At 42.2% G+C, this 126,692-nt stretch overlaps 4 protein-coding genes and 1 long non-coding RNA gene across 13 annotated transcripts in view; 2 read left to right on the top strand and 3 right to left on the bottom strand.

Moving 5' to 3' along the window:
- Positions 1-9,120: 9,120 nt before the first annotated feature.
- Positions 9,121-43,877, bottom strand: GTF2H1 (general transcription factor IIH subunit 1). The gene is made up of 15 exons (XM_001504962.7): positions 43,388-43,877; positions 34,837-35,005; positions 31,325-31,517; positions 30,329-30,494; positions 29,003-29,096; positions 27,492-27,641; positions 27,273-27,352; positions 23,578-23,705; positions 23,378-23,465; positions 20,204-20,292; positions 19,693-19,810; positions 14,627-14,717; positions 14,034-14,149; positions 12,578-12,670; positions 9,121-10,099 (listed from the first exon to the last, which is right to left on the bottom strand). The coding sequence occupies exons 2-15, from the start codon at positions 34,988-34,990 to the stop codon at positions 10,013-10,015; spliced, it is 1,647 nt and encodes a 548-aa protein (XP_001505012.3). The 5' UTR covers positions 34,991-35,005; positions 43,388-43,877; the 3' UTR covers positions 9,121-10,012.
- On the top strand, positions 43,624-80,086 carry HPS5 (HPS5 biogenesis of lysosomal organelles complex 2 subunit 2). 9 transcript variants are annotated; one of them, XM_023644166.2, is made up of 24 exons: positions 43,838-43,979; positions 47,100-47,230; positions 48,260-48,423; positions 50,077-50,187; positions 50,539-50,603; positions 51,054-51,246; positions 52,842-52,975; positions 56,790-57,002; positions 57,313-57,384; positions 60,888-60,976; positions 62,367-62,545; positions 63,005-63,163; positions 63,745-63,931; positions 64,612-64,735; positions 65,563-65,712; positions 67,408-67,485; positions 67,779-68,356; positions 71,591-71,711; positions 71,909-72,064; positions 73,105-73,224; positions 74,028-74,141; positions 75,570-75,676; positions 77,833-78,103; positions 78,928-79,812. In XM_023644166.2, the coding sequence occupies exons 3-24, from the start codon at positions 48,316-48,318 to the stop codon at positions 78,986-78,988; spliced, it is 3,390 nt and encodes a 1,129-aa protein (XP_023499934.2). In that variant the 5' UTR covers positions 43,838-43,979; positions 47,100-47,230; positions 48,260-48,315; the 3' UTR covers positions 78,989-79,812.
- A 4,914-nt stretch (positions 80,087-85,000) lies between these two features.
- Positions 85,001-87,363, top strand: LOC138925051 (uncharacterized). Its single transcript, XR_011440710.1, has 2 exons — positions 85,001-85,136; positions 85,666-87,363. It is a non-coding gene; the product is annotated as an uncharacterized lncRNA (long non-coding RNA).
- A 995-nt stretch (positions 87,364-88,358) lies between these two features.
- LOC100056936 (serum amyloid A protein) lies at positions 88,359-92,236 on the bottom strand. Its single transcript, XM_001504960.6, has 4 exons — positions 92,176-92,236; positions 91,488-91,582; positions 89,058-89,196; positions 88,359-88,658 (listed from the first exon to the last, which is right to left on the bottom strand). The coding sequence occupies exons 2-4, from the start codon at positions 91,576-91,578 to the stop codon at positions 88,496-88,498; spliced, it is 393 nt and encodes a 130-aa protein (XP_001505010.2). The 5' UTR covers positions 91,579-91,582; positions 92,176-92,236; the 3' UTR covers positions 88,359-88,495.
- A 33,098-nt stretch (positions 92,237-125,334) lies between these two features.
- Positions 125,335-126,692, bottom strand: part of LOC138914994 (serum amyloid A protein-like) — a 3,318-nt gene continuing 1,960 nt past the window's right edge. The window contains exons 3-4 of the mRNA XM_070273426.1: positions 126,066-126,204; positions 125,335-125,635 (exon numbers count right to left, since the gene is read on the bottom strand). Coding sequence (XP_070129527.1) covers positions 125,473-125,635; positions 126,066-126,204 — 302 coding nt within the window. The 3' untranslated portion in view covers positions 125,335-125,472. The remainder of the gene's footprint in view (positions 125,636-126,065; positions 126,205-126,692) is intronic.

Here is a 126,692-nt window from a genome sequence, read left to right as displayed (position 1 = left end):
TCCTGCAACTCTTCCCAGCCCCCTGTGCACGCTGCTTCCAAGAACAGCGCTGGGGGCAGAGCACGGGAGCGGGCCTGCAATTCAAGTGCACAAATAACGTGCCAGGCAGAGTTCACAGCCTCCCCTGCTCCCCAGGGCATTCCTTTTCCTGTTCAACTTCTTTTCGCAATCTGGAGGGGAGTTGGTCTTTGCTCAACTTGTTTTGGGCTTTTGCAGAATCAAGAATACCTGGTCCAGGAAGACTATAAATAGGACGGTAGTATGGAGAAGGATTGGGTCTGCACGCGGTTAATCTGTGTAATAAAGAGGAAGAGAAATTGTCCCCAGGAAATTTGGCAGGCAGTGGGGGTGGGAACTTTGAACAGCGTTGCCTTAACTTGTGCAGACAAATGAAAGCGATGAGATGGGACAGAGGATTCTCGGTCGGTGCTGCTGTGGACGTCACTGTGGTCTCCGCTCTCACTTTGCCCAAGGGCGAGCCAAGGATTTGAACTGTTCTGAAATGACTTGTGATTGCAGAAGGGTGCTTCTTAGTGCTGGGAGACCAAACCTCGTGGGTCCAGACGCTGGGAGGATTGCAGTAATAATCACCCCCGTGTTTCCCAAATATCGAATATGTACCCAGCACTCCTACCAAGCCCTTGGAATGCATTATCTAATTTAATCCTCACCACTACCCTGTGGAGTAGGGAACATCATTATCCCCGTTTTACAGAAACAGAACTGAACCTCAGGGAGGTAACGGCCCTTGCCCAAAGTCACACAGCCAGAGGTGCTGTAGCCGGGCTTTGAAGACGTGAACTGCAGGTGGCACCTGGGCAGGCTCCCTGCGTGGAGACCAGGAGCAGCTGCCCTGAGGTCCACGGGGAGTTCCTCAGGGGCTCTCAAGGCGATTGCTAGGCCTTGCTGAAGAGGGCTCTCCAAAGGGAGCCGCAGACTCTAACTGATCTGACGAAGCAGAAAATCGATGAGCTTTACACGAGGCATCTCTGCACAGAGGCTGCTCCCTTCCGCATGTGAGCAGCAGGAATGTGCTGGGGGCAAAGTGATCATCTGGGGCAGCTCCGGACAGCCTGTTTCTGGGCTGTTTTGTTAAGTCCTGGGGGCAGGGGGTGGGGCGGGGAACACAAAGCCCAGAGTGACCCCCCCTGAGGAGGCCCTCTCTCTCTCTCTCCAGGCCTTTCAGAATATAGACATCTCCCTCCAGCCCCCACCACTTGCAGAGATGCCCTCCACATCTCCTGTGGGGCCGGGAGGGGCACACAGCAGGGCCTCCGTCGGCGCTGCGCCAAACTTATCGCCCTGCAGGAAGAGGGTCTCGGGGGAACCGCAGATTTGGGAGCCAGCCAGACTGGGGTTCAAACCCTGACTCTGCTCCTACAGCCCGTGTGTTTCTGGGCAAGTCACATGCTAAGCCTTTACGCAGGGGTGAAATAGGAAAAATGATAGTACCCACCCAGCAGGTTTAATGCAAACAAAATGACTTGGTACGGAGGAATTGCTCAATAAACCGTATTCCTGTCTCAGGAAATGAGCTGAGGAGAGAGGCAAGTTTGTGGTCACTGTTCTGACCATTTGTTTCCTCTATTTTGGACTGCAATTGTTCAAGGAATTCTTCCTGGCCCTGCACCCAGGCCCAGCGTGACACCTTCTCAGGTGAGGGCTGTTCCAGAACCTGCGTACAATGCCTGCCTTCTCCAAGTTTTTTTTTTTTTTTTTTTAAAGAGGAATGCTTCATGACAGTACTACAGTCAGTTCCATATACAGGGCTGGGCTGGCCATGGGGGTGCTACCGGTTTCCTAGTTCTTTATGGTGTCTTTGGTCTATGACGTCAAGCATATGGGTGTTTCTAGACACCCTCAGTTGGCCATGCTGCCTGGCCGTTGCCACACGCTGGCTGGTCTGATCCTTGCGTGGATTCAGAAAGGGAGGCCCTGGCCTCCCTCAGCTTGTTTTTCTCACAGGCTGGAAAGAGAGGCAGCTGTGCAATGTCCAGACAGAGCAGAGGGAAGCACAAGTCTCCGGGGGACAAGCCTGCTGTGTTTTTCCCCTACTGTGGCTCTTTGCTTTGGCCTCACACTGCCCTGGGTTTGACTCCTGGCTCTGTCACTCACTATGAGAACTTAGGCAAGTTACTTATCTCGTGGAGCCTCTGTAGAATGGGGATAATACTGTTTTCATAGGTCTCTGTGAGGTTTCAATGCAAAGCTCTGGGCACCCAGTAGGTGCTCAATAAATGTTAGCTCCCTCTTCTTTGTGTCGGGGCAATCTGGAATGTTGAATTGAAGATACTTCCTGCGAAGCTCTCGAGCCCAATCTAAGAAGAGGGACAGCCCCGGGTGCCAAGAGAGACCTTTGATCCCACCTGCTTTCCAACCTGCCCTGCCTTGTCTGGGCTGGAGCTGTTCCAGGGCAGTTCTGAGATGAGTGAGCAGCCAGCTGCCCTCCCCGAGGCTAAGAACTGAACACTCCAGCTAACTGTCAATTGCCAGCCCCTCCCATATGCTCAGCCTGCATCTCAGAGCAGCCAGAGCAAGGTGCAAAGGAAGGGAGGTCCCTGGGAGCAGAAGAGCAGCTCTAAGGGAGAGGCGGTTTCCACCAGGTGTGCTTTACTTTTCTGGGTCACATCCTCTGCAGAGAGCCTCTCGCAGCTGGGAACCAGCTAACTCATACCAGGGCAAGAGCATTTCTACCTTCATTCCACAGAAACAAAGAGTGATTTCCGGGAGGGAGGCCCACACTGGGCAATCCTTAGTTTCCATTCCAGCTTGGGGACCAGGAGGCAGAAGAGCACAGGTCCCAGGGCTATTTTGGAAAGAAATGTGCTTCCTAAGTCTCCTTTCTGGATCATGTAGCACTTGCTAGCTGCAACTCAGCAGGATTAGTGTTTACCGAATTTCAGTCATTGTCACAATGTCTGCCATTCCTGAATAGCACCTATACTATTATTTATTCAAAACTTTTGTTTAAATTGACTCACTCTTTTACTTATTTGCTCACCCTGCTGTGGGCTCTGGGGGGCTGGCCTGAACAAACCACACAGCAATGGTGTTCCACGCCCTCTCCCTTCACTGGAGATTGAGAGAGAGGGAGAGTGAGACGGAGCCCTTGCTGTGGGACCATGGACTGGCTGTGCTCCTTAACTCCTGTCAGGGTCTCTCTTGTCTCCTGGTAACCACTTCTTTCCATCGCCTTGCAAGGCCTAGGCCTGGTAAGTTGGGTACTGCACTTCCTTACGGCTTCTCTGTCCTCTGCTCATTTGTAAATAATCCCTTTATTAATCTCCTCAAATTACCCAATTTGAGGGTGCCCTTTGTTTCCTCCCAGGACTCTGACTGAAGCACTAAGCAATACCTACATAACCAGAATGGTAGTGGGACAAGAACTCTAAATCCTCTACTTCCCTAACAGAATGTCAGCAGATTAAAACAACAATGGTAAGTTAAGAAGGAATGGTACAATAAAAGCTAAAGGAGTTGACAGTCCTAGATTCTGTGAAGAGGGAGTCAGGAGCAGGGAGCAGTGGCTTGGTGGATGTGATGTTTTAGTATATACCTTTTAGTGCTTTGGACTTTTAAAATTAGGAGCATGTATAACTTCACTAAAAAACAAAATTAATTTTTAAAAAGCCAAATGTCAGGAGTTTTGAAGCAGGACAGTGAAGGCCCTTTGACTTCTGCTGAGGATCTAAGCACATAATGGTGCTTAGTGGTACCAAGAGCAGAGATTGCAGCCTGTGTCTCTCTCCCTAGCGGCTTCAGATCCAAGACTCCGTGTTTCGTTGCACCTCAGGAGAATGAAGCAGTCCCTCAGCCTCAGCGCCATCTGTGATTGTCAGTGTGCGGCCTGACAGAAATAAAATAACTCTCCCTCTCTCCATTATTTATAGCAGGTAGAAGAGAAAGTTCTAGGCGGCCTGAGCAGGGTGAGGAGACGGGGGTAGGTGGAGAGAGGTCAATAGTTCCCAGCTGCACAGATCTTGCCTTCCACAGCTGAGTTTGAATCTTAGCTCTCCACTCCCACGTTGGAGTCAGGGCCTTGCAGAAAGTCACTTCACCTCTCGAGCCTCACTTTATTCTTCAGTGAGCTCCAGGAGGGCACGGTCTATTCTCCCCATCATCTAGAATAGCGCCTTTTCATGACTGGGGACTCTCTAAGGTGGGGCTGTTGCATAGCAGGAGCTTGATAAATAATTGTTGAATGAACCCTAAGGATTAAATAAGAATGTATATATAGCACAGCAAGCACTTGGAAAATAGATCTAATCAATATTAGTTTCTTTTTTTTTTTGAGGAAGATTAGCCCTTAGCTAACTGCTGCCAATCCTCCTCTTTTCGCTGAGGAAGATGGGCACTGAGCTAACATCCGTGCCCATCTTCCTCTACTTTATACGTGGGATGCCTACCACAGCATGGCTTGCCAAGCGGTGCCATGTCCGCAGCTGGGATCTGAACCGGTGATCCCCGGGCCGCCAAAGCTGAACCTGTGAACTTAACCAATGCGCCACCGGGCCGGCCGTAGTTTCTCTCTCTTACTCTCTGCCTCAGCTCCCTATCAGTGTTGATATTCTAGGCCAACCTGAGTCAATAAGCTTTGAGCTGAAGCCTGGTAATGGTAAATAATAGTAATAAACAATAGGAAGAACATTTATTGAATGCTTAACTTGTGCCATGAACTATTCTAAGAGCTTACATTTACCAGCTCATTTAACTTTCACAGTACATCTATACGTACTATTATTATGACCATATTTACAGATGAGGAAACTGAGGCATGGAGAGATCAACTAGTCGCACAACTAGTAAGTGGCAGGGCTGGGATTTGAACCCAGGCAGCTCAGCCGTAGAACTTGAGCACTTAATCATGTGAGTTATTTACTAATCTAGTCATGTAACACAGAAAATGGATCACTGTTATGTTTTTAAAGAAATTCCTTCTTGACTAAGCTATAATTGTGATAAGCAACTGCCAAGATGTCAAATCACCATATTTAGGTCTGGGCATATGCTAACTGAGGCCTGTCATGACCTCCTTCTGAAGAGAAGCCCTCTGCACCTACTGAATCAAGTTTCAAGGTTGCTCTCCTGCTAACTCAACATATTTTCAATGGTTTTTCTTTTACCCTGAGTTTGACCCCAACCTCTATTTAGCAAGTAGTTAAAAGATAATAAGGTGTGCTTCCTCTCCCACTCCAAGAAAATGGAAACCTTTTCTCCCTAAATATCAAACATAAGCTATGAAATGAAACAGTAATTGACAGTATCCTATCACTTGCAGCTGTCCTCTGACCTGTATTTTACATCTTACATCCCAGGCGAGAACACAGAAACATTCTCTTCATGTTCCCAAGTGAGTGGAGAGAATTTATTTTATAAATACTGAAACCGAAGTGTGAAAGCAGTCATAAGAAATTTAATTTTTTTTTAAAAAGTTCCTAATTTGGAAAATGAAGGGCACCACAAAAAAGCGAGTATTAATCTCTTAAAGATGAGCCATGAAAATCATATCCGGGCAGTTTTTTGGAGGTAAAAGTACAAAGGAAAGCACTTTTACTGTTCTTTGAGGGAATTTTCTTCCATTTAGATTTCTAAACAATGAAATCAAGATGTGCAGCCTTTCTCTGTGTGGCTCAGTGACCACCTGTGTCGGCATCAAGGACAGCAAAAACAGCATTCATTGCATGCTGGACTCTGCTCCAAGCGCCTTATATACCTCATGTTACCCTCACAATGACCCTATCAGGTAAGCACTACTGTGAGGCTCATTTTATAGATGACTTGTTCAAAGTTAAACAGCTAGTCAGCTATGCAGCTGGGATCTGAACCCAAACAGCCTGGGTCCAAAGGCTGTGCTCTGAAAGCTCTGCTATACCACTCTCCAGTGCTGCTGGGGCTGCCCTCAGTCCTGGAAAAGCCTGAGGGAACACTCTACTTTCTCTACTCCTTCTCTCTGTGGGTCTAAATGTTCTTGGGTGATAAGGATCTGACTGCACATGTAAAATGCCAATGAGTTTTTGTATTCAGGCCAGGCATAGCCTGTTCTCATGGATAACCAGGTGCCAGAATTAGTACCCTAATAAATAGGACCAAAATTCACAAAACTTTGGCTTACAGAAATAAGACCACAAATGGATTCTCCAAGGAGATGAGCCCCATTGTCAAGGTTTATCTTAAAGGGCATGGATGTATACACTGATATCTATTTGTCAGAAAAATCTCAGCTTGTAGGTTAGAAAAAAGTAATTAAGTGCATAGAAAAATGTCCAGAAGACGATGCCCTGAGAGAGGAGAGTGAGATTTGGGGGTAAGGGGACAGAAACATTTTCTATTTTATATACTTCAGGACTATTCAAACCTTAAAAAAATGATACTCCTATACTAATTTTTTAAATGGACATTAATAGTCGGTGACCTTGTTTGTATCATTCCCTTTTCACTGCTGTGTTCACCACTTAGCTACTAGAACCAGAGAGAAATACATTTGAGTAATAAAGGCTTTTGAACCTAGTGAACCTGAATTTGACATTTCTGTGATTGTAACTAGCATATAATTGTCTTGTTTTTTAATCCAATCTGAAAATCTTTTAGAGTGCTCAGCCTTTTTGCATTTAACGTAATGGCTAATAAGTTGGGTTTAAGTCTATCATCTTGCTATTTATTTCTATGACTACAGATAAGTAAAATTTAAAATTTAAGCCAGAATTTATCTTATACTTCAACTTCAGCCTACGCCTGTTGCCAGCCATCCCAGCAAACACAGCACGTTGCCAGGTGGCCAGAAACGGTATTGGTTTTTCATGCAGTATTTTTAGGGGGAGTGGGAGGAGCCGGGTTTCTGGCTCCTCCTCAACAGGCGCAATTCCACATTTGTCATATTAGGCATTGTGAAAGACCATGCAACCAGGGTTTCGCGGCTGCAAAGTCTGTATTCCAAAGTCTTTTCTGTGACTTTAATACACACTCAAGCAAGGATATGGACTACACACTAAGGCTGATCCAGGTTCTAGGCAATGCTCCAGCTCCGGACAACTTAAGAGCTGAAAATTCCCCTGGCTTCAGGAACTGGGAGAACAGCTGAGTCTTGAAGAAGCTAAACTGGGAAAGGGCAGAGGTAATGCACTGAGGAATCCCGAGCAAGACTTGACACTGGAGACAGCAAATCTAAGTTTAAAACGGGCAGTCTTCCATCCCAGGGCCACTGTCGGCTCCAGATGGTATACGCACCGCAGGAAATCACTTTCCAGATTAAACCCTCAGCTTTGATGAGTGGGTTCCGAACCTTTCTAGATACAGACGTTAAAGCATTCTTTTGTTTTCCAGACTGAAGTGGATATCACAAGGTATCCTACTCATTTTGCAGTGGAAGTCCGAAGCAGACTAGCACTAATGATTTTATGCTTCTTTCCAGGAGAAACTCATTCTCCTAAGGCAGGACATGCTTTCACTGTATCATCACGTTTTACAGATCTGGGATAATGGGACCCACTAGGCAAACTAACTCCATAATGTGACTTGCCACAAAAGCAGCACAGGACACAATCAGAGGCAGGAATGACAGACAGGGCAGTCAAAAGGGAAAACCAGGCGGTGGAAGCCCAGGCGGGGGAATAAAAGCTTCCAACTTCAGCAGCATCTTAGAAGTGACTGCACAAGTTTAGCAGTTTAGGGTAAAGCCCAGCTCTGCCACTTACTGGCTGTATGAATTTGGGTAAATTACTTAACATCTAAAGCATCTCTGATCTGCACAACCACCTGTGACACCTAGCCGACTCACTGGCAGCTGTGAGAAGGAAGTGAGACTCAGCAGGGGAGGTGCTCGGCACAGTGCTGGTTCACAGAAGCCCTCAACCACCAGTGGTGCTGGCATTTTCCAGGGGAAGGTGGGGCCACAGGGGCCTAAACGGCTGCCAAAGTTCATTTTCAACCCTAAGGATCAACTATGTCAAATGCAAGCTCGACATGAAGGTGAGAGCTCTCTGGTAAAATCTCCCTTAAGTCCTTCACTCCCTGAGACTTGGTCACATACCTTACTAATGTCTTTACTCAGTGCCCTCTTTTCTATTTGCCCGAAGGCCACTTTAATTTGGACCTACCTTCCGGTGTGGATTGTTGCAAAAGCCTTCTAGGGTTTGGCCTTCCGAACTGCCAGACTTTTTATCTAAAACAAAACCACCAAGCAAAAAACCCTCATAAAAAAAATGGCTCAAAATTTTCTCTGGGGTCCTTAACGCCTAATGGGTAAGGTCTGAATTTCTTACCTTGGCATACAAAGCCAATCACGACCTGAATTAAATGGATTTTCTCAGCGTCTTATTTGTCTCTCCCAATCTTCCCGTCTAACAAACACACTGTTCCCCTAACACACTGGGGTCTTTCAAAGCCTTCACACCTTCATCACACTTCCCCTATTCAACTTCAAGGCTTAGCTAAAATGTTACCTCTTACGTCCACCCAATTCCCCAAAACGGTTTCTCCTTCAGGCTCCATTACATGTATAACTTAACCTTTAACAGACCACTCAACAGAGCATTTCATTTGTTTCCATCTGCCTTTCCCAACAGACACACTTTTCTGTTCCAGACATTGCCCATCCGCTCCACTGCTATTGCTTCCAGTAGCTGCGGTCATACCTTTGAAAAGCACTTGGTAAAACCGTAAGGAATCGGGGCTCACACCATTACTACACTGATCTGAAGCAGAAACGAGGGGACTGAAGCAGAGTGATGTCGCCTCTTTCCTTTTACCATTTAGAATCTGAACAGGTTTTTGACCTGTTGTAGCCATTAAATGAATGATAACCAGCTTGTAATAATGCCTTTAAAAAAGATAAGTAGCCCTCGAACCCACCCAAGTAAATATCACCCAAAAGGAGAAACCACAAGATGTGTAACAGTTAAAAGAGTATCTGTAAAAAGTTTTACTTTTTTCTGTAATTTTTAATACAAGACATCTAAGGTCTTAAACAGTGAGTTGATCCTATTAGGAACAAAATATACCGCAAATTCCAGAAACAAGAACGTATCTTTTTTTTTTTTTTTTTGCATTTAGGCTTTTCAGTCACTATGCAATGATTATCGATTCGCCAAGGACAGGAACAGTCAGATACTGGAGAAAAAGAGATATGAGAAACATCTTTTATTATTTTCTAAAGAGGTGAAAATAAGATTTTTTATATTTCTCACATAAGATTTTTAAACTCTTAAAAATGCAATTTCCTCTTTTCAAAGCACATGCCATCTTAAAAAAAAATCTTAGCAATGTACATTTGCACTCAAAGTAAAACATGCAGTGCCATTGTCTTCCGACAAAATTCTGCATAAAAACCCCACGCGACCTCCTGCAAATATGTTCCCTCTTTATCATTTAGGGACTCCAAACCACAAACATTCAGTGCAATATTTATTGTTTCTTATTTCCGTAGGAAACACAGGATCAACGATGTCTTCTGACTACAACTGCTTCCTGATGGTTGAGCGACAGTCTCCCTCTGCTTTATTTTAAAGTACTCTAACTTGCTGATGTAAGGTACAACTAGAATTCAGTAAAACTTGAGGATCCAAGTGGAGGATGGAGGAGAAATACTTAAGGTGTACCCTGTGCCATAAACTTAGGAAAAAAATTTACACAGAAAAAAAAAACCCAAAAAACCTCAGATTTTATCAATGCACCCTTTTAAAAAGTGTTTTTTTTTTAAATTTCTGAAAGCAGCTTAATGTGAATCAAAAGCAGTTCCTGAGTCACTGCAGTAAACAGTCTTTTTAAAATATATATAGATATTTGCAACTTAGCTCATTTGGTTTCGCCTTAGTTTACCTCCCCAGCTTTTAATCACAGTTCCTTCCTTCTCAGTTCACAAGGTGCAAGTACAACAGCATCAGCTCCAAGAGTCGGCGTGGTGCAGATGTTTCTCGTCACTTCTGTGTGATCATCTGCATGTCTGTCAGGCCAGGTTTCTAGAGTCACTGCAGGTCACAGTTCTCTCAATCTCACAAAACCTGTGAGGCCAGACACTTCACGTTTTCTTCATCAGACGCCGTGACTGCCACGTGTGGAGCTTGTTATAGGCTGTCTGGAGCATCTCTTCTATGTGACTTACCAACTGAAAAACACAGCAAGACACTTAGGCAACAACTAGGCACATGCTGGAGAAATTAATGCTTCTGATCCAGATCTGCCACACACTTCAGAGTGTAGCATCTAAGCTCGTTTGTATTTCCCCAGGGAGACAACAAGCAAGCCCTCTGTGACGGTGTTATCAGATTTTGTAAAGAAAGGCGAGAGAGAGAGAGAGCTGGCCCGTGGCTGAGCGGTTAAGTTTGCATGCTCTGCTTCGGGGGCTCAGGGTTTCGCCGATTCAGATCCTGGGCATGGACACAACACTGCTCATCAGGCCATGCTGAGGCAGCATCCCACATGCCACAACTAGAAGGACCCACAACTAAAAATGTATACTTGGGGGCTTTGGGGAGAAAAAGGAAAAATTAAAAAAAAAAAAAAAGAAAGGTGAGAGAGAGGGTGGGGTACAGTAGAGGCTGGAAATTCACCCGCTCTGTCTGGGTGTAATTCTGCCCTGTCGTTAACCAGCTGTAGGACAACATGAAAGCAACTGTGCTCTAGGCCTCAGTTTCTTCTGTCAAACGAGGGAGTGTGCTAAACCGGTGATTTCCAGATTTAACCATTAGTCTGATGACTAAGGCCAGGATGGTGGCATTCACATTATCTTACAGAACACTTGAAAAATGCATCACTCCCCTGAAGATTCCAATGTAGCAGGTCTGGGAGGAGACCAAGGAATCTTTGATTTTCAAAAGCTCCTGCCACCAATTCTGCAGCACAGCCAATCTTGTGAAGCACTTTTCTCTGTTTTCTAGGGTCTCTTCTAGTTCCAGCATTTTGGGACTTCAATATAACTCAGTAGATTACAGAAAATCTAAATGGTTTCAATGCTTCACACAAGCACTATGTCACACCTTAGGTCACAACTACAAATCTTGAGAAGAAAAGAATTTTGTCCTGGCTTTGCACATAACTAGAAGTCAACAGGACCACACTGAACTAAGCTGACAAAGAAGGTAGAATATCTTTGGCGTATCTGTTTCCTTGGAGGTGGACAGTGTTTATGTGGTTGGAAGTGAAAGTCTTGCAAAATCTACAATTCTGGCAGTATGGGGATGCAGATCAGGAAGTCCTAAATCCTTTTAGCATGTCAATGACTTAGATCCAATCTGAGGTAGAGTTTAAAAAAAAAAAAACCTTCTTATTTACCACATCTGTTATTATTTTGGGTGGCAGGAGTTACGTTATTTAGTTCTGCCTGGAAACTATATAAAAATCAATTATTCTGCTTGATGGACAGAAGTAGTTCCACAGTACCGAACAGAAGAGATGAATACCATATCCTCCTGTAAGGCTGTCCATGGCCTCAGAATCCTTTTAACCACAGTGCTCCAGCAGTTACAATCAAGTGAGAAGGTACATGAGCTGAAAGCTATCTGTCATCCTTGCCCTCCTGTGGGAAGACACTTCAAGCTTCTCTTCTGATTATAAGTAATACTGCTACATTTTCAGAAAACCCACATACAAGGTTTATGGAATAAACACTAGAAGTCTTACTGATGAAGGCTTTTCAGTTTTCAATTGTAAAACTCGCTCCCCCCCCACCTCGCTATTCCTCTATTTTTTTCGGTGAAGAAGATTGTCCCTGAGCTAACATCTATGCCAATCTTCCTTCCAATTTTGTATGTGGGACACTGCCACAGCACGGCTTGATGAGCAGTGTGTAGGTCTGTACCTGGGATCTGAACCTGCAAAGCCCAGGCCGCCAAAGTGGAGTGCATGAACCCAACCACTACACCACCCAGCTGGCCCCTAAAACTCCCCCTTTTGATTGTCCTATTTACTGAAATGCTGACTCCTAAGTCTGTGTATACTATTCTTTCCCAGTCACCTCTGAGAAGACGTGCATAACACACACAAACATGATCTTGTGTGACTGCTCCAGCCTTGTGTTAGAAACTATGCTAAATATCCTGGCACAAAGTGACACTGCTCACTCACTACCTCACCCACTGCCCCGCCTGCTGGAAACAGCCAGGGACGCTGAAGGCAGACCACAATGCAGGAACTGTTCAGTTTAGTGTCACAGAATGCTAATTCTGCCTTTCTTTGCATTGCAGGTTTGTGCTCACTACTCAGGTTTTCAAAATAAATATTTTAAGGAACACACACGTGTTGTAAATCTACAAAGAAAAGCAGGGAGATGATTCTTACAAATGCCTGGTTAGTCACAGCCTTGGGACTGTGTGGGAGGGGAAGGCAATGGGACACCTACGGGTACTGGGAAGGTTCTATTTCTCACTGTGACTGGGGGAACACAGATACTTCTTTTATTATTTTAAAAAGCATATGTATTTTATGCACTCTTCTGAATGTTTGATACATTTTACAATATAAAAACGGTACGCTCAGCAACAGAAAAGAACACACATCTATACTTATTTACATGAAAACAAAGTAAATTTCATCATTTTACTAAATGGAGGAAGAAAATCAGGCCAAAATCAGATTGCTGCCTTACATTTGTGCTTAAATACTGTCTCCGAATTTTTTCTTGGAATGGGCAGAGCTTTGTAACTTGGAATCGTTCCAAATTACTTTTCATTTTCACTACCTAAAAAAGATGAGAGAAATAATGAATTACAGAGAAATCTCAGAGTCTACAGGGACCAAGAGAAAAATACACATAGAGCAAGGTTACTTTTTTCTTTTAGATTAATTGGCTCCACCAGGCAGAGAAGCAATATCTAATATACTTAGGTTTTTTTAAATTAAAAAAACACTATTCTTGAAGTAATACATGATCGCTGTAGAAAAATTAAAAAAATGTATAAGGATAAAAATAAAAATATACCTATTATATCCCACCACTCAGAGATCATTAACACTTTGGTTCATAATTCATATCCTTCTCAATACTTTTTGTGCATGTGTATAAATGCATATATGTAAAAAATAGATAGTATATACTGTGTTAAAATTTCACCTGGTTTAGTGTGAACATCTTTCTTTCCAGTCATTAAACACTCACCAAAGCCAGCATTTAAAATGAACGTATAGTATTTCTATGTATGAGCATACTAAATGCTTCTTTAACCAATCCCCTTCTGGTAGATATTTAGGCTATTTCCACATTTTCTGTCACAGACAGTGGTAGAGGAACGCCTCTGGGGCTAAATAGTTACTTAATTATTTCCTTAGGTTAAATTCCTAAATGCTAATTTCTGGGTCAAAGCATTTAAAAAAGTACCAGCAGTGAAAGAAAGAACTCAACTCTTAGCAACTGGGCCAACATTGATCATTTTATGTTCTTTTGCAAATTATAGATGAAAAATGCTCTTTCACTATAGCTTTAAAGCTAATTTATTTGAATACTAGTGAGTAGGAAAATTTCCTTAGGTTTACTGGTCCACTTGCATTCTTTAGTAAGCTGCCTGTTAAAGGTCTTTTACCTTTTATTTTTAATAGGGCATTTATCTTTCTCTTAAAGATAGTTTATAAGAGCACTCTATCTAGTAAAGCTATTCCTATTAATACTATAAATATTTTTTCATTTTTAAAATGTCCTTTAATTGCTTAAAAGGGTTTCAGTGTTATAGCTAGGGCTGTATTTGCTGTCAATCTCAGTTTGGATTTCATTACCCCTTAAAAAAGCACCACATAAATAATTTTACTGTTGTGACTTGTTTTGGGTCTCTGTTCTTCAATCACTCCCAGTGGCTTAGAGATTGATACAAGTTTTAAGATGTACGATCAAAAGTTATGGAACTGGTCTGGATCTCAAGTTTCTCCATCTATAAAATGAATATCAATAGCTACTCCATCAGGATGTTGTGAGGCTTCAATTAAACGATGCATGCAAAGTAGCTATCCCAGTGTCTGGGACACGGTCAACACTCAATATAATTTTCCAGTTTCAAAATAACACCTCACAGTGTGGTCCACAACAGTTGGCTGTGTTTAGAACTGGTTCTGACCTTTTCTTCTAGGAATGGTGTATTAACGGGAAAGCAGGACCAGAAGTGCCGCAGAAGTTCCCCAACAGCCACATACAGGTGTTTTAATTCAGACTGAATATCATTTGGCACCATCTCTGCAAAAGAAAAGAGAGGTCCATAGGATAAAAGCTACATTTACACATGTAGAGTCTCTGAAAGAATGAGCACTTGGAGAATAAGTGTGAACATGTGCTCTGCGCCAATGCTAAACCAGGATGTGCTATTCTGAGATAAGTTAGTGATTTTGTGGCTGACAGATCAGAGAATTTAAATTTCTGTAGGATTTTGAAGGAACTTTCAGATTTCCCTTTATTCTAAAAGGTACGAGGGAAAAAAGAAAGCTTTTAGTATGCTATAGGGAGACTAGCAGTGTGCCACTGTTTGTAATATTAAGATAATTCTGAAACCTAAGCTCTTGTCTAGATGGGTTTCAAGATCTGGATGCATAAAAACAACAAAAATCTCAGAACTGTTCCAAAGGAAAACCAGTAAAACTTTAGCACCACTCTCAACTTGCTCTTTAAAGCGTGTTTAAGTAGAAGGATAGCAGCAGCAGACGGCCCAGCACATACGGTTTATGGCTTGCTGTGTCCCTCCCTGCATAAGTGCTCCTCCAGGTGACAGTGCTGTGATGGTACTACTGGCAGCGCTACTTGAGAGAACCTGAAAGAAATTAAGACACAGAAAGTGGTTTTCCTCATTTTCACATCTTTCTTAACATTTCAGTTTTATAGCAAAACATCCAGTCAGTCTTTATTCCTGTATAAATACATAATTTATAGAAACCAGAGTGAACTACTTTCCATGTGTGCAGAAATGGAATACCTCCCAGTCTTCCAGGAATACCAGGCAAGTCCACAGGTGCCTCAAAACTCACATGCTTTTGCCTAGTCAAGCCTTTTATTTATTTTTTATTGAGGTCATAATAGTTCATAACACTGTGAAATTTCAGTTGTACATTATTATTGTCAGTCACCATATATATATGAGCCCCTTTACCTCTTATGCCCACCCCTCAACCCCCTTCCCCTCTGGTAACTACTAATCTGTTCTCTTTGTGTGTCTGGTTATCTTCCACATATGAGTGAAATCATACAGTGTTCGTCTTTGTCTGGCTTATCTTGCTTAACATGATACCCTCAAGTTCCATCCGTTGTTGCAAATGGGACGACTTTGTCTTTTTTTAGGGCTGAGTGGTATTCCACTGTGTGTATGGAATCTTCTTTATCCCTTCATCAGTTGATGGGCACTTGGGTTGCTTCCATGTCTTGGTTATTGTGAACAATGCTGCAATGAACACAGGGGTGCATGAGTCTCTTTGAATTGCTGATTTCAAGTTCTTCGGATAAATACCCAGTAGTGGAACAGCTGAGTCATACGGTATTTCTATTTTTAGTTTTTTGAGAAATCTCCATACTGTTTCCCATAATTGCTGCACCAGTTTGCATTCCCACCAGCAGTGTATGAGGGATCCCTTTTCTCCAACATTTGTTACTTTTTGTCTTGGTGAGTATAGCCATTCTAACGGGTGTAGAGTGATATCTCACTGTAGTTTTGATTTGCCTTTCCCTGATGATTAGTGATGCTGAACATCTTTTCATGTGCCTGTTGGCCATCTGTATATCTTCTTTGGAAAAACGGGTTGTTTTTTTGTTGTTGAGTTGTGTGGGTTCTTTATATATTTTGGAGATTGACCCCTTGTCAGATATATGATTTGCAAATATTTTCTCCCAGTTGGTGGGTTGTCTTTTTGTTTTGTTCCTGGGTTCCTTTGCCTTGCAGAAGCTCTTTAGTCTGATGAAGTCTCATTTGTTTATTTTTTCTTTTGTTTCCCTTGCCCAAGTAGACATGGTATTCGAAAAGATCCTTCTAAGATTGATGTCAAAAAGCATACTGCCTATATTTTCTGTTTTATGGTTTCACATCTTAGCTTCAAGTCTTTAATCCATTTTGAGTTAATTTTTGTGTATGGCAAAAGATAATGGTCTACTTTCATTCTTTTGCATGTGGCTGTCTAGTTTTCCCAACACTACTTATTGAAGAGACTCTCCGTTCTCCAGTGTATGTTCTTGGCTCCTTTGTCGAAGATTAGCTGTCCATAGATGTGTGGGTTTATTTCTGGGCTTTCAATTCTGTTCCATTGATCTGTGTGTCTGTTCTGGTACCAGTATCACGCTATTTTGATTACTGTAGCTTTGTAGTATATTTTGAAGTCAGGGCTTGTGATTCCTCAAGCCTTGTTCTTTTTCTAAGGATTGCCTTAGCTATTCGGGGGTCTTTCGTTGCCCCATATAAATTTTAGGATTCTGACTGGGATTGCATTGAATGTCAAGCCCTTTCTTAAGCACCAACTCAACTTAACTTGTGAACTCTTTACCACCAAAGGTAAAATTGAGTTTAAAGAAAGAAAACAAGTAACACAGCATGTTAACATGTATCCTTGCTGGCAGTTTAAAAAAAAAAAAAAGCAGAAATACATCGTTTGTCATTTTTCAGGGAAGTGAATATACTTAGCCAAAAGGGGAAAAAAGACATTCTACACTCTTACCAGTATCAACATTCAGGCACATAATTGACCTGTCTATCCAATGAGCGGCTAACAAGTGCCAGGCACTGTGGCAACAGAGGAACAAATCATTTGTTGAATAGCTCAAGTGCAGTGTTAGCGTGTCTAAGGTTTTTCAACAGAGTTTTTACAAGCAGAAATCCATGTGTGTATGCACTGGATGAAAAAAATCTTTAACTTGGTGTAAGAGTACAGCACATGACAACCATGAGTCAAAGGGACATGGGAGTTCACTTTATTCCTATGTCCTTTTGTCATAAATTTTATAATACATTGTAACCAGAAGCTTCAGTGACTGCTAAGCTTGCTGACTAGCTACTGGCTGCACTCAGGTACACACACCTGAAGACAGATAATCTCTTGGGCCTTCCTACTCAATTCATGTGTCTCAGATAATGAAATCACTTTTTTGGAGTGGGGGTGGGGGGGTGGGGAAACAATCTAAATATTTAAGATTGATCACTGCTTAAAAAAAGTTAAACGAGGGCCAGCCCCAGTGGCCTAGTGGTTAAATTCAGTGCACTCCGCTTCAGGGGCCCGAGTTCAGCTCCTGGGTGCAGATCTACACTGCTCTGTTAGCGGCCATGCTGTGCTAGCAGCCAACACGAAAAATGGAGGAAAGTTAGCACAGACGTTAGCTGAGGGCGAATCTTCCTTACCCCCCAAAAAAAGTTAAATGAGCCTACTTGGGCCCAAAGGCCAGATGTTGGACAATTCTAGGCTGGAAAGAAAGTAGTAGTCAAATAGTCCCAAATTTGGTACGTGCACATATATGTATATACATCTATTTCCTAGCTCTGTCCATTGAAGGTACAATGACACCAGTAGCAAATGACACTCCAACAGCAATGAGTACACGGATCTTGATTTCTAAATCACTCAGCACTAAAAGGAAGATTCCATGGCTGGGCAAGGAAAATTTAAGATGTGCTTGGAACATCGATCTTATGGTGCCAGAAAGTAGGAAGGTGCTCAAAAAACTGATGAGAATGGTGTCAGAAGAACACAGGAGCCAGTGTGACAGGGTGGGAAGGGTCTGACTACAAAGGGGCATGGGTACATTTTTTGGGGTGAGAAAGCTGTTCTTTATCTTGATTGTGTTAGTGGTTACACAGATGTATATGTTTATTAAAACTCGCAGAAGAATGGGCTAAAGAAGGCAAATTTTACTCTATGTAAATTATACCTTAGTTTAAAAAAAGAAAATGATAGTGACAGTTTATAATTCATAGAATAAGAGAAGATCCATGCTAATATAAATAAACAAATACAGGAGAAGGGAAGGGAAGCTCTTCCTTTTAGCAGAATGCCAACTGATAAATGTAGAAGGGATGACAGAATTAGAAAAGCACCCTTTAACCACTACCACGGTAATAACTGTTTTTGGCAAGAATCATCAATGTATTCTAAAAAACTACTGGGTAAAAGTTTGATGGTAAATAGAACACTTACACAGTCTTAAAGCGTCTCCCCACAAGATACTTATTAATTACAAAGCAAAGAATAGGAACTTTTAGGTGGAAAACCAGGCAAATACTACCTTAACCAAGTGATCAAAGTTACCATCACAAGTTAGGACAAATAAACATGTGCCTCCTCTTTCGATGCACTGAGGATAAGACATCACTTACATATCACTTCTGCGGTATTCCTGCCACAAATGCATAACGTGAATCCAATCATGAGGAAACATCAGAGGAACTCAAACTGAGGACATTCTACAAAAAAACTGGCCTGTACTTTTCAAATACCAAGGTCATGAAAGACAAAGAAAGACTGAAAAACGATTCCATTTTAAAGGAGACTAAAGAGACAGGAGAACTAAATGCAACCCACAAACCTGACCTGGATGCTGAGCCAGGAGGAAAAGTTTTCCTTTGCTATAAGGGACATTAGTGGTACAACTGGCAAAACTTTGGAAAGACTTATAGGTTAGACAGTAATACTTTATCAATGTTAACTTGTTTCTAAAAGTGTATTGTGTTATTTATGAGAATGTCCTGTTTTAGGAAGTATGCAGTGAAATGTTTAGCGGTAAAGGAATCTACTCTCAAAATGGGTCAGAAAACATTTTTTTTGCAACTTTCTGTAAATAGTAGATTACTTCAAAATAAAAAAAAAATTAAGTCCTAACATGTGATACACACTACAATACAGGTATGAACTCAGTGCCTCAGTATTTGCGAAAACAGAGAAAAGGAAAAAACAAACTCACTACTGAGCATGGTGAGGACTGCTTTACAGAGGTAATGAAATTTGAGCGGAGTCTTGAATAATTATTATTAGTTCCCAGGGGCAGAAACAGGCTTAGGGCATTCTAAGAAGAGAGAAAGCATGAGCAAAAGCACAGGAAGCAAGAAGATGCTACAATTAAAAACTCTGGGTCGTTTAGTGCCTAAGTTAGGCTGGAGTACAGGACTCCTGATTATGAGTGGAGGGGAATGTTGCAGATATGGCTGGCACTAGGACTGGAGATGTGGGTTAAGGGCCAGATCATAAAGGCATTCAGACAACTACTGTGGCAACGAAGGCAGGGAGTGAAGGTTTTTAAGCCGTAGAGTGATGAGATCAGATTTATGTTTTTAGAAAGCTAACTTGCAGTGGTAGCGTGGAAAACTGATCAGGTTTGCCTAAGCCAAGGGGATAGAGTCAAGAAATCCAGAAGAACTGACAGAATTTGCCAATCAAATGAAGTATGAATAAGGGTGGGAAGAAATGAAGAATGGATAATGACCTCTGTTTTATACATTCTGATTCTGAGATCATGCAGAATATCTAGGGAGCGATGTCCAGAAGATTTTTGGAAACTGGGAGATTTTCCCAATAAAACTGTGTATATAGAAAGAAAAAATTAGCAGTCATAAACTCATTTTATTTTTCATTATCATCTTCAGATGCTTCTTGAATATGCCAAATACTACTTCTCCCTACTTCTTGATTTTTTCAATTTATTCAGCAGGAATATGTCTTTAAACTCAATTAAAATATTAGTTGTACAGTTCAATTTGGTTGTGCTCATAAACTGAGGAAGTATCTGGGAATTCTGGTTTTCAAACAGTACAAGTCACCTACCTGAGTTAATTTGGGTGCATAAGCTTCCATTTCTTGTCTAATACTTTGAAAAGAATTAATAATGTCCTGACTTGTTGCATACTGTAGTGACTGGATTGGAGTTGGACCATGATAATACCTGAAGGTTAGCAAAGAAGAAAGAAATTACTGACCACACAAAATAAAGGTGCTCAACGTTTGTCTTTCAAATATTTTAGCAGTCTCAATACAATATTCTCGCCAAAGCAAAAAACGATAACATAGTTGAAGAAATTTCAAAAAAATAATTTAGTTTCTATATGGGCAATAAGAAGAAAACAGCACAGAGCGCCAAAATTTATTTTCCGGGCTTTGATCATTTAGGATCCTTTCCTGAGATGCACAAAGTAAATTTTTATGGAGAAAAGATACTGTACTTTCATGGTAACAAAATTATTAAAACTTGAGTGCTACTCTTGCAGAATAAATTCTGCAATGACTTGTGTTATATAACTATTCTGCCTCAAGTTAATTTAATATTGACCAAACTTACCTATCTGACTTCTTGAGGTTTAGTGCAATCGTTTTTATGGAATTATTTTTTCCCAAGTCTTCATATTCAATGGACTCTTGTAACTTCGCCTATAATTATTAACACAGCACTTTTTATTGTGACTTTCTCTTATGAAAGTAATGAACATGACTGGAAAAGTAACACTGTACAGAGGGTAAAATATGAAGTCTCCCCACCACGAGCTTCACTTCCTAGAGATGGCTGCTCCTCAAATAGCTGAACCCATTTTCTCACCAACCAATCAACATACTAAATATTATCGAACTTCTCACTTTTGACAATCTGGTAGGTGCAAACATGTATTTTACTATTTCCCCCCAATAATCTAATTTTATTACATGTATTGCAAATACTTTTTCTACCACTTTGGTGTTTTTCAGCCTTAATTACTCCCTTTTTGCTTATTCTCCTGTAGATTAATTTTTTGCTTAAATCTTTGATCTACTTGGAATTAATTTTGTTTCGGTTTGTTTTTTGGTGAGGAAGATTGTCCTTGAGTTAACATCTGTGCCAGTCTTGCTCCATTTTGAATGTGGGACCCTGCCACAGCGTGGCTTGATGAGCAGTGCTAGGTCTGCACCCAGGATCTACACCTGTGAGCCTTGGGCTGCTGAAGTGGAGCGCATGAACTTAACCACTATACCCCCGGGCTGGCCCCTGGAATTTATTTTGGAATACGGAGTGCAGTAGGGAGTCTGAGTGTCCTTTTACTAAATTATTAACTAGTCCTCCTAACACCATTTGTAGAATAATCTGTTTTTTCCCACTGATTCTGAAATTCCATATTTAACATATATATTTAATTCCTCTATGTATTTGGGTTTAGTTTTGGACTCTTTATTTTGGTTTTACTAATCTGTTTTCTCCTGTGCTAGTAACAAACTGCTAAATTTCTATAGCCTTGTAATAAAAACACATTAATTATAAAGACACTTGAAGAAAACCTATGTAAACATTTGTGAAAATAATTTTACAATATTTCATCCTCTACATTACTAAGAAATTTATCTGGTCAACTCTAATCTGTAGCTACCAAGACTAGGATCAAGGCATTTATTAAATATATCTCAAAAAAAGATCAATTTGAAAACTTTTTATTATAAATTGTCCCTATTTTAAGAGTCTGAATAGTCCCCTTGTGGCATAGGAACAAATCTGACTGCAGCATGATATTCAGAGTAACATATTAATGAGTTCCACCTTACCTAGACACGGCTTAAGTTTCCACTGCCTTCCCAACTCTATACCCTCAGCCAACTTCAAGGCATCCTGATGTCTTCACCACCTTGCACATACGTCAAGCTCAGTTCCACCCCAGCCATTGCCTTATCTAAGTCATGTCCCTGCACAGCCTCCCATAATAATCCCAATCCAAAACTTATGCCAAGGCCTAGTTATTAGATCACTGACTTTCACCCTTAACTGAAATCTCCACAAATTTCAGGACTCTATTATTACTTCTGAATCTCTCACTCTATAAAACCCTTTGCAGAACACGTGTAGACAACTACTGACTTGAAAGACTATCTAGATCAGCTTTTACTATTGCACACTGTGAAAATTCACACAAACAGTGATTTTTCACAACTCTCTCACTACCAGGAATCAAGAGTACTTAGTGCAACAGTACAGTCACGTGCCGCCTAACAATGTTTCTGTCAGCTACGGATGGCATCTATGACAGTGGTCCCATAAGATTAGCACCATACAGCCTAGGTGTGCAATAGGCCATACCATCTAGGTTTGTGTAAGTGTACTCGATGATGTTCACACCATGAAATCCCTGACTACGCATTTCTCAGACTATCCCTTTTAAGTGACATGACCACATTGCAAAGAAAACTATCACTTCCTAGATTCCTTTAACATCTCTCTATAACCTACATTTTAGTTCCACTTTTCTTAGTTCAGAAAAGATATATCTTACTGGCTTTGTTAATTTTAAAGGTGTATATGCCTATAGAAACACATTGTTACTGAAATACATGAAATATGGTATAAGACTCACCCATAATCCCTTTAGAGAAAGATAAACATTTAGTATATTCTTTTAAAGGCCTTTTGTTTTTTTACATGTAGAATTATATCATACAGCCTCTTCTGCGAAGTCTTTTTATTTTACTTTTATTCTCTTTGGTTTCTATTGTAAATAACAGAATTACTATATTTTTAAATTTCGTTTTCTAATTATTCTTTTAATTTTCTTACCTACAGACACTAAACTCTCTGAGGACAAGAACTCTGTCTTATTCACGTTGTTTCCAACCACCTAATACAATATTTTAGCCAACTCAAAAATAGTTTCTTAAATTTAACTTTTCATGAACTGAACTATTATTATGGTATATGTAAACTCTCTTTAATCCAATATATCACTAATCCTTCTGAAGTCATTAATGGCTGCATCAGTCTCCACTGTATGATGTACCACAGATATTAGGATGTCTGTTTCTTTATAACACTGTAATGAGTATTTGTATGCAAATATTTGTACGTAACTCTTTAAAAATAAACATCTACAGTGGAATACTGTCCAGATGTGGAATTAAGGCCATAAACCTTTAAAATTTTAATACACACTGCCTGAGTGCCCTCTAACAAAGCTTTATAATTTATTTTTATAATCAGGGAGGGAGGAACTTAAAAAAATCGAGGGACAGAGTAGCCTGGCAAAGTTGCAGGGAAAGAAGGAATATGCAAGTAGAAAACTCTGTTCATACTCCCCCATACCCAAGTGATTTCTTCCATATTTAATGAGAAGACATTTACAGCTCTGACATGCTAGGTTTAATATGAGGGCCAAATCCTATCTTTTTAAATCATATACACAAATCTTTAGCTTTTCTTTCTGTCACACTGCCTTCGTTGAATACTCTTTTCCAGAAAACTATATGTTTTGTGTGTATGTGTACACGTGAAGGAAAAAAAAAACTAATGAAGAGCAATTAACAGGTTTGAGTCCATGGAAAGTTGGCTGGCAAGCCAAAATTGAGGAAGTGCTCTTTAAAACGTTCTACAATTTAAGCCAAATGCTTAATGTCTTGGTCAGAAGAACTGAGTCATTTGAAATAAGGCTCAATATAGAGTACTAGCAATTATATAAGGTATCTGGAGAAACCTGAGCTCTAAATGGTCCCGACTTTTTACCCATACCCTTTTGACTGCTGGCTGAAAGCTGTCTGCATCTCCGGAATTTCCATCGATGCCGCTGGGCTCACCATTTTGTTCATTTTGTGCTTCTCTTAAAACAAATGAAAAAAAAGTAATGTTAAAAACCACAAGCAGAACACCACCACAACTCATCTGGCTCTCTTGGAAAGCACAGTTACCACACCTGTGCGTGTATACTTAACTGTTTCCTGAGACCTGCTGCCAGGACCATGGCACTGTGATGGTTAAACCTCTTGATGATGGCAGCATTACTATTCTCCTTTATGGATTTAGAATTAGAAGTGGATGGCACAGAGGAAATGCCATAGCCCTATGAGAAATAATTTAGTAGATTAAAAATCAAAGTAAGTTTCTGGTTTTCCTATCTGAGAGACATGCTTAGTTGAAAAAATTTTCTGGATGACAGGACTCCATTAATTCTGAGCAGTACTAAATATTTACAGGTAAACATTTTAAAATAAGTGACATTATACACAAAAAATTAGGAAATATCATTAACTTCTTTTAGCATCACAAAAACATCACCTTAAACTGCACTTTTTTAAAGAGCAATTTTGGATCTAGTTAGCAAAATATTAAATGAAGGAATAGAATACACTGGAAAAAAGCAAGGACTCTGGAGTCAGATAGATATGGATTTAAATTCTGGCTTTATCATTTTTCCAATATTAGTCCAGGCAAGTTAGTCAACTTTTCCAAGCTCCATAAAATGGGACAGTGGAGAATTAAATGAGATAATATTTTTAAATATGTACTGACTGCATGCTACATGCTAGGAGCTGTAGATAGAAAGCTAGTAAGACCTTGTGCCAAAGGAGCCAAAATACTAGTTAGTGGGATGCCAGGCTGTAAGCCAGTGCACACAGTTAAGACTTATAGGTGCTATGAGAGAGGAAGTGGTCCATCTCACTGGAGGAGAGGAGAGAGAGATTTGAAAAAGCTTCACAGAGCCTTGTAAGATGAACAGTTGCTTGCAAGGCAGCCATGGAGACATTTCCGGGAGAGGAAACTGCTTAAACAAACGTATACAAGCAACATGATACAGTTGTGTCATCAGTTTGTATGTAGTTCAGTATACCTGGTGGGTCAGGAATTGGTGAGACGTAAGGCTAAAGAGGTAAACAAAGATCACAGAAAGACTCATATGCCTTTTTACTGAGGCCTAATACATGCCATGTGCTGGGAACAGACCAATAAACAAGTCAGCCTTATGGAATTTATACTCTACTGAGAGAAGACTGACAACTGACAAGTAAAATAAGATAAAAAGACCACTTTTGAAAGTGACAAACGCTATAAAGAAAATAAAGAGGGTGATATGATGTAGTGACTGGATTGGGAGAAGCTACTTTAGACAGGGAGGTTGCAGGAGGTCTCTCTGAAGTGACATTATAACAGATGTCTAAAAGATGGGTAGAAGCTAGTTAGGTAGAAGAGCAGGAGGCAACAGCAAGTGCAATGACCCTGAAGTAGAAAAAGATTGGAATGCACCTGAAAGATGGCCATTGTGTCTGGAACACGAATGAGTACAAGTGGCCCAAAGTGAAGTAGAAGCAAGCAGAGGCCAAATCAGGAAGAGTCTTGTAGGAGTTTTGATGTTAAGTTCAGTGAGAAGCCACTGAAGAGTTTTACACAGGGAGTATGATGATCTGATTTATAACTCTGACCGCTAGGGGAGAATATAGGGAGCAAAAACGGAAACAGGAAGATCAATTAGGAGGCTAATGCAAGCAATCAAAGCAAAGATGGTGTCAGCCTAAGAGCAAGAGGTGCAAGTGTCTGAAGACAGAGATGCGGACAGATCAGAGACGGCTTGTAGAGGACTCGCTGATGAACCGAATGTTGGGCAGGAAGGGAGGGGGGCATCAAGGAGCCTTCTAGGTTTTGGTTTGAGCAACTGAGTCTATGGTAATGAATTTTTTTACTGAGAGAATGAAGAGCCAGGGAGAAACAGGCTTATGAGGATGGGAATCGAACACTCCATTTTGGGCATGTTATGTTGAGGTATCTGTGAAATATCTAAGTGAAGATAACAAATAGGCAGATGGATAAATGATTTTGGAGTTCTGGAGTTAGACAGACTTGGGCTATTTGGGATTCATCATTACATAATTAGTACTTAAACCGATGGAATGGAGAGAAGGTACTCAGAAGGAAGCTCAAGACCATATCTCGGGACAGTTACAGCAACTAGAGGTAAGAGTAGAAGAAGAGGCACCAAAGGAAAAATTGAATCAACCAATATTTCTATTAAGGGGGCTGGTTACATATCCATACAAAGGAATACTGTGCAGGCACTAAAAAACTGTAGGTAATAACAGTAATCCCTATTACTCATTGAGCAATTACTATGTAGCAGGCTCTTTTAACTCTTGCAGCAGTTCCATAAGGTCAGCATCTTTTTTTTTTTTGCATCTTTTAAATTGAGTATAATTGACATATAACAATGTGTAAGTTTAAGGTGTACAATGTGTTGATTTGATGCATTTATGTATCACAATATCATTACCATTGTAGCTAATACCTCTATCGTGTCACATAATTACCATGTCCTTTTTGTGGTGAGAACAACTAAGGTCTAATCTTTTAGCAACTTTGAAGTTTTATAACACAGTGTTGGTGACAGCACTGTGCATTGGATCCCCAGAACTTATTTATCTACTAGTTGCAAGTTTGTACCCTTAAACATCATCTCCCAAATTTTCCTACCCCCTTTAAGGTCAGTACTATTAACCTCATTTTATAAGAAAACTAGGCTTAGAAATGTTAAAAAGTGACAGAGTCTAAGACAGGTAGTTTGGTTTTAAAGTCTATTTACTTAACTATGGTATATTTAGCCTGGACTGATATTGATAATAGGTAACGTGAAGAAGAAAGTTACACATGTGCATGTACAATATACCATCAATTTTATTTTTGAAAAAAAGCACTAAAAGTTTTCTCCCATCATATTAAGCTGTATCTCTAAGCTTCACTAACTTTCATTTTCTCAGGATGATTAAAGAGGGCCACATTTGTAATGTGTTGAGATTCACCATTACCAAGAAGACACTTGAATTTCATTAAGTAAATGACTCACCCGGGCATCAGAGATCATTAAATTATAAAAATTATTTATAATTTAGACTGTAGGACAAAATTTAATATTGGTTTCCTCACCTGGAGAGTACATATACTAAAATAAAAGGAAAAACAGAAAAAAGATAGGAAAGCATGAGCATGTGTATGTGGCTAGCAGAGGAGCCAAAAGAAGGGGAAGAAAATGAAAATCTAAGCGTATGAAAAGAGTAGTGAGGAAGGCAGGTTCCTGGCCTAGGAGACAGAGGCAAAGATGGAACTAGCCATGCTCAGAAGGGAGTGCTTCTTTCTCCAGGAAGCCTGGCCTCATGACGCGGAGCTAGGCAGGTCATACCTGATGGTCTGGCTGTTGAAACACGCTGGGGCTAGCGTGGGGTAAAGGTCATGAGGGTGCTCAAGGTTTGGCAAATAAGAGGCAATCAATGAATGTTTGTTATCTTTTCCTTGTCTACTAATACTTATCTACGTTTCTTTAGATGAATGTTAGCTAGAGCATAAAGCTGGACTCACCAACATGTTAAGCCTTCATTACTATATAGAGAACTGATGACGGGAGAGCTAGAAAATTCTTTTAAAAAAGTTTTAGCAACTCATACAGGAATTTTAAGTTCTCCAAGGTGATTTTAATAGCAAACAGTGCTACTGAAAAGCACTTCTGATAAATCACTCCAAATAACAATATTCTGTTCTACACTCTCACAAGTGGAACATTTACACTTAAAGCAATTTTAAAACTATAAAAATGTTGAAGATGAGGAAAAGACTGTTTTCTCTCATAAATCCTTTTACTACTCCTTACCTCATCTAATGGTTTATCTTCCAAAGCTGTCAAATCAAGTAGTGGGTTTTTCACTCCTAATGAAACCATTGTTTTTAACCCTAGAAAAATCAATGAAATAAAAAGAGGATCAAGTCTTACCTTCCTCAGAAATTAAAAAAAAAAAAAAATTCACTAACAGCACTAATGACTAGAGAGCAGAATATTAAATGCTAGTGTGTGTCAGGGATAAACAGTTACCTTTTTCATCTATTTTGGCACATTCTGCAAAGAGGTCCTTTGACCCCGTATTCAGCCGGTCCCTGTGAAAATAATGGGACTGAAAAAAACGTGTCCAGAATTCCTTTTCTGTCATGTTGTGGGGAACATTTTCTGCATATTTCATTTTTACTGTGGAGGAAAAAAACCATAATAATTACATACTAAATTTCCTTTTCTTAAAACCTCTCAAATTAGTTCAAATATAGACTAACAGCAAAAACTAGATTATGAACCTGCTCAAATTTATATTCTGCACATAATTATCAGTTGTAAATATGAATATAACTTGATAGGTTAGGGGACATGCTACCTTTATGAATCTTAACAAATTACAAAAACCTTATTTAGCAACAAGAGAATGAACAGGTTTCGAAGTTTTAGTAAAAATACCAAGAGTCTTGGAGTCAGACCTGAGTTTGCTTGTTTGATGATTTACGTATGTGTGCTTTCACTCCAAAGCACTGTGTTAGGTGCTGGGGAAACAAATACCTCCAACTCACTTGGACTAGCAGTTCCGCACTCCAGAAGCCCAGAGTCCAATGAGCAAAGAGGTTAACAGCATGGTCTCTTGAGCCAGAGAGCCTAAATTTAAAATTCTAGGTCTGCCACATACTTTTGTGTGATCACAGGCAAATTATTTCACCTCTCTGCACCTTGGTATCCTCATATGTAATGTGCAGGGAATAACAGTACCTACTTCACAGGGTATTTGTGATGATTAAATGAATTAATATACAGAAAGGCCTTAGAGTTGTGCCTGGCACACAGTAAATACTACGCAATTATATCAGAAAGATATGAAAATAATTACATTACAATGTGATAACTCTTTGAAGCAGTCACAAGGCCCTACAGAAGGAAAGGGGGGGAGGCTTATATCTGCCCAAGGAAGTCAGGATTTTATAGAGATGGCATGAAGCAATGCTTGAGCTGAGTCCTGTGGGAGAGACATGTTTCCTAAGGAACAAAGGGGCAGAAGTGAGGAAGGGGGAAAAGAGAACACTATATGGTTTAAGAGAGCAGTGTTTAGTCAGAAGTATGACCGAAATAGTGGCTCTCAGCCTTGGCTGCACGTCATAAATCACTAAGCCCAGGGTCAAGACGTTTATACTTTTAGAATGGTTTATACAAGGGAAATGATTTGTGGGTTAGAAAGGTCACTCTGGAGGCAGCACGGAGGATGATCTGAGTTAGTGCTATAGAGAGATTCATTCACGTTGCCTCTGGAGCATGACATCTTACTCAGGCATGCTGAAGGGTAAATAAAGTTTAAGAACCACTGATGGAAAGAATGGGAAAGTCATCGTACCAATGAATTGATGACAGCACATTATATATTGAACACTTAATGTCTACCATATGTCAGGCACTGGGTAAAGTACATATTTTATTGCACTTGATCAGGAATAAAGTTTTCGTTTTTCATTAATATATTAGTGAATTCATCCAAACAAATATTTTAACTATCTGGAAGAATTGATTCTTCTTACCTGCTGGATAGGTCCTAAATATGGACTCAATTATATCAGAAGTTAAATTGTATCTCAGACCATTACATCCATCTGTTTGGGGCCGGACATCAGCCTAAAATAAAGACCACACCCATATATATAGATTTGTTAGAGTATTGGGTGAAGACGTCTAAGCACCCAGCAGACACTGGACAAAGGTGGAAGAACGGACCTTCTGAATGAACTACAGAGCTAAGTCCCTCATCTTTACTTTTGGCATAAAGACAGGCTCAAAGAAGCCTGGCCTGGTTTCACATAATCTTTGTAACCTTTAAAATCTGCTTCCTTGAAAATCCAACACAGTCAAATGGGCATGCTTAAGTGTGGCCAAGGGCAGACAGCTAGTGGAGCTTTTTTTCTGAGGAAGATTAGCCCTGAGCTAACATCTGCTGACACTTCTCCTCTTTTTGCTGAGGAAGACTGGCCCTGAGCTAATATCCATAGCCTTCTTCCTCTACTTTATAGGCGGGACGCCTACGACAGCATGGCCTGTCAAGTGGTGCCATGTCCGTACCCGGGATCCGAACCGGCAAACCCCAGGCCACCGAAGCGGAACGTGCGCACTTAACCGCTGCACCACCGGGCTGGCCCTGCTAGTGGATAGTGGAGCTTTAACATAAAACTTGTACAGTTATCAAAACCACCATAAACACTGGTTACTAAATTATTAGACAAGCATTATTTGACCAGTTTCTTTAGGAAAAAGTCTTATTAACTCAATTCACTACTAAGCACCCCATAAGACGTCAAACATATAACTGATACTGAAATTTTTGTTAAATGTATAAATACTGCTTTGGTTCCACTAGAGTACAGACTGACTGAATCCTACTTTCTAATTACACGGGTAAGGAATTCCCAGTTTTTCTCTAAGATATATTTTACAAATCTTACTTTTTCTATAATATGATGGTCACTATACATTTAACTTTGCATTATAAGTAAAATACAGCATTCATAAAATAAGATATCAGAAAGCTTTCAATTTAAAAGTATTAGGGGAAATAAGTATTAGCCCAATTGCTAAAAGATTCTCCTTCAAAAGTCCATTTGATTTCCAACATGCTAGGGTCAAGTCCAAAAGCCAAAAGAAAGAACAAAAAAATATAACTTGCAAAAAGAAATTTAAAAAATATGGTATGTATTTTTAAAATGCTTGAGAAGAATACCATCGATACTGAAGTATCCATTAACTTACTTCAAGGAAATGCTAAATTTTACAAAAGAAATGGTATTGTTAATATACATATTAGCCTTTTCTTTTCTTTTTTTTTTTCCCTTCAGAATTCTAGAAGGGTCACATACCAGAAATGCTGCAGAAATGCCAACATCCTGCTTATGATTAGATGTGGAAGAACTCTCCGCTGCATTCCCGTTTAAACGATTGGCCCAGAATTCCTCAGCACTGATCACCTGACTCACGACAAGGTCTTTATAAAGCTGAAACAGAACAGGATCCTCTTGCAGCATTCTGGTGACAGAATATATGCATATATTGAACTTCTGGAGTAAAACACCATTTAGGTAACATTTTTAAAAGACTTTAACAACATGAAACACGGGAACACAACTTTCATTTTGTGATGATTGAGCAGCAGAGATCATTAAGTTCATCTGCTAGTAATTAAAAGCAAAAGAACATTTTTGGAGGAACACATGAAGTGGCAAGTCTGAACTCTTTGAGGGCAGGGATTGTGTCCTATTCATCTCTGTATCCCAGTGATACAAAAGTCACTGTGTTTGTATTTGTACTGCACTGTATTCTCTTTCACACATGAAGGTGAATGTGAAGAGGGGAGGTACACTTGAGATTTTCCAGCAACTAATTTTCATGGTGATAAGCACTTGGAGCCATAAGCACAGATGGCCTGAAAGGTATCAGTGATGGAATAATTCAGCTTATCAGAAATTCTCATTACTTTACTTGCTTTCTCAACTTTTTTACAGGTTTCTTATTCACAAATACACTTCTCATGGTTTAGTATCTTTATCTTCCCATGACAGAACCCGGAAAAGGAATGAAGGGACCTTAGCATCTTCGAATCTCAGTTCTGTTCTAATCAAGTGTTAGGCTTGAGGCAGTTAATTCAACCTCTGAGTTTACACATTCCCATTTGCCCAAAGCCAAACAGCTAGTTTAAGATGCTAAAGGTGAGAACCAAACACAGAAGGAAAGATACTAAGCCCATATTTTATGGTTTTACACTACTGAAGCAGAAGGGGAGAGAAATAAGCTATTATTCTACTGGGAGACTGGAGAGAACCTAGTATCTCTTAAAAACTTTTCTTTTCGTCCTTCACCTGTTCTTCTCCTCCAGTTCTTTATTTGCTTTCCTCTTGAATTTGGGCAGCAGCTGCTGAAGGAGGTCCTTCACCGCATCCCGCTCTTTCACTGCTGTGCTCTCATTGGAAAAATGGAAGTTAGTTGTGTCCCCTGCATGCAGGACCAGCTGAAGCTGAATTTTAGCTTTTCCTTCTGGACTGATTTTCTGGCCTAAAAAGAAGCATGAGGCTAATTAGATAAGGACACTCACACTGTAGAAAGTACCATACCATAGGTTACTTCTGCCCCCAAGAAAATTCAGGATTCCTCCGGGCTTTAGCTACCCTGTTCTACTCTTGATGCTTTTGCAGAAATACGCTCTTCTCAAATAATCCCATATAACCAGAGCATGGTTCAGCAAATCCACTGCCAACACTCTGCTTTCTCTGCAGTATTCTTTCTGTGCGGCACTTCTCACCCACGGCTTCCACCTCCAGATACTAACAGGCTTTTGTTTCCATTCAACTGGGGCAGATCTCTTAAAAGTTTTCTAGACAGCAAACTAGGAGCCCAGAATCTACCCTGAAGAGCTGCCTCCAATCAACATTATCATTAATAAAACAGATGTGTCATGATTCAAAAACTCCAAAACACAGCCGTGGCTTATTCACTAATTGCAATGGAAAATAGGTAATTTTACATTTGAGAGATCTGGTGTCACCACTTTAACCAAGTGATCAAATTTAGCCTCATTAAAAGCGGGACAACCTGACACTATGGGCTTTCTGAGGTGATAGAATAGGAAGTAGACACCACCACCTATGCGTTGTCCTTGCTGAAAACATGTAACTTGGGTATAATCAAGCCCGTAGACCTGACTTTCAATTTATAAGAGAGAGAGCTATACAGGGATAAATTAAACAAAACCTTGAGGAGACAATCAGACATTATCAGAATGTGTGATATTCTACAAGCCTATACTCTTAAAGAAGAGACTTAGGAGACCATAACTACATACATGAACCGAGATTGCATATTGATTAAAAAAAAAAATCACAGCTATAAAAAACGCTACTGGGGGGCCTGCCTGGTGGCATAGTGGTTAAGTAGGAACACTTCATTTTGGCGGCCCAGGGTTTGCAGGTTTGCATCTTGGGCATGGACCTATACACTGCTCATCAAGCCATGCTGTGGTGGCATCCCGTATACAAAATGGAGGAGGAATGGCACGGATGTTAGCTCAGGGACAACCTTCCTCACACAAAAAGAAGAAGACTGGCAATGGATGTTGGCTCAGGGCCAATCTTCCTCACCAAAAAACAAACAGGCACTATTGGGACAACTGGGGAAATGTTAACAATGGTCTGGATATTATTATTAAAATTTTCTTGGTGTGATACTATCATAAGCAGTCAAAATGTAGGCCCACATAAAGAAAGCAAATATGGCAAAATAACTGTAGTATTCCGGTGGGATACATTATACAGATTATACATGGTACCATTCTTTAAATTTTTCTGTAACTTTGAAGATTTTCATAATAAATTGAGGCTGGAAAGGTCAAAACATACCTATACAATGGAGAACTTGTTTTCTTAATGAGTGGGCCTCATCGCAACAGTAGAGCTTGTCTTCTTCATATGGGAAACAGACGGTGGGGGGGCTTTCTCCCATTAAGTGTGTGACTCATGGTAGTGTGAACATGCCGCCTAGAGCTCTCAGCCCAAACTAACCTAACCCTAAATAAACAAAACTTTTTCAATGAAGATGATGCTTCCAGACCAATAGTTTAGATGGAATATCTTATTGCCCAAAGTAGCAATACGAAGCAATTTACATTGTCAGCCTGCCTATTTCATTACCCCATTCCTCCAAAAAAACTATCACTTCTTTCTAGGCATCTTTTCTATCACTGCTTTATCCTTGCTGCATCCTATATCTTGCCTCTGACAGACCTAATTCTGAAGCTTTTTAACTAATTAACTTAAATTGCTGATTTTCACCTTAGTAACTTATTACTGACAACTTTCAATGGTTCTTTCAGAAATGGGCATTCTTTCAAATATTCAACTTAAAATGAAAGCTGATCTGGTGCGGATCTAGATTTGGATGTGCTCTCCTCCCCAGGAGCTGAGAATGGCCAAAAAATAAGAGAGAGTCATACTCTTTACTGTGTGCTGTGAGTATCACAAGCAGGGTGAGTTTTGCAAAGCTATAGGGCCAGCTTCCTGTTTAGTTTAAGAGAAATGCTAATACAGGCACTTCCTAATTTATGAGCCTATTGTAGTACAAACGTCTGTTTGTAAGACTATTATTAGGAACTTGGTGAGGCATTTTTCCACAGAAGCAAAGTTTTAATAGGAGGTAATATTTACCAGGACAGTGGACAAAAGACTAGATAGCTTAGGCAGTACTGAATTATGACGAATTTTAAACAGTATTTCCTTTAGAAAATTAAGATTTTAAGTTATTTCAGAAGAGAAAGATGAAGATTTTGGTATTTCCCGCAGCAAAGTAGAAGTAAGTCCTTACGGCAACTGTTCATACACAAAGGACATTTGTAAATTCAGTACTTGCAAACTGAGGGCTGTCTATTTTTCAAGATGTCCCGTTCCTTGACATCTATACAGGATTTTATCTAGGAGAAGAATCTTAGATCTAGGAAAGTAAATGAATCCATATGAACGGTTACAGTTAAGACACCACAATTTGTCATGGGTCTTGTTGCCCAGAGGTCTCTTCTATCCAAAATCTTTAGTTAGGTGAACTGTAGAAATGCCTTTCAGAGTAAAGGTTCTAAACCCCAGGATTCACTTGGTGCTTTCAAACCTAATTATTACTGAGCCACAAAGTACCACACCCTTTGGGTAATAAACTCAAAGTTAACTGTGCAAATTTGGAAAGACAAGGGGTTTTGATGTTTGCCTTCATACCTGAAAATCTTAAGAAGAAAATGGATATAAAAATACTATGCTCTATATTACTCTGATCTACATTCAGTATAAAACTGAGTCTATCTTCTCAACAGATGATGGCCACATAAGCAAAGATTAGACAACTTGCTTAAATGATATAATTTTATTCAAGGGCAATCTGGCATCATCTATCAATATTTTAAATGCATGAACCATTTGAACCAGTAAATCTACTGCAGGGCTGTATCCCATATCCATAACCTCATAAAGATATCAGTGCACAAATATATGTGCAACATAGTTTGCAATAACAAAATTCTGGAAACTTCCTAAATGTCCTTCAACAGAGGACTGGTTAAATATATGATTGTACATCTATTCAGTGGAGTACTACGCACCTCTTGAAAGAAGGTATGTGGAGATCTTTACATGAGGTAGATTTTCACATGTAAAGCTGTATACACTCTATTATTAAGTGGAAAAGGTAGGTTATAGAATAATACATATTCAGTGATTCCACTTGGTAATTATTTCTATATGGTTGGTTTTTCAGACATTATAATATAAAACCCAGAAAGACTGTATAAGCAATCTTCTGACACAATTACTAAAAAAATGACATACATCAGACCTACATTTAATATCCGCATACATATGGCTGATTGTAAATCTGTCTTTGCCTTCAGGTGCCCAGGCAATTCTTTCTGCCATGAGGTACAGAGCTCCATCCTGCTTCTTCTGACGCACCTTCTTCACAACCAGCAGAACTTCTTCAGATGAAGTTGCCATGATGGGTACAAGGCGCTAACAGAGACAAAAAGATTTCACATTCCAGTCAGGGTCAGATTTGTTGACTTCTAGAGTCACTTCCAAATCTAAAACCTAAACTAATAATAATGAGGAAAAAAGTCTCTTCCTTCACTCAAAATTGAAGATAAAATCATATGGCATTATTCCCTTAAAATCAAATTTTATTTTGCTCATACTATAGGTGTGAATTTATACAACACTTACAGTTTATAACATTTGGTGGTTTTTTTTCTTTTAAATTTTTTATTGAGTTAATGATAGGTTACAATCTTGTGAAATTTCAGTTGTACATTACTGTCTGTCGGTCGTGTTGTAGGTGCAACCCTTCACCCTTTGTGCCCACCCCCCAACCCCCTTTCCCCTGGTAGCCACTAATCTGTTCTCTTTGTCCACATGTTTAACACACTTGGCGGTTTTAAAACCATTTCCACATATGCTAATCAGAATATTTTCACTTTCCTCAGTTATATTCGTAAATCTCAAACGCATGATCTGACAACAAATATGTGGTCTTTAATCTATATTTAAAACTATAGAACTTAAGAATTATACACCACCCTATTGAATATTTAAGTTCAAATTTGTTTCCACTGAAACAACTAAGACCCACAGGGTTTGCGTGACCTTCACAGAACCACTCTGAGCTGAAACCACACCCACGTTTCCTGATTCCTGGTCTAAGTTTCTTCCTGTGTGCTTGAAAATAAAACTGAGAGAATTTAATACTTAACACTTCAGATGCTATTTTTCCCATCTTTTAACAATCAAATGTCTTCAACTGCTCTCCATGTTTTAGCCAAGGATTCATTTGTATATGGCTAACTCCATACCTGGGAAACAGCATGGACCTTCCTCCCCACTGGTCCCCAATCCTGGGAATCTTAAATGCCCAACCCAAATCCTAGAGCTTGAGCATAGCTGTGTGGAATATATGGCTGAAAAGGACACTGAGGCTGTCTGGGCTCAACAGGAAAGATGCCCTGATTGATGGTGATGCCTGCCATGGGCTGGGATGGGGAAAATGGTAACACAAATGCTACACATATGCCATTTCTGGTGAAGTTATGACTTTAGTCTTCATTGCCAAAAGAACAATTTAAAAAATATTTTTAAAACATTTACTTCTTTTTTTTCTTTTTTTTTAAGATTTTATTTTTTCCTTTTTCTCCCCAAAGCCCCCCAGTACATAGTTGTATATTCTTCGTTGTGGGTCCTTCTAGTTGTAGCATGTGGGACGCTGCCTCAGCGTGGTTTGATGAGCAGTGCCATGTCCGTGTCCAGGATTCGAACCAACGAAACACTGGGCCGCCTGCAGCGGAGCGCACAGACTTAACCACTCAGCCACGGGGCCAGCCCCCTAAAACATTTACTTCTTTAGGTATAAAGTATAATTTCAGAGAAGTTAGCATACTTAGGGGTCATAAGAATTAAATTTTCCCAGAGGAAACAAGTGAAGCTTTATTGAAACATTCTTCCAGGATGTTAAAACAAATGGGAACAAAGAAATACTGGATCTGCCATTATTTATTCAAAATAGTTGAGGAGAATTTCTTTTGCTTTTTTTTTAAGATTTTACTTTTCCTTTTTCTCCCAAAGCCCCCCCGTACATAGTTGTATAATCTAGTTGTGGGTCCTTCCAGCTGTGGCACGGGGGATGCCGCCTCAGCATGGCCTGATGAGCGGCACCAAGTCGGCGCACAGGATCCAAACCGGCGAAACCCTGGGCCGCCAAAGTGGAGCATGCCAACTTAACCACTCAGCCACGGGGCCGACCCCAGAGGAGAATTTCTCTTTGAACATAATAAGAAACTAAGCATTAGGAACAGTGTCAGGCATTAAAAATAATGGAAATCAGCAATTCTTGTATAAAGATATCTGAAAAATAAAAACTAATTCTTAAACCATCACTTCTTAGGATTAATGAAAAATACCACTGGAATAAAAAACTAGGATTTCTTGTTTACTCAGTGATTTAGAAATAAAAAAATATAAGTTATAGAAAGAAACCAGTGAAATCTGAATTTCTCTGAAGCTGAATTTTGAGTAGGCAGATCTTCCCTTTTATAGGTCTCCTTACAGGTTACTCCACCCAAAGAATGGAAAGGAAAGGGGTCAGTGTGAATACATTTATTCACTGTACCGAGCCAAGGAGTCTAGGTGTTATCCAAAGATGACTGTCAATAGTGATTTCTGCTTTTGAAGAGCTACTAGTCCAGTGGGTGTGTGTTTTAGTGTAAACAAATTAGACTGTGTGAAATTCCAAAAGGGAGAAAAAAAATGTTCTGAATTAGGACTCAGAGGGAATTTCTTCACACAATAGCCTTTGTCAAAGGTTTGTCATGGATTTTTTTTAGGGCAATTAAAAAAAGTTCAAGTATAATTAACTAACAACATGCATAGGTCTTAGGTGTTCTGTTTGATGCATTTTGACAATTGTGTACACCCACGTACCATTACCCAAAACAAGACAGAGAATATTTCCATCGACCCCCAAATTCCCTCATGCCCCTTTCCAGTCAATCTCTTCCTCCCACCCTCCAGCAACTATTTTCTGATTTCCATCACCACAGAATAGTTTTTGTCTGTTCTAGGAACTCATATAAATGGAATCAGGCAGTATATATTCTTTTGTCTCTGGCTTTTCACTTAACATGTTTTTTGAAGCTCATCATATTGTTACATCTATCAGTAGTTTGTTATTTTTATCACCTTAGTTTTGAATTTGTTCCTGAATGAGGAACTCTGACAGAAAAGGGAAACAGGCGTTACAGGCAAAAGGAATGGTTTGGGGCAACGGCTTGAGACTCTCTAGGAATGGTAAGTAGTCTGCTCAGGATGTAGCATAAACTTCATGATGGGGATCAGTAGGATACGAAGTTGGATGGTTAAAATGGAGGCAGATAGCAGAAAATACCACCCTATGTGGTAGACAACAGAAACCTCTAAAGACTTTTTGAATAAGGGAGTGATTTGTACTTTAGGAAATTAATCTGGGGACAATATGAGAGAGACTGAAGACAGGGACCAGAAAGGGTCTGAACCAGGCTGGTGGTAGTGAAAATGGAGAAGGGACAATGAGTACTGAGGAAGCAGGATGAATAGACATGGTAAGTGCTGAAGGACGTGTCACAGCAGCTTGCTCACATCCCACTTCTAAGCCTTACTAACGTGAGTACAGTGGTGCCATTTATAGAATTAAATAGGAAAGAAAAACAGGTTTGAGGGGCCGGCCCAGTAGTGCAGCGGTTAAGTTTGAATGTTCCGCTTCTCAGTGGCCCGGGGTTCACCAGTTTGGATCCTGGGTGCAGACATGGCACCGTGTGGCAAAAGCCATGCTGTGGTAGGCATCCCACGTATAAAGTAGAGGAAGATGGGCACTAATGTTAGCTCAGGGCCAGTCTTCCTCAGCAAAAAGAGGAGGATTGGCAGCAGTTAGCTCAGGGTTAATCTTCCTCAAAAAAAAAAAAAAAGAAGAAAAAAAGAAAAACAGGTTTGCAAGTGAAGACCAGGAATTCAGTTCTGGACATGATAAGTGTGAGGTGCTGTTGAGTCATGCAGGTGGAGATAGTCTAATAGTATGTGGGCATTTGTAAATGTTGGAATGGAGCCTAAAAAGCTCAAAAACAAGAAGGGATTTAAAAAATCCCATAAACCCACAAACCTAATATCAATTTCCTTAATTTTAAATTGTGCTTATCTCATCTGTACCCACCTTACAAATGTAATCATGAAGTACATCCAAGTTATCTGGTTTTCCACTTGCCATTGAAAATATTTCCCTATGTTGTTTTACGACCTCTATTGTTTTGATAATATATACATCATATTATGATAAAGGGTTAAAATTCTTAAAATATAATATCATCTTTTAACTGATTTACTTATTTGATGCCTTCCTAAGATTTTAGAGGGGTACTGCTGCTTAAAGGTTGAAAACCACTGTTTTTTTTTTTTCTTTTAAAGATTTTACTTTTTCTTTTTCTCCCCAAAGCCCCCCGGTACAGTTGACTATTTCTGGCTGTGGGTCCTTCTAGTTGTGGCATGTGGGATGCTGCCTCAGCGTGGCTTGATGAACAGTGCCATGTCTGAACTCAGGATCGGAACCAGCAAAACCCTGGGGTGCCGAAGCGGAGAGCTTGAACTTAACCACTCGGCCACAGGCCGGCCTTGAAAACCACTGTTTTAAAAGACTATTTAATAACATAAAAGATACACTGTTAGGTGATCAAAACAAGCAAAAAAGGGCATGTAGTTTGATTCCATATTCTTACATTTTTAAAAACCCATCTAAAATTTACTGAATGCTTAATAATCTGTGCCAGGCACTGGGCTAGGTTCTTTACAGGCATTATTTCATTCAGCCCCCAGTTAACGATTCTGAGGTAGGTTCTATTATTAGCTCCATTCTGCAGATAAAGGAAACTGGGTCTGAGAACTCAAGATGCTTTCCCAAAGTATTAAGGAAGTAGCAGAAGTGGGTTTGAATCTGGGTCAGTCTGACCTTGAGTTTCACTATGCTGTTTTGCAAATACATATGACTGGATGGATATACACCCAATTTAATAGGGGTTATCTACGGGTGATAGGATTACAGATGATTTGAATGTTCTTTTTGTTTTCTGGATTATCTACAACAAATATGTATTTTGTAACGAGAAAAGCAGTTGTTAAAAACGTATTTCCAAGAGTTTATTCCCTATCAAACCATATGTTTATAAGGTAACACAAGAAGGTGTTAGGGGTGTCAGTGTGGATGAGAATTAAAACAACTGTTATTTTCAACTTCTGTAACATGTGTGTATCACTTATACTTTTTTTTTTAGCTTTAAAAATTTAATTTATAAATGAAATTTTATAATATCTATGAAACTATTAAATACTTTAATATTAATTTTCTAATATTCACTATAATAAACACATAACTATTAAAATAAGAAACCTGTCTGTACTATGAAAAAGGATACATACAAACCACATTTTAGAAAACATGAATTAAAATCTGAGAAAGAGGGGAGGGGAGGATTTGTGGAGGGGGGTAAGCAAATAATCAGAGGATAATTTTAAGTATGTCCAGATATGCAGGAAAAGCAGTGAGGATAGCTGATAGAGCAAGTCGCCAATTAACTGGGCTTACACACACAAATAACAAGTGTTAGCTTTGGAAAAGAATAGAAAAACTTTTCTAAGATGGGAAGATAAGGAAGAAAAGATAAGTGAAGACAGAGAAACTGTAAGGTGGAGAATAAATTAGATTGACAGAACTATTAGAGTCAGCTACTTTAGATCAATTGGGAAAAACAGCCTCTCATGTATACCATGTAAAACCATTCACATTAAAATGCATTTATGGGGAACTTTAAAAATAAATCAGAGATAAGTTGTCGAACATTGGGCATGACTAGTCAATTGTCCTACAGCTAACTTGCTTGCCAAATTTCCCTGGTCATCTGTAGTACCTCTGTTACCTGTACAGGGACCAGCTTTAGGAAGCTTAACAGAATCAGTGGGGCTATCCTACAATGGCTTCTGTGATTTCTAGATTTTTCTTAAAGCTGGCTCCTTGGGTGGCAAAAAATCTTCCCAGTAGAACTCTCTAAGAGCGACAGACTAGCCTGTTAATGGAAAACATTGGTGTAGTTACATTTAAACAAATTGGCTTGATGAAGCTCCAGCTTTATTTAAAAAGATTATTTACTTTATGAAAGAATCTGCCAGAAGACTTCTTTAAATAGCAAGATCCTTCTGTAAAGGCATTAATTCTTTTACAGCTAAGTATTTATTTGCCTGAAGCTAAGTGTACATGCCTTGTTCTGAGCCTTTGCACATTCTTCTCCCTTCCCATCAACTAGCTTTTACTCATTTTTTGGTCTACTCTAAGTTTCAAAGTTACTAAGCAAGATCTCCTATATTTCTCTTCACAGCACTTATCATAACTATAATTAATTTTTAAAGTAATTCTTTTAATGTCTGTCTTGCCCAACAGACTGCAAGCTCCATAAAGGGCAGAGGTCGCATGCATTTGTTCACTGCAATACAGCACCCAGCAGCATATTTTGGCCTACAGGAAGAGCCCAATAAATATCTGTAACATCCAGTTACGATCTCTGTTGTTAAAAGAGATCTTATATGTCATAATCTTATATGTCATAATCTTGGTAAGACACAACATGAAAGCTTTGCACATACATCCTCGGCTGCACTCCAGGAAGCACTCCAGCTCTCCACTCATAGATCAGAATGGCATTCCTCACAGATTCCAATAAACTGGCTCATAAGGAAACAGGGACAAGAATTTGAAACTCTTCAGAAAAAAATCTTTAAATTACTGCATCTCTGCGTTTCCATTACCTACATCTCCTTTTCCAATATGCAGAGATCAATGGGGCAGAAATACGACAAGTGAAATATAAACTCCTTATCATCCTCTAAAAGGAGAGTATTAGACAGAGAGTTGCTGTATCTGCCAGCATACAAAATGGAGATTTGGAATGCTGCTTGCCATGAGGCAATCCAAAAAAATTCTAACAATTCAGCATTACAGGGAATAAGACCTTGGAAGTATGTAAAGAGTGACCAAAATGTACTGTTTTAGGGATAGTTAGACACACAAATAAGATATTAAAAGGAATAACTGATGTAGCAATTTCAAGACCCAGCAGGTTCTCATTTTACAGCAGTGCAGGGAGAGGCAGAAGGAGGAACATGCGACAGAGAAACCAAGACAGAGGGAAATGTGCGCTCCTGTTCACTGATAAACACCGCATGCTGACAAGAGTACGATACCCAAATCGAGAGAAGAGCAACCAGCTGGTAACCAAAGTGGGGAAATGAGGGATTATTAGATGGCTGCCTCGCACTGCCACACTGAAGGCAGGAAAGAAAAAAAAGGAGAAAGGGCACAAAGATACCTCCAGCAGCAATATCCCTGAGATAGAAACAGTGGTCAAAATCCTAGGAAAGCTCAAGGTACAGTAGACAACGTTCTGATGGTCGGGGGAAGAACTAGCAGCACAGAAAAGCAGGGCACGCAGACAGCAGGGAGAAGAAGATCCAAGCCTTGAGGGCAGTATACACAGGAAGCAGTCACAAACGACTGGAGCTGATCATTTGGTTCATTACTTTTAACTGATTCCTCTCTCTCTGCACCAATCTTCTTAGCCTTTTTAAAGAGCCCCCCCCTCCAGCTGTGTGCATTGTTTTTTTTTTTTACATCTGCACTACTATATGTATTTAACAGCACCTAGGAGAGACTCAAACCTATGAGTCTGCTGCATTGCTAATGTGTTGGCTGAGGGAGGACAGCCGAAAAGGCCCCCAAATTCCCTCCGAAATGACGGATTCAGGTCTGCTAAAAGGTAGAAAGTTCTCTCCAGAGCCCAGGCCATCTGTAAGCCAGAGACCTGATACCAGAGGTTATCCTCCCTTCCGTTGTTACCTCTCTACCTCATTTGTTCCAGTTTTGACTTTTAAAATCCATCTCAGTGTTGGCAACTTTGGCTTATTTACCAAAGCCCAGTTCAGTGGTTTTCACACTGTTCCAAGAGGGGAGGCTGAGCCAGTGGGGCTTGGCCCTCCCAAACTCAATCCCACCAAAGCATGCTGCCTTATATACTGGGATTCCCAGTAAGAATTCATGAGGAGAAACTCTTCCACTCCCTTATGGAGTCAATACTCACTGCAAGGTATATTTCAAATCACTTAGTTTTTGTATGTTTTTCAAGTTGGGTCTTCTAATGGGCAAAAAGTTTTTCTCTCTCTTCCCCTTGCCCCCATTTTACAGACCCTAAAACGGGCGTTTAAGAGCCAATGGGATAGACCTTAGTCAATACAGCCTCCGAAAACATTAGGGAACTTATAAAATAACTATATATTTTCATGTATTGGTGATTTATTTTTAAGAAGATCAAATTGACATGAACCAAGACTAGAGAGGAGGGGTGTGGACTGGCCCACGTGTTAGCAAGGTTTTAAGAGGAGTAGGATTGACAGGTGAAGCAAAAGATGTGCAGACACTAATGTGACAGCCTTCCTTTTACAGAAACTGAAAGACAGCACACTTCCTAACGGGAAGGGCTCCTCTGCCAGAGAGAGGCCTCCTCGTCCTTCATTCTCATGAGAAAGGCTGACCCTGGCTTTGGGGAAAGCTTCGAGTCCCTGCTCTCAGTGGAGGGGTACGCTTCCTACAGGAAAGCAGATTAGGGGTCGCCTCTTCCCGGCTTCAGAAGAATAAAGAGCTACCAAGACGCCCGGCTCGGGAGTTGTGGCGACGGCAACAGGAACACAGGAAAAAGGGGCAGAATCCGCGCCGTCCTGCGGCCCCCGGGCCTGTCAGCTCCTCACCCACCTACCCACCCCCATCCTTCGGTCTAAACTTACCGGGTGGGAGCAACGGCCCTGGGCAGGGAGTAAGGAACTGGGCTGGGTTGGGTTGAGTTCCGCTGCGCTTCCTAGAGACGCTGCCGGGAAGAGGCTGAAACCCAGCAGCCGCCGCCGTCGCCACCGCCTCTGTTACTGGGGGGTCTCGCCTCCATCGCTGGCGGCGAGAACTCTGAGGGCACGTGACCGGAAGTACCAAGGCGGGCCGGCGGGGCACGTGACTCCAGAGCGCGGCCGCCATGACACCTTCCGCTAGTTCCCTCCCTCCCCCGCCGCTTCCCGCCTGTTTCATTTCCTCTCGCCGGCTTCAAGTGGTGAAGGGGCCCGGGATCCTGGCTGGCTCACCCCTTTGGCCTATAGCTCCTCCGGTCCCGGCCGGCGCTGCGTCTTCGGCCGGCAGCGGCCCGCTGACAGCAGGCCGCAGAGAGCGTAATTGCGACGGCGGCCTGAGGGGGAGGGACCACGAGCGAGCAGGGGCGTAAGCCGTCACGTGATGAGGAAGTACCGTTAATAGCGTTGTCCCTGCGTCCCCGGCGCTCCTGGATGACGTAAGCCAGGAGGGGAGGAGCGGGACTGCGGCTTTTAGTGCGCGGTGAGTGTCCCGAGCCCAGCTGGGGAGGGTGTCAGCCGCTGAAAATTGGGGGCTACCGGCTTGGAGATGCTGGAGCGGGGCTGAGATCTACGGGCTGCTGCTCTGTGAGCCTGACTTTGAAAACTTGGTTACCGAGGCTTCTGCCTTCAAGAGATCTGAATACAGTATTAAAGTGACCGCTGTTAAAAAGTTAGTAGTTCCGCTGGGCAAGGAGCTTCTTGTGGGCAGGGACTGTCTCTAGCGGTGCGTACAAGGCATGTTGAATGCATGAATGCATGAATGAGTGAGTCGCCATTTCTCTCTCTGAGATGGAGAGTCGTTCTCTGATTATTACTTCTTGGTAGAAGGATCCCGTTAGGGAAATCTCCTACTTCCCCTTCGCGTAATATCTTTAATTTTTGCTTCCTTTCTTCTCTCTGGCCTCCTCTTCCTTCCACGCATCTAGTGGGGGAAAAGAGAACGCTGTGATTTGCATTTTATGTGCAAGCATCAAACACTGTTAGTAAAGTGAATACTAAGGCGATGAGAAAAACCTTTTCTTGATCCTACTAGTTTATGTTACCATCGAGTAATGAGGGGCAAGGAAAGATACTTCAATTTGGACTTAGGAGAAGTGGATTCCAGTCTCAGCTCTAGGAGACCTGTGGCCTTGGGCAAGCCAGCACCTCAAGAAGTGGTTTCATTGACTTTGGTACACATTTATGGCCACTTTCTCTTTGCTTAGTATTTTTTGCTAGGCAGGAGATGTGATAGAATTGACACAAGTAATATTTATAGTCAGCTTTGCAGGCAGATGGAGTTTTGTTAGATGGAGGAAGTTTCAAGAAACAGCATATATTAAACCATAGAGGCACAGAACGTTTAAAGAATGGAAGAGCAACGAGTGGTAGCTCCGTATAGTTGGAGAATAGGAGAGTAAGGTGGGACATGAGGCTGGGAAAAGAAATAGGGAAGAGATCATAAATTATGTAGGAAGAGTAGCTATTGAAGATTTGTACAGAGCTTTTTTTTTAAGTACATAAAAAATTTGTTATGGAAAATTTCAAACATAGACTGAAGTAGACAGGATGATATACTGAACCATAATGTACACATAACCTAATTTTAACAATTATCAATATTCTACTGTTCTTGTTTGTACAGAGCTTTTAAATTTCTAGGTGCTTTTTATGTCCATTGTCACATTAGATTAATAGCAGCTTTCCATTTGAGCTCAATTCTACTATCTCTAGGTACTACCAGGAAGGTTATATTCATTTTATGTGAAAATTTCTTTGGGTTTTAGATGACTGCTTTCTCTGTTGAATCAAAAGTGTGACATGGCTACTTTAAAAACACGTGTTGCTATTTTAGGTTATAATACTGAAACTTAGTGTCCAGATCAAGGAAGTTAGTGTTCCTACTCTATTCTGTATTGTCCAACTACTTAAGGAGTATTATGTTCCCTCCTAGGCACCACATTTTCAGGCCAACTAAAGCACCTGTGGAGAAGGTTGACCAGAACAGAGGGATTTGGAAATTGTCATGTCAAAAATGATTGAAGAACTGGGAATGTTAAATTTTTAGAACTAATAACACTTTTCAAATTCTAAACGGTTGTTTTGGAAGGAGTAAACTTATTCCTTTAAACTGTAGAAGCCACACTTAGGGATAATTAGTAAGAGCTCTAAGTGATCAGGTTTCAGCCCAGTATTTAAAAAGCACCTTATAACAGGGAGCTGCTGTGGAGGAGAGGAATGGGCAGCTTCATGAGAGGGAGCGCTTCCTTTCCATTGCTGAAAATGTTCCGGGATCTAGGACAAAACAAGTTTCTGAGTAAGTTGGATATGCACACTGAATTAATTACCTGTCAGTCTTTTTCCACCATGAGAATTCGGGAGAGTGAAACTTAGCTGGGCCTAGAAGCCTGGGTGGATTTGGATAAGTAGATCTGGAGGGAAAGGAGTCATTTCAGGGAGACAAGAAGCTCAAAAGTCTAAATTTGTAGTTGGCTTAACACTGTCACCCAGCAACTTGTCTTGAGAACCGACATTATTTAAACTGTTTCTTTTCCATTCTCATCTCCATTAAATCTTTTTTAGAAAAATTGGAACTTAGTAGGTTTTTTATGCTGTTAAATCATAACTTCCAGGACATCCTCTCTTCACTGAGATCAAGGCCAAAAGGCCTGTCCACCTCAGAGTTGGCTTTAAGATCTCAAGTGGAAGAGATGGATACTGTGGCCTTGATGTCATTCCTTTCTATCTTCTTTAGCATCTTGTACCGTGGTTTTATCTTCTTTTTCTTGGATCTTCAGTCTCTTTCATTCTAAAGACTTTTCTTTTAGCCACTACCTACAGATCTGTTTGAGTATCCCCTGGTCACAAAGTCAAGAGAGGTTTTCTCCTTTCTCACCAGGTTTCTTGAGTAATTGAAAGGCCTTGCCTTTACCTTGCTTCCTCACCACCCACCCCTTTCTCAAGTCTTTGTTTTCTAGTGTCTGCTCACAGCGCTTCACAGAAATTATGTGATCTCCCAACACCAACTCCTTCCCTGCCCTTCTGTTGCCTACCAGATTAAAATTTGTTCAGGTTCCTGATTTGAGATTCAGAGTGTTTTGTAGCTTGCGCCCGAATTACTATCCCAGCTTTATCTTTTCATTATTCCATTGCTTGTATCTTGTGTTTCAAACAGGCTAAACTTGTGTTCCCCAAATATATCCTCTATATCTTTGCTTATTGCTGCCCTACCTGCACCCTTTCCCTCTTTCTTCTGATAGAAGCCTACGCAGCTCCACTGCTGCTTCCCAGAGGACGTTTTCTCGGGTTCCCTTTAACCCAGTGTGATCCTTTCTCGGGTTCCCTTTAACCCAGTGTGATCCCTCTGTCCTCTGAGTTCCAACATAGCACTTTGCTTATGTTCCCCTTATGGGGGGGGCGGGTGTGTGTGTGTGTGATTTGTCTTTTTCTCTGTTTTTGATTATAAAGTTACTGATTTCTGGAATTATTTTCCACTGCTGTGCCTCGTATTTTACTAGGTACCCAATAAAATGAATGAGTGGAAAGAATGAGATTTTTCTTAGATTAGGAATTCTCACATATTTTAAGTACAGAACTACTGAAGATTTTTTTTTTTTTTCAGAACACCGTTGTCCTTGCAGAGGTCAAGCTGTATCAAGAACAGTTTTACTAGTGGACGATAAGATGTTATTCTGTGTATGCAGTAGAAAATACCATAAGCCTTATGGGCTTTGCCCCTAGAAAGTTTGCACTGTGAGTGTTAGGACTTTGTTTCTTTCTCTGTTGTATCTCCAGGACTTCGAACAATGCCTGGCACATAGTTGGTGCTAGACACATATTTGTAGAATAAATGAATGAATGAGTACATATATTTCTGGGAAAAAAAAGAAAACAAAACCACGAAGTATAAGTGATTAAAAAACAAGTATAAATGATTGTTGTTTGAATTTTTCTGTAGTGTTTGTATTTTACTCTTAATTTGGCAGATAACAAAGGACTGAGAAAAGTTAAAATTATTGGGTAGAATTTTCTTTTCTTTTTTTCTGGAAATTGGTGCAATTTGACAAAAATGTACCCTGGAGAGTTGTTGACAGATAAGAGCTCTTGTGTTGGTTTACAAAGTCCTCCCTGGGTGTTTGGCACTGGCTATCTCGTGTGCTTATTCCTGCCAGGTCTCTTAGTGAAACTCAGTCCTCTCTGCTCTCATTCCCCGCACCTTTCTTTTCCCTCACTTAATGGGTGCATTTATTCATTCACCAGATGCTTATTGAGCCCTTGATAGGCTGGAGAAAGAGATCCAGAACCTATTCCTATTAAGCACTGTTCAGTTGTTGACTGATATCCATTGAATTTGCTGATAAGGGTTTATAGTGTGAGGCCTTTAGGGAAGATTGCCCCTTAATGAGAGACTCTTGAAGACAGAGGAAGATTTACAACTCAAAGAAATGCAGCTGGACTTGCTATTTTACCATAGCGGAGCTTGACCAGCCTTCCTCTTAGATACTACCGTGTCCATTCTACCTACTCACATTGTTAGATAAATAGAGTGAGATAGCATATGGAGGGCCTTGAGAATCTGCACTTGATTCCCTGGGAGTTTTAGAGTCAGAGCACGCTGATGGTTGCGTATGATGCTACCTATGTGTGTTTTCTTTCTACCTAGATGCTAAGCGCCTCCAGAGTAGGGATTCTTGTCCCGCTCTTATGTTTCTCTGTGTTGTCCACGTATTGGTTCAATGCATGCTGAATGAGTGGTGAGCTTCTTAAATTATATTTTTGCAGGTTTTATTCAGGAATACTGAGCCTGTCACTCAATGTGGTTTCAACTTTCTGGCTAAATGACTTCTGTGCCAGTGATACCCGAGTCTTACAGCCATGTTCTCGCAGAGTTTGAGTCTCTGGATCCGTTACTTTCAGCGCTGAGGCTGGACTCCAGTCGTCTAAAGGTGAATTTCTTGATCCTTGTGTCAGTTTCATTTTCATATTCATATTTTTGTGTGCTGTTACATGTGTCCCCTGCCCTCAAGTTCCTTGTGTTTTGTAGAATCTTGGGTCTTTTTACCTGTGCTAGTAATACCTCACATAGAAGTAGCATGTTCATAGCTCCTTTTTAATTTATTTTTTGAGCTCTCATTTGAATTCTTTCCCATCATTGGAAACCATGATGTTGATTACTTATTTTTTTCCCTCTCAGTAATATTGCAGTCTTCTCTCAGAAAGTAATGTATTTGATTCAAAATACAATAGTATAAATGAGTACACCCCACTGCATTTTGAGCAATATGAACCACTGCAGTTATACTATACTCATTCCAAAACAGGAAGTTTGGTGTACCCTCTGTTTTAGGGAACAGAGCAAAAGTTATTAGCTCTGTGGAAAGAAGTATGTGCTTCCCTCAGACCCTGAGTTCTTTTGATAAACTCAGGAATGCCATGGTGAAGAACAGTCTCATAACCAATTCCAAAATAATTTCATTATTACGCTTTTCTCCACCCCAAAGCATCTTTTTAGCCTCGGGCAAAGGGAGAATAGGAAGCAATAGACAAAGTTAATATGAGTAACATTTGTGAGGGTCAATATCAGTTAGTCATTTTTTTAGCTGCAAGTCATAGAATACCTTACCAATAATGGCTGAGTTAATAAAGATGTTTTTAACGTCTTTGGAGGTTAGTGTTTCTGGGTTTAATGTAGAGGCCCAGTGATATCCCAGGACCAAGGCTCCCCTTCTTTCCTGTTCTCCCGTCATCCATGTTGGCTTTTAGTCACAGTTGAAAGATAAATGTCCTGGCTCCAGTCTTGGTGTTTCCATTAGCATCTTCAGCAAGAAAGAGGGGGCCAAGGGCAAAGGCTTTCTTTTCTTCAGACTCTGACTTTTATCTGGGAAGGTGAATCTTTCCAAGAAGCCCTAGCAGGCTTGGTCTTATTAGCTGCGATTGAGTCACATGGCTCCCCCTAGTGGCAAGAAAACCGGGTAAGTGAATATTTAAATTTTCCAGTTTCTGTGGTGGAAAGCAGCAATGTTGAAGAGGGTTGGGAATGTCTGTTTGTCAGTAAACTAACAATTTTTGCCAGAGTATTGGGAACACTGGTTTCTCTGGTGCATAGGGAGTGGAATCAGTAGGCTGCGGGTGTGGGGAGATAGAATAGTACAGTGACCTGCATCTGTGTCCTTTGCAGTCTCACTTGCTCTAAAAGCTGAGTGTTTTGTGCTAATTATACAAATTAGAAATGATTAAAGTGGTTCCTTTATTCCCTGGAGACTTGCTTGGTCTTCCGTTGTTGTGGTCAGCATTGGAATGACCTAGCCAAATTACACAAAATATGAATGGTCTAATAATTGGCTTTTGCCAAGGGAAAATTATTCATTTATACAGTTGAGCCTACTCACCCATTTTGAGTTCAGTTAAAAATTTAAAACCAAAATGTTCTATCTGTATTTTTCACTATACTAGAATGAAAGCATGAGTGCCATTATCTGGACAGGGAATGGGGTAGGAGGTGAACCTGGTACACAGATCCTCAGCATTTAATCCCAGCAGATAGTTTATGTGGTTAAGTTACCTGATGATCTCATGCTTGTCTGTTTACTTGTTTTTAGTGCACGAGCATAGCTGTGTCCCGGAAATGGTTGGCTTTGGGCAGTTCAGGAGGAGGACTCAATCTCATTCAGAAAGACGGCTGGAAGCACAGGCTTTTTCTTTCACACAGGGTAAGATTAGCGGTAGCCCTCCGGTGGTGTAGTGAGTAAGTTTGTGCGCTCTGCTTTGGCAGCCTGGGGTTTGCAGGTTCAGATCCTGGGCGTGGACCTAGTGCCGCTCATCAAGCCAACTGTGGCAGCATCCCACATAAAATAGAGGAAGATTGGCACAGATGTTAGCTCAGGGCCAGTCTTCCTCACAGTAGCCGTGTCATATACCATTCGGACTATCTTTCATAAATGTGAATTTCTCCGTTATAAATGATCCTTTGGAATAAAACAAGAATGGAAAACTTGAGATGTAAAAATTAAAAAATTACCATTTTTGAGAAGCTGCCTAATATTTTTCTTTTTGTGCTCTAGGAAGGTGCAATTTCTCAGGTTGCCTTTTGTTTACATGATGATGATTATGTTGCTGTAGCTACCAGGTGAGAAACTTTTTTAAAACTATCTAATCTTTCCCCAATACATTTTAAATTGACAAATGTAGTTATGTGTATTTAGGGTGACCATCCATCCTGGTTTGCCTAGGACTTGTCCCGGTTTTAACACTGGAAATCCTGAGAAACCTCTCAGTCCCCAGCAAACCAGGATGGATGGTTGGTCACCCTAGTGTTTGTGGAAAATGCTAATATGAGGCAATAACATTTCAATGGCCTTAAAAGAGAAAGGTAACAGAGGTGGTTTAGAACATCTAAATTCTCCTATTACATTGGTTTGGTTGACTGAAGCAAGGAAATTCATACCTTGACTTTCTACTTCCTCTTTTCTGAAGAAGAGTTTGCATATATCTTTAATGTAGTTGATACTGTGATGCAGTTAAGTTGTACGTTTTCCACCATTACCAAAAATTTGCTTCTGTGACTCAATTCTTGCAGTCAAGGCCTTGTAGTTGTTTGGGAATTAAATCAAGAGCGCCGTGGGAAGCCTGAACGAATTTATATGTCTTCAGAACACAAAGGCCGAAAAGTTACAGCTCTCTGTTGGGATACTGCTATTCTTAGAGTTTTTGTAGGTGATCATATGGGGAAAGTTTCTGCCATCAAACTCAACACGTCCAAACAAGCAAAGGTAAGAGGCAGTTCGTCTTTGTGTATGTGGGTGAGATAGAAGGTGTCCTCTTAGAGAATTTCAATTAAAGGACATGATTTTATCTACTGTATTTTTTAGGGGACCGATCGAGAGTCCAGGCTATAATTTTGAGGGGACTTGTTGTGTATGGTATATATGGTGGCCTGGTTTAGCTTGCTACGGTTGCAGAATGGCTTCTGTGAGCTAACTTCTGTAATTTGCACTTTGTCTCTTACAGTACTCCATAATTCACCTGTGTGGCTCACTTAAATAAAGCAATTTCTAGTACTAGACTATTAAGAAAGAAAGAAAAGATGCCTGTTTGTTAGGTATGTGGATAAAATGGCAAACATGGAAATAGCACCAGTTGCCCGGGCTCCTGTTCTGGTCCCTGTGTAGAAGAAACTCATGAGTCTAGGTGTGTTTCCTCTCGGGGCGGATGAGGCTTCCTGCCACAGTTGTTGGAGCAGGCGAGTTGAGTCTCGGGTTACCCTGACGGAAGGCTTCGTCTGTTACTACGAGCAGACCGGCTTCTCACTGACCCTCTTCACCAAGGCTGTTTATTCTATCAGCAGCGGGGACTTGTCTCTGACTGGCTTGTTTCCGTGTAGGATCCTGGCAGAAAAGAAGAGATCTAACTACCATTGGCTAAATTACTTTTTTTTTTTGGAGGAAGATTAACCCTGAGCTAAGATCTGCTGCCAATCCTCCTCTTTTTGCTGAGGAAGACTGGCCCTGAGCTAACGTCCATGCCCATCTTCCTCTACTTTATATGTGGGACGCCTGCCACAGCATGGCTTGACAAGCGGTGTGTAGGTCCGCACCTGGGATCCGAACCAGCTACCCCTGGGCTGCCGAAGCAGAGCACGTGAGCTTAACCGCTGAGCCACCGGACCAGCCTCTAAATTATTTTATTTTAGTTAACATATCAGAATATTCTTTGGGGGGCTGGCCCTGTGGCCAAGTGGTTAAGTTCGCACGCTCTGCTGCAGGTGGTCCAGTGTTTCATCGGTTTGAATCCTGGGTGCGGACATGACACTGCTCATCAAACCACGCTGAGGTGGCATCCCACATGCCACAACTAGAAGGACCCACAACTAAGAATATGCAACTATGTACTGGGGGGCTTTAGGGAGAAAAAGGAAAAAAATAAAATCTTAAAAAAAAAAAAGAATATTCTTCGGGTTCCGTCATGATGACCCATCAGAGTTATCACTGATTCCTGACCTACTTTTGATTCAAAATACAATTGGAACCCTACACAAATTATAACAGCAATTTGTCCTTTTTCCAATGGGAGAAGTACTGTCTACAGGTGAAAAGTTCTCTCATATTCCAAAACTTGCTTCATCTTTTTCATTCCAGCCTCTTAGGTAATCCCAAACAGAGTCTTAAGAATTCTTTTCTGCAGTTATGTACCAAATTATTTCACAAAACTTTTCAATGAGTAAAATTTTGATATCCTGACAGGCACATTAAATTTTGGTCCATTAAAAAATTTTATGTTGCTATGCAAGTTATCTTCATTTAACAGGTAGAGATTGTGTGTGTATGTAATGATAGATAAGCTTTATTTCCTTGTCACGTCCCTTTAGGCAGCTGCTGCCTTTGTGATGTTTCCTGTTCAGACAATAATGACCGCCGACTCCTGTGTTGTCCAGTTAGATTTTTTGGATGGAAGACTACTTATATCTTCACTTACTCGATCCTTCTTGTGTGACACTGAGAGGTATGTTGACCAACCTCGAGTCATGGGATATACAAAATTTCAGAACTGGAAGGGACTTAGAAGTCATTTAGCCCAAATCCCTCAATTCAATTATGCAGACGTTAATAAGGAACCAGCTGTGTGCTAGCTGATGTTTGGGAGTAGAGAGAACATAGAGGAGACTGAAACAGTCCTGTGGGTGACTAAGACTGTTTCACTAACTCTTCAGCGAAGCATGTGTGTCTCAGTGCCATGGGGGAAGGCCAGACAAAGGCCTGTTTCAATATGGGCACGAGGAAGTCGTCTCTGATTGAGTTTGTTGTTTAAATTTGTTGCGTACTTAGAATTTTACTGAAGGGTATAATTGGATGAAGAATCATTAAGAACTTTGTGAAGCTGACAAGAATTTTATGGAAATCTCAAGGGTGGAGCCAAAAGTCCAATGAATGGCAAAGGAGTGTATTAGAGGCAGCTGTGAAATACCAGAACGGCGTGGGAAACTGCTTGAAATGAGTGTTATGTATCACTGTGCGGGAGGTCCTCAGCTGTTCTCACTGGAGGGAAATTTTCACTGGCCATTTTTTTTCCTACTGGTCCTGGTCCCCTCTTAAAAATTTGTTATGGGGAATTTTGAGCATACTCAAAAGAAGAGAAAATTGTATAGTTAACCCCCGTAACCCGCCCCCTGGCTGCCCAAGCCAGCATCAACAATTTTGGTGAGGATTTTGGTAGGTGAAGTTTGGAGGAAGAGAGGTAGGAGGGGATATTCTAGCAGGAAGGAATGGCTTCTTGGGGGAAAGTGAGAGAGAATTAGGCCTATTCCAGAGCCTGCCAGTCTGGCTTGAGTAGAGGGCTTGTGGGAGATCAAGTTGGTAAATTGGCACCACACTGAGAGTGACAGGCTTAAATGTCACACTAATGAAGTAGGTGGGTTCTCACATCATTTTAAGAAAGTGTACATATCGAAAATCAGAGTTGGAAAATTGATTCCCTTAAAACTATCCAGGCTTGGGAAGTCTCTGTGTGTTTCTAGGGGTTCATGTAACTCACTTAGAAGACTGCTTTTCCAGAAAGCAGGAGAGTTTATTCCAAAAGGTTTGACAGACTGTATGCTGACTGTCAGGAATGGTTGAGGGAAGGATGAGAGGAAGACGTTCTTTGTTTTTATTTCCTTGAGCTGAGAAAGGTGCATGGGAAGGAGCCCAGTTCCAGCAGGTGGCAGGTGTCTGGTGTCAGAGAACCTGGCTGGACAGCAGGGAGGCAAGGCTTTGAGGTGCGAGTGGTTAGTTTACATGGAATTAGTAGGAAGGTTGGTGTGCTTAGTTCTGGCCTATTTCAGACTGTAGATCAGTGATGAGGCTAGCCTTGCAGAACTGGAGCACTTAGGGACCATCTAGCGTCACTCTTTCATTTTTGCAGATGGGAAAGCCCAGGCCTAGTGAGTGATAGAGGCTGCCTGCCGTCATGCAGCTGGGAAGAGGCAGGCAACTGGAGCCCTTCTGTCTCCATTCTGTGCCCTTCCTCTTACCTCAGTTACCTCTAATATGTCCTTTGACGTCGGGCCTTTGGCCATTAGCTCCACCCTTGTGGTTTTGGTAAAATATTTGTTAGCTTCACAAAGTTGTTAAGTATTCTTCCTATGTAGGTTTTCAAGTTTACCAAAAGGCCCAATTCAGAAATTTGGCTGGGGGCCTGCCAGTGGCCCAGCGGTTAAGTTCACACGTTCTGCTTCAGCGGCCCGGGGTTTGCCGGTTCGGATCCTGGGTGAGGACATGGCACTGCTTGCCAAGCCATGCTGTGGTAGGCGTCCCACGTATAAAGGAGAGGAAGATGGGCACGGATGTTAGCTCAGGGCCAGTCTTCCTCAGCAAAAAGAGGAGGATTGGCAGCAGTTAGCCAGGGCTAATCTTCCTCAAAAAAAAGAGGAATTTGGCTGAAATTCTGACAAGTGGTCAGAACACCAAACTGAATTAACACTTTATCAGAGTTATTCTGGGGATCTAGTGAAATGGTATATACAAGAGACTTTTTAAAATAAAGAGCTAAATAAGTGGAGGTTTATTTTTCTCTCTTTACCATAGAGTTGCTAATTATTTTCCCATTTCAGAGGGGTGCGGCTGGAGTTGGTTATGAGAATAACATAGAACCTGGTGCATTGTTTTAGAAATGCCCACTTTCTGTTAGCTAGAATTCAGTTTTGGGCAACATGGATAGTACAATTATTTTAAAAATTCATTTATGTTGAAAATTTTTTGTGTGTTTCAACCTATGTTCCCTCCGGACAAACAGCATTCTTTTTTTTTTTTTTAAATGAGGGATCCTTATTACTAACCAAAGCGATAAGTGAGAGTTTGCTCCTCCTGCCAGTCACTGTCTACTTTCTGTTGGTATTGTTCATGAAAAGGTGGGTCCCAGGAGGGACTAGAACAATCAGAGACAAAGAACTGTGGTGTGGGGGAGAGCCTGGGGTAGTGGAGCCTGACACTATGATTTCAAGTTCTGGTCCTGCCACCTTTTAAACCTCCCTGGACGTCAGTTTCCCCATCCGGAATGTAGAGGGGGTTGTAAGGATTAACTGAGATAATGTGTATGAAATACTTAGCCTTGTGCCTGTCACATAGTGTCTGAAAGTGTAGAGAGTAAGATAAATGAGCACACAGATGAGAATGAGTTGGCTGTATTTGTTCACTCAACAGGCACTTTTTGCACTCTTCTGGATCTTTAGCACTGTATTAAGCACCATAGAGGACATAAAATAAGCAAGAAATATATTTTATTTCCCAAATAAGGAACATAAGTAATAAAATCATAACTTCTTGTATTGCTCTGTGTATATTTCAAAACACTTTCACATTCGTATTCTTATAGTCAAACTGATGTTATATTTTATTCACAAAGCAAGTAAATACAGGGATATTTATTGAATTATTTAAGGTCACGTACTAAATTCTCCAAAAAAAAAGCCTGAGTATATGGAGCACTATCATGTATTGAGTGCTTTGTGTGGGCCAGATCCTGCGCTATACACTGGGAATTCAACTAAAGAAGAATAGATGGCCTGTGTCCTGAAGAAAGTGATGGTCTGTTGTTCAGATAGACACAATTGCCATACTATATGTAACGTGGTCAGTGCTGTGAAAACATAGCATGGGAAGCATGTAATTCAGCCGTGGGAGTCAAGGAAGTCTCTCAGAGGAAGGATGATGGAGCTAAGTCTTGAAGAATAAGTAAGGGAATTTTTAGGAAGAGACGTTCTCCTCATTATCACCTTCCATGTTCGTAGGCAGTGTGGTAAGCTCTTGTACAGATATTTTATATATCTTGCAATCACAAGGGAACAGAATGTTCCAAGGTGCAGAGTTTTAGAAGGAGTTGGCGTTTGGAGGAAAGAGTGATGAGTTTCTGGGGTGTTTGTGGCAGGGGAGTGGCTTGGAGACAGGATGGAGAGGTAGCTTCCATGGAGTGTCCAAAGAATGTTTACAAGATGATTTGGGAAGCAATCAGTAGGATTTAAGGATGTATGAAATAGTTTAGTAGCACTCATTTTTTAGATTTGAAAGGGGCCTTCACATTGATTCTGAGTCTCTCATTCTGCAAATAATCAACTGAGTACTAATGTGAAGTGGCTTGCTTGTTGTCACAGAAATAATTAATGGCAAATCAGAGCTAGAACCTATTTTGACCTTTCCCTTCTGTTGTTCTTTCCAGTATGTTGCTAATATGAATAGAGGGAGGATGTGTGGGACAGGTTATTATGGCCATGCTGATTTGGAGTGCCATTGTTTTTGACTTTTTTGTAAGGAAACCTGCTTTCTCTTACTTTTTTGGATATTAGAGAAAAATTTTGGAAGATTGGAAACAAGGAAAGAGATGGAGAATATGGAGCTTGTTTTTTCCCTGGAAGATGTAGCGCGGACCAGCAACCCTTGATATATTGTGCTCGCCCTGGCTCCAGGATGTGGGAAGTGAACTTTGATGGAGAAGTTATCAGTACACATCAGTTTAAGAAACTCCTCTCATCGCCACCTCTCCCTGTAATTACTTTAAGGTCAGGATTTGTACGGCTGGTGAGGAGTGTTTAAGGAATTGACATGTAGGGGGTGGGTTGAAATCTCTGATATTCTGTATGCATTAAAGGTTTTATTATGCCTTTTAACAGTGAAGTAGAATTTTTATTAAAAGATTCAAAGAAACCAAAAAGCCTTTAATCACTTATCTTTCATATGATAAAAGCAAATTGAATAAAGGCAGATGCAGTTAGGTTCTTGAGTTTGTTTTGGAAGCAAAAATTTTCCTCCATAGGTAAAAGCGTGCTTTTCTGTTGTGATTAAATCATTAACAGGCGTGTTTGCTTTTAGGACAGAACCTCAGTATGATCATACAGTTGGATCCTGCCAGTCTTTGTCTTTCCCAAAACTCTTGCATCTTAGGTGAGTTTCTCGCTTTGATCCTTTAAAAAAAGAACACTCGACTTTTTCTCTTTGTTTTTCAGAGGCGGTTACCTTTTTAAGGTTGTTTTTGTACTAAATTATTTTTAGAAAACTGGGAAATGACTATGTTACATGAAGTGTTCTAAGAAGAACGCAGAGATCATAGAAATGTATTTCCCTTTCTGTTTTGAACTGACCCAAACCAGTTGGACAGTTTGTAATTGTCAGGGACTTCTGACTGTTAGAGCTAAGCTATAGGGACTTGCTCTTTCCTAACCTCCTCTGTCTGGTGGGATGTTACAGTGAAAGCAAGTCTCAGGCTGAAACTGCCGCAGATATGTTTGTTTCTTAGCCAGCAGGCACGAAAATAGTTGAACTTGTAAGCTTGGGGAAATTTCAGCTCTCTGTCCTTTAGGCACTCTGATGAGTACCTTGCTTGACACCTGCTCGAGGCAGATTCAGCCATGTTCTAACATGAGGCTTCAGCTAGCTTTCTGGTTGGATTAGGTGCAAAAGTCCACTATTAAGTGGCAGCACAAAGTGCCACTCAAGGCTGTCAGCTGCTGGGCTTGCAATTCTTACACCTTGTTCTGCAAGCATGGCGGTGCCAGCGTATGATTTCCAGCCAATCTGTGTGTCTGGAATTGTACTTATTTCATCAATGGAAAATTATTTCTACTCTCCCTTACGCTAAATGCATGAGATCTCTACTGCAGATTCAGAGAATGTTATTTAGAGGTGGTTCTAGGGTACTCTGGAGTGTAGACTCCTGATTGGGTTTTTTCAAAGGCCAGCTAACTGCTCTTAGAATGTGATTTTTTTTGAACACTTGAAATGTTAACTAATTGTCCCTAACTAATGTATGTGTATGTCACATTACCTACACTGAAGTATGTAAAAGTAAATTGTAGACAGTATATCACTTTCATAAATCCATAATTCTTTCTGATAGTTATTGGAGAAAGACAGCTATTTATTTGCCCATAATTATGTAAAGCATGTTAAAAACTCTTCCTTATGGTACTTATCACAGTTTATGATTACATATTCATACAATATGTATGCCTGTCTTGCTCCTAGATGGTAAGCTCTGTGAGGGCTCTATGTGTGTTTTGTTCACTATTTTATTCTCAGTGCCTGGCGCAGACAGACGCTTAGTAAATATTTGTTGACTGTAGTGTGATGTGTGGGGTGTGGAAAGTCCCTTACCCAGGAGTGGGTTTTCTAATGGTGAGGCTGCAGTCGGTTTGGTTCTCCTGGCAGAGCTGTTTCTCTGAGTTAAGCTATTTAACGCTCTCGTTTTAGTTCCTGCCGTAGCATACAAAGCCTTTCATGATCTGGCTCTGCCTTCTCGGCTTCGGCAATAATTAATGCCGCTTTGGAGCCTTTGCGGACTCCTCCAGCGGGCGTGGCTTAGACACCTGTTCCCGTGCACTATTGGCACACCTTGTTCATTCTTCCCTCACCACCTCTGTTTCACTGTGACATCCATCCCAGTGCCAGCCTGTCAGCTCCTTTACGGTGGGCACAGTGCTAGGCGCATGGAAGCCTCTCAGGTAATAGTGAAATTGAAGAATTCAACAAAGATTTTTTTGAAAAACCGTGAGTAAGAGGGCTTTTTGTTCCTGTTTATTTACTTTTTTCCCACCTGTACACTTGTGTCCTATAGAAACCTTTACTGTTACACCCACAAATCCCACAAGGAAGCAAACTTATATACTTTGTCTCCTTTTGGGCACACTGGGTGTCACTTTCCCTTCCTTGGCTGTTTAAACAATGCTGTTAGGCTTGTGTCCCAGCCTGTTTATTACGTGAAGGCATAGGGGGATGAGGAATGTATAAAGTATGAAGTATCAGCTCGTCTATCCTCCTCTGCCCCCATCTAGTCTAGGTTGCTATTCCTAAGGAATCTTTCCACACTGAGTATCAGGTCCAGTATCAAAATTGTCATCCTCCATCTCTTTACTCAGGGATCCTCTGGCCTCTCATTTTTTCTCCCCTGGTTCCTAAAGACAGCCTTCTGATTTTAACGTATTTTGGGCTAGGATTCTGACCATTTCTTGCATCTTTGTGACAAAGATTACTTTCCTGTGAAGACGGTTATCTGGTCTTATATTGGCAAAATGTTTAATATTTGTATGAGGACCCAATTCCTGTTAAATATCAGTCTTGGTTTCGTAGCCATGTGGTGCCATTTTTACTACATTTGGGGGCATAAAGAAAAAAAGTAAAGGTCCCTGTTCTCAAGATTATAGTTTGTTGGAGAGATGTGGCTTATTTCTACAAAAGGTTTAACCGCAATAGAAAATGAGAGTCGTGACACTGCAGTCCACGATTAAGTGCCGCATGAGCAGGGTTGGCAAGAGATAGGTTGAGAGCAGGAGGAAGAGCGATGGCTGTGGGCTGGCGGGGAGGATTTCAGAGGGAGTGGAACCGCTGCTGCTCAAGAGATGGCTCGAAGAGACCATTATAAAATGAGCAGTGCCCTGACCAGGGGCAAGAAGCAGAGACTACCGGTGCTGTATAAAAAACAATAGCGGTCTTGAGAGAGTAAATGAGATATATGAGCAAAGGACTACAGAAAGAGATGAGCAGAGATGAGAGTCCCAGAGGACTGGAAAGGAAGGTGGACCAAGAAAGTGCAGTGTCCCCGAGGCCGGGGAGGCGAGATTCAGGAAGGAACAGTCAGCAGCGTTAGTCCCTGCTTGGGGATCAAGAAGAGAAATGAGGAAAGGTTAATGGGTTTGGCAGTTAGGACATCTGTGACTTTTTGAGAATGCAGTTAAGTGGAATAATTAGGATTCCAGATAGCAGTGGGTGGGTCAGTGAGGATATATAAAGGAAGAAGTAGGTTCTGTGAGGTGTGGAGAAAAAAATCCAGGTTTTGGAGCCAGGCTGTCCTTGACATAAATTCTGACTCTTCTGTGTTCATGCTGAATGGGCTCGAGCATATTATTTCATCTCTCTGAGCTTCAGTTTTCTTTTTTATAAAACAGGGATAATACCTCAAATGATGAGTAGATACAAGGTTAGATAATATAGATAGAGCCTTTAATAAATCTCCTGGCACATAGTTAACCAGGAGTTTTCAACCATTTGTTGCCCACACACAACCAATGATGTATCCCTGAAAGTGGCTCACGTGAGCAGTGATGGGTGGTGAGGTGTTGTGTTTGGTCTTTGTTTTAAAAGTGCCCCCGTCATACCACATATGGGAAGTTTAGCTGTCTTAACAAACGTCAGGTAAGATACCAGCTTTGTCTTTTTCTAGAAGATATTTAGTGTATGCGTCTGAATTTTTCCCAGTTTGGCACCTTACTATGCTATTTTAGTGGGCTATTGTTATGGATAGAAAAGAGGTGTTAGGACTTGATGAGCTGGATCTCCGTTGTGTTTTCTTTGTACAGGCTGATTATACTTTAATAGCTAATGTGAGTTCTGTCATAAACTTCTGATTCTGAGCAAACTAGAATTCTCTTGACTTCTTCCATTTTCGCTTGCAGTGAGCACTGTGTGCTGACTTGGACAGAAAGAGGAATTTATATTTTCCTTCCTCAGAATGTTCAAGTTCTTCTTTGGAGTGAAGTCAAAGGTAATTATATTTTTCTTCCTTATGTACTTTTTAATCTCATGCTTGTGGAAGATTTAATTGTTGTAGGAGGGTTCTCTTGTAGTGTAAGAAGTGGAAAAATAGACGAGGTGACCTTTCTTTTAAAGATTGACATCATAGATGTTTCCCATTGTAAGGTACTTAATAAGCATACATTTGTGAATTTGTGTTCAATTATGTAATTTTTCATGAGTACTTTTATATACAGTTTTCATTTATTCTTAAATGTTAGTAGCCTCCGCTAACGATTGAATTAGGTTCATTTTTTTCCCTTTACTTACCCTGAGTTTTACCCTTGTTACAAGTCTTACTTTAACTCTTGTTTTGTGTCTTAATAGTTTGGGGTGCAAAAAGTTCTTGTGGGAGCAGTAGCCATTGTATGTGGCTGAAACAGAGAAAGATCAATCTCTGTATTCTTTTAGTTTAAACCAGAAATGGAGGAAATCTACCATTTTTAGCATTGCTGCCCAGAGAGTATATCTTGACTTTTTGGGTCATTTTCTACTTTGCAAAAACATAAAACAGAGAAAGGAACTGTTTCTTACCAATCTGGTCAACATTGATTTCTTGTGGATTAAGTACCCTAAGGATGTCCCTTGCAAACTAATTTTTGTTTTTTTGTTTTTTTTACCTTTTTTTGACATATAATTGACATATACATTGTATAAGTTTAAGGTATACAATGTGTTCTTGATACATTTATATATTGCAATATGATTGCTACCTTTTGTGGTGAGAACATTTAGAATCTGCTCTCAGCAACTTTGAAGTATATAATACCCTCTTGTTAACTATAATCACAATGCTGTGCATTAGATCTCTGGAACTTATTCATGTGCCCTTTGACCAGCATCTACCCAATTCCCCCACCCCACAGCCCCTGGTAACCACCATTCTACTCTCTGTTTCTAATAGTTCAGCTTTTTTAGCTTCCACATATAAGTGATACTGAAAAGTTTTTTAAGACTTTTCATAATGTTCTGCCAAGACAGGTATTTTCTCATGAACTGTTTGTTGATTTACGTACTGTGTTAAAATCCATTCATTGACATCAGATTGTAACTCTCAGAAATGTTATATTGTGGCCTCTTTTAAAGTTCCAGTTCCTTTTCATGGAAAATAGCATTTTAAACGTAGGATTTTAGATCAGGGAGATGTGTTTCTTTCTCCGTATCTTTTATTCTTGATCTTTTTAGAATGGTGATTAAAATATGATTTCTTCGTTGAAATGCAAGTGTAAAAATAGAAATGAAGTTCAGTCAAGCTGAACCCTATATGGAAAGTGAATTTGTTAGAGTAATTTCAGCCCTTGCAGAAATGGACAAGGAGTATTTGGTTAACATCCCGTGTGTCCACCCCTGTGTTTTTGCAGATATTCAGGATGTGGCTGTCTGCAAGAATGAGCTGTTCTGTTTGCACCTCAGTGGGAAAGTCTCACATCTTTCCCTGTTATCTGTGGAACGCTGTGTGGAACGCCTGCTAAGGAGGGGCCTGTGGAACCTGGCCGCTCGCACTTGCTGTCTTTTCCAGAATTCTGTCATTGCCAGCAGAGTGAGTCAGAGAGCTTACTTGGTCATCCAGGTTGTTAAAACTAGCCGAGCTTGCAGGATTGTGCTACCGAGTTGCTTGTCTTTATCAGCCCTTTCTATATGACCTACAGATATGCCAGCAATAAGTCCCCAAAGGAAGCATGACAAGGCTCGGGATGGGGAGAGGGTAGGAAAAAGAGTATACTTTCCATTTAAAAAAAAAATCAAATTTACTCACAGATTTATTTGAATTTCAGGCCTTGTTTTAAGCGGGATGATTGTATGATGTCTTAATTAAATTCCTACTTCCTTAGATAAGTCTCATTGTCTTTCACTAGCTTACTGATCCTCTTTAAAGCACTTTTGAGGTTTTATGTTCCATGTTAGACATAAATATATGTCAGTATGTTGACCATTTGCATATAGATTCAGATACAAATATTAAGTTATTCTATTGGGTTTCTACTTACCCTTTTATTAGGGAAGAAAATCTTTGACTGTAGATAAATTGGAGCATTTGAAATCTCAGCTGGACCTCACAACCTGTAGTGATCTAATTTCTCAGCTGGAAGAATTGATCTTAAAATTTGAACCTTTGGATTCAGCTTGCAGCAGTAGAAGAAGCTCCATTTCATCGCATGTAGGTATTCTCTCTTTTAAACGGGTTTACTGTACAGCAAGATTTTTCTACGTTACGTTCGACTCACTTACTTCTAGGATCCCAGAACTTAACTTCCTTTCCATGCAGTAGATTTTGGGGGTGGTGCTCAAGAGGGGGCTTTCTTTCAGCTATTGGGCAGCCCTGTGAAGCTCTGTTTAGGTGTGTCTTGGAGCCACATTTTGTTTTGTCATTGTTTATTATATTCTGTTTGCAAATGGACCTCATGTAGCCTCCAGCACAGGTTAAGTTGCTCCTAATATGTGCTTTCTTGCTTCCTGCTAATCCAAGTCTCAGTGCAGCTCAGGATTGTCTCATTTAATCCCCGTTCTCACCGCCAGCCTTTATGGAAATAGACTAGAAAATACAGCAGTGCGATGCCACTAGCCCATGAGAGTGGTCCTGTTGCCGGGAGCCTAACCCTTGCTCACCAGCTTGTCCTAATAGGCTGTAGCTGTTGTTATTTACCTCCTACTTTAGTGTTGGTTTTTCTCTTAAAAAGCTAAATTGTGTTATAGAGGAAAGTTTTGCTTTGATGTTTTTGGAATTCTTTTTATTTTTAGGAAAGTTTCAGCATCTTGGACTCTGGTATTTATCGTATCATTAGTAGTAGAAGAGGCAGTCAGTCAGATGAAGACTCTTGTTCCCTTCACAGCCAGACCCTCTCAGAGGACGAGAGACTTAAAGAATTTGCCTCACATCAAGAAGAGGACCAACCAGATCAGTGTTGCGGCTCACAGGGAAATGAAGGTGACGACAGTGTCTTTCTTGGCTGCTGACGTGAAGCAGTTATTTTCTGTGACTTCTGTTTGCCAGGATTATCTCATGCATAAAGTTTTCTGTGAGGTGTTAATACTTTTTATTATGTTGATAGACTTTCTATCTAGAGCTATAGATCTGCTCGCCACTAGAAGAGTGGGTTTACGTTTAGTTGTTGGTTTTTTTCCTCATGTTTAGACTAACATTGGTAAAGTACCTAATTTTGATGATGCATCAAATTGCTGGAAAGCTTAAGAGAGGAGGTCATTAACCACAAGAGTGGAACGTTTTTATCCTTACTAACCAAATTATTTTCCATCAGGAATGAAAAATTACTACAGTTTTGGGGGCCATTGCCTTCACTTTTCGATGTTCGAGTATTCCTGTGACTGAACTGTTGAGAAGAGGTTAATAGAGACTCTAAACTTCCTTTTTGACTTATGGGATTCGGGGTTGGTAGGAAATGAAGGTGCCTGCCTGAGTGTTTTATACGTGGGCCATCCCGTGCATCTCGTAAACCTGTGTTCTGTTCATGTGTATCTGGGTCACTTGTGATTTTGGTATTGAATCCTTTATTTCCTTTGGTTTATTCATTTCAGAATTTCTTTCAAGATTAAAAAACTCCTGTGTGATTAGATTTTGTTTCTTTCCCCCCTGATTCCGTTCGTCAGACAATGTTTCTCATGTTCCTGTGACGTTTGAGACGGAGAAGAATGAAACTTTTCTCCCCTTTGGCATTCCATTACCATTTCGTTCTCCGTCTCCTCTTGTGTCTCTTCAGGCTGTCAAGGAAAGGTAAACTAATTAGTCTTGTCATTTAGTTCCATTTCTGGTTTTACTTCACTTATCACATTGGGCACTTTTGTGCTGAGAATGGAAAGACATTTAAATGAGAAGCAAGGATATCTCTAGGTTATTTCTAGGTATAGCCTGTTTTGTAAAGCTGTAAACTTCTCATTTCAATCTTGGGGAATTTAGCATCCCTCTTTGTTTGAATAGCTGGATGTTTGAGTTGTTACAGATGTGGGTTTTCCCCCTAGACAGAACAAAAGTTTAGCAATCTGTTTTTCCTGATGTGTGAGAGGAACAGTTTCCATGTATGATTTTTTCAGTCTGGGCTCAGAATTGGAGACTCCTCAGAAGTCTTTCTAGCTACTTGCTGGGCCCAGGATTGGCATTTGAGTTTAAGAGAGAAGACCTGCCCAGCTACTTAACCGCTTATCTGAGTCTTACTGGATACAGATGTTGCTTGTTAAGAAGAATATAGTGTGACAAGTGAGCAGCTGAGTTTCACGAAGAAATTCTTTGGCCAGGATGGGGCAGGTGATCCCATGGCCTTCTTTGCCTAAATTGACAGAAACTTTGCAGGCTCAGCTGGAGTTAAAGACATTTTCTTTAGGACTGAATCAAGATAGTTTAGTAAATAAAATGAATCCTTATGATACTGTAAATTTTCCATGGGCTTTAGGTGAAATCTGAAGTTGCTGTAAACAGTCTTGCTTTTTAGTAAGTCCAGGTTGCCTTCAGGGACTAATAGGAACTTAGAGAACTCAGGCACTACATTTTTCATTCTTGTCAGTAATGAGGCTTTTCAAAATAGTTTTGTGGTGTGTGACTTGCAGTGTTTCTAGCTTTGTGCGTAAAACTACTGAGAAGATTGGCACCCTTCATACAAGCCCTGATCTGAAAGTGAGACCAGAACCCAGGGGTGATGAGCAGTCATGTGAAGAGGATGTGAGTCCAGTCATCTGCCCAAAAGAGGAAGACACTGAGTAAGCCGTTGCATAGAAATCTGTGTAAATTCTAGAGGAGGCAGCTGTCAGTTTGAAGAAAGCCATAGACTGTGTCCTGTTAGAGAAGGTACAATGACCCTTTTCATTGTAGAAAGTGTAGCTCATAAAAACCGTGAATACCGTAAAGGAAGTGTTGGAAAGGTCCATCAACCCATAGCAACTCTGTTGAGACAGAGTTTTATTTATTTTTTTATTTCGAGGAAGATCAGCCCTGAGCCAACATCTGCTGCCAATCCTCCCCTTTTTTTGCTGAGGAAGACGTGCCCTGAGCTAACATCCGTGCCCATCTTACTCTGCTTTCTATGTGGGATGCCTACCACAGCATGGCTTGCCAAGCGGTGCCATGTCCGCACCAGGGATCCGAACTGGCGAACCCTGTGCCGCCGAAGCGGAACATGCGAATTAACTGCTGCACCACTGGGCCGGCCCCGGGATGGAGTTTTAATTTAGCACTTCTTCCATCTTTCCCCTGCACAACCTCCCCCCATTCCAAATCTCTTCAAACTTCTGGGATGTTAGAGAAGGAATATTAGATTAAGAGTAGGATAATCAAGAATCTAGGCCTTGGGGCTGGCCCCGTGGCTGAGTGGTTAAGTTCGCGGGCTCTGCTTCAGCGGCCCAAGGTTTCGCTGGTTTGGATCCTGGGCACGGACATGGCATCACTCATTAGGCCATGCTGAGGCAGCGCCCCACATGCCACTACTAGAAGGACCCACAACTAGAATAAAGAGCTATGTCCTAGGGGGATTTGGGGAGAAAAAGCAGGAAAAGAAGAAAAAAAGAAGATTGGCAATAGTTGTTAGCTCAGGTGCCAATCTTTAAAAAAGAAAAAAAAAAGAATCTAGGCCTTGCCCTGTTTCCACTTTTGAATAGCGTGTAACCTTGGGTAAGTCACTAATGCTCTCTGGCTTGAATGTAAGGTATCTTGTCCTGTGCCTTCCTATGATATGCTGGTGACATAGTCCTTATGCAGTAGAGTTATAGCAGAGCCCATGGTCTGGCACAGGGTGAAGCATCTTGTCCATCTGGTCTCTTTCTTACCTCATAGTTCAGGGGATCTGGGCATTAGAGGCAAGTAAGCTCAGCACTCACCCAGGAATGGAGAGTGACCCACAGGCCCAGAGCATGTGGACAGTCAGATGGAATAAAAAGTGTGTTAGCCTCAGAATAACTTAGTGAATCCATATGTTTATGGGAAAAAAGTACAGATATTGCTATAACAGTCTGACCTTAGCCTACCTTTCCAGCCTCATTTCCAACCACATCCCTCTAAGCACTCTAAATTCTGGTCCTGTTGGAGAACTGGGTGTGAACACCTCACTACCTTTCTTCGTGCTGTTTCTCCCAACTGCAGTATTTTTCCTAACACAAATACCACCTCCTCAGGAAAGCTTCCCTTGATTGCCTAGTCTGAATAATGATTCCTTTTTCTGTCCTTTCGTAGCATCATGCTTGTGCCACTCTTTGATGTTCATTTCATTCTCTTTTGTATTTTCCTTAGTTGTTTGCATGCTTGTCTGACTAGAGCTTACTCATCTTGAGGCCGTGGACCATTGTTTGTACTCATCTCTGTCTCACGTGACGTTAACTGCAATCCCTGCTACTTAGTAAGCACTTAGAAATATTTGTCTAAGGAAACTCTAATCCCCTCTAACTCTTTTCACACTTTTCTAGGGAAGAAAAAGAAGTAACTAGTCAACCTCCAGAAGAAGACAAGCTCCAAGAGCTCAGAATAGCAACAGCAGAAGCAATGTGAGTATTCATGAATGAGAAAGTTTTATGGTGGATGGGAGTGACTTTTTGAGCTCGTCAGTAGCAGTCCTGAGACAGTGTGGGGCAGAGGTAGTCTCATTTGGAATTGAAATTCAAGAATTAGTACAAAGTTAATGTTCCCTGTGTTGTCATCTTGCTGAGATCATAGTTAAAGAATTGAAAAGTAACATTCCAGGTAAATGTGTTTTGTCTGTTACGTTTATTTAGCATGAAATAATTTGTTTTAAAAAAACAAATAATACATAAATTTCATACTTGTCTGTCTTGTATAGGACCAAGCTAGAGGACCCACTGGTTTTATTTGAACCCAAGTCTCTGAGAATGGTTTTACAGCAGTGGCTTTCACAGTTAGAAAAAGCGTTTGCCATAAAGGATTTTTCAGGCATTTCAGATGCTGGCAACTCATCCATGACATCGAACCAGGATGTGCTATTGCTTGATGAGTCGAAAAAGGGAATATTAGATGAAGATAATGAAAAAGAAAAAAGGGCCTCTCTAAGCAATGAGGAAACCGTGGATCAAACAGTGTGTGACTCTGTAAATAACCTGAGGGAGCCCTTGGATGACCTTTTTCAAGTATGTTCTCCATGCAGCATAGCAAACGATCTTCAGAAGGACCTGGCTGAATTGACAACGTTGTGTTTGGAATTGAATGTGTTGAATTCTGAGATGAAAAGCACAAGTGGACATGCGGACCATACTTTGCAACAGTGCTCTCCTGAAACTCTGGCTTGTCAGTTCCTAAAGAAGTATTTTTTTCTCCTGGACTTGACAAGAGCAAAGGAGAGTATCAAGCTTAGTTACACTGACAGTCCTTGTGTTTGGGATACTTTCATTGAAGGATTGAAAGGTACTAGTCAGATTGCCTTACCAAGGATAGAAATTGGTATAAGGATAATAGCATCTTGGCATTTTTGAGTTTAAAAAAATAGATTTAAGTAGAAAGTCACTTCTCTTCTGGTCAACCTCCATTTTGTTTTCCACTCAATTTAATTTTTAATTGTTCTTCAAACATTGGTTTATTTTGCAAATGTATTATAAGAAATTAAGGGCCGGCCCTGTGGCTGAGTGGTTAAGTTTGCATGCTCTGCTTTGGTGGCCCTGGGTGTCCCCGGTTCGGCTCCTGGGTGCAGACCTAGCACTACTCATCAGGCCATGCTGAGGCGGTGTCCCACATAGCATGACCAGAAGAACCTACAACTGGAATATAGGACTATGTACTGGAGGGCTTTGGGGAGAAGAAGGAAAAAAAAAAAGATTGGCAACAGATGTTAGCTCAGGGCCAATCTTAAAAAAAAATGATTCACTTTTTAAAAAAAGAAATTAGTTTTATTTCTCTCCCAATCATATTCGGAAAATGATATGGCAAAGTTGGAGAAGTTGGGGGTAAAGTAAGATTTTATAAATGCAGAAAAATCCCTCACATAACTTATTAATTTTGAAATAATATATACCATTTTTGAGTACTTCCCTGTGCCAGATACTATGCTAAACACTATAGGCATCATCTCATTTTATCCTTACAAAAGCCTTCGGAGTAGGCTTTCGGAGTAGGCTTCCATTTAATAGGTGAGGAAACTGAGACAGAGAGATGATAATAGTTAAGTAGGCTAAACTGCTGTAAGAAATATCTCATAATGTAATAACTCAAATATAAAAGAAGTTTATTCCTTGCTCATATACCACTGCAGGACATGTTCCAGGTCAACGGGCAGCTCTCTTCCATGTGGTAATCCAGGGTTCCATGTTCCTTCCTTTTCTTTGAGCTCCTTCCACCATTGCACTTGGGATTGAGATTGGATTGCTATGTCCAGGGGAAAGCATGTGGAAGTGGTGAACGTGCCCTCTTTTAGGCCTGGCCTGGGAGTGGCTTACATCTCTTCTGTGGTTTACATTCCATTGATGAGAATTCTAGGACAAGGCCCCACCTAACTGCAAAGGAGACTGGGAGATGTGACCTATCCAAGGGTCTGGAAAGAAGAGAATGGATGTGGGTGAAGAGTTTGTGTGTCTGCCTCAGAGATTCTGGTTGACAGCCCGCAGTCTCTACTTCATGCTTGATTGAAGGTCACACTGTCATCCTCATATAGAAACCAGCTCTCATACCCCAGAGAACATGCGTGCCCTTCCTACTGCGTAGTCCCAGGTTTTTGAAGAGGTGAAATTTCTTAATTCAAAATTCTGCTTGAATAAAAGATGCCATGTTTCTAATAATTGATTTAGACTTTAAGCAGACTTTTCATTCATTACCAAAAGTGAATAGTCATAAGCAGAGACACATTTTTATATTACCAACTTAAAGAGCTTTTAGTTTTCTAGAAACATGGATCTGTAGTTGTGGCTCTGCTTCCATCCACATTTAGCAGTTAAAAGCATAAGAAATGATTTCATTTTCTTTTTCAGAGTTGAGGTACACTGTCTTTTATGTGAAATAAGAAAAGTTATTTCTCTTTAGATAGGTTCAAATGTTTGACATTCTTACTTACGGGAAATATGCTATATCTGTCTCTATTATGTGATCATACGCAACCATGGTCACAGGAAAATAGCAGAAAAGAGTCACAGGAAAAAAGCAGCCTGAGTGTTAGATTGTTACTAGCGCTGGCTAGAGTGAATGTGATGGGCAGTTTGAGATGGTGTATCTGCTTACTTGAATTTCTGAGGATGGGTTTGGCTTAGCTCCCACCTACTCATAAAGCTTTCCCTCACTTCCCCAGCTCTAAACGATGGCTGCCTCCTCTGAAGTCCCTTAAGTTCTTACTGCCCGGCACAAACTGGAAATAATGAAACTGATTGGGAAAAAATGATTTTTAAACATAGATATATCAGGCATTGAAGATCTTTCGAAATGGTCTATTGAACAGGCTCCACCCTCCTAATGATGCTGTATTTATGGAAAACGGCTTTTGGAACTGTTCCTTGGGACTTGTCTTTGGAGCTGGTTGAAAACTACTTGAAGAAACTCGTTTTACTTTAGATTCACATATATAGAGAGAGACAGTATATGTATTTAACAAGTAGTTTTAACTAGATCATCACTCACTCTGTTTACCACACTTGGCTTTAAATGACTTGGCTGTTCCCAAAAGTCAAATCTTCCATCAGAGGAAGAAGATTGGCTATAACTGATGTTTGTTTTGTTTTGTTTTTGCTGAGGAAGATTAGCCCTGAGCTAATATCTGTGCCAGTCTTCCTCCGCTTTTCTATGTGGGTCGCTGCCACAGCCTAGCTGATGAGTGGTGTAGGTCCGTGCCCAGGATCTGAACCTGCGAACCTGGGCCACTAAAGCAGAGGGTGCTAAACTTAACCACTATGCTATGGGGCCAGCCCCTATAACTGATGTGTTTTGTTTGTTTGTTTGTTTGGGTTTTTTTGGTGAGGAAGGTTGGCCCTGAGCAAACATCTATTGCCGGTCTTCCTCTTTTTGCTTGAAGAAGATTGTCACTGAGCTAACATCTGTCCCTATCTTCCCCTATTTTATGTAGGATGCTGTCACAGTGTGGCTTGATGAGCCATGGTAGGTCTGCACCTGGGATCCAAACCTGTGAACCCTGGGCTGCTGAAGCAGAGTGTGCGAACTTAACTTCTGCGCCACTAGGCCAGCACCTATAACTGACATTTTTAAAAAATAGTTCAGATATTTTTAAGTTAATTTAATTAAATTTATGAATTAATTTTGTTCTGAAAGATGAAGTAGGGGCACTGGTTCTAGAAAAACACTGAGGAATTTGGTATTGATGGTGGTTATATAGCTTATATAATATATGATATAATTAACAATATAATAATACATGCACACACACATATATACATGCACCCTTTTCAAGGATAATAATCACTTATGTATTGGTTGTCTGTCCCTTTGTGTTATTTTAACTTTCAGGATGCTTTGCCTCCCACTTTGACTTTAAGTTCCTTAAAAGTAGAGATTGTATCTTGTTCTTTTTTGTCTCTTGCGATGCTTGACCAACATCGGGCCTTGCACACTGTAGGCGCATGACTAATGATTGTTGAATGAATGTGTTCATGAATTGAGTATTTACTGCTACGAGATGAAGGGAAAAGGGTGTGCTTTCTCTTTCAGAAATGGCCAGTTGCAGTCCTACGTATATGGAGATGGGAGAAGGAGACCTGCCCACGAGATTAAAGTTGCTGGATGACTCAGTCCCTTTCGACAGTCCTCTGTTGGTTGCTTATGCTGCCCGGTAAGTTGTCCTAGATGTTGTTTCTGTGAACTGAAGCACATGCGGTTTGTGGTCTTAGTCTCTGAAGTTTTACTCAGTTGCGTGTTGGGCAGCTTCTTGTTAGTATATTTATTTTTTCTAATAAGTATTTCAGTAATGTAACCAGCTTACATCGTCTCACTGAAGTTGGAGACTTAATGTTTTGTTTTTAAATGCAGATTGTATGAGAGGTTTGGGGAATCTGCCCTTCGATCCTTAATCAAGTTTTACCCATCCATTTTGCCTGCGGATGTCATGCAACTTTGTCATCATCATCCTGCTCAGTTTTTGGCTTATTTAGACAGTCTGGTGAAATCAAGGCCTGAAGATCAACGGTGAGTAGGGGAGGAAATTTGCAGACTCTCGTTCTTTTGATAGGGCAGTGTTGCTCTTGTCCACGCAGTTGTAGCATTTCTTCTGTTCACTGCTGTGGGATTGAGGCCCTCGTGTGGAAGAGGAGGATTTTGTCAGTCGTGTCCCATTCTTTCACGGTTTACAGCGCACACCACAAACGTGCACATCCCATACTCGCCTTCCTTCTCTTTTCCTCTCTCAGGGATTCTCGGATCATCTGTGTAAGATTAAACCCCTCTTCCAGAGCCTGGGCTAAGGCAGATAAGCTTCCTTATTGTCTCTGCTAGTGAGTGAATTTATTGCCACTTATTTATTTATTTATTTTTTTACTGAGGAGGATTCACCTTGAGCTAACATCTGTTGCCAGTCTTCCTCGTTTTACTTGAGGAAGACTCACCCTGAGCTAACGTCTGTGCCAACCTTCCTCTATTTTGTATGTGAGTTGCTGCCACAGCATGGCTGCTGACGAGTGGTATAGGTCTGCACCCAGGAACCTAACCTGAGCCACTGAAGTAGAGCACACTGATCTTAACCAGTAGGCCATGGGACCAGCCCCTTATTGCCCCCTTTTTATAGACAATATTCCAGCTTTTTGTGGGTGGGTCTCAGTTCCAGCTCTTCAGCCTCTTTTTAGGCTGAAGCCTCATTTCCTATTTCCATACGGCCTTAAACCCCTGTGCCCATTGCTTATTGAGACCGGCCACTTTCTCCCTCTCTTTCTCCCTCTGATTGATTCATATTGCCATACTGGTTTTTATTTATCTTTTTTTAGGTTTTTTTGCTCTTTGGTATTTTCCTTCTTATCTTTGGGCTCAACTATTCATTTAAAAGGCTATTAGATTTTCACCAGTATTTCTAGACATTTTGTAGCAGAAGGGTTTTCAAGTTATATTCAAGGGTATTTCAAGTTATATTCAATATCCGCTGTATTGATCCCTTAACATTTTCTTCACATCCCCACATTTTATGTTTCCTTTCTCAGCATGAAGATTGGTGCTTTTTCTCCCCACCTTTCTCTTAGGCCATCCTTCCTCGAGTCCCTTCTACAACCAGAGTCTTTAAGATTGGATTGGCTGCTTTTGGCAGTGTCCCAGGATGCTCCCCCAAGCACCAGCACTGTGGATGAGGAAGGAGACCCCAGGTATAGGAGGAGTCCTCTTTCTAAGCTCTGATGATCCTTCCGAATGGAAGCAGTCTATTCACATGTAGTGTTCTGGGCTTACTGCAGGAGCAGCTATGGAAGAGACTGACCCCAGTCTGGTAGGAGTGACACTAAGTACTTCGTAGTGACTATGAACACTTTCCGAGTCACAGATCCTGTAAGAATCTGGTGATTCCTCTCAGAAAAATGCACATCCAGGCAAAATTTGGCACATGATTCCAGAGAATTAAACTGACCCCTGATGCTGTTTCATGGATCCACATTAAGAGCCCTTGGTGATTAAACCTGTGTTGGAAGAAGAAAATTTTGTGTGTCTGTTTGTAGTTTCTTCCTAGAAATTTGCCCAGGGATTTTCAGGTGTAACCTGATTTAGGATTTTTTTAAAAAAAATAGACTTCATAAAAAATACGCTCATACTTCTGATGTATCAGAAATGTGCCAGTGTTTTCTTCCAGGAGAAACTTTTTAAAAGCCCCCAAAATGCCTATCCTTTATGCCTAGACAAAGGTCTGCAAGGATATAAAATGGCGATCTGTGAATGATGAGTTAACGGGCTTTTGTTCTTTTTCTTTTGATTACCTAAAATGTCTAATGTTAAAAAATGAAGAGGTATTTGTTCTAGGAAAAATAATTTTTTAATTTTTCAAAAGCCAAATAGAAATGTTTGAAAATATAATAATAATGGAAGAAATATAATTAACTGTGCTTACCTATTAGGTGACTAATAAGCATTTTGAGAGTTTATTTCCTATCTGATGTGCTGAGAGTTTTCCATTTCACAGGCCTCATTCACACTTGTTTTCCTGGGGTTACAGTCAGCTCATCCTTCATCTAATTAAACTCCCTGCAGATTTTACAAGCAAAGAGAAAATGACTGACATCTGTAGGTCTCATGGGTAAGTGAGAATTTCTTAGAAGCTGAAGTTAAGATTAGAATCATTTTAGTTAATTGCTTTGTAGTTAAGGGCCTGAATTGACATGCTTTATCACTTGGGAATTCTCTTTGCTACATAAAAATGCTTTTTTGTTTTAAGTGATAGGAAAGTAAACATCTTTTTCCTTTTAAATTTTTATGTGTTTTTCTTTGTGTGGAGGAGATGGCTCTTACTAATCCCTCTCTCCACCTTCTGCTTAGTCCTGAGCCCCAGATCTCAGGCATGTGCATGGCATCTAATTAAGCACCAGACAGTGTGATCAAGTGACAATCAATACAGGGTTTCCAAGAAGGGAGAGGTCAGGATGGGCTCAGTAGCATCTCTGGTGAAGGACTCAGGGAGGGGGTGAGACTTCGGAGGTAATCCCTGCAGGCTGGGTACGATTTGTATTTATAAAGGAGCCGGGAGGACGGCAGCTCAGGTGACAGAAACAGCAAGAGCAAGGGCATGGAACACTGATGTTGCTTTTTATCCATGCCACATATCAGTCAGTTATTAATGCCTAACGATGTTGTCTTATGGCTTCACCTGGATCATAATCTTTTGGAGACAGAGGCCTGTGTCTTCCTTTTCCCCCATAATGTCTAATTCCTACAGTGGTAGGTACTTGATACGTATCTGTTCATTGATAGTGCGGGATGAGACTGGCCAGGTGGTGGTTGATGAGATCATGTAGGACCTTGAAAGGGGGTTAGAAGAATTTACTTAGCAGAGACCCTTTTAGACGTTTTGGTATGAAAATGATGTGACATAAATGGAGCTTTCTGGGGATTATTTCTGGTGTCATACACGAGAAGGATCAGAGACAGAAAGGCCAGCTAGGAAGCTGTTGCAGCAATTCAGATAGACCAAATTGGTGACTGGTAGGGCAGCAGCAGGAGCACATAGGAGGGACATTTTGAAGGAAAATGCCTTTGGACTTGTAGGTACTGGATATAGCAAATGAAGGAGGGGGAAGAGTCAAGGAGAACTTGTATAGTTTATATATTTGGGGAAGAAACATACTCATTGTGTATTGAATCTTAAAGCTGATAAAGTGTATAAGCTTAAGTATGTCGTAATTGATGCTTGGCCTCAAATGTCAGCCTCTGTCGCTGGCTTTTGCTTTTTTTCTTAATTGCGCTAGATCAAGGCTGTCTAATTGAACTTTCTGTGATAATGGAAATGTTCTACTGCACTGACCAACATGGTAGCCACTATCCACGTGTGGCCATTGAGTACTTGAAATATGGATTAGTTGACTGAAGAACTGACTTTTAAATTGTGTTTACTTTTAATTAATTTAAATTTAGATAGCCACCTGTGGCTAGTATCTGCTGTATTGGACAGCACAGCTCCAGATAAGTTCACTGTTTCTCATTCCTGTCTTCAACTTTGATCTCTTTAAAGTTTCTGGCCTGGCTATCTTATTCTCTGTTTGGAGCTGCAGAGAAGAAAAGAGGCCTTCACCAACATTGTGTATCTGAATGATATGAGCCTGATGGAAGGGGACAGTGGTATGTAAATCTCAGTTGGTTACTATTGGTGGTTATATTTTAGAAGTCACTCCAGACTTTTCAATAAAGAAATTTGGTAAACATTTCAGTGATTGTGTATATAATTCTAGCTAACTGTCAAATTTGTTGATTTTTTTTTTTGATCTATGCCACTTGGTACATTATGAAACCATAAGTAAGAGTAAACTACAGGCAACTTTTCTATTTAACAAGCATCTTTGTGTGTTAGGCACTATACCAGCTGCTTTTCCATATGCTATTTAAATGACATAAACCTGTGGGATAGTTATTATTGCTTCTGTTTTCCAGAAGTTATAACTGAGGCCCAGAAAAGGACAATTGGTTTCCCCAAAGTCATACAGCTAGTTAATGCTGGAGCTGGTGTTCAGACCCAGGTTTCATTTTCTCTAAAGTGTGTGCTCAGGTTCTTTTTTCTGCATCGTGTTGCCTTTTTGCACTGTCAGAAGTTAGAGGTGGTTACGATGAACTTGAACTGAAGTTGCAATCAGATTCCCTAAGCCTTCATGGCTGTTTAGATGCTTTTTTTCTTAATTTTATTTTTCATCAATCTAGCACAGATAAAATAGCCATCAGAAGGCCAGGACTTTGACACTGATATCTGAAGTCTGGGAGCTCATCTTGCACTCAGAGAAGTGGTCTTGGTCTGTTCTGTAGTGTTGCTTTATTCATCTCAGGGCAGAGATGCCAGCAGCATGACGTCAGGATCCTTCATCCAGCAGTGCGACCTGTTGGTGTAGGGAGGGAAGGTGAGAATGGCAAAGAAGCCGGTGACTGGCAGGGTTAGCTTCAGATGTCACAGCTCTAGCGAGAATTACTGAGATCATCTTTGTTTCAGAAATGAAGCAAGTGGGCCAGATGGTTTTGTAGGACTAGAACTATAAACATGCAGACATTTTTGAAAAATAACCAGAAAAGTGAAGATAGAAATGGTTTCTTTTTAAAGTTACAACACCTTGTTTGCTATAGAAAAAAATGGGAAATTCAGGATGCGTAAAGAAAATAAACATCACCTAAAATCTCCCTGCCCAGATAGAAGTACCCTTAATATTTTGTTCCTATAATAATAACTATTACCTGGTGTATTAAACAGGAGTCTTTGCTTGACATGTCTCTCTCTTCATAACTCTTGTTAGTATCACTCTCCAAGGCGTGTTGATTTTACTGCCAAGTGTATATCTCATATCTGTGTACTTCTTTTACTCCACCACTGTCACCCTGGTCCTAGCTATTTGCCTAGACTACTGCAATAACCTCATAATTGGTCATCTGGTTTCCATTGTTGCCTACCTTTAATTTGTTTTCCTTACAGCAGCCAGAATGGGTCTTTTAAACAAAAATTGGATTATGTGGCTTTGTTCCTTGAAACCCCTTACATTAAACTCAGAATAAAAGAATAAAATCCAGATTCTTAAGCTGGTCCCTTAAGGCCTGGCCCTGTCATCTCAATCTCACTGCTGCCTTTGTGCACTACTGGCCTTTTTTGAGTTCCTTGAACTCACCAAGTTCTCTCCTGTCTAGAGATGTCTTCCGTGTTTCCTTTGTCAGAAATGCAGGCTCCTTCACCCTCCATTCCTGATGCCCCCCTACCCAAAGTTTGCGCATATGTGGGCCACATGCACATGCTCTGTATGTCTCATCTTCCAGCTCTTTGCTTAAATGTCACTTCCTCACAGAGCACTTCTCAGATCCTCCAAAAAAACCTGCCATTCTCTTTAATGGTTTCTTGATCTTTCCCCTTATAGCACTTAGCACAGTTTGTAAGTATTTGTGTGTGTGTCTAAGTCTTGTCTCCTTTACTAGACTGTTAGCTCCACAAGAGTGTAGGGGTCATCGTGTCTGCTCTGTTCCTCAGTGCACATCCTATGCGTAGCGTAGAGTGTGTCCAGGGTACTTACTGACTGATGAGTGAGTGGGTGAGTGAGTTTTGAAGCTAATTTCATGGCTTCTCTATATCATGAACTATTTATTAAACAAATGTTCAGGAAACAACTTGATGTTAGGGTGATGAGATTATGTTCTTTAATATTTTTATGCTTTGGAACTAAATGTTTTCACGAATGGTTTTGACTGCCTCCGTGTGCAGCCAGGGTGCTAAGAGCAGTCCGAGCCAGCTTTTTTGCTGTGTGTTTGTATAGGTTGGATCCCAGAGACTGTGGAGGAATGGAAGCTTCTCCTACATCTCGTACAGAACAAGAGCACAAAGCCAGCCCCTCAGAAGTCACCAAATGGGAACTTCAATGATGGGCCTTCCCCCATCAATGTGGAGAACGTGGCACTCCTGTTAGCTAAGGCCATGGGCCCGGATCGGGCCTGGTCACTGATACAGGAATGTGGTTTGACCCTTGAGCTGTCAGAGAGGTTTACCAGAACCTGCAATATCCTGAGGATTGCTGAGAAAAGGCAGAGGTACTCCCCGTCTGTCATGCCCTTGTCATGCCCTCTCCATCCAGAATCTCCTTCCTTTTTAAGGCTGAATAGTATTCCATTGAATGGATATATGACATTTTATTTATCCATTCATCTGTTGATGTACGCTTGGGTTGCTTCCACCTCTTGGCTCTTGTGAGTAATGCTACTATGAACACGGGTGTACAAATATTTCTTCAAGAACCTGCTCAGAGTTCTTTTGGGTATATACCTAGAAGTGGAATTGCTGGATCATGTGTTAATTCTCTTTTTAATCTTTTAAAGAACCGCCACACTGTTTTCCATAGAGGCTGCACCATTTTATGTCCACACAGTGTCCAAGAGCCTGTTTCTTCACATCCTTGCCGACGCTAGTTATTTTCTGTGTTTTTTTGATAGAATCTATCCTAATGGGTGTGAGGTGATGTCTCATTGTGGTTTTTATTTGTGTTTCCCTAATGATAGTGATGTTGAGCATCTTTTCATATGCTTATTGGCCATTTGTATACCATCTCTGGACAAATACCTATGCAAGTCTTTTGCCTGGTTTTTAATTACGTTATTTTTCTTTTTTCTGTTGATGTATGAGTTCTTTATATATTCTGGATGTTACCCGTTTGTCAGCTACATGATTTGTAAATATTTTCTCATATACTTTGGGATGCCTTTTCATACGATGCCTTTGCACTCTGTTGATTGTGTCTTTTGATGTGCAAAATCAGTCAACTTTTTGAATCATCTAATTCTCTGTGGATTTCTAAGTTTTATGTGAAGAGCAAACAGTGACAACTAAATTTGCTTGTTTCTTTTCTTTGGGATTTCAGAGCCTTGATACAAAGCATGCTTGAAAAATGTGATCGGTTTCTCTGGTCTCAGCAGGCCTAGTGGAAGAACATTCAGCAGGATGTCATGACGTTTTGAGAAAAACTGAATCATGCTCCTGAACCTTCTGAACGCATTTGTCATTGATGGAAAGGCACTACTTGACAACCCTGCCACCTTATGGGAGTGCTTGTGTCATTGTCTGTCACCTCGACATTCGTGGCTCTATCTGTGACTGCAGTGTTTCTCAACCAGAGTTGAATTTTGAAAGACATCAGCCCTTGTCTGCTGAAGTGAAGTGTTCCAGAATCAGAATGTGAATGTTCACAGCTATATAGTCCTTATTCTTTTTTTTTTTTTCTTTTGAAGATTACTGCCAGTCCTCCTCTTTTTTGCTGAGGAAGACTGGCCCTGAGCTAACATCCATGCCCATCTTCCTCTGCTTTATATGTGGGATGCCTACCACAGCATGGCATGCCAAGTGGTGCCATGTCCGCACCCAGGATCCGAACTGGCGAACCCTGGGCTGCCGAGAAGCGGAATGTGCGAATTTAACCACTGCGCCACCAGACTGGCCACTACAGTCCTTATTCTGAATGACTTTTATTTGCTCTTTGCTAGTGTTTTGAGGGAATTCTTTTCCTATTGTGACTCCCGTGTTGGGAGCAGAAGTTTGTCGTCCTGGTCACATGAAGACAGATAATGTAATTGACAGGAGTTGAATTCTTTCTATGTCTTGTCTGGGACAGTGGAGAAATTACTGAAATAAGACCTGATATAATGGAATTAACATGTAAAATAAGTGAAACATTGAAGAGTCAAATTAGATGTTTAATGATGTGGCCCCATGTCTAAATTAAGCTAATTAAAATTTTTTTGCCCCAGTATTTGACATTTTTCTAATCTGAACCTATATACGACTAATTAATTACCGGAAATCTTTTATCCCTAATCTTTCCTAAACAGAATAGCCTAAAGGAATCATGCACTTTTAAAAATTATTTTTTAAAAGCCGTAATAAAGGCAGACTTAGTATTAGTAAAGGCTGCGGCAAGTGCTGAGCTATTTAAACTGTGTAACTAGATCTCCTGTCAGGCCGCTGTACACTCACATAGCATGTTATAGTAATAATAAAAGTAAAATCTGATTAAAGTTTTTTTCCCCCTGAGGAATATTTGTTCTGAGCTAGTATCTGTTGCCAGTCCTCCTCTTTTTGCTTGAGAAAGATTTGCCCTGAGCTAACATCTGTGCCAGTCTTCCTCTATTTTTCTTTTAAAGATTTTATTTTTCCTTTTTCTCCCCAAAGCTCCCCGGTACATAGTTGTGTATTTTTAGTTGTGGGTCCTTCTAGTTGTGGCATGTGGGATGCCGCCTCAGCCTGGCCCGATGAGCCGTGCCATGTCCGTGCCCAGGATCCTAACCAGCTAAACCCTGGGCCGCCGAGCGGAGCGGGAGAACTTAACCACTTGGCTACGGGGCCGGCCCCTGTCTTCCTCTATTTTGTATATGGGTTGCTGCCACAACATGGCCACTGAGGAGTGGTGTAGGTCTACACCTGGGAACCAAACCCAGCCACCGAAAGCAGAGTGTGACAAACTTAACCACTAGGCCACAGGACCGGACCCATGCTGATTCGTTTACATTCAAATAGGATATATGCATGAGGGTTATTGTGAGAAGTTTGCAGGAAGGTGTGGTATGGGGTAAACTGGGCTTGAGTAAGATAAGTGCTGGATACATTGAATGATTCACTCCTTTTTTTCATTTGTGACACAACCAGAGAACATAGGCATGAATGGCTCTCATGACATTTGGATGTGTTGTAATTGGATGAGTTGACAATACTGTCAGAGAAAGGAGGCTTTACAAAGCTTCCTAGAATTTTGGGAAGTGTGGAAAACCTATTGGTTCTGGTCACCAATTCCAATGTGTGGCAGCAGTGGGGGTGGCGTTTCTCCACACAGAGCAATTTTCTGACACCAGCTGGGTGTCCCGCAAGTCAGGTCCACTCAGTTAAGATACTGCCTATCCAGAGATAGCATCAGATTCCACAGGTTAAAGGCTCAGTCCCACAAGACTGCCCTCTGCTTCAAATGCCAATCGCAAGTCTAGGTTGTCACATGAGCTTCTGATCGATTAATTTGCTAAAGTGGCTGACAGAACTCAGGAAACCAGTTTACTCACTAGATTGCTGTTTTGTTATGAAAGGGTCTGGGGCCTGGCCTGGTGGTGCAGCAGTTAAGTTTGCATGCTCTGCTTCAGCGCTGGTTCGGATCCCAGGTGCAGACCTGTTCACTTCTTATTAAGCCATGCTGTGGCAGCGTCCCACATGTAAGGTCGAGGGGGATGGGCACAGATGTTAGCTCAGGGAAAATCTTCCTCAGCAAAAAAAGAGGAGGGTTGGTGGTGGATGGTAGCTCAGGGCTAATCTTCCTTAAAAAAATAAATAAATAGAAATAAAAGGATCTAACTCAGGAACAGCCAGATGAAGAGATGCATAGGGCAAGGTATGGGGAAAGGGCGTAGAGCTTCCATGTCCTCTCCGAGCACCACTGCCTCCATGTGCTCACTAACCTGTAAGTTCTCTGAACGCTTTCCTTTTGGGTTTTCATGGAGGCTTCATTACCTAGGCATGACTAATGAAATCATTAACCATTGGTGATTGAACTCAATCTCCAGCTCCATTTCCCTCCCCGGAGGTCACGGGCTGGGATGGCTGGGGAGACTGAAAGTTCCAACCCTCTAATCACGTGGTTGGCTTCACCAGCAACCAGATGTCATCCTTAGGTGGTCAAAAGTCACCTGATTAACATAAGAAGAGACCTTTCTGGCACTATCATTTAGAAAATTCCCAGAGTTTTAGGAGCTCTGTGCCAGAACCAGGGATGAAGGCCAAACGTGTATTTCTTAGTATCAGTCACAGCATCACCCCTTCCCACTAGCGTCAGCTGGATCTTGGCTGGACTGGATTATACTGAATGTCTGTACTAAGATAATGGGCGAGAGCCCTCCCTGCACAGTCTGTCGGCTTGGTCGTTACACAGCGCTTGTCCAAGAGAGGACCCAGAGGGAATCTCAGGAGACAGCCTGAACTGCACGACTGTGCAATCATTTCCCAACAGATCTTTCTGGGGCGTGTTACAGCAATCCTCATTTACCAAAAGGGTACAGAGAATTTGCTAGTATTACCAAAAAAATCACATCATCTGAATTTATTTCCAAGGCAAACAAATCGAAAAAAAACCAACCTCCCATTCAGTTAAACATGTAAATTTGAAGTCTTCGTGGATGTTAGGCAGCGTTCTCAACTACAACTCGTGTCCTTCACTTGCCTGGAAATGCTGCACAGACTGTGGCTCACGGTGACCTTGCTCACCTTCGTGTGCAGCCCTGACAGCTGGGTGACAGGGAGCAGAGCAGCTCAGAGCCTGGGTTCTCAGAGACACGGTCTGACTTGGAACGTCGGCTCTTTTTCTAAAAGACCTTGGGGGAGTTTCTCTGTCTCAGTTTCCTCATCTGTGAAATGGGGCTCATAGTAGCACTCACTTAGGATAGTCTGAGGATGAAATGACGCGATGAATGCACGATGAGTGCAGCATGTAGACTGGGGTTAGAGCTAGCCGGCAGTAACAATCAAATGAGACTGAAGTGCAGAGCGTAGTGTCCGGGACCTGGTCTGTGGGTAACAAGGGTGAGCTGTTGTCTGAAAGGTTTGCAACATCTTTCACCCAGTAGGATCAGACCCGTGTAAACTGGTTTATATGAATCAGAGTGGGGAGACCAAAACTGAGGTCCTTGCACCTATTAAACTTGTCACTGCCCTGGTCAAGCTCACAACCTTGTGGTCATCCTTGCCTCTTCCCCTCCTCAACCCTCACTTCTAGTTACGAGGTAAATCCTCTCAATTCTAGGTTGGTGGGGTTTTCCATTAGTCATTCTTTTCCGTTCTCTCTTGTCCCCAGCCCACCTTCTCACTCCTTCTTGCCTAGACAGGGGCAGCAGCCTGAGGGTCCTCTCTTTCCTCACTGTGTACCCTGCCTTCCCACCACCACCGCTCAGTCTGCACACGTGACAATGTCAGCAGCCTGTCAGGTACCATGGTCAGGTGATTCACAGCCCACCACCCTTCAGTCACCCCAGACCTGGTTAAAGATGCAGATCCCAGGGATCCTGCCCTAGCCCTGGACTCTCTAGATTTAGAGACAAATCTAACCTCCTGCAACTGGCCCCCACCCTCACGTTGTTCCTGATGCGGGGTTGGTGAGCCGAGGAGTCGAAAGAAAGATTTCTTGGACTCTCAAGGTCTGGCAGTAGTGCTCTTTTATTTAGAGAATAGTGTGGAATAGCATGGGGACAGGAGCCATGGGCAGTCAGGCTGCTGCGTGGGGACAGGACCCATGGACAGGAGGAGGTGCTGCTGCCACTGCTTCTGCCACCGCTTCTGCTGCAAACATGAGTGGAGAGTAAGGCTAAATTTAAGGCATAGGCATGTGAGCCATCTCTTTACAAGACAAAGGAAAGAACATGTAAAAAAGTTAAAATGGTATCAGTGCAGGTGGGGTCTGGCCATTGGGTGGTCCCACAACTTTTAGGTAAGAATCAAATCGGATTAAGTAAAGGCCAGAAGCCACCACCCTAAATCAGTTACATGAGGTTGCCAGACAGTAACCAATTTAAGTTCTTGCCTTTGGCATTGATTAAGAGTTTCTAGAGACAAGGTCATCTCCCTTCTTCCTGGCGCAGACAGGGAGGCATTCCCACAGATGGGGGTTTCCCCCACAAATGTAAATGCCTCCCAACAAAGGGCAAGCAAACTCTGCTCCTCGGAGCCTGCTTCTCATCTGCAGTTTTAAAAGTAACCAGCCTAAAATCCTCATCAGTTCCCAGATTTGTACGTAGAGTTATCCTGGTTCACAGATGAACCAAAGCCCCTGAGAGAGCAATTGTCTCGGTCTCCTGGAAAGTTAACTGGAGATTCCTTCTCAGAGTCCTTGTCCCCTGAGGTACAGACTTAACCGAGCCTCTCCCCAGTCAGAGGCTGTGGGGGCTCTCCTCTGCTTTCAGAATAAAGCCCAAATCCTTGAGCTTGGTATTCAAGGCCCTCTGACTTGTGTCCAAACTCTCAGTTCAGAGCCCCAGTTTGCCTCTCATCCTGGGTTCTCTGCTTCTTGGATACACTCTGCTCTTGGCCCTCTGGCTGTGCCCCCACTCAACCCTGACGTGCCCTTTGCCCCACTGCCTGCTGAGATCCCACCAGGGGTCTGTCCCTTCACGAAGGTCTATGTGTCAAAAAATGTTTTAACTGTAAATTACAGATAACATGAAATCTACCATCCTAACCATTTTGTGGCTGAATAAGGGGCTGAAATCTCCCTCGAGGCAGGAACAGCAACTTTAGAGTGAAGGCGGAGCCAAAACCAGCTCTCCCGCCCCTTCCTGTGGTAGAATCTGGATCCCACCAAACTTCCTGAAAACCCTGCAGAATTGCACACAGCGCTGCTGTGCCGTGATGACGAGCCTGGCGCGTCCAGTCAGCCCGGGTCTAGAGGATCACAAGAGAGGCCTGGAAAATTCCCGCTCGGGAGCTCTTCTGAGAGTTCAGAAAGATACTAAGAGGCCCCGCCGTGTTCCGAGTCCAGAGGATGTTTTCTTAGATGGGGGTTTCTCATCTTGCCCAGGTGGTTCGTTATTCCACATGGGCGACTCTCTGAATCCATCTGAATATCAAGTTCCCGTGTTCCTTAGTGGGCGAGGCCCTGTTTACATCTGATCGTCATGGGCAGAGCCTGGGTTTAGTGATGTGGATCGGTGTTTCTACCCTGGCTGTGTAGCTTTTCCTGGTAAACCTCCCGTCCTCACGGCATGAGGCCCAAGCAGAAGGGTGGAGCCCCGTGCTCAGCAGGGCCCTGTCCTTGGCTTCGTGTCCTGCTTTCACCATCCTGGGTTTCTCAGCAATTTCTGACTTTGGCCCACGTTTTTGTTCTGCACTTAACACATGTTATGTAACTGGTCCTGGCTGCCACAGTAGCACTGAGGTGGAGCCTGAGATGGTACATTTCTGACGAGATCCCAGGTGACGCTCAGGGTTCTTGCCCTTGGATCAGCTTTGAGCAGCAAGGCTCAGTCCGCAGCCCAGCAGAGCAGCCACATGGAAGGAATCTGAAGACAGCACGCCCCAGGCCCCTGGCAGCTGGATTAGTGGCCACTAACTGTAAGTGAGTCACAAATTTCCATATTCCTTAAGCTTCCGTGTTTTTGTTACAGTGCCTGGCTTTCCCGTAACTGAAGGGAGCGCAGTAGAGCCGGTCTCACAGCCTGCTCTGTTCTCAGTTATTCAGGCGTAAATAATTTTGGAGAAATAGCTTTGTGTGAGGGGTGCCTTGTGAGGAAAGTACTGAAAGTCCTCAGACTCTAATCTCTGGGCAACCCTCAACTACTGTCTGGGGCCCAGGGGAGAATGGACGTCCACGCTTCCCCATAGTGAGACCCAAAGGGCCCAGGGTTATTCAGGGGACAGCCCACCGATGGGTCCAGGCAGCCTGGTGCCCAAGGAGGGTGCAGTGACTGGCACTGTCTACCATTTCAGAGTCCTCTTAAGACCGTGAACTTAAAGAAGAAAAGCAGTGGTCTATTTTTTGATGATGTAAATATAAAAGGGAAGTGTCACAATTCCGGTGCCTTTGTTCCCCTGTCCTGTCCCTGGATCTGGCCATGTCCTGACCTGGCATTCTCCCTCCTAGGATGCTGGATCAAGCTCCTCCTGGACCACGCTTGGCTGCGATGGGCTCCCCAGCGCTGTCCGGAAGAGCAGGAGGGCGTAGGTGGGGACTCGGACCTCTGAATGGGGTGGATGACACACCGAGCAGAGTCCAGGCTGTGACCAGGCTGGCTCCATGCGCCTCACTGCTGAGCTCCCGCCCCCAGGTGGGGCTGGGTCTTGCCTGGTCCTTCTCTCCCCACAACAGTCGCATCAGCAGTGGCGGCTTTTCTCCCTGGCCACTAACTGTGAGTCCTCTCTGAGGACTTGGGGGTCTTATTATTATCTATCAATACTTAACACTTGAGGAAGTGGTGTAGGTCAAGGCAGGAGCCTCAAGCCGAATGCCTGGGACGGATCCTGGCCTTGCCACTCACTAGCTCTGTGACCTTGAGCAAGTGACTCGGCCTCTCTGTGCCCAGTGTCCTGATGGGCAAAGTGATCTGCATCCTAGAGTCATGTGACGCACTAGGAATAGTCCGAGTTCAACAAGTGTCATCCGTTGTGACTGTTATTATTATTCAAATATTCTTCTGGCCAATCTCGGGAATCCCTAGTTTTTATTTTTTAACCAAAACATAATCAATGTCTCACACTAAACATAGCAAGAGCTCTTTTTCTTCTTTCACAGGAGATAATATTCTTTAGAAAATTCCCTATGCACGAGATAAACAGCAGGGTCTTTAGTTGTCTCAACGAGATAACAGTAAACAGAACTTCTAAACACTCGCCTATATAACATGGATATTGTCTTAAGTGACTGCATAGTACTCTATTTTAAGGCTGTGGCAAACATTATTTTTATTTTTTTCTTTATAGATAAGTTTTTTATTATATATTGGGTTTTGTTCCAGTGGGCCACAACTATTGCAACCCATGTCCATACATTACTTAAAGTTTCCATAGCTCAGTGCTATTACTTTTTTTCATTTTTTAATTTTTATTGAGGTTATGATAGTTTAGAAAATTGTGACATTTCAGTTGTACATGATTATTTGTCAGTCACCATATAGGGGCGCCCCTTCACCCTTTGTGCCCACCTCCCAACTCCCTTCTCCTGGTAACAACTAAATTGTTCTCTTTGTCCACGTGGCCCACATTTTTAATGAATGTCCTCTCCTTTTTTCCCCCGGACCATAGTCTATTATTTACAAAATTTTTCTCATACAGTTTTTAAACTGAGATATAATTTACCCTTATGTTTTTTTAAGGAAGATCAACCCTGAGCTAACATCTGCTGCCAATCCTCCTTTTTTTTGCTGAGGAAGATTGGCCCTGAGCTAACATCTGTGTCCATCTTCCTCTACTTTATATGTGGGACGCCTGCCACAGCATGGCTTGATGAGCAGTGCGTAGGTCCACACCTGGGATCTGAACTGGCAAACTCAGGGCTGCCAAAGTGGAGTACGTAAACTTAACCACTATGCCACCAGGCCAGCCCCAAATTCACCTTTTTAAAGTGTACAATTCAGTAGTGTCTTGGTATATTCACAAGGTTGTGCACTCTTCAGCTCTGTGTAATTCCAGAACATTTTCATCATCCCCAAAAGAAACCTCACACCCTTTAGCAGTCTCTCCCATTCCGCCTCCCCCAGCCCCTGACAACCACTAATCTTCTTTCTGTCTCTTTGGATTTGCCAATTGTGGACGTTTCATATAAATAAAACGTACAATATGTGGGCTTTTGTGTCTGGATTCTTTTATTTAGCATAATGTTATCAAGTTTATGCTGTAGCACGTATCAGTACGTCATTCCTTTTATGACTGAATTATAGTCTCTTGTATGAATTTACCACACTTCATTTAAATACCCATTAAGTGACAAATATTTTAGTTGCTTCCACTTTTTGGCTATTTTGAATAATCCTCCTGTGAACATTGCTGTACAAATTTTTGAAGATTCTTGGTTGCTGTAGGAGTCCATGATTTAGAGAGTCTCCCGTAATTCCTGTGCTCTCACAGACCCCAACCCCTTTTGTTACCAACCCTGGTTTCCCCACTGGAAATAACACACCGCTGGCTTCCCTCTGTTGGGAAGGGCTCGGGGGGACAACTGAGTTCCTCTCGGGACACAAAACATATCCGCACAAGACAAGGTCTCCCGACACGCAGTCTTGATGTTGTCTCTAGGCCTCTGCTTCTCGACATGTTTTGTTCCTGGGAACTTCTGTGTAAGGAATGAAAAAAAGGTGGAGGGAAACTTCTCTGAGGCTTTTCTTGGATGGGATGGGCAGAAATTGGTTAATAATTGGATTTATAGCTGTTGCTGAGAAATGCACAGAAGACCAAGGTGGCAGTTCCTGGAGCAGGATTCCATGGTCCACTCCTCCCGTAGCTGGATCCCCTGTCCCCAGGGACAGAGGCCACCAAGGAACAAAACTAAGGGGACTAGACCCTGGGGGCAGGGAAGTGACAGGACACAACTGAGAGGGAGTGAGGAGGCCTGGAGACAGGAGGACCAGGAAATAGCACCAATGTAACCAGAGGGGCCTGCAGAGGGGAGCAGGGCTGATGGGGGGAAGGTCGTGCATGGTGTCTTTCCTGTGTGTTGCAGAGACTGTCTCCCCTGCACCCACACACACAGGCACAGGGTCAGCCTTCACCTCAGTGTCCACCCATCGCCCCCTGGGAAACAGGCAGTCCTTAGACCAAAGAATAGCACGCGGTTTCAACAAATTCAATCTCTTAAGCATTTATTAGACACTAATTCTGTGACCTCCACTGGCTTCTGTGGCCATAGACGTCAATAGCTGGGTGTCCCTGCCCTCAGCGGGCTCACAGCCCGTCTCTTGAGAGCAGAGTGAAGAGGACGCTCAGTACTTGTCAGGCAGGCCAGCAGGTCTGAAGTGATTGGGGTCTTTGCCGCTCCGGCCCCATTCATTGGCAGCCTGGTCGGCCCTCGAGTCTGCTGCTCCGTGGCCGCTGTCTCCAAACTTGAAAAGGTCTGTGACTCTCTGAGAACTCTCTCTGGCATCGCTGATGGAGGAGGGCAGGCAGGAGATTAATCCGGGGCTGATGAGCAACAGGCCCACCCTCCCTGTCTCTTCTCTTTCCCAGGGATGGCTCTAAGAGGAGCCAAGAAGGGAGGGGTCCATACACTGAGCCCACCTGGACACAGCCCACTCAGCCCACTGATGCCCTGATGCTGGGTGAGCAGCACCCAGAGGGGAGGGTTGGGAGTCGCCCATTCCCACAGCCCTGCTCTGGCTCCATCACCACTCAGACCCCACACTGGGCACAGAGGGGGACGGTGGGCCTGAGGAGGAGGAGGGGCCACGGTCCCTACAGGTCACTTCTCTAGGGCCTACCCCTCCTCATCCCCAAAGGCAGCCCAGCTCTGAGCACCCACCCCTGCACCCCCAGGCCCCAAGTCACCTGATGACTTTAGCAGCCCAGGCGCCCCCAGGGCCCCTCTGTGCGGCGTCATAGTTCCCGCGCGCGTGGAAGTATTTGTCTGCGCCTATGTAATTGGCTTCTCTCATGTCAGAGTAGGCTCTCCACATGTCCTTAGCCCCTGGAAGGGAAAGAAAATGATGAGATGAAGGTGATCACATCTTGGCAAAATACAGAAATAAGAAATTTCCTCCCATTGATTCCAAGATTTCATCCTTTGACAGAGTCCTTGGAGATGGTGTTGGCTTGAGGTGAATATTACTTCTCTTTCCCTCCCTGGTTAATGCGATGAGAATCACACCAGGTGCAAATTTTATTCTGCCTGATTGCATTCCCAGTTCTGTTGCTATGTTGTGTTTGGCCGTGTGTGATGCGTGTGATGACGAGGTGGGATGGTCCCTGAGGGAGGTTTGGTTGTACAATGAGCCTCTACCTGGAAAGATGCAGGAGACCCTATGACCTGAGTGTGAGGACAAAGGCTACTCTGAGGGAGGCTGCGCACCCACGGTGCTCCCAACCCAGTCATGGGAGAAACTCTTCCCCGTGGGCAGCATAAGGACAGCTCAGTCCTGAGTATGTCTGAGTGTCTGTGCACATCTGCGCCTGGACGGCTGTCAGAATCCAATGGGCAGGTGATAAAGGTGAGTCCCTAAGAGAGCTGTGAAGAACCTGGGTGATCAGGTGCAACACAGGGCAACGACCCACCAGCTCTAAGGGACAGCGTCGTCCCCGGTAAAGTGGAGGAGTGTTGTCTCCCTCAGAGTGTTTATGCAGAGAGACTGAGGAGATACAGGTATAACTTCTGGAACATTATAGTGGTCAATGTACCATCACCTGTCTGCTCCTTGGGAACAGTGAGACAAAAAAGTCAAGAGGCTCACCTAAGGTGAAGATCAGGAAGTCATGGACGGAAGGAATCTGATCATGCAGGAATAAAATGGCAACCTTTTAAAAATTAGCTGATTAAGAAAAAGAGAAAAATCTAACGTAGAGTTGTGATCTCAGTTTATGAGATATCTCCGTGAGATATCTTACTTTCGTTTGATGTCTTTATTATTTCTGGTGCTCAGATGATAGTGTTGTTGAGAGCTATGACTTTCTTACTATACTTATACCGTCTGAGTTACTAATTTAAATAGATCCTAGGAGTTCAGACTTGCACAATAAGTACTTCTAAAATGCCTGACACATTTTGTCACTTGAGGGGTCAAACCAGAGGGAGTGGTTCTCAGCATTTAGTGCACAAATGTCACCCGGGGGGCTTAGTAAAGGCCAGATTCCAACTCGGCCCCAGAGACTGAGATTCAGGGAGAGGAGTGTGTGGACCCAGGCGTCTGCATTTCACAAGCACCCAGACCCCAGGGGATTTCATGCAAGTGGTCCTAGGACAGCCCTTGAGAAACAGTGGCCTAAGAGATGAAAAGAGATTTTCAGCTGGGTCTGCAAGAATTTAGATGGGATTAACAGCAGACTCTTAAAGCAATTATTCAGAGAGTATCACAGAAAAAACTCACAAATTGATCTTGTGAAATAAAGAAGTTTTTGCTACTTTCCTATGGCTAGTGAGGTAAATATCTCTTGCTCCCGGTTTCCTGGTCATTCTCAGCCCCACTGGAACCATCGTCAGGAATTCATTGTGCCGTTTGCTGGGGGGAGAGCAGCTCTGTAGAGTTGCTTCCAAAGGCTCCACATCCCCGCTGTTGCCCATTTGCTCAGGTGAGAACAGGGTGTGTTCACAGCTCCCTCCCTCTCCCAGGTGCACTCTGGTCTGCGAGGCTGTGTGGTGCCTGGTTAATAGCCAGGTCTGGGGAGCTCCACGACCTGGGCTAACCCCCGCTCTGCTTTGACACTTAATCTGCTAAGTATTTAATCAGTTTGTGCCTCAGTTTCCCTGTTAAGGGATAATGGTACCTACATCACAGGATGAAATGATTAAAACCTGAGGATGAAAAGGAGTTCATTTGTCCATGTAAAGCTCTTAGAACAGTGCCTAGGACGTATCAAAAGCTCACTTACTCTGGTTGTAATTACTAAGTGGATGGGGGTGCCAACACACCCCACGCACTGATGCACCCACTTCATGGCTCCTGAGACACAGACATGAGCTGTCCCTGACTCCCCACTAGGCGGCAGTAGGGCCCCACTCGTATTTAGGGGACATGCTCCCTGAACTCTACGTCTCCTCCTCACTCCTGCTGAAAGTTGGGGCCCAAACCTTATGACCTCCGTCCTAGGGATCCCCGCCAAAGAGTGCAAAGCTGCCCACAAACGCCCTGAGGAACTGCGATCATGAAAACCGTGCTCCTTGTCTGCCCACCTGTGGCCTTTGTCCTCTGGGGATGTGGCCTCTGCTCAACGAATCCTGGGGGCAGCCGGTTGCAGCCTCCCCACCACCCATCCCTTGGTCCTTACCTTGACCAGCTTCCTTGAGGAATGTGAACCATTCCCGGCTGCTGACGCCCAGGACCAGGGAGCAAAAAATGATGCCGATGGAAAGCTTCATTTTGCTGTAGAGAGTCAAGCAGATGCAACAAAAGTGGACAGGTTTTTTCTTTTTTTGGTAAAATTGATCCACCTTTGTGTTCTAAAAATAAATCTCACTCAATTTTATGCACGCATATGTATATGTATATGTATATCTATCTATACGGATAGACAGATAGATTGTATTTCAGAGGGTCCAGTGCTCCATTTCCATTTGTCTCATTGGAACCCCAGCGATATACTGGATGAGAGATTGCAATGAGTTCTAAGAATAAACCACTGTCCATTTCAATCATCCCCTATCATCTCTGAAGCCCACTGTACAGAAACTTCCCAGAGAGGCATGTGGGGATTTTGTGACCACACACCTCTCTGTAATACGAGATGAGTTAAACCATCTACAACTATCTGTAGCAGCCTGCTCTATCCATCACTGACTTCACACAGAAGAAGCTTACAACAAAATCTCTACCCCAAAAGTATTCACATTGCTGAATTCTAGTTGTCAGAATAGCAGACTCAGGAAGGAGGCAGAGAGCTGGGATGCAGCACAAGGAAGCTGGTGGGAAAGAGAATCTCCACAGAGGAAAGCTGTAGGAAAGTTCTAGCCCCTCACCTGTGGCTGTCCCTTTCTGCCGGACTCCTGATGAGCTGGGCTGCCTGTGCTGCCTGCCCGGGTCATGTGGCTGGTGCTATATATACTGACACTTCACTAGGGGAATGAATGGGAACACAGGTATGAAGCAAAAAGAAGAAATTTGGGAAATTCCTCTTGGGCACAACACAGCAGCCAGAACATCAGGATTATTCTTCACGCACATCTAATTTCCCAGATTGTGCAATCTGGCAGCTTTCAGGAGCATAACAAGTTGTATTTTGTGTCCATTTCCAGTCTCACTCCTGGTGGGGAAAGTTTTTATTCCCTCCCCAGAATAATGTGCTGACATTTGCTGTGAAGGGAAACCAATATTAGAAAAAGAGATTTGATTAGAAAATATAGCAAAACAGGTCAAATGGACCAGCAGAACTGGCTCCATTGAAGGAATAGCTCAGGATGAAACTGGAACCCCAGGGCACAGAAGTAGGAAAGGAGAGAGAGAGAGACCAGCCAGGGAAACAAAATTCAGAGCACCCACATGAGGTGGTCTCAACTGGAAAAAGAGAGTCCTCCAGACTCAGGTGTATTCAGGATCAGTTGCTGTTGAAGGTCATAATGGCAAGTTGTATTTGGAGGATGCTGTAACCCAGCAACATTGAACTGCAGTGTAGACATTTGCTACAATGTTGTGTAGAAGTGACACACTATTAAAACGAGCAGGAAATGGCCTAATGGCTGCTAAATTATCAGAATAGAAGATTCAGGAAGGATGCAGAGAAAGCTGGGAGGCTGCACAAGAATGCTGGCAGGATGTGATGATAGAGAACAGCTGTCTCAACCAGAAAAGCAGGACTGGGCTTTATTATTTGAGTTTAGTAAGATAATCTTGGGGAGAAATTGCATGCAGGTGCTATCAGGCAGATGGCGTCCATGGTCCACCGCCTGCCCCGTTCCTGCCTCTTCATCCAAAAGGGAAATCTTAAAAGTGGCTGGATTTCCCTAGAGAAGAAAGATGAAGTGTGTGTAACGTGGCAGAGATGATGGAGGATCCAAGGAACAGATCTGGTCCTTCTCACAGTGGGACCCTGGCTGAAGCCTAAGGACAGTGTTGGGCAAGTAAGGCCCAACCCAGGGAGTACCAGCTCAGGATTTGTGCCTGGAGTGTTTCTGGGAGACGAGGAACATGAGCAGTGCATTGGAGATACTAGGGAGGGAATCTCCAAGACTGATGCAGGCACATCATGGAGACTTGCAGCCGAGATGCTGGAAGATGGAAACAATGGCCGAGAAGGAAGGGAGACTTGTGCCTCATGAGAGAATGGTGAGGATGAAGGGCTCATAATTTGTTACAAGACTAGAGGAACTACGAGTAGGACCTTAGAAAGAGGAGCGATGACCTGGGGTGAAGCAAGTCAAGCAAGTATTTCACTGGTGTTTGGGACTCATTGTCTTAGATTAGAGCCTGCCAAAATTAGGAGTGATGGCTCTTTCTGGGTCTGGGTCATATTTTCACTCTTGTAGATATAATGAGATGAAAGTTGCAGGGCAGATAACTGTCAACGATTTCCCTGTGCCTTTTGTTCTTATCCAAGACAATGCTAAGCAACATCAGATATTCCGCAGACAACTTCCTTCCTCTGGAAAGGTGGATTCCCTGTGGTCCAGGGAGTCCAGGTCCCTGAGCTGCCTTGGCTCACTTAGTCCTAGATGTAGGCTTGATGGGGAAGGGGGACTTGTTAACCCTCACAGCCACTGGTCCCAGGCATGCCAGGGGGCTACTCCATTGAGGAGGGCATGTGATTGTCCAGATCCCCTTTCTCCTACCTTCCTCGGGACAGAAGTCGTGGGCCAGTGATCACATCCGTTTACACTTCTTTTACTCGCTTTGGAGCCATTCAGTGCTGGAAATCAATGCCCCACTTTCTCACGTCATTCCGATTGTTCTCTTCTTTGATGGAATCATTGGAGAGAAACCAAGTACAGTTTCTAGATGCCAAGAGGAACTCCTCGCAGGGACTCTGGCCAGCATTGCAAGTTCTCTTCCTTTCTTCCTCAATGTCTTCTGTCTTCTGGGAAGGGACACCCAGTTCCTTGCAGGGCCATGCTTGGAGCAGTATACCATAGTGGCCATCTGCATTTTTCACTTGCTTCTCCTGCCAAAGGAAGCTACCCTGTCATGGGGAGATCAGGATCTCCAGGCCTTAAAGAGATTTCCCAACAGTCTCCCAAGAGTCACTGTGTCCTGGGTTAGGGAGACAGTCTCTGTTATCAACTATTGTCCCATCTTAATTGTTAATAGTGACGCCCCCTTGCACTCTGGAAAGTGACCTGGTTTTCATGATAAATCTGATGGGCCCCTGCTCCACTAGCTGTGTGTGAGCAGGCTGTTGAGAGGTCTGAGACACCTCCCTCTCTTCTGTTACGACTGATGCCAGTGGAAGAGAAGAGCACCAAGGCCCTTAGGGTCAGAAACCAAAGTGAAAGAAAAGCCCCACACGATAGCCTTTCCAAGGATGGCATCTTAGGACTAAGTCCTAGATCCAGAGGGACAGCAGGAAGAAGGATGTGCAGGCCCCCGGAGATAAAATGAGGAAATAAGGACACGGGCCTCACAGGGTTGTCTCAGGATGACGTGATTGATGCTGAGATGGCCTTGCATCAGTTCTGGGCGTGCGTAAAGCACCTCATACGTTTTAGCTCTTCTGGCTCAACCATGAAAATTCATAATAATTTATGCTTTGCTGAAGACAAAAAGATTAATTACTGTGTTATTACCAAGGCCGCACATTATTAACACGTTGTTAACTAAGATTATCAATCACAATACAGTTTTAAAGATCTAGGTTTCATCGTACAGGACGTAGCACCATTCTCTGAAGTCTGGGTGTCTTTCGAATTCCCTTTCTGAGAAATACCTGTTGCCAGGACAGCGTTTTGATGGAGGAACCATCTGCATCTCGCGCAGCTGCAGGAGAAGAGGGAACGTTCTCTCCTCGCCTCGGCAGGACTTCTGTCTCCAGCAGTCAGGAGCTCCTGCCGGGGCCTAAGGCTAAGCCTGGAACCCACTAGACAGCCCTGAGAGAGAGAGAGAGAGACGGGCCTGAGACGCTCAGAACTTACCCCGAGGAAAGAAAGGGCCAGAGGAGGATCGTGGACAGACGGAATGTTGGGTGCATAATCTTTTGTATCTAAAGTCCCCCATTTTGTTAAACAACACTTTATCTGTTTCTCTTCAGATTTTATTTTCTAATATGAACCTCCTGTTTAGTGTCCAGGTGAGAACATTTGCGGGCATCCTTTAAGACTACAATTTATGTGCTATTTAAAATATTACTGATTTTAAACAGTTATTATATCCAATATCATTAAAATAACTAGAAAATTTCAATGCTCATGGATAGGAAGAATTAATATTGTTAAAATGTGCATACTACTGAAAGCAATCTACAGATTCAATGCAATCCCTATCAAAATTCCAAGGCATTTTTTTAAGTTAATTTTTATTGAGTTTATGATAGGTTACAATCTTGTGAAATTTCAGTTGTACATTATTGTTTGTCAGTCATGTTGTAGGTGCCCCCCTTCGCCCTTTGTGCCCACACCCGAACCCCCCTTTCCCCTGGTAGCCACTAATCTGTTCTCTTTGTCTACATGCTTAAATTCCTCATATGAGTGGAGTCATACAGAGATTGTCCTTCTCTATCTGGCTTATTTCACTTAACATAATTCTCTCAAGGTCCATCCGTGTTGTTGTGAATGGGACTATTCTATTCTTTTTTATGGCTGAGTAGTATTCCATTGTACATATATACCACATCTTCTTTACCCAAGTTGGACACTTAGGTTGCTTCCATGTCTTGGCTATTGTAAATGATGCTGCAATGAACATAGGGGTGCATGGGACTTTTGGAATTGCTGACTTCAAGCTCTTTAGATAGATACCCAGTAGTGGGATGGCTGGGTCATATGGCATTTCTATTTTAATTTTTGAGAAATATCCATACTGTTTCCCACAGTGGCAGCACCAGTTTGCATTCCCACCAGCAGTGTATGAGGGATCCTTTTTCTCCACAACCTCTCCAACATTTGTTACTTTTTGTTTTGGTTATTTTTGCCATTCCAACAGGTGTAAGGTGATATCTTAGTGTAGATTTGATTTGCATTTCCCTGATCATCAGCGATGATGAGTGTCTTTTCATGTGCCTATTGGCCATCCATATATCTTCTTTGGAGAAATATCTGTTCATGTCACCTGCCCATTTTTTGATGGGGTTGTTTGATTTTTTGTTGTTGAGTTGTATGAGTTCTTTATATATTATGGATATTAAGCCTTTGTTGGATGTATGCCTTGCAAATATTTTTTCCAATTGGTGGGTTGTTTTTGTGTTTCAATCCTGTTTTCCCTTGCCTTGAAGAAGCCCTTTAGTCTGATGAAGTCTCGTTTGTTTAGTCTTTCTATTGTTTCCCTTGTCTGAGAAGACATGGTGTCCAAAAAGATCCTTTTAATACTAATGTCAAAGAGCGTACTGCCTATATTTTCTTCTAGAAGCCTTATGGTTTCAGGTCTTACCTTTAGGTCTTTGATCCATTTTGAGTTTATTTTTGTGAATGGTGAAAAAGAATGGTCAATTTTCATTCTTTTACTTGTGGCTGTCCAGTTTTCCCAGCACCATTTGTTGAAAAGACTTTCTTTCCTCCTTTGTAGGCCCTCAGCTCCTTTGTCAAAGATTAGCTGTCCACAGATGTGTGGTTTTATTTCTGGGCTTTCAATTCTGTTCCATTGATCTGTGCACCTGTTTTTGTACCAGTACCATGCCATTTTGATTACTGTAGCTTTGTAGTACGTTTCGAAGTCAGGGATTGTGATGCCTCCAGCTTTGTTCTTTTTTTTTCAGGATTGCTTTAGCAATTGTGGGTCTTTTGTTGCCCCATATGAATTGTAGGATTCTTTGTTCTATTTCTGTAAAGAATATCATTGGGATTCTGATTGGGATTGCATTGAATCTGTAGATTGCTTTAGGTAGTATGGACATTTTAACTATGTTTATTCTTCCAATCCATGTACATGGAATGTCTTTCCATCTCTTTATGTCGTCATCCATTTCTTTCAGGAAAGCCTTGTAGTTTTCATTGTATAGGTCTTTCACTTCCTTAGTTAAATTCACCCTGAGGTATTTTATTCTTTTTGTTGTGATTGTGAATGGAATTGTGTTCTTGAGTTCTTTTTCTGTTAGTTCATTATTGGAGTATAGAAATGCTACTGATTTACGTAAGTTGATTTTATAGCCTGCAACTTTGCTGTAGTTGTTGATTATTTCTAAAAGTTTTCCAATGGATTCTTTGGGGCTTTCTATATATAAGATCGTGTTGTCTGCAAACAGTGAGAGTTTCACTTCTTCCCTCCCTATTTGGATTCCTTTTATCCATTTCTCTTGCCTAATTGCTCTGGCCAAAACCTCCAGTACTATGTTGAATAAGAGTGGTGATAGTGGGCGTCCTTGTCTTGTTCCTGTTTTCAGGGGGATGTTGCTCAGTTTTTGCGCATTGAGTATGATGTTGGCTGTGGGTTTGCCGTATATGGTCTTTATTATGTTGAGGTAATTTCCTTCTATCCCCATTTTGTTCAGAGTTTTTATCATAAATGGCTGTTGGATCTTGTCAAATGCTTTCTCTGCATCTATTGAGATGATCATGTGGTTTTTATTCCTCAATTTGTTGATGTGGTGTATCACGTTGATTGATGTACAGATGTTGAACCATCCCTGTGTCCCTGGTATGAATCCCACTTGATTGTGATGTATGATCCTTTTGATGTATTGCTCAATTCGAGTTGCCAAAATTTTGTTGAGAACTTTTGCATCTATGTTCATCAGTGATATTGGCCTGTAGTTCTCCTTTTTCGTGCTGTCCTTGCCAGGCTTTGGTATCAGTGTGATGTTGGCCTCGTAGAATGTGTGAGGAAGTGTTCCATACTCCCTCATTTTTTGGAACAGCTTAAAAAGTATAGGTAGTAAATCCTCTTTGAAAGTTTGGTAGAATTCCCCAGGAAAGCCTTCTGGTCCTGGGGTTTTATTCTTTGGGATGTTTTTGATTGCTGTTTCAATCCTCTTCCTTGTGACTGGTCTGTTCAGATTGTCTGCTTCTTCTTGACTTAGCTTTGGGAGATTGTAAGAGTCAAAGCATTCATCCATTTCCTCTAGGTTATCCATTTTTTTGGCATATAGTTTTTCATAGTATCCTCTTATAATCCGTTGTATTTCTGCAGAGTCTGTTGTTATTTCTCCTCTTTCATTTCTGATTTTGTTTCTTTGAGGTTTTTCTCTTTTTTCTTTGGAGTCTGGCTAAGGTTTTGTCAATTTTATTTATCTTCTCAAAGAACCAGCTCTTTGTTTCATTGATCCTGTCTACTGACTTTTTTGTTTCAATAGCATTTATTTCTGCTCTGATTTTTATTATTTCTCTCCTGCTGACTTTGGGCTTTGTTTGTTCTTCTCGTAATTGAATTTGTAATTCAGTTAGGTGTAGTTTAACATTGCTTATTTGGAATCTTTCTTGTTTGTTAAGGTGTGCCTGTATTGCGACGCATTTCCCTCTTAATACAGCTTTTGCTGTATCCCATATGAGTTGGTATGGTATGTTATCATTTTCATTTGTCTCCAGATATTTTTTGATTTCTCCTTTAATTTCTTCAATGATCCACCTCTTGTTCAATAGCATATTGTTTAGTCTCCCCATCTTTGTCCCTTTCTCAGCTTTTTTCTTGTAATTCATTTCTAGCTTTATAGTATTATGATTGGAGAAGATGCTTGTTGTTATTTCAATTTTTTAAAATTTATAGAGGCTTACCTTGTTTCGCAACATATGGTCTATCTTTGAGAATGTTCTGTGCACACCTGAGAAGAATGTGTATTCTGCTGTTTTTGGATGGAGTCTTCCGTATATGTCTAAAGTCCAACTGTTTTAGCTTTTCGTTTAATTCCACTGCTTCCTTGTTGATTTTCTGTCTGGATGATCTGTCCATTGATATGAGTGGGGTGTTGAGGTCCCCTACTATTATTGTGTTATTTTTAATATCTTCTTTTAGGTTTGTTATTAGTCGCTTTATGAACTTTGGTGCTCCTGTGTTGGGTGCATAGATATTTATAAGCATTATTTCTTCTTGATGTAGTGTCCCTTTGATCATTATATACTAAGCATCTATGTCTCTCTTTATCTGCCTTATCTTGAAATCTACTTTGTCTGATGTAAGTATTGCGACACTTGCTTTCTTTCGTTTGCCATTAGCTTGGATTGTTGTCTTCCACCCGTTCACTCTGAGCCTGTGTTTGTCATTGGAGCTGAGATGTGTTTCCTGGAGGCAACAGATTGTTGGATCTTGTTCTTTAATCCATCTTGCCACTCTGTGTCTTTTTATTGGAGAGTTCAATCCGTTTACATTGAGGGTGATTATTGATGTATGAGGGCTTAATGCTGTCATTCTGTCACTTGTTTTCTGGTTTTCCTGCATTTCCTTTGTTTCTCGTCCTGTGTGTTTTGGCCTACCCATTGACTTCTGCAGTTTCTTATGCTGGGTTTCTTAGCTTTTTCCTAACTTATTTTTTGTGTCTCTGTTCTGTTTTTTAGTTTAGTGGCTACCCTGAAGTTTGCATTCAGAATCTCGTGCATAACATAGTCCATTTTCTGGTGGCCTCTTATTTCCTTAGTCTAAACTGATTCAGTCCCTTTCCTCCTCCCCTCGTAAGTTATTATTGTCATCTCTTATTCCAACTTGTGTTGTGAGTTTGTGGTTAAAGTGACAAGATTGTCTTTGTGTTTTCCTTCCCTTTATCCTAATGCTATAGTTGAATATTTGCTATCCTATTCTGATTCTATCTATTTGTCTCCTTACTCTGTGTTTTGTGACCCCTTTCTCCCTTTTTTTTTTTTTTCCTCAGGTATGAGGGCCTTCTTGAGGATTTCTTGTTGGGGGTGTCTCATGGCTATGAAGTCCCTTAGCTTTTGTTTGTCTGGGAAAGATTTAATTTCTCCCTCATATCTGAAGGATATTTTTGCTGGATAGAGTATTCTTGCCTGAAGATTTTTATCTTTTAAAGTTTTGAGTATGTCATTCCAATATCTCCTAGCTTGTAAGGTTTCTGCAGAGAAATCCGCTGAAAGTCTGATAGAGGTTCCTTTGTAGGTTGTTTTCTTCTGCCTTGCTGTCCTGAGTATTCTTTCTTTGTCATTCATTTTTGCCAGTTTTACTACTATATGCCTTGTGGTAGGTCTTTTTACATTGGCAAATCTAGGAGATCTGAAAGCTTCCTCCACACACATTTCTTTTTCATTCCCTGGGTTTGGGAAGTTCTCTGCTTATTTCTTTGAGCACACTTTCTGCTCCATTCTCCTTTTCTTTGCCCTCAGGGATACCTACAATTCTTATATTGCATTTCCTCATTGAGTTGGCTATTTCTCGGAGATTTTCTTCCTTTCTTTTTAGTCTTAGTTCTCTCTCTTCCTCTGTCTGGAGCCATTCAACATGTCTATCTTCGATTATGCTGATTTGCTCCTCTATGGCATCTACACAGGCATTCAAGGAATCTGTATTATGTCTTATTTCTTCCATCGTATTTTTCATCTCTAGTATTTCTGATTGATTCTTCTTTATAGTTTCAATCTCTTTTGTGAAGTTACTCCAGAACTCATTGACTTGTTTCTCTATGTTTTAGTTTACCTCATTGGGTTTTTTGATGATAGCTATTCCGAATTCATTGTCGTTTAGTTTACTTATTTCTGAGTCCTCAGGACATAATTCTGGGTGCTTGTTTTCCCTCTGGTCTGGAGCTTTTATGAATTGTTTGATGCTAGAACGATTTTTTCACATAGTGATATTATTTGGTTGCAGTTACAGCCTGTCGCTACTAGATGGGGCGTGAGAGGCGCATATTCTGAGCCTTCACCTTCAGCCAAGATGACGTGGCACAGGGCAGGTTGGGGGGCAGAGGGGCACTTTCTTTTGCATGCAGACTGGGTTTTCCTGACCAGCTCCTGCTATCTGGTCTCCTGGGGTATTGGCTTGATGAGGTCACCCCACATGAAAGCTTTCACCCCATTAGAGGGCTTCCGTCTGGCCTGCAAGGGCGCTAGGGAGTCCTGGGTGATCCTGCTGATGCACAGCCCCTCCCCCACTCCTTCCCTCATGCAGCCTCCCACAGCAGCGATCCCAGTGTTTAGGGGAGGGAGTGAAGTTCTCTCTTACCTGTTCCAGCTCCTCCGAGGGGTCTCCAGCCTCTCTGCCCTCTGTCGTTTGGCTGCTGTGGGTCTCCGAGGATTCCTGTGCTATTAGGATATTTTTTGTGGGAATATTGTTGCTCCTTTTTTTATACGTTGGAGCAAAGAGAGTCCCAGGCAAGCTCACTCCACCGTGACACTGATGTCACTTCTCCCAAGGCATTTTTCATGGAAATAGAACAAACAATCCTAAAATTTGTATGGAACTTAATTTTGTATGGAATCCTAAAATTTGAATGGAACAAAAGACCCTAAATAGCCGAAGCAATATTGAGAAAGAAGAACAAACTTGGAGACATCACATTGCCTCATTTCAAACTATATGACAAAGGTATAGTAACCAAAACAGTGTGGTATTGGCATAAAAACAGACACATAGATCGACAGAGCAGAATAGAGAGCCCATAAATAAACTCACACATATATGGTCAATTAATTTACAATAAAGGAGCCAAGAATATACAACGGGGAAAGGATAGTTTCTTCAATAAATGGTGCTGGAAAGCTGGACAGATACTTGCAAAAGAATGAAACTAGACCCTTATCTTACACCACACACAAAAATTAATTCAAAATGGATTAAAGACTTGAATGTAAGACCTGAAACCATAAAACTCCAGAAGAAAACAAAGACAGTAAGCTCCTTGACATTGGTCATGGCAAATGTCTTTTGGCTTTAATACCAGAAGCAAAAACAAACAAGTGGGACTACATCAAACTAAAAAGCTTCTGCACAGTAAAGGAAACCATCAACATAGTGAAAAGGTAACCTACCAAATGGGAGAAAATATTTGCAAACCACGAATCTGATAAGGGCTTAATATCCAAAATATATAAAGACCTCATACAATTCAATAGCTGAAAACCAAACAAATCTGATTTAAAAATGGTCAGAGGATGTGAATAGACGTTTTTCCAAAGAAGAAGACATACATGTAGCCAACAAGTATATGAAAAGGTGCTAAACATCACTAATTATCAGGGAAATGCAAATCAAAACCACAATGGGATAGCACCCTACACCTGTTAGAATGGCTATTATCAAAAAGACAAGAAATAAAAAGTGTTGGTGAGGACGGTGAGATAAAGGGACCCTTGTGCAATGTTGGTGGGAACGTAAATTGGTGCAGTCAGTATGGAAAACAGTATGGAGGTTCCTCAAAAAGTTAAAAATAGAACTACCAAAAAAATTGGTTTTAAAAATAGAACTAGGGGCTGGCCTGGTGGCATAGTGGTTAAGTTCGCATGCTCTGCTTCAGCAACCCAGGGTCCGTTGTTCGGATCCTAGGCTCAGACCTACACACCACTCATCAAGCCACTCTGTGGTGGTGTGCCACATACAAAATAGAGGACGATTGGCACAAATGTTAGCTCGGTGACAATCTCCCTCCAGCAAAAAGAGGATTGGCAATGGGTGTTAGCTCAGGGCCATACTTCCACACCAGTAAAAAAAAAGAACTAAATGATCTAGCCATTGCACTTCTGAGTATTTATCTGAAGGAAATGAAAACACTAACTTGAAATGATATGTACACCCGAATGTTCATTGTAGCATTATTTACAATAGTTAAGATTTGAAAGCAACATGACTGTTCGTTGATGGATGAATAGATAAAGAAAATGTGATATATATATATGTATGTATCTATGTATACATTCTCTCCTTAACTTGACAGGTGTACCTATGTACACACACACACTGGAATATTATTCAGCCATAAAAAGATGAAAATTTTTGCCATTTGCAACAACATAGATGGAATGTGAAGGCATTTTGCTAAGTGAAATAAGGCAAATAGAAATACTGTATTGTCACTTATGTGTGGAATTTAAAAAAAAACAAAAATAAAATTCATAATACAGAGAACAGATTGGTGGTTGCCAGAGGTGGAGGTGGAGGAGCAAAATGAGTGTAGGGGATCAAAAGCTACAAATTTCCACTTATAAAATAAAGTCCTGTCGATGCAATGCACAGCATGGTGACTATAGTTGATAACACTTTATTGCATATTTTAAAGTAGCTAAGAGAGTAGCTCAAAAGTTCTTGTCACAAGAAAAAACATTGTAACCTAATGTTGTGATGGATGTTAACTAGACTTATTGTGGTGATCATTTCACAATATACACAAGTATCAAATCATCATGCTGAACACACAAAACTAATATAATGTTGTATGTCAATTATAGCTGAATAAAAATAAATAAGGAAAAAATTTTAAGTCAAGAAAAACTTAGCTGAAAGAGTTTATTAGTATAGTAGAAAAAACAACACATCCCACTACCTCCCCCCACCCCAATACCCAGAAAGTTGTTCTCATCCTAATCCTTGGAACCTGTGAATGTGTTACCTCACAGGGCAGGAGAAGAATTCAGCACCATGGACCATTTCTTCATGCACCCGTTGAGACCTCACATCATCTAATGACTATCAGCTTGATGGGGAGTCGTTGAAGAGCACACATGCTCCTCCATGTCAGTCAAGGCACAGAAAGGCATCGCTTGACTAGTGACAGCTGAGTGAGAGAACACGTGCACCAACCAAAACCTCAACCAATCATTTGGAGACTATTAGAATGATTTGAGGATCAATTTGTGCTACAACCATATCTTTTGGCGGGAAGTTTTAAAATTCATATGGAGAAGCAGGGTCAGAATTTTAAATTTCAATACATTAACATTTCATATGTTCATTTATATTATTTTACAAGATAAAATATTTGGACTATGATCCCTGTAAGCCCCCAAGCAACCCAGTAACAGGCTGTTACTCCCACCGCAGAAGCTCCTGTGCCCTCTCTCTGGCTGCAGGCTCCTCCCTGCCCTTTCTCCAAAGGGAACCCCTCCTAAACTTTGTGCTGATCGTCCCCCTGCTTTTCTAAAATTGTTTTTATCATGTGTGCGTACTCATAAACAATTTACTATTTAGGCTTTCCTTGTTCTTGAACTTTCTGTAAAGAAATTATATTGAATGGATTCACCGGTCACCTGCTTATTTTGGTCAATGATACCTTTCTAGACATGGGCATGTCAATGTCTGTTGTAGTCCTTTTGTTTACAATGCTGAATACTATTCCACAGCATGAATATCCTACAGCTTATTTTGACATTGAGTTGTTTCTTTTTTGCTATTACAAACAGTGTTGCTTCTAACGATCTTGTGCACATGTCCTGGTGAAAGAGTTTCTATGGGCACAGACCCAAGAGTGGAATAGAATATGTTTATTTTGAACTTGAGTTGATAATGCCAAATTGTTTTCCAAAGTGGTTGCACTAGTTTATGTTCCCACAAGTGATGGGTGAGTGGCCCTGTTCCACGTTCTAGGATAGACTTGTTTTTAATGTCAAAGTGGTGAGCGATAAATAGTGTCACGTATTAGTTTAAATTTGCATTTCCCTGATTATCAATGAGATTCAGCGTTTCTATACATTGACGAGCCACCTGTGCTGCCTCTTCTGTGAAATGTCTGTTCATTTCCTTTTCCTTTTTATTGATTGGCAGGAGTTCTTTACATACTTTATACAAAGACTTTTTGATCATGCGTGTTGGAAACATAGCCTTCCAGTTTGAGGTTTTTACTTCCACTCTATTTTCAGTCACTTTTTATAGAAATGAATGGATCTGGTTTTATATTTAACAAACTCATAATTCAACAAAATTACAATGTGCAGCCATACACTAATTCTTTTTAACTGTGTTGTTCTTTCCCTTTATTTATCAAATTTTAGAATAGTGAGTTGTAATTCTAGCATCTGTAAAGGTGTCTAATGAATTTTGCTCTTATTTTTGGTTTCTTTATGATCTTTTGATGAACACTAATGCTTACCTTTGTGGTAGATTTTTTTTTTCAATTTGGAACCATCTTTTAAAGTGGAACATTATCTTATTCAATCCTCTGACAACCAAGCTCTATAACCTCTTACTGTATTGCTCAAGGTACAGAATATATAACTTATCCCTTAGCTACCTTTGCAAACCTTGTGGGAGCTATAATTTCATTTTTCTCTCAAGTTGGAGAGTTTCTTAAGAAGCTAGCACTTTCTAAGGGATTGGTTTTGTTTGGCTTCCTTTTTATCACCTGAGAAATCTTTGAAATTCTCGACTTCAATTCAAATGTAGAGCTGATAGCCTCTACCCTTTGGAAGTGGACACCCAGTGGTGTGCTGGAATCGGCTCATACCAGCTTGGGAGAGTTGATTGCTAAATTTTCAGGATTTTGTGAGTGAATTGTGAAGTCATTGGGCATTTGAAATTACCCTTGTGAGACTATGTATACCTTTGAAACTGACAAACACTGTAAGTCAGGACTTTATTTTTCTCTTCCAGAGAGCCAGCTCTTAGACAATTTCCAGCACACGCCTGGGTCTATTCCTTCCAATTCCAAGTTCCACAGAGCCTTTCCTTTGTCCTTCTAGGCGCAGACAAACCAATCTTGGAGGAATGGGCAGCTGCTGCGAATACATAGCTTCGGCACCAAAAAGGCTGGGTTCCCCAGTCCCCACTCTTCAACTCACTCAGGGAGATTAAAAGAGAACATTACATTCAAGCAACTGAAGAAATTATTAAATTCTTGCACACACTGTTGATTATATGGCTGCAGTTTCTCTCCAAGAAAAAAAAAACATTGCTGGGGAGGGAACGCATACATCAGAAAGAAAAACACGTTTATGCAACTGCTCTGACCTTCCTGAGACCCGACCCTTCGCCTCTATGTTTATCTGGTAGAGGGCGGCACCTCCCCAACTCTGAGGCAAAGCAAACTGCCAATGGGTAGCTCCTCTGCTGGGTGGCTCCTCGCTCTGCCCAGGTTAGGAGTGTGGGAAAACGCTCTCCACTGGACCACAAGTGTCATAAGGAAAGATGACCAACTTTCCTAGAGTCACAAGTCTAACCCAACTATAAAACCTAGAAACAAGCATTTAAGACAACAGATTTACAATATTTCTTCTCTGAGCCCACTGCTGATGGCTCACATGTAGGAATACGCCTGCATTCCCTGGGTGTGCACACAGTGACTTCTGGCGGAGCCATAAGACAGCAGTCAACAACAGCAACAACTACGACACAACACAACACAAAACCCCCATAATTAGTCTACCTGCCAATGACTATAGCATTTCTCAGCATAAAGCTCTTTAGCAGCATTATTGCGAGCTGATTAGAACCAGTTCTCGGAGGCAGACATATGGAAGCAAATAAGATTAATCTGAGTTCTCCTTTCCTCATTCACATTTAGCCTTAGTGTGGAGTCACTGTTCTCAGATCTCAATTTAGTTAACTCACAGTGCCGTGTCGTTTGTTAGTTTAGATTAAATAACACCCTCGAAGGTATTTGAGTCAGTAAGACACCTTTTTGATGCAAGAGACTTAGATAGCTTTAGGAAGCCAAATAAGTATTAGACAATTGAAGTGGTTGAAAGATCTCCTCCTCTGTATTCCCGGCTGAGGCCGGGTGGTTTTTCAGGAGAGTGTGCTGAAATCTCAGGGCACGGCTAACTCTGTGTTACACAAGTTGCAGTAAAAAACAGATAAAAAATGACGTTGTCTGGCCATTTTAAAGAAACTAAAATAATCTTGATTCCAAAACAAGAGATGGACAAGACAAAAGAAGAAAATAGTACTCCCTTTTCACTTACAAAGGCACCACAATTCAAAATACAGCGCAGTGTTACCTGACCAAATGTGTGTTAAAACTGCCCCACGATCGAGTGTGGTTCGTTCTTGGACTGCAAAAGTAGGTCAAAACTACCAAATCAATGTAATTTACCACACTGATAGCCCAATGGAGGTAAATAATATCATCTCAATTGATCCAAGAAGGAACATTTGACAAAGCTGAAGACATATTTACAGTTTCTTTAAAAACTCTTCTGGAAAACTGCACATCAAAGGGAACTCGCTTAACTTTATAAGGTTAATGCCAAAGAGTACACACATTTCATCTCATGGAAAAGCTTTTATCTCGTTGCCTTTGAGGATCGGGAACAATAAAGGGAGTGTCACTATCAGCAGTGTTGTCTAATGCTGTTCTGGAATCCCTGGACAACGCCTTGGGAAATAAAAAAGAAATAAGACATATGAAGATTAGAAAGGCAGAGATAAAACTGTCATCACTGGGGCCAAACCCCTGGCCAGTGGTCAAGCTTGCGTGCTCTGCTTTGGCGGCCCGGGGTTCACTGGTTCAGATCCTGGACACAGACCTACGCACCACTCATCATGCCGTGCTGTGACAGCATCCCACATAGAAGAACTAGAATGACCTGCAACTAGGCTATACAACTATGTACTGGGGCTTTGAGGAGAAAAAAATAGAGGAAGATTGGCAACAGATGTTACCTCAGGGCCGATCTTCCTCACCAAAATGCAAAACAAAACAAAAGAAAAAAAACTGTCATCATTTGCAGATAGTATGATCATCAACTCCAAAAAAAACACAATAAACAAACTATTAGTAATATAAGGGAATTTAATAAGGTTTCCCGATGCTTGATACAAGAACCAAAAGCATTTCTCCGTACTGGAAATAACCAAATAGAAAATATAATAAAAAATAATAAACCATTCTTAGCAATAACATAAGTATAAAATATTTTGGTATTAATTTAACCAAGAATGCACACCACCACAATGGAGATTTCAAACCTCTAATAAATACCTTAAAATATGATTTGACCAAATGGAGAGAAGTTCCAGGCTCTTTAATGGGAGAACTTAATATTGTAAATGTGTCAGTTCTCCTCCAAATTAATCCACAAATTTAATGCAATCTTAATCAAAATTTCAGTTGAATTTTTGAGGAACTGAAGAAATTTACTCTAAAATTCATATTGAGAAATAAGGTCCATGCATATAAAGATCAATTTTAAAAAAGAAGAGTATTAAGAGGCACTTGCCTTACCAAGCGTTCAGACACGCAGCAAACCTGGTAATAAAAACAGCGGTGGTGGCTAACAAAAGACGCATTGACCTGTGGGAGACAAGAGAGTGCAGAGCGAGGGCCACACGTATAGGACACTAATATATGATCAAGGAGACATGACAAATCATGGGGAAAGGATGGGATATTTCATAGAGAGTTTGAGAAAGAACTGGTCACTATACAGAGAAAAATAAACCAGATCCTTACCTAACACATATATAAATGTCTGCTCTAGAAGTCTTAAGTACCTAAATGTGAAAGCAAAACTATAAAGTTAATGGAAAAGAACATGCTTGTGATCTAGAGATGGGGAAGAAATTCTTAAACAAAACTTCAAAAGCACAAATTATAAGGCAGAAACTGGTGAATTTCATTACTTCAAAATTAAGTATTTTTTTCAGATACAGAATGGGAGAAGACAGTGTCTAAAATCTGGCCAGGGATTAATATCTCAAATACTAGGAACTTCTATGAGTCAATAAGGAGAAGACAGCAACCCAGTAGAAAAATGGGAGAAGAATGCGAAAAAAAATAGTTTATAGACAACGTGCAATAAGTAATAAGCTGGAAGAGATGCACAATTTATTAGCAATCAAAAAAGTGCAAATAAGGGGCCGGCCCGGTGGCGCAGGGGTTAAGTTCACATGTTCTGCTTCTCGCCGGCCCGGGTTCGCTGGTTCAGATCCCGGGTGCAGACATGGCACCGCTTGGCAAGCCATGCTGTAGTAGGCGTCCCACATATACAGTGGAGGAAGATGAGCACGATGTTAGCTGAGGGCCAGCCTTCCTCAGCAAAAAGAGGAGGACTGACAGTAGTTAGCTCAGGGCTAATCTTCCTCAAAAAAAAAATTGATGAATTAATTTTTTTAAAAAAGTGCAAATAAAACAACAAGCAGTTATGTTGCATGTATTAGACCAGAAAAAATGATACCTGTGGAATGTCATGTATATCAAAAGAGTGATATTGCTGGCTATGCATATCATCATTTTCGCTTTGAAGTGTCACACCGCTCTCCAGGATGGCAGCCCCAGTCTATATGCCCAAAGCAGTACATGAGGATTTCTATAGCTCCACATCCTTCCCAACACTTGGCATGATCCAGCTATCCATTTTTCCAGTCTAATAGCTTCCATCAAAAGAGAATTTTGGGGGCTGGCCCTGGCTCTGTGGCATAGTGGTTGAGTTCGGCACACTCCACTTCAGTGGCCCAGGTGTGCAGGCCTGGATCCCAGGAGCAGACCTACACCACTCGTCAGCCATGATGCAGCGGTGACCCACATATAAAATAGAGGAAGATTGGCACAGATGTTAGCTCAGGGCAAATCTTTCTCAGCAAAAAAAAAAAAAAGAATTGTGTTTCAAAGACAGAGATTAAAGTCTAAACATCAAGTAAAATATTACAGAGTTGCTGTCACAGGACATAGCGACCATCTCTGAAGTCTGTTATAGAAGCTCCTCTGTTAGGAATAACTTTGTAAGTACAGTTCCTGTTCTCCTACCTGCCATTCTTGCAGCTGCAGAAGGACAGGGAACGTTTTCTCTTGTCTGTCTCGAGGAAGGTTCTTCCACCAGAAATTAATAGGGCACGTAGTTTTCAAGGTCAAGTGCTGGAATAACATTGGTTACCTCTGAAAGAGATTCAGGCTTGAGAGGAAACAGAATCATATGGAAAAGAAACGCTCATGGAAGGATTACTAACACATGGAATATGGAATATGGACATTACTGACGTATTGTCCCTCTTACCTTCCACTATAAATTTTTAGTGGAAGTGCCCCTGACTCACTTATTAATTTTTATCTTATTGTAATCTTTATTAATGTGGGTGCATTATTTATGTGTACATATGTGTTTGCACATGCAGTGTTGTTTCGGTGTGTGCGTAGACAGAGAGAGAGGGAGAGAGAGAGGCATAGACGTGGAAACTCTATTATGAATAGACATTTGTTGTTTTTCCTTATCTCAACCTTGGAATCCCGGTCAGGACTGGAACTGGTTGTTGGTTTTTTCACCATTCGCACTCAGTGCCTAGGAAAATGCCTAGACATAGTCGGGCTTAAAGAATCTTAGTTGAACGAACATGTTCACTGAAGAAAATTTGAAAAATAGAAAATAAAATGAAAAAAATAGAAAAAAAGATGAAAATCAACAGCAGGACTAATGTCGTCAGCCCAGATCAGGGGCGGGGATGGGAACAGCCTCGTGGATCCTCCCGGTTTGGCCTCCACTCTGCATTCGAAGTGTCTGCACCTAGACGAATGCATAAACAAAGACGGGGGGTATCATTTCTTCATTCTATGTTCTGCTTCGTCACTGAACAACGTGTCGTGGTCACTGTTGCGTGTCACCACCCTCACCTACCACCAGTCACGGCGAAGCTGAAACTCAGCTTGGCTCTGTAGGACCGGGCGGGGGTTCTCAGCCATGTGCTCCGCAGCTGCCTCCTGGACCTGGCCGCAGGAGAGCACATAAGCCAATCAGTGCCCCACACAGTCTAATTCAATGGATTAACTGCTTCTTAGCTTCATGATAACACTCCCAGGGGAATGTTACCTGCAGGAGAGCACTGATCTTGTCTGTCTTGTTTTCTGCTGTGTTCCTGGGGCCTAGTACAGGTCCTACCAAGACGAGGAGTTCAGTAAACAGGGTTTGAATAATGAGTGGACAGATGAACAAGCTTTGCAAATATCTTTCCCGGAAAGGTAAACAGGTGGAGCTGTTTAAAGGCTTGGCGTTAGACGATTTGGACAGCCCTGAGGGAGCAAGGAAGATGGCAGTGCGTTGGGCTCGCTCCCAGGTGAGGTCGTTCAGGACGAGGCACCTGGCCCAGGATGGACCTCTTGTCAGTTTGCCCAACTCTTTCAGGAAAGGCCCCAGTGGGGCACGGACGGGAGGGTTTGCAAACGGCTTTTAAACAGTGTGCTTTGACAAGACTCCATAAATAATGAACTTGTATGTAAGCCAAGCACACTCTTCTCTGAGAGGATCTGGATTTTCTTTCCCAGAAGCAGAGATTTCAAAAGTGACCTGGGGAGCTGGAGGATTGCGACGGGGCTCCCTTCACACCCAAGAGTGAGCGGCAGGCTGTGGAGTGAAGCTTCTTTCTCGTTGCCCACAGCTGGGGACAAAGTGGCGCCGAGTTCCCCACATCCTAGAGAGAGCATCCACGGAGCAGGGCCAGATCTTGTGAGCCCCCAGGGCTGCAAAGAGGTGGCAGTGCCAGCCTTCACAATCAGCCACCTCCTCATCCCTTCCCACCCTGGTCCGCACAGGGGAGGCTGAGGAGAGGGGTTCAGGAGACACTGGGGTTGCCAGTCTTGTGGGGAGTACAGTATTTGTGGAGACAGGTGGGTGCCTCAAATAGGTTCTGAGTGCCAAGAAGAAAAGGAAAATTCCTCTCAGTCCCCTGCTAGGCCCATGCCGAGCTGCCAGCACTGCCGGCTCGTCCTGGTGCCCCCGTCAGGGCAGAGGGGAGCGTGGGAAGGGAGTTCTTGAGAGAGTTGAGGTGTGTGGGACCCAGTGACCTTCCTGGTTGCTTCTCCTCTAGGGATTTCTAGAGGATGTAGCGGCCCAGGCCAGCAGAGCTGAAGAGGCAGTGATGGCGGGTGGCTGGGAAGAAGATGGGTGAGCCCCCTCCCGTCCCACAACTCTGCAGCCCTGGGCAGGAAGGGGAGAGGCCCTCACTCATTCTGGGAGGGGCTACTGGAAAGACGGCAGGGTGAGAGAGACAGAGGCTGGGCCGGGTGAGGCGACACCTCACCCAGAGGGGGCTGGGCACACGGACCCCTGTCAGGACAGTCGAGGGCACACCTGCTCCTCCCTGTGAGGCCTCTGTGTCAGAGGGGCTGGTGTGAAGCTGAACGTCACCTTGGGAGCACAGCCCTCGCTTCGTGGTTAATAAGAGCTCAAAGCTTATTTCTTCTCAGTAAATACAATGAGAAAGAGACGCTGTATAGGTTTACATTTAAATATCATATCTCATCACTTCAAAGACACACGTTTCTTGATTATAAATTTCTGAAGTAGGACGTGTCTTACATTCACTACTGACCAGGCAGTGCTAATGAAATAGTAGTAATCGCTTTAGAAATAATTAAATAAATGTCTTCTGTGTATTCTTTCCTTTTTGTTTATTCGCAAGAGTGATGTAAGATTAAAATCTCTGTCCCAGCAGCATGCTTTTCTTGGTGGTGTATAAACAATAATGCGTCTTTCAGTCCGTGGTGTCCTGGACTCAGAAAATGCGGTGCGTCCCTCCCGCTCCTCCAGCCTCACAGAGTGCTCTCTGCTCACTCGTCCCTCTGAGAGACAGCACTGTGCTGTGGAAATTCAAAGTATTTATTGCTTTCTTCCAATGCTGCTCATCATATACCATAAGGACTAATAGTTTATTTACACTTGGGTTGCTAATTTTCATTTCTATGAGAGAGCGTGCAAAGCATTGTTAGAGGAAAAATATTTTCTATGATAAAATAAAGGGATGTCACTTTGGATGGATCTTAGTATGATGTTGGTGCACATGTACATAGTCACCTGAAAGGGACTCATGACCACGCTCTGCAGGTCGCACCCTGCGTCGAATATCCGTACTTTCTATGACTCCCAAACCCTCCTCCCACTTCTGCCGGCTTCTGAACAACACTCTTCTCCTGCTTTGTTTGTTCGTTGCAGCCAGTATTTACCAAGCGTGTGCTCCCTGCGAGGCGCTTTGACGGGGACTTGGACACAGGATGACACACAGATGTCCTTGGGTTTCCCACCCACTTGCCCTGAAGACAGACAAGAAAGCAGGGAAACACAGTGGGTGAGATGAGCCGAGCATCATGGGTGACACAAGCAGGTACAGCTGGGCCCCCGCAGGCCTGGTCCTGTGCCTCAAATGTGCTGCACCCCCACCCCATTCCCTCCTCCATTTGTCCTTTCTCAGAGCAAGGGAGGTCTCTGCTCCCTTTGCGGTTAACCACCCCTGTCCGCTCGATCCCACCGCCTCCTGCTTCCCCTTGACTCTGGTGCAGCTGTGATTTCTCTTCTTTATCTTTAGTGTCTCCCTCTTCAATAGCTCCTCCCTGTTCCTTATAACTAGTCTGAGCAATACTGAAAGAAAATCTTCCTTTTATCAGTAATTTAATAAACTAATTCAACCATTCATCTCTTCACTCAGTAAGCATTTGTTGAGGTCCCATTACATGACAGGGACTGGCTTGGTACTGGATATTTAGGGGTGAACAAGACAGAAATGGTCTCTTTTTTCATTGGTTTTATAATACAAGGAGGAAGATGGGCCAAAAGAAAATCCAAACAAAAATCAGAAGAATAAAGAGAAAAATTAGTAAAAGAATCTCACATATTGAAAATTGGTAAAAAAGGAAGAGTACCCATGGTAGGCCAACCAAGATGATCAGGGAAGGCCTCTGTCAAGAAAGAGGGATTTTAGGAGAGACCCACAAGTTGAGAAAGGCTCAGGCCTATGAAAAGCAAGCAGGAGAGTGTTCTGCATAGAGGGAATGTCATGTGCAAAGGCCCTGTGGCAAATAAAAGCTTGGCTTGTTTGTGGGAGTGGAGAATGGGGAGCTCAGGAGGGTATGGCATGAGATGATGCTGGAGGGTGGCCAGGGACAGATCACACTGAGCTTTGGAGGGTGAGACAAGGATGGAGATTTTATTCTAAGGGAAATAGCAATCCTTGATGGATTTTTATCAAGGGAGAGATGTGATCTGATTATAGCTTGCACGTTAGACTGAGAGGTACGGTAACTAGATGTCCTATTTTGCCCGGGACAGTCCCAGTTTGTTCCTGGTATCTTGGCATAATTATTAATAATGCCCCTTTTCACTCTGAAAAGTGACTTGGTTTGGATGAGTAATTACGTAGTCAACTTCAGTATAGAGGGAACCATGGAAGTGGGGAGACTGGTCAGATGGCAATTGCAGTAACCCAGGTGAGCAATGACGCGGCAGGGAGCAAGGAGGTGAGCGTGAGGTCAAGCTGATGGACTAGGGATGAACTTTGGAAGGAGAGTCGCAGGACTTGCTAGTGGATTAAATGTGGGGCAAAGGGAGGGAGGCGCCCAGCATGTTCCCCAGTTTCTGGGGTGAGCAAGAGAGAGAGAGTACTCATGTCGTTTATTGACCAGGAGAAGCCTGGGGAGGAAGATTCTAGAGGGAAGGGAGAATGGGAGAGTTCCCCCGGGACACGGGAAGTTTGAGATCTCTGGACGCCACAATCACAGATGTCAAGAGGCCCGTTGGATATACAAGCACGGAGCTCAGAAACGAGGTTCTGAGGTGGAGACATGACTGAATAGCCATCAGCATGTGGACACTATTTACACTTGTTGTTGAGAGTGTAGAGAAATAAAAAGGGCGAGCCCAGAACCAAGTCTGTGGAGCTTTTAGAGTTTCAAGGAGACGAGAAAGAAGAGGTCTAAGGAGATAAAGAAAAATAGAAGTAGAAACAAGGAGAGTGTGGGATTGTGAAGCCAGGAGAGAGAAGCTTCCGGGAAGGGGGCAGAGGGCCACTGTGCTGACCATTGCTCAGAGCCCTCCTGCCAGCAGGAGAGAAATATGTCAGCTGTTTTGGCAACAGAGTGGTCAATGGTGACAAGAGCTATTTTGCTGGAGTGGTGGGGACAGAGGCCAGGCTGGAGTGGGCTCAAGTCTCAGTCAGAAGTGAGGGATCAGAAAGTGTGGACAGGCAGCTTTTCAACATTTTGACTATTAAGAGGAAGAGAAAAACATGCAAGAGTGAGTTTGAAATGGATTGAAGTCAGGGTTTTCAATGTGGTATGTTATTGGGAAGCAGCTGCTGAGTGCCTGGACCCTGCTGGGCATTGCGCCTGCAAGGATGAACGAGATGGGCTGTCTACCTTAACAAGTCAGGCATTTCCAGGCATATGTGCTCTCCTGGCCACTTACCCCAAGGGCTAGAGGTCCGGGAAGGAGAGAGTCCCCACTGCCCATCCCCTTGGCCTTGTTCAGCATGTCACAGGTCCTGGGGTCAGACACACCAGCCTGCAATCCTGGCTCGGCGCTTTGGACAAGGTCCTAAGCACATACCTCTAAGCCTCAGCTTCTCCAGCTGAGAACTGCAAAGACTGTCTCCTTGGCTGAATCGAAGAAAGCGTCTACAGTAGAGCACATTCAGCATTTGAAATGAACAAAAATGGCAGTTTCTATAATCACAATTCACCAGCTTCCCACACCCCAGCAGAGTTCGGATTGCCACCAGTGTGTGCTTCTGTGGAGGCCCCTATTAAGCTGTGTTGTAACTATCTACATATCTGACCTCCCCTCGAGAGCTGAAAGTGGTATTTTATTTGAAATAAACACAGTGAGTTTAAAGATAAGGGAAACTAATATGAGAACTATTCCTTAGGTAAAAGGAGCAGGGACCGGTTACCAGTTGAGTCAGGGGTAGGCTGTGGTGTTGGCAAGAAATAACTGGAGTCCCAGATAGAAGTTTCCAGGATAGGGATCCTGGGATTGGGCTTCCTGAAGCAATGTACCTTCTTGATTGGGAAAGAGGTCCCTGGGGACAAGGCCTGGAGGCAGAGGGGACAGGATACAATTGACTGGGCAGTGAAGTGTCTGGACACAGAGAGGCCTGCGCACAGCAACAAAAGAACTGGGGAGGCCTGGTCATGATGAAGAAGTGGTGGGTGGGGGCTGCCCAGGACTTGTGCCAGAGCCATGCAGCCAGTCATTGAGGAGCCCAGCATGACGGCCAATGCTTTGCCAGCTCAGCTTACTCAGGAGGAGAAACTGGGCCCACTACAGAGTAGAGGAGCTCATTGGGTCATGTGATGACATGGCATAGCTATAGGTCTGGTGGGGGTCCCTGGGCCCCCATAGTCACAGGCTCATCCCCCACAGTGCTGCTTATCTTCCATACGGCATCAGGTAGGCATTCTTCCAGAGTCTGTCTCAAAGATTCCAGTTTCCATCAACAAATTCAATTTGAAAAACATTGGTCACCTCTGGGTGCCCTTTATCAGTTCCTGGGGACACAAAGCTCCGTGATACTACATCTCTCTTTTGGAGGGTGAACTGTGTGCCCAACAGTGTAGTCCCATGAAAGCAGAGGGAGCAGGGAGCTCAGTATTCCTTAGGCAGGCCAGCAGGTCTGAAGTGCTTGGGGTCATTGCCACTCTGGCCCCATTCCCCAGCTTTCTGGTTGGAATTCAAGTTCTCCAATTCACAGCTGCTGCTTCCAAAGTGATGCTGGTTTAAGAGTCCTTGAAGATCTTCCCTGGCGTTGCTGGAAGGAAAGGAGAGAGGAGATTGTCTTTTGGGTCGCTCTAGACAGCTCCACCTCCCAATTCCCTCTCCCTTTCCACCAAGGAATGACATTCAGAGGAGGCTGGAAGAGCCCATGCTCAAGAAGGAGGGGCTAAAACTCACGCCCTTGGGCACAGGCCTGAATCGAGTTGTTCTTTCTGTGTCCTGCAACAGAGCTCTGCAGAGACCCTTCCCTTTCTCTTTGGGGGTGGGGGAGACACATCCACACCAGCCCTGCTCTGGCTCTGCTGACCACCCAGACCCCAGGAGCAGGGGCAGGAGGAGGTGGGACCACAGCCCTCCTGACTCTGGAGACAGACAGCTGTGTTCCCAGCTCTCTGACCTCCTCAGAACACCAGTCACCTGATCACTTTAGCTGCCCAGACACTCCCAGGGCCCCCTTGTGCAGCATCATAGTTCCCCCAGGCATGGAAGTATCTGGTTGAATGTTGATAATTGGCTTGTCTCATGTCCCAGTAGGCTCCCACCAAGTCCCAAGCCCCTGGAAAGAGACAAAATAACCAAAATGAAGCTGGTGAGATACCGGAGAAGTGAAGGAATGGAAACTGTACACTCCTTTCGGATTTTGACTTCTGACAAAGCAGTGAGAGGAGAAGGGGGTTCCACATTTCTCTACTACGATGGCGTGTAAGACAAATACATCCTTTCCACTGAGGGAGGGCAACTCGGGCTTGAATAAATCCGACATGACAGGCATCAAAGGCACAAAACAAATGCTGAAACCGGCAGTAAGGGATGAGGTGGAATTGCCTGAGGGAGCTCCACAGGCCTTGTGCAATCAGCCTGCGCTGTCGCTGTCAGGGGTGAGCATCCTGTTTAACTCTCTACCCTGCTAACTGAGCTTTGGCTTCCTCACCCTTGGATTGGGAGCATCATACCTACCTTCATGGTGGGTGAAATGAGAAGATAAAATGAGGGAATATCCATAAAGTGACTAACATATTGGAGAACTTGATGCCAGTTAGTTTCCTTTTCCTATTAGTGAAGGCTAGTGGTGACAATGAGAGGCCACTATACATCCACCAGAATGTGAAAAATTTTAAAAACTGACACTATCAATTGTGGTGAGGATGTGGTGCATCCGGAACTCTTATGCATTGTTGATAGAAGTTTAAATTGGTACAGTGTTGGAAAACTGTTTGACAGTATCTACTAAAACTAAGCCTACATTTGCCTTATGACTCTACAGTCCCACTCCTGAGTATACGCTTCCAACATAAATGACTGCCATATCCACCAAAGAACAGGTAGACCAATGTTCATTGTGAATTTTTCCATAACAGCCCACAATTTCACAAACCCAACAACACAGAATAGGCAAATAAATTGTCATATAGTCATATGTCATTTAGTGATGGGGATATATTCTGAAAACTGCCTTGTTAGGTGATTCTGTGATTGTGCAAATGTCATAGAGTGTACTTACACAAACCTACACAGTATATCCTGTGACACACCTAGGCTAGATGATACTAATCTTATGGGACCATTGCCATATGTGCTTTGTCATTGACCAAAACATCGTTATGCAGTGCATGGCTATATGTTCATATAATGGGATACTATACATCAATGAAAAAGATCAAACTATTGATATAAACAACAACATGGCTGAATCTTATAGACATAAGAGCTGAGCAGTGTGAGTGGAGAGACATAATGTCGCGTGGAAGAAAGCCAGATACAAAAGAGTGCATGATGTATGACTTCTTTTATTTGAAGATCAAAAGCAAGAAAAACTAGTCTATAGAGATAGAGGTCAGAATAGGGGTTACCTTTGGTGGGGGACATTAACTGGGAGAGGACACAAGGTATCCTTCTGGGGTGCTGGAAATATGATACATCTTGGTCTGATAATGGTAGCATGGGTGTTTAGATATATAGAATTTCATCAAACTGTACATTTACTGTATCTCAGTTTACTGTTATATCTCAGTGAAAAGAGTTTAAAAAGAAGATTAGTGGAAAAATAGATGCTCAAAAAAAAAAAAACGGGGGGCCGGCTCCATGGCCTAGTGGTTAAGTTCATGTGCTCCACTGCAGCGGCCCAGGGTTCGGATCCTGGGCGCGAACATGGCACCGCTTCTCAGGCTACGCTGAGGTGGCGTCCCACATCGCACAACTAGAAGGACCTGCAACTAAGATATACAAGTATGTACAGGGGGGTTTGGGAAGATAAAGCAGAAAGAAAAAAAAACACATCTAATCCAGGAAGAGGTGGAAGAAGTGCCTGTGTTGCTCAGTAAATATTTATTGTGACCTGCTGAGGCTCACATGCCAAGGATTTCTTTAAACAAACTCACTTAGAAAAAGAAAAACTAAGATGGATGGTTTTAATTATTCTTTATGTGCTTTGTTCTATAGGATATTTCTCACTACTTTCATGTATTAATTATTTTATATCTGTGATTCTGTTGAGTAGGTTCTCTCAGGCGTGACCTAATGACTGTTCTTTCTCTCAAGCTCATTAATCCTTGAGACCCTTAAGTCACCCCTCAGGGTGAACAGAAAACAGCAAATTGACAAGATTAACTTCTTTTCATAACAAAGTGAAAAGGTAATCTTACAGAATATTTAGAGCAACCCTCAGGTACTTGACTTCAATCTCACTGTCTTTTTTCCCTTTCTCATTATTGCAGGAAGCAGGGGGCCAATCATTCTGGCTACTTACTGCTGAAAGGGGGCCAAGATAAGCAAACTGAGGAATGAAAATTTTCAACCTGAGATTGAAAATACTGTCAAGTACTGGGTGACTTTTTGCATTTAGCATCATTAGAATTTTTGCACCTTGTTCAATAGTTTTAGTACAACATGTAAAAGCACATTTTATCATCAGACATCCAGCCAGAAGGATAAGAAGTAGCAAGAGCCCCAAATTTTAGTAGTGCCTGAAAAATAGATATAATCCCTTAGGGAATCCAAGAGAACCATCCTGAAAATTATTCTAGACATTATAAACTGGAATTATCAAGGCATCCTCATGGTCATGCACTGAATAAGGTTTGGGATGACAAATGCAACTTCTAGAAAGATTACTTGCCCTTGCTAACATCTGAGAAATTCTAATAATCCAGTTGTCCTTCCAGGCTTGGGGGTCAAAGTCAACAAGGAGGCATAACAGCTAGTTTACAGAGAGAAAACAAAAATGTTAAGGACAATTTACAAAAGTAGAGTCTAATATCCACAAGTCTGTATTATAGTTTCTACTGAAACATAATTTTTCTCTCTAAAATCACTAATTTTTACCAAAGATAGCCAAATTAAGAGTAATTGGTTGGCTCGGCCCAATTATCTTCATAAGTACAGGAAAAATAGCAATTGATCATATAGACTCTTTTAAATCTGCTTTGCTGGAACTTTCTATAAGGAATCTCAGATTGAACTTAAAGATCTCTCAGGGCCAAGCCAGGCCTTGCCAAGTACTTGTCATCAGACTTTCTCTGCAATACCTATAGATTTGGATCAATTCCTCTCTTATCTTGCCGTTCCCCAAAATATCCTGAGGTTCTTTGCCTGCCAGAGAAGTGACCTTCTTTACTCACCAGGTAAGGTTTCTGGGAACTATGCAAGCAAGGTATCAGGCCAATATTTCCAAGTGGCTTTACGTCATAAATTCAATCTTTGTTCCTTAGCTGTGTGTCATATCTGAGTCTGCATGTTTCTTTCAAATATGACATTCCAGTCAATGCTTTGGTAATATAACCAGTGTTTCCAATTTTGTCTTGTTATTCGGACAACAGATTCTTATTGAACTTATACAAATAACTAAATTGCCATGAAAATAAGAATATTTGAATAAGTCACTAAGAGTTTCTAAATTCTGGAGGGATCAGGCAGGGAGAAAAAGATAAATGTTTCAATTCTGCTTACAAAAGTATAATTTACCAAACTTCTATAAGTCATAGTTACCTTAAGAGAAAGGAGGAAAAGATTTTCTTAAGTCTGAAAAAGCAAAACATTAAAAAATCAGCAATACTGCCAATGAAATGTCATAAAATTATATTCCTCCTCATCAGTTCATTTAGTCCCATGTAATGAACTATTGACTTTTTTAGCAGTTTCATGAAGTCATCAGTTTTTCATTAGAATCCTGTAATTTCTTACCCAGTTCAGTTTTATTATCTGAAAGTTTATCAGAAAGCAGTATTCTAGAGTAAGTGTAGGAGTCTTTTCCATGAATCTCTCTGAAGATGAAATGTATTTGCAAAGGCAGAACTTAAATTATGACTGTTGATGAGACACATCAGAATTTTAGGAATGTTACGTAATTTTAAAACATATCAATAACCTTTACCAACACGATTTCATAGGTCTCTATGAAACAATGCTTAGTCATCCGTTTATCCATGGTGACAATTAAAGACTTTTAGGCAAATGCAGAAAATTAAATAGCTGTAAGAAAAAACATTAGCACCTATGATTAAAGACCTGTTAAAAACAATACAGGAAATTTATGTTGATAAAACATAAAATCTGTACCCTTGTGGTAGACCACTCAAAGAAAAATCTTGGGGCCAGCCTGGTGGTGTAATGGTTAAGTTTGTATGCTGTACTTTGGTGGCCTGGGGTTCACTGATTTGGATCCCAGGTGTAGACCTACACACCATGCTGTGGGGCATCCCACATAAAAAGTAGAGGAAGATTGGCATGGAGGTTAGCTCAGGGACCATCTTCCTCAGGCAAAAAAATAAAGAGGAAGATTGGCAATAGATGTTACCTGGGGGCCAATCTTTCTCACAAAAAAAAGAGAAAAAAGTTCCATAATCCCTTTATTAAGAGTGGACTAAAAGTTTAAGAAAATTATGCTTATAAGAGAGGGAAATAACAAATTCTAATTTTGTACCGGCTTATTTTTCATTTCAAAATTCATTTGCTTTGGGCTGGCCCCGTGGCCGAGTGGTTAAGTTCGCGCGCTCCGCTGCAGGCGGCCCAGTGTTTCGTTGGTTCGAATCTTGGGCGCGGACAAGGCACTGCTCATCAAACCATGCTGAGGCAGCGTCCCACATACCACAACTAGAAGAACCCACAACGAAGAATATACAACTATGTACCGGGGGCTTTGGGGAGAAAAAGGAAAAAAATAAAATCTTAAAAAAAAAAAAATTCATTTGCTTCATTGATTCATTTTAATGTTAGCCAACTTGACCAAGTATAAAATTCTTTTCTCAGAGGTTTTCTTCCATAAACCTTCTACAACCTTTTGTTAACGAACAAAAACGTCTTTATTTCTTATACTTTCTTTACTGAAAACATACATCCTACTTTCTGATAACTTTGAGGACATGCCTATTTCAATCAAACCAACAAACTTAAAGAAGCTTTCATTTACCAAAGATTATTCCATATCATGTTAATTTGAAAAACGTTTGGATTAGTTTCCATTGCATTAAGCCAACTAAATAGAGCTCTTAATTTTGGCCATAGCCATCCGGAGATAGAAAATATGTCACATGGTATGGGCTCAGGCAACCCTATTGACTTCCTTTAGCATGTTTAACTAACACTGTCTGAAGGGCAGATTTTTATGTTGTTTTACAAAATCAATACTGGGAGAACATTTCCTCCAGTGGGACAGGATGTCTATCTCCACAATACAATTTATAATAAATCATGCAAAAGAGATATAATCACTTAATTCCACCAACTCTTATACCTCTAATCACAGCCTTCATCAGGACTCCATCAACAAGTGTCAGTCTTATAATATTAGGTAGAGGAAGCATTCCCAGCCAGACATAATGCCCATTTCCATAACAAGCTCAGGCAAAGTTGATATAACGTCTTTATATAAAATTAGCTCAAATATTCCAACCTTTATAATCTTATCAACCCTAAACTTTTTCATTTTTCAGTTTAATTGTACCTGAGTCAGATTCTTAAGGCTAGTCATTGTTTTTTTGTATTTCCTTTTTAATTTGTTTCTTTTTCTGCTTTATCTCCCCAAACCCCCCTGTACATAGTTGTATATCTTAGTTGTGGGTCCTTCTAGTTGTGGCATGTGGGACGCCGCCTCAATGTGACCTAACAAGCAGTGCCATGTGTGCACCCAGGATCCGAACCCCGGGCCGCTGCAGCAGAGCACGAGAACTTAACCACTCGGCCCTGAGGCTGGCCCCTAATTTGTTTTTTTAATATGTACCAATAAAACAATTATGAAAAGAGCTGTCTAAAAATTTTTCCAATTTAAAGGTCCTTAGTGAATACTGTGACCACATGATCCTATAAAAGAATATGATGTTTTTCTTTTTTCATGGGCTCTTAGCTAAAAGTCATCCAATTTTGGAGAATGCAGCCCAGGGCTCTACAGATGGAGATTGAATCAGTGTTCCCATAGCTGACTCACACACAAGAAAAACACACCACTACAAAGACAAACTCTGACTCCTGCAAGAGGAAAACAAAAGACGAAGACCAGCAATGCTTTAGCTCTCTTCCAAAAGAGGGACCATCCTTTCCATCACACAAAATGCAAATGGAGAGATAGGAAATTCATGACCATGCATGTCATGGCGACACACCTGGCAAACGCAAAACCAACTCCTTGAGGACAAAAACAGAAAGTGGAGTCAAACAATCCCCTAGATCTCTCCCAAAGGATGGGCTTCCCTTTCCAATCAGACAAAATGCAAAGGGAGAGAAGGACAATTGATGACTGTGCAGATCATAGTGACTCACACAGCAAAAGCAAAACTGAAAGTACTCACATGCAAGACTAACGCATCCACACAAGGACAACACCCAACTCCCAACAAATGCAAAACCAAAAGTAGACTGAAGTCCACTGCATTTCTCCACTGCAAGCCAGTCTTGGGCTGAGGGCAGCTGACACTAGCGGGAAGGGGAGGGTGGCAGGGGAAGTCCCCTGGGCAAAGATGCACAGGCAGCTACTGGGGGACAACTGACCACATGAACCCTCACAGGGGTGGTCCAGCCATGGGAACAAAACACCTGCCGACTTTGCCAAAATCGATACCAAGCTTCTTCATTGCAAATTTGTGTGCCTGATGTGCAGTAAGCCAATCGCTGAGAAATCATGCTTGGGATGGAGAACAGTTTATTCAAATTAACCCAAACCAGGTGAGAGGATAGTTCTCTCAAATCCGCCTTCACAGGAGAAGAAGCAGGGAGTTTTATGGACTAAAGGGCCTGGTAGGAGGAGTTTAGGAGAAACAAAGGGGTCACCTGTAACTTTCTCAAAGGCATTCTTTTTCTTCAGCAAAACAAGCTCAGAAATCCTTGTGACCATTCAATCACCTGACAGGTTAAACGAGAAAACAGCAAATTGACCAGATTAACATCTTTTCATAACAAGATCAAAGGTAATCTTGTTGAATATTTGCAGTGACCCTCAGGTACCGGCCTCAACAGTTCTGGAGGCTGGGAAGTCCAAGATCAAGGTGCCAGCGATTGAGTACTTAATGAGGACTCTGTTCCTGTCTTGCAGACACCCAACTTCTTGCTGTGTAGTCTCATGGTAGAGAGAGCGTGAGCTATCTGGTCAGCTCCTCTTAAAGGACACTGATCCTATCAGACCAGGAGCCCCCTCCTATGACCTCACTTAACCTTCATTACTTCCTTAATGCAAATGCAGCCACACTGCACGTTTGGGCTTCAACATACATTTTGGGGGACACAATTCAGGCCACGGACCTGCCTATTCCATAACTGGCTTCCAGGGGGTTCAGCAGCATTCTTCCTCCAACCCCCGTGTGGGCGATCCTCCAGGGAGCTCCAGGGACCCAGCTGCATTCGCAGGGAGTTCAACTGCTCACCCGGGCGGCTTCCTGCCCGGGTCCATGGGCTCTTAAGAGGGGGAGCTCTTGTTTGTTGGCTTTGGCTCATGGCACCCAGCAATCTGTATCAGCCTCCTAATGGGCTACAGACTTAGCAAGAAGTCTACCCCTCACCCTTGTAGGGAGCCCTTTCTCGAATTTATCCCTTCTTGTATTCTTTACTTCTTACTAGTTGATCCTGTTAACAGCTAGAAATTCCTGTATTAAAATTTTCCTTTTCAAATTCCTGCCTGGTTTGTGTCTCCTGACTGGACCCTGACACTTAAAGGGGGTCTCCTCTATCCTGCTCTCTCTTCACTACCAATGCCCCAGTTTTGAGCTAGTTAAGGTGAAGGAGATGTGAGGAAACATTGACAAGTGAGGCAGCGTTACATCTTCATTTAGGCTTGAAATAAGGTGATGAAGATAGAGTGCCGGGAATCTGCTCTGAGGCATTTCGTGGATGGCACGGATAGAAATTGGTTAATAATTGGATTTGTGGTGTTGCTGGGGAATGAGCAGAAGACCAAGGTGTGAGTTGCAGGAGCAGGATTCCACAGGCCACACCTTCCGTGGCTGTGCCTCCTGTCCCCAGACAGAGACCACTGAGGAATACAATTAAAAGGAGTCGGCCATGGGGTCAGACAAGGTGACAAGACATAATTGACAGGGACTGAGGAGGCCTGGACACAGACAGGCCAGGAAATAGCACCAATGTAACCAGAGGGGCCTGGAGAGGGGAGCGGGGCTGATGAGGGGCGGGTCCTGCAGGATGTCTGTCCTGTGTGATGCTGAGACTGTCTCCCCTGGACCCACACAGACAGGCACAGGGTCAGCCTTCACCTCAGTGTCCTTCCATCACCCCGTGGGATCAAACGGGCAGTCCTTAGACCAAAGAATAGCACGCGGTTTCAACAAATTCAATCTCTTAAGCATTTATTAGACAGTAATTCTGTGACCCCCCACTGGCTTCTGTGGCCATAGACCTCAATAACTGGGTGTCCCTGCCCTCAGGGTGCTCACAGCCCATCTCCTGAGAGCAGAGTGAAGAGGAAGCTCAGTACTTGTCAGGCAGGCCATGAGGTCTGAAGTGATTGGGGTCTCTGCCGCTCCGGCCCCATTCATTGGCAGCCTGGTCGGCTCTCGAGTCCTCTGCTCCACGGCCGCTGCCTCCAAAACTGAAACGGTCTGTGAATCTCTGAACATTCTCTCTGGCATCGCTGATGGAGGAGAACAGGCAGGAGATTAATCCGGGGCTGATGAACAACAGCCCCACCCTCCCTGTGTCTCCTCTTTCCCAGGGATGGCTCTGAGAGGAGCCAAGGAGAGAGGGGCTCATACACTGAGCCTGCCCCGGCACAGCCCACCCAGCCTCACTGATCCCCTGAGCTAGGTGATCAGCACCCAGAGGGGAGGATTGGGAATCACTCCTTGGAGCTCACTTTCTCTTTTGGGAGCAGGGGTCACATGTGTTCACCAGCCACACTCTGGCTCTGCTGGCACTGGGCACAGATGGAGAGGTTGGACAGGATGCACGCAAGGAGAAGATCATATCTCCCGCAAGACCCCTCACCCGGGCCTGCCCCTCCTGATCCCCAAAGGCAGCCCAGCTCTGCGCACCCACCCCTGCACCCTCAGGCCCCGAGTCACCTGATGACTTTAGCAGCCCAGGCGCCCCCAGGGCCCCTCTTTGCAGCGTCATAGTTCCCGCGGGCGTGGAAGTATTTGTCTGCACCTATGTAATTGGCTTCTCTCATGTCATTGTAAGCTCTTAGCATGTCCCAAGTCCCTGGAAAGGAAAGGACACGGCCAAAGGGACACAGGGTGAACAGAAAGACTGTGACATCCCTTAGAGAAGAATCTTGAATGCAGAATCTTCCAGTGACTCCATTTCTGCCTGAGGTCATAGCACCTTGGATTCCATAGGATGAGGAGCACATTGCTAATCTCCGTTGGCGTCTCCAGCACACTCTAATGAGAGTCAGTGAGGTGGGCACAGCCGTGTTGTTGGGTGGTCAGACCCTCGTGATGCTGTCTGTGTGCTCCATCTCCCTTGAGGTCCACGCCTTATGTTTAAGGTAGGGAAAGGAGGCATGGTTATGGAACAGGATTTCTCCACTTCAGCACTATTGAAACCGTGAGTCAGAGACGTGTCTGTTGAGCAGGGCTGTCCTGAGCACTGGGAGACGTTGAGCACCGTCCCTGCCCTCTACATCCTAGAGCAGCAGCACGCTCCCCAGGTGACAACCAAAATGTTCCACACATTGCCAAATGTCC

Source organism: Equus caballus, chromosome 7 (genome assembly GCF_041296265.1).
Source record: "Equus caballus isolate H_3958 breed thoroughbred chromosome 7, TB-T2T, whole genome shotgun sequence".
Lineage (NCBI taxonomy): Eukaryota > Metazoa > Chordata > Mammalia > Perissodactyla > Equidae > Equus > Equus caballus.
Note: the sequence above shows the minus strand (reverse complement) of the source record. Positions and strands in the feature narration are given on the sequence as shown.

Coding starts and splice junctions, on each gene's coding strand:
- LOC100056936 (XM_001504960.6), bottom strand. CDS start 91,578: ATGAAGCTTTCCATCGGCATCATTTTTTGCTCCCTGGTCCTGGGCGTC. Junction 89,197..91,487: donor CCTCAAGGAAGCTGGTCAAG/GTAAGGACCAAG, acceptor TTTCCCTTCCAG/GGGCTAAGGACATGTGGAGA. Junction 88,659..89,057: donor TGGGCTGCTAAAGTCATCAG/GTGACTTGGGGC, acceptor CTCCTCCATCAG/CGATGCCAGAGAGAGTTCTC.
- GTF2H1 (XM_001504962.7), bottom strand. CDS start 34,990: ATGGCAACTTCATCTGAAGAAGTTCTGCTGGTTGTGAAGAAGGTGCGT. Junction 31,518..34,836: donor TATGTATGCGGATATTAAAT/GTAGGTCTGATG, acceptor GCTTCTTTTTAG/GCCAGAAAATCAGTCCAGAA. Junction 10,100..12,577: donor GACAGTATTTAAGCACAAAT/GTAAGGCAGCAA, acceptor TGTGTTTTTCAG/TTGGTAAGTCACATAGAAGA.
- HPS5 (XM_001504961.6), top strand. CDS start 48,316: ATGACTTCTGTGCCAGTGATACCCGAGTCTTACAGCCATGTTCTCGCA. Junction 72,065..73,104: donor TCAAGGCCTGAAGATCAACG/GTGAGTAGGGGA, acceptor CCTTTCTCTTAG/GCCATCCTTCCTCGAGTCCC. Junction 75,677..77,832: donor CCTGATGGAAGGGGACAGTG/GTATGTAAATCT, acceptor GTGTTTGTATAG/GTTGGATCCCAGAGACTGTG.